This window comes from Sceloporus occidentalis, unplaced genomic scaffold, assembly GCF_023333645.1.
Source record: "Sceloporus occidentalis isolate IW3139 unplaced genomic scaffold, rSceOcc1.0.p SCAF_63, whole genome shotgun sequence".
NCBI classification, from domain to species: domain Eukaryota; kingdom Metazoa; phylum Chordata; class Lepidosauria; order Squamata; family Phrynosomatidae; genus Sceloporus; species Sceloporus occidentalis.
In genome coordinates this window covers 5041144-5185322 of record NW_028317043.1, presented here as the reverse complement: position 1 = coordinate 5185322, position 144179 = coordinate 5041144, and the positions used below count along the sequence as shown (strand labels likewise).

Here is a 144179-nt window from a genome sequence, read left to right as displayed (position 1 = left end):
ATCTGTAAGTCACCCCGGCAGAGCTGCCTAGCTTAGGCTGGGCAATGGCGGACTGGTAATAGTATGCCGGGTGCTTGGAGCACAGGACACCCCTGATGAAAGGCAGGCTGGAGTGAAAAGCTGCAACACAGTCTCCGGGGATCGGGGCAGTTTCATAGTTTAGGGGGCTTTTGCAAGGAAACCTCGCTATTTCGGGGTAGGTCTGACCAGTGTATTTACTAAAAAAGTGAGGTAGATGAGCTGCCGGTAGCAAGTCTGGGTTTCCAGTAGTAAAGGCTTTTCTCTTTATGGGCTGGGCAGATTCATTCAAACCCAGCCAAAGTTTGTCCTCCTTCCAAAGGCTGTTGTAAGGGTCGGGGGATGGGTGCTGCTCTTGCAGATCTTTTGTTGCCAGGGTCTTGCTTATCCTCCTCCTTTTTGTTTTAAGGACTCTTTCCGTCTTGCAGGATGTGTACAGAGCTTCCACGTCCTCTCTGGAGATCAGAGTGCATTTGGCTGCATGAAAAGCTATAGAGTTGATGGCTTTGAGTTTTCTCAGCTCCTCCAAGTCACACTGGTGCTTTTTCACTTTTAAGTAATCCATGCGTTTGTGCACTGTAGTTCTTGGGATGTTCTTCAGCAGATCTGTAAAAACCTGCGACAGGGCAAACATCTGCTTCCCTTTAATAACCAGGTAACCCAGTCTCACTCCGTCCACCACTTCAAATCCGCATTCCAGATCTCCCATGGCTTAGGGTTATTGTATCCCCAACATTTGCAGGCAAAGAAAACATGCAAATCCAGAGGAGGGTATTGTAGTCTCAAGGCATCCTGCTAAAAAAAAGAAATAACAAAAGGCTGTTATTCCCCCTTCATTGCCTAGAACCTTGCATAGATGCACATATAGACCGGTTCATATATGAATACATACATGCATATACATCTAGACACAGAGAGCTATATACAAGAAGTGGAGTAGAGTCTTAGTATCCCATTGTTGGAGAGGCTGAGGGCAGCGCCTGGGGGCCCAGTACCTGTGTCCTTTTAAAGCCCCCTGCTCCATTGGGCTCTGGAATAATGGAATGTTAGCCGGGGAGGCACCAGCTGCTGCGGCCGCTGCATCAGCTCCAAATAAAATGACAGAGTATAGTGAGCCCGTCCGGAGACACCTTCATCAATTAATTCCCCTAAAGCCAGCGCTGATTGGACACTCCTGACAGGTGATGCAATAAAAATTGATATTCCACCCCTTCAACCCCCCCCCCAAAAAAAAAATCTCCGGCTAATTAGCATACTCTTATGCTGCCAGCTCCCCTCTTAAAGTAAATAATGCATTTACTATATAAATCTTTCCATAGAACTACAATATGCTTAGACCTGGAATTCTTTTTTTTTCATATATATAACTAAAGGTGGAGGAGAAAATATTTCATTCAAATACGAATATAACAATATCGCAATTCGGAATTATTTATATCTACTAAATGCACAGTAGATATATATATATATATATATATATATATATATGTAAAACATATATTTAAATGTATGTATTATTTACAGACGAGTTTTTCTCTCTTAACTTGAAATTCACATAGAGTGATTGAATAAAATTCTACTCTTTCTTTCTTCTTTCGGACTAAGTAATCTATTCGGTACTAAAATAAAGGAGAGGACTTACTGTTTCCTTTTCTTGATTTTCATCTTTTCAGTAAAAAAAATATATATATATATATATTTATGGCTCACAGGTTGTGAAAGGTTTGTGTCTGGGCGCAGAAGGGATCATTTGCGCTGAGTTTTCCTTTCTGTAGGAGGCTTTGCTGACATCACGCACACAAGAAGAAGACAAGGAATACGACGAGAAATATTCGCAATTCTGAAAATGGAACGTAGTGGATGTATAAACTGTAAGTCCCCACTAGTCCAGGCTCCTCACCCAGGCTCCAGACCTCGGGATCCCAGCGACCCGGCTGCTCTTAGCTCCAGCAGAGAACACAAATACTAATGATCAAAGGTGCTTCTAGAGTTAGTGATAGCTGAGCTCTGCATACTGCATTCTTAAGAATCTAGCCCTCTTCATCTATTCGGCTTGCACTTCCCACTTTTCGTTTGCCCCAACACTCTATAATTAACCCTTAGCCTGTCAGAGAAGGCATCGACATTCTCCAAAGTATTACCCAGCCCTTTGGTTCCCCAAGGGGGTCAAGATACTTGTTTTGCCTATTTTTCCATTAAATATTCATATATCCAAAAATATGAAGTCACAAAATAATGGTATACGATGTATACAAGGTGATGATGATAACTGTGTGTAACGAAGAGTTGTGCTTTTTTTTTTTTTTTTATAATAATAATGTAAAACACATTATTCTGAGATAATCACCAAGGTGCTGAGATCGTTGTCAGTCACTATTCGCACAACTCAGTTTCGTATTTGCTCCAGAATAAAACCATGCATGGTCAACAAGCGACGAAGAGAGGGCATTTATCAGGAATAGGAGAGGGATATAAATTAGGAAAAAAGAAAAGCCAAATACTATTTGTTTGACATCAGTTTTAAGGCTGCCTTAATTCACAAGTTCTAGATTTTAATGTGAATTAACTGATTTGTGTATATACTTAAATTTTGTTTTTGTAGACTGGTGATCTTAATGAGTGCATCAGACACATGGGTTTGTGCGGATCTCCCAGCAGATGCCTGCAGACTTCCACTCGTAGATCTGTAATCTTGAGCTTTTATATTATTCATTAAACAAGAGGCTGCCTATTCGACTCAATAAATTATATTTCCGTAAGCCCCTACCACTAAATTTAATCGTGTCAACACAGCCATGTCGTGATATCCCAAAACACAAGCTTAACAATTATTCTATATACTTAATGCAACCCAGCGTGTACCTCGTCCTTATATAACTCCCCCATACATTGACCAGTGAACGGTATTATTATACACTTTATTATGGTAGATAGGCTTAGCATCTGGGGTATTTTTGTACTTTTTAACTCGCTAATAAAAGTCAATGTGCCAACACACATTTCTTTCTTTCAAAATGTGTGTTTTTTGGGTGGTAGCCTTTAGATAATGTGATTGCATGCAAGTGTATGTCTCACTCTGCTTTTCCTCTGAGCAGGAAAATCAGCAACTTAATCACACATTATCTATCTATCTATCTATCTATCTATCTATCTATCTATCTATCTATCTATCTATCGAGCTATGTTGATTTCCAGCAATAATGGTGACGAGTAGTAAATACTTATAGATGGCAATTATGTGAGCAATCTATGAGTATCATAATCGTAATTACAATTATTGGATCCAACAGAGATCGTCTATTCTAGCCATGGATTCAGAGTTCTTTGGGAACCTCGGACTATATTTTAATAGATATATCCATCTTTACTCAAGACTGAAAATCCCTTTGTTCCCATGATCTGCTCATCATTTGAGGGGTATATGTTTGACAGACAGATCGACTTGGACCATCAGCACACGTCCCCTATCTGGGGTCTTTTACAAGCACATTGGGGGTCGAGCCCAATAGAAAAGCTGACAGGAGCCCTTGCTCCCAAACACATGAAAGGCTTTAACTTCAAGATGGATTTGCATCCAGACAGGGGATTTCGATCAATAGTTCGGGACATTTATGGTGCAGATTATTAATGTGAATATAGGACAACAGTATCTGCAGGGAAATTAAAGATGGGTCTTTTGGTGATAGAAATAATGCAATTATGAGGTTTTTGTGTTGCTAATCTCACTTCAAGATGTACGTCCCAATTCATTAAAAAGCAAACATTTTCTTTAGCTACAAATGTTCAGCTGTCACACCTGAAAAAATTAAACCTTTTTTTAATCATTTTAATAATTTAGTTAATTTACCGTTTATCGATTTGTGGACTACAACCATATCTCACATATAACCTCCCTAATTGCACGGTGTAGAAGTATCCAAAATTAGCTTTGCGTGGAAAAAAAAAGACAAGATAAAAGAGTAGTAGCAAAAAATATAGATTTCAAATTGACTCCACAGACAACATTGTATCATTTTTGAAGAACATATACTGTGAAAGTTGCGGTCAAGAGGAAGCAGATCTGATCTAGAAGATGAGCACACAAAAACATGTGATTTGGGCATTTATTCTCTTTTTCTGACCCATCTGAGAGCTGCCTGGCCACTTTCAATCAACTCAGATGGTACTGTCCCTCCAGTCTTTAACTGACATGCAAAGCAGGCCTGAGAACTAAGGTGGTAATATATATACGGTATATTATATATTTACACATACATACAGACAGACACACAAGTATGTGTGTGTCCTCTAATTAATTGTAAAATATATTTTGATTAAAGCAATGACTGCATATTAGTATTACTAGCCTGAGGATCAGTACATATACTGCATGCCATGTTGTGTATTGAACCATGTCCGCAATGCGATGACCTTCTACCCTTTTTTTGCCCCTTGACCCCACCAGAATTCAATGCAGCCTTTCGAAATTTGCAAATCCTTCGGTGTAAAAGAGGATTTTGTGAGGTTTCGTTCTGAACGTGTGCATTTTTAAAAACAGACAATAGTCTCCCTAACAAAAGCCATAGTAAATAAACTAGTTGCAGATATGCAAGTAGTCTGAGGGTACTTGCAAATTAGTTGTAAGAAATTGCAATGCTGCAAGTTGGTAAATAGCAACTAGAAACAAAAATAAAAAATCAGAAGGGTGTTGAATTGGACCCAGTAATCAGGAAAAACTAAAGCCCTGTTAAAGCCACAGGGGGATTGTGGAGACCAGGGGCTAATGGTGGCAAAGGAGTGTGGGGGAAGTGGACAAAAAGCTTGATCAGATCTGGAGCACATTCCCTTATCTGCACTGGTATCAACTAGTCTATAGGACGCCATAATTATGCTGGACATAAAACAATGGGTCCTTTTGTACCCTAAATAAATCAATTATGTTTGCAGCCGCCATTATCTTTTAATTCCCATTAAAGGTTGTGTAGGGTGTTCATGTTTCCACTAAATCGCAACAAATACACTATTTTGTAGCAAACAAGAAAACACGTAATTTGTACAAACCTTCCAAATGATGCTTTTTTAACGTTATGTTATATCGTATAAATGGAGTAATTGGGACATGGACACCTTTTTCTCGTTCTGTACAGATCTAGGCTATTTTTCAAAGAATTATAGGGATTTCATACATTTATTCATAATAGTTTTATTATCATGAAATGCAAAATGTGTCACGTCCATTCACTGACTATAAAAAAGGCTATTAAACATCCCTAAATGAAAACCGGACACTTAATTTAGACAAATAGTAAGTATCGTTAATTGTAGCGTTTATTGTATCAGCAAAATCTAAACAGTAGTTTAAGGAGCAATTACTCTCTGAATGCCTAATATATTTTCCTTCGATTTGGTCATTGGGCTTGTTAAATGACTTTGTAATATCCGATTAAATTTAAATAAACAAGGTGAAAAGGTAAAAATACTAAATGCAATCCCTCAAACGAGAAAACTTGGGCTGCAAGTATCTCATTGGTCCAATTATTATTTAGGAAGCAATTCCTAGTTAACCCTGTGAGCGTCTTTCCTGATATTCGGCGTTCTGACACTCATAGTGTCAACAATATATAACATGAACTGGACAAATAGTATAAAGAAAATACTAACTTATTATTTTCTGATGTTTACTGTATTTCTTCTACACATTCTGAGCTCAGGATCAAGATTAAAATATACTTGAATACGTTTTATATTTTTAAATATTAAATGATTTTTTTTTTATTTGTATATCTTACTAACAATGCCATAATAAGGGCATGTACATTTTAAACCTATTTGAAATATTACATGTATGTATTTACTTTTTAATTTCTATGTCCGAGTAAACATGAGATATGGGGCTTGTATTTTTTCACCTTTTTTAAAATATTATATGTATGTATTTCCGTTTTTTTATTTTTAGATCAACCTCAACATGAAATTTTAGAAGCTGTGTGTATTTTTTTTACCTATTTTAAATAGGTATTTTTCTTATATTCAACTAAACATGAGATATTGGAGGCTTGTATATCTTTACCTATTTTTAAATATTATATGCCTGTACTTAGATTTTTATTTTTAGATTTTTCTAGACATGTGATATTACAGATTTCCTAGACAGATCAGAATTGACCTATATGCAACTTGCAATAAAAAGGTTAGGTGTAAATAAATAGTTCATTTAACAAATTAAGGAGAGGAGCAGGCCTCCTCCTTTTGAAACTTCAGACCTCCAGTACTCCCTCTCCCTCTCTCTCTCTCTCTGGGTGGACTTGGAGGTCCTAAACGTGACTGATTCACAAGGCGGGGGGTTCTATCTTGCAACAACGTGCACAGCAACTTAATCCTAAACCAAGAAGGGGATATAGCGATTAATAAATGGAATATACTATACAGCTCCTGATCTAGGCTCTGGCAGAGCCTGGATCAAATATTTACTGGATGGGAAGCTCGGGAACTTGGATCAGATACAAGGGAAGGTAAGAATTTGTCCCCTTGTGCTCCTGTTTACAGACAATGGGCGAACAAAGGCAGCAACTCGGCTTCCCCTTAGCTAATTATTTTTTTCCCTTCCCATTTAAACATTTGCTGATTTTACTACATCTAAACGCTGCTGCAGTTTCTACCAGCGCTGGATATTTTGTTGTTGTTTGATTGTAAGAAAAAAAAAATCGTTCACTTAAATCTAGTGAGGAGATCAGCAATGCACCTAAAAAGTGGCATCAGGCAATTTTACTTTTTTTCCTTAAAGTTTCCACTCATATCAATATACAGTTGGGTGAGCTATAACAAGCCGTGGAAACCTGAAGTTAAGCCACAGGAGAGCACATTCTGAGTTGATAATTGAGGATCTATTTATTTTTATTTAGGAGATAGAGGAAAGGGGGAGGAGAACGTTAATGGAAGAAAATCATTAAGAACAGAGCTTCCCTGACTTATCAGAGTGGGGGTGAACCCGAGTGGGTTATTTGGGAGTGCAGCTGCCTGGAGGTAGTATAGGGCAGTATGGTTAGACTAACATGGGACAGTGTGGCTGGCAAACTAGGTAAGGGGCAAATTAGTCACTGGATAGCATGCCACAGCGCTGATACAGCTAACACGGGATATATTGTGGGCTAATCTGGCTCGCACTGACACGCATTACAGGGCGTGAAAGGAATAAACCACTAGAGATTCTTGTGTGAGCTAGCCATGGGTCCCTTTTAGAACAGATTAGCATGCTTGAAATATCACGAGATAGTACGTCCACAGAAAGTAGGGACTGGTTAGTATAAAGTGGGGCAACATAGATGTCACCAATCTGAAAAACATGGCAGGGTGCAAGACGGATATAACTAGACAATATTAATGACGGCATTAACATACGTTATATGAGAAAAGGGCAGCACACGGAGGGTAGCACGGTTTGGAACAGCAGGAGTAAAACGGGACAGGGAAAACAGGTTAGAACAGGACCGCAGAGCTGGGCTGCACTAATGCCATGTTACTTTGAAATTAGTGGAGTATTTCTCTGCATTTAATATACTGCAAATGTAACCGACGCTGGATTGTCTATATCTTTTATAGTCAAATATAGCTCTGTTGGGAGAATGGCCTGCCCTGTGTATATACATATACCAATACATCACATGGTGCAAGATGTTACATTTATATAAGAGAGAGAAAGAGAGAGAGATAATAGAATGTTAGGGGTGCCGTGTATACATGCAAAGCTGCTAGGCAGCAATCCCCTATACAGTTATCACATGTCCATATGTGATTAGCTAAGCAAGGACTTTGTATGTACCCCAGCATACCCTCCCTAACCATATTCAGTTTGGGGTCAGCACACGACCTCTAATATCAACTGAGAACGATTTTACTACCACTCAAAGACAATATAGATAATGTATCACATGTGCATGTATGTCTGTATAATCTGCATGTATGGTTATTTGGTCAACATATATGTCTAAGCATTATAAAATCAGGACTCCTATCATACAAGTGTTAAATAAAAACAAACTGCATATTTTTGGATGACTGCGCTGGCAGAAAATATTAAAACAAGAAGCCAGAAAGAAATAACATCTGAGGCTATGGAACAAAATTATTTAAATGCTAGTTGTCAGAGGCACAGGTAGCACTGAAGGTGTTAAATCACATGAGGATGCTACCTTCCAGCTTGCAGCCTGACACATGTATATGTTTTCTAATCCCCTTGTTTGTAGCATTGCCAAGTGCTGCAGCCAGGGCAGGGGAGTGAGGGGGTGGGTTTGGGGTAGGGTTATAGCAAGGGGGTGGGATGGTGACATTAGTATAATACATAGCTATCAAGGTCCACAGACCACAAATAACATAGATTTGTGGATTCCTGGCCCAAAACTGACAATTTTAGTTAGCAAAATTTCAATGAAGTTTAATGGAATGTTGGATCCTGCAGGAATCCATTGATGCAGGGAATGGAGACACAGAGGGGTAATCCAGAATGTTCTCATGTGTTCAGAACTTCCTCTAAATTGCAAGCTCTTCTGCACATCCTTAACCATCAAGCATACATTATGTAACACCCACTGTCTCTGACCGTTATTTCATAATATACTCCTCCATCCTGTAGTCCTGTGGGGTCTGACGTACAATCTTTTCTCTGTATCAGTAACTGGTGTCTATGGATATTTTTTTATATTTAAACAGAGATGTCTATTTTGATTTACATATGTTTTGTAAATACACTCGGGATCTTTAGATTTCTGAAATCACACAAAATAAATATGGTGGGTGTGAGTTCACTATGGTGGAAATATTCTGAAAACAGTCACTGCAACTCTTTAGTGATACCCACTGTTAATTGATTAAATATTATTTAGCAAAACCTTAAAGCTCTAGATTAATTTTGGAAGTCTAGATCTGAGTCCACATAAGTATAAACCCCGTTCTAAAATATCACAAATGGGAACCCTGAATATTGCAGAAACACAAACCAGTCAGCACCGGTAGGCAGTAGGTTCATATTATAAGGGTACATTTAATAATTGGGTAATCAGATGCCCCTTTTTTCCACAATATTATTTCCCCATTCCCTCTGCCCAAGCAAAATAATGTTACTTAAAATATTGCTATTAAATTGGAAATATTTGTGAAATAAAAAGAGTTATTATATAATTGATCATAAACGTGTAATAGGCGCTATAATATTTTACATTATATCGTGTGTCTATTATTTATGAAGCACCAACATAAAAATATTCTTTATCAAAAACTGTTATGCGATATTTTATCTATGTCAATTTTACATTATAAATATTATATATTTTATATATATATATATATCCATACCTGGGTTGCGTATATATTAGCCCCAATACTAAATATGCAAAATGTTTCAATACAAAATCAAGTCACGTGATTGTGACTCTGAAAACATTGGAAAGGCGCAATTCGCTCTTTTATACGATTGACGCATTTATTACCGTGACTTATACAATAACAATACAGTAAAAAAAAAAAAAAACAACATATCGCCCTGTCATTTATTAAAGTTTTTATTGTTTATGAGGTACCTTTCTAGAGTTGTATTTCGGGCATTGCGGCCTTAGTAACTTGTAGACGCCACCAAAAAAGGGTATTATTAATCTGTTCAGTTTAGTTCCAATAATATAAGAGGGGTCAGAGCACATTCTGCGACCGATAAAAGCACCGACGTGCCCGGCTTGTCCATTAAAATACGGATGCCTCACTAATGCTTGTTGATGCAGCCCGCTTTCGGAGCAGTAGGGGTTAATCGTAAGGCTCTCGCGCACAGTGCATCCTCAACGTCACGTGACCGCGCTGAGCTCCCGGCTTGACCTTTCACCTTTCCCCGGCGTTCCATTCAAAGCACTTTTTTCTTCCTCGTCCACATCCCTCCCTGCGTGCCCCTCTCCCTCCCCCTTTCCCCTATTTTACCCCAGCAGCTCGTGTCGAATTTGAGCCTCGGAGAATCCCTGCTCGGGCCCCGTTACGGTCAGGGGTTCTATTCACAGGATACCCCTTGAAACAGCCATAGGCTTCAGGGCCACACTAGGGAGCTGCTGTCCCTGGGCCTTGATCCACTAATATATATATATCTATATATATATATATATATATATATATATATATATATATATATATATATATATATAATTATTATTATTATATATAAATATCTCCTCTGTTTTATATATATATATATATGTAACAAAATCCCATGTCTTAAAACTAGCAAACGGTGTAATTGCTGTGTATATAAAGCGATATACTGTGTTTGCTATATACAGGTTTTCCCCTTAGCAAGAAACAGTTATAATTATTGAATAGTTGCAGATTCTGCAGCCTTTTCAAACACACTCAGCTTTCTTTTGTAAGGTTTAAAAAGGTTCCTAGGAAGGCCGTGAATAATAAATAAAAATAACAACATATATGTTTTTCAAAATTTAAAAAGTAAAAATACAGGGATTTCAATTATATTTTTTGGGAATAGCAGAGTAAAGATGATATCCTACAAAATGTTAAAGTGAATGCACACAAAGGATGAAGCTCCCAATTAATCATAGTCAATTGGAAATAATGTAATAAAAACTGAAAACCCTTAATGACGAGTATGGATATTGCATGTTATGTCCTAATGTATTCAAAATATTTACACATGGAGTGTAAAATGAAGGATTTATGTCTTTTTTATTTGCTTTAATTTAAACACACTGATGCGAGCAGGGCCCTCTTTACCTAATGTATCGGTTTGTGTTAGTCTGTCAGTTCTGGTTTTGTCAGACCCTTTCAACATATGTATTGTATGAAGCATTGAGTAAATTGTTGGCACTATATAAATAAAAAATAATAAAAACAATAACATAGGAATGGCATTTGAAATAAAAGTTTAACCAGAACTTTCCCCCAAAAATGCACAAGGGGAAGCCTAAATAGGGCAAACATGGCACATATGTAGCTGTCAAGGTTCAGTGATCTGAATGAGTGAGATTCCTGAGCTCTGGACCAAAAAAAAAAAATTTAATGGGACAATTCCAGCATTAACCCTTTTGTTACTAAAATGGCCTGCAATGTATCCATCTCCTATAAGACATTTAAAATGTTTTGCTATTTACACGACTCCCTTATTTTCATATTACCACAGGGTTAAAGTGAATTATTAAATTGCATATTTACAATAAGTAAAACCCACTAAACAATAAAATGCATTTATGAGTGAACGCAACTGTTTTACATATGTATGTCAGTAATCTGCAGGGAACCATTCATTGTGCGATCAGCCATTATTTAGAGAATTTTCCTTTAAAGAAAAATAATTTTAACCTTGTTATTTAACAAACTCCTAATGGAAAAGCAGGCTGTGTAATAATGACTAGTAACATCATTTTATATACCGGTAATACCAGCAAATACACACCAACATATTTATTACAGAAATGCTTCAGGTATTTCCTACAGAAAGCAAGATTTGAATAGCCTCTTTGTGAAATGGGGGGGGTGTCTTTTTTTTAGGAATACTTTGCTAGATAGTAGCAATGTTTTAATATTTGTTACAAATACCTAGTCTGTCGATAAAGATAGATTAGGTATCAAAGAAATGTATTATCAAATCTCATATCTGTGTAAGAAGTAAAAATAAATGCACATGATAAAACATTATTAATTATGTACTGATTCTGGTAATATTGCATGCGTTTTATTGCTCTATATACATAAAAAGGCCTGATGGAATCCTTTTATATTATATGTCTCTGTGTTATAGAAAAACTCCCATATTTTAACCCTTGTTTATTAATGAAGTTGAAACCTATTTCATTGCACTTTGCTGCAGAATATTATATTACACTTGTAAGCTCTAATGAACTGGCTTTTCCACACCATCTGTTTCATTGTGCTTAAATAAGTCTCATATTGTATGCCCTATTTCCCATTTATACACCACTACAGAATACATTGGTTCCCTTCAAGTAAACAATATACAAGCTTTACGTAGCTAAATTGCTCAACCATAATTGCCATTAAAATATACTGCTAATCCCTTTGGTAACAAAGGTCTTAAAGAAAAATCAAAAACACCAGAATTTTAAAAGCATTTTTAATAATAGTCCATAGACACATAAATAGTGGATGCATAAAATTTAATAATGGACGGTTTTTGTTTTAGTGCAAATATAACCTCCACTTTCTGTATGAAGAGTTGCGAATAACACATAAAGAGTGAATACAAGATGTAAAGATTGCTTTGGAAAACAAACTTATTTTTTTGAGTGAAACATTTGGGACCAATACTCCAGAAGGTTTAAAACCACAAAATGTAACTTTAATGGGGCAGCAGAGAATTTCAGACACAGAGCTTTATAGAGGTACAGATCTGACTCATCCACCCTTTCACCTCATGAAATTATTATTATGTGAATAAGAAATACAGGCGCAGGGGCCTATACCTTCCTGTATGAATGTCTTATAAAATGAGCCTCTGTCTTATTGCTTTGTGATGCCATGAAACTCTTAAATCATGTCTCAGTACCACATTTACAGAGTTTGAAAATGTCCTTAATATTGGTATTTACAATTAATTAAATAGGTGATTACCAGAACTAAGCATGAGTTTTAGTAGACTATTCCCTACTGTGGCAGAGTATCCCATTAGTTTTCCTAGGTATTTCAGAGTACCACTGATGATATTTGCCTAGTATGGCAGAGCACCACAGCTACAATAGATGTTATCTCCAGAGAAGAATTTGACTCCAACAATGGAATACAATGTCCCCATAGACTGCAAAGGAAAAGTATGAGAAAAAAAGGTGCTAAATTTCAGTCTGGTAGTAGAATTAAGAAACTAGATCCCCTAGCGTGAACTAATAGTTCATTTATTTCTTATATAAAGCAGGCACATTTGTTTATTCCATTTATTGTTTGACCAACAATACAGAACGTTGTAGTAGCATATTGATGATATCACTTCATTTCATTTATTGGTGGTTTTAGTAAAAAAAAATAAAAAATTATATATATATATATATATATATATATATATATATATATATATATATACACACACACACACATATATAAAAACATAAAAAGGAAACCAAGAAATGTATGTTACTAACAATAACAGGAAAAAAGACAAACCTGTGTCGGTCTAGAAAAGGTATAAGATGATCTTGTTAAGGGCACAAGAGTGGAAAAAAACACCATTGTTCCGTTGCCTTCATGTCTTATCTTTATTTTGTACAAATAGATTTCGCAAATACATACGTTCACAAGTATTTAAATTTGTATATTTTATTGATTTTTTAAAAAGATGAGATTTTTTTTTTTTTTTTTTAAAGACAACCAATTACCAGCCACCATGTTTTTTTAGTACAATTGTAATAAAGCATTAAAAACTATAAATTGTAATAAACATTTCTTCTTATGAGAATTGACATTAGTACTTAATGTGTAGTTGCTTATTTAAAATAATGGCATAATAATAAACACAGTACAATTTCCATTTTCTATTGCCCATGTAAATTATTTTAAACCCTATGTGTGTGTGTGTGTGTGATCCAATGAGCCTTTCAAGTCTCTGGCTCTCAGATAGTTAAGTGTATTGAGTGACAGAGAGATGGCCTATGAAGTAACACCCATGGCACTCAAAATGTTAAAATTACTCCCTTTGTCTAGCAAACATGAGCAATTTGAACATGCTATCTCTTCAGCAGTTCTCCTAAATGCAGTTATGCGGTTGTCATGTGGTTGAAGTCCATGGCCTTTTTTTTTTTTCAGTTAAAACACTAAAAGCAAAAACCAGTATGCAGTGTGTATTTATAGATTAGATAGGTGTGTATAAACTCGGCGCATGAGTCTGTTTGAAAACAACTGCTAAATAACAGTGTTTCCTCCTTGCACGCACATGTGCACAGGAAGGGGTTTACTGTAAGTTCCTGTTGAATATTAGTAGATTAACTACGTTCGCTGCTGGTCCACAATGCAGTTTGAGCTAAGCTTTCGGTTTTCCAATTTTTACCACCACAGTGTAATAAATATATATATATATATATATATATATATATATATATAATAAAAAAAATATCCACAATATATTTTAAATATGAATTTCCTATTTTATTTTAGATTCTAATTCTTTATTCCTAATTCTTTTGTGAATACGACCATTAAGGGCCTTTCTTCAGACAACAATATTCTACAGAAGTAAATGAATACACATTATTATGAAGACAGAGTGAAAGGCCCAGACATTTAAACGTCTCAAATAAATTCCATTTTATTTAGGTCTTCGTAACAAAAAAGTCTATTATATGAAGAAAACTCCAACCTGTCCTGTAGACCATGTAACTGTGAGTGGTAGGAAAGAAGAATTACCAATTAGATTGAAAAGCAAAAAAATGACAATGTATAATATGTATTGCTTGGATGCACGGTCTGAACAAACAAGGGATATAAATAAATGATTGTGGGTGTTGAAGACTGTAAGAATAATACACAAATATGGAACTAATCTACTCACCAAAATAAATTCACTCTAAATTGACATGACAATCTGCAACAAGAAAATAACATTGAAAAATAAAGCATAAACAGTTAAGGCCTTTTATTTAATAGTCACCTTGTTATCATTTAGCGTAAATGTCAGTTTACTTGAAATAATTTTATAAGACAATACAATTTTATATTTAATGACATATATATAATATAATAAAACAATTTTGTGGCTAGGGAACAGTATTTCATAGCAAAATTAACAATGTTGAAATTTATAGTCTGAGTATGACATGCTGGCCATGGTCTTGGAGATAATACATTCAAAATGTTCCCTTTTTGGAAAAAAAGTTGGATGAATAGAACTACTTTTATCAACATTATTTTTTGTTATATTGCAGAGCTGCAAAAAAAAACAGGCATTGTTATTTTCAAAAACATACTGGTACTAGAAAAATAACCTAATTTGCAGAAAAGTTATTTGGTTATTGGACCTATACTTTAATTTTCATAGCAGATTAAAATGTAAAGCAGAATGTAGTATGCCTAAGGGGATCAAATGCAAAAAACTATTTGTCAGTCTTATTTACATTTAGTTTAGGCCTTGTACATAATCATTATAATTTTCAAAATGAATGGATTAGTATGTGCAGAATTTCAGTTTATAGTTAAATGTGGTCAAATGTTTACTTGGAATAGACTAAGGGTTATATATATATATATATATATATATATTATATATCTCCAAAGGCCAATTTTCATCTGTGATAAATGTTGCTGGATAGAGAATGTATGCAATGTGTAAGGGTGCATATCTGTATACACTGTTGGATCTGTATGTCTCTATTACATTAAGTATTGTAAGAAAAAAAAAGAACTAAATGTAGATTTGAATAAAAGGAGAAATAGCTAGATCAGTTATAGAAAGGCAAAATATTACATTAACCCTGTCATAACCAATCAGGCATGTAAAGCATGCCAGAGACAAGCTACATGTGTAAGAATGTGGTAGAGAGGATATTATGTAATTCAGGCACAGGTTAACCCTCCCAGCAGATCATCTTTGGAGTACATTTAAAGCCAGCAGAGGGAGGTCTGAAGAACAGGGGGGGTTGGGTTACCCAGCCAGGAAATGCTGCAAGTTTGCACTGGCCTGGATCTCCTCAGGGCACTGCCATTGTTACATACCCTTCATGGCTGTTTGCAGGCTCAAAACAAGAAGAGGGTGGGAAGAGAAAGCAGAACTCTTTATAGAACCCTACTATCTTACAAGATCCTTCCCTAGCATATTTTACTGCATACAAAGAGGTCAAGCCAGCCAGGGTTTTTTGCTCTACTGCACAAAAATATATAGTGTTAAAAACAAGGATGAGGGCTTTGCACAAGGTCTGCTATGTGGTTTTAAGTCCAGTAATAGAAATACTTTTTTTATAACTATTTTTTAATCTCACAATTTTAAATCAATTTATTAATCCATATCAATTAAAAAAATATTATTCATACATTAAACTTGATGGACGTTACTATATTACTCCAATGTATTGCAAATGTCACTATTTTTTTTAATCCAACACGTTTTAATCAATTAATGAATAAGCAGCAATTAAAAATGTCAATAAAAAATAATAGTATTAATATATATATAATATAAAATCTTAATACAAAATATGCAGGTTGGGGACATATTTCATAAAAATGAAGAGGAATTAACTCAAAAACAAAGATATGGCAAAGTTTTTATATGAAGATCATTGTGATAGTGGGTAAGAAATACATTTTTCCTTCCTTACAGGTAAGTTAGTGAATTGGCTCTAATAAAAATAAATAAATAAATACATAAATAAATAATATGATTAAACAAATATACAGGGCAAAGATAATTAACTCCCAAAATACAGATTAGGGCATAAGATATATATTTTCTATGCAGATCATTGTGTGAGTTTGTAATGAGTCAGTTTTATTTTTCTTGTAAACTGTTTCCAGTTTACACAGGTTTGGCACAGGAGGCATTGGCTATGGCACGTTGTGTTCTATTTATGTATTGTACATTTATGTGAATAGGTAATTTATATATTTTATATATATATATATATATATATATATATATATATATATATATATTATACAGATATTTAACTTTTTAATAAAAGATATGGCATGTCCACCCTACACTTGCCAGTCTGTTCAATCCTAATGGAATCCTAGTATTCATTAAAATTTTAATTTCCATATTTATATATGACACACCTTTGCTAGGCCTTCAGGTGTAAATTAATGTCTAGAAGAATATGTGAAAAACTTAAGTTGTTTCTTCTCATCTTTACTGATAATTAAAAACAAAATCTTCCTCTTCACTATTTTCCCTCCAGTAGCAACTTTTCAAAGGAGTCAAACCATTGATGGCAGTTTTCATCCTTATGTTTGTTGGTATAATGCCATAGTGTCATGTGTGTGTGTTGCACCATAGTGTTTGTTTGCTGGTGTAAAAGATGCACACTTCTTATTCCACAATATTTTGCATATTACATAGCTAAAGGGTCCCCACTTTGAAAACTGGTCATATTTCTTTTTTTTTGTATTATTTTTATTGCTTTTTTTCAAGTAAATAAAACCACATTAGGGCGCAGAAAGGAAAAAGGGAGTGAAAACTGGTCACATTTCATGGTAACATAATCCAGCTATATTAATGAAAATGAGCTAAGGGTTAGGGGATTGTTTTACCCCCAAATACTCTGGTCCTAGCTCCTGGTTACAAATATAAAGGGGAAGCTTCACATTTCCCTGTTATGCAGCCTCTGATGGCCCCTCCATTAGTGGAATGTTGCATGTAAAAAATCAGGTCAGTTTATTATTATTATTTTTATTATTGTATTCACCACTGAACCCATTACAATTAGTTAACATATTACAAGGCTTGTAAAGAAGAAAATACAATAATAAAATAAAATTGTATTATGCATCATCACAAAATTAAGGTATATAGCATCGATGCTGGATACTTAATCCTTTGAGAGCTTCTATTTGGCACTAACACGGTTAATTGAATATAAATATAACACCAGTCTCTGCTTTATTTTTCAAATGTCTTTCTTTTTATTTTTCTAGAAACAAAACAATTGTAAACCCATTGCAGAAATAAAATAGTTATTGTATTTGTGGGATTCTAAAAAGAAAAACACGTTTTTATTTCAGTAGTTTTATCATCACAAAGCTTCTCTTTTCCATATATATATATATATATATATATATATATATATATATATATATATATATATTTTGCCAATGGTATAACTCTGTATACTTGCACTTGCTAGATTTGTTTTAAAGATAGATGAACATAAAAACAGCCCCAAAATTATGCAGAAAATAAGACAATTATAACTATAAGAAACTGAGATATAAGTGACAATCTTCTGTTTGACAAGTACATTTTCTGATTATTTCTTGGAATTCTGCCCCCCAAATTGGTATAATAAACACCAAAAAAGTTTAATAGAGGTTGAATTGACATAAAACACAAACTGAAACAAATGAAGCCACTAAATGAGTTTTTAATTGTAAAGTGGAAACATGTAAATGGGAATGATTTTCTGTCGTGGTTTGTTTGGAAATGTGTTTTTCTGGCTCACAATTCAGTTTCCAAGTGTGCATGTTGGAACTGGAAGATTGAAAGTAAATTTAACAGCCTTGTCAGGAATAGCTCTGCATTTCCACACTCTAACAGCTAATCCACATTCTCTTTTCATTTCACTATTGTTACTTAGACAGGAAAGACTAGAAATGTATCAAAAAAGGAGGTTTGCTTGATTGTTCATTTTTACATTTCCACAAAAAATGCTGATGTGTAAAAAAAACCACGATTTTTTGTACCCCTTTATTTTTACACTAACGCATATTACAGATCTTAGGTTTTAGGGTTGTTTTTTTTTTTAACGATTGTGTTTTTTGCTTGATTTTCATTGTGTTACCAGTACTACACTATCCGGGTCTGGAGGATTGTGTTAATTACCTTTTCCCACGACAGTTTTTGAAATAGCAAGAAATACAATGAACTTCTGAAAGCCTCAAACTGGTGAAAAAAACCCAAAAAACAATACAGTAAAATAAAACCATTATTTTTAATATATTCATTAAACAATAAAACTGCATAGAGCCTCTTATATATATATATATATATATATAATACAATTAAAAATGCTAAATATGCTCAAGAACACTGTGTGATATAAAAAAATCAGCTCACTTTGTGCTGAGCTGAATATCTCAACATTAAGGTAAAAAGACCGGTTCATATTTTAGGGTCTAGGCTGTAATGTGCATACGTTTGTGGAGTACAGCCAATTTGAATTTTAAGAAAAATAAAGAACATGAAACCAGAAAAAATACTGAAAATAAAAGTGAAAACCCCTGGAAAAATAAGGCCCTTCCTGAACTCGATGTATAGAACGTGTTTTCACCAGGGTTGTTTCACAGTGACTAAACGTTAAAAAAATACAATAACAATAAAAAAGATAGCAGTCAACAATTTACGTTGTGTATAGCAGTCAACAATTTACGTTGTGTTTTCTGAACAAAATAAATAAATAAATAAATAAATAAATAAATAAATAAATATATATATATATATATATATATATATATATATATATATATATATAGTAAGATAAGACACCTATATTAGTCTCTCCTTGTGTCATTCTTCTGACAGGTTTTTTAAAAAAATATTTAAAAATAAACCTTAATAAATTGTTAATTTATTTAATGTCATTAATAACCAATTTAAATGACTGTAAAGAAATAATTTGGCATTTAATTAGACAAAACATTTTTTTATTTTTTTTTACACAGGATGCACAATATTTATGTAATGCAAAATGTAAGATGCAAAACAGTGAAGTACAAGAATTTGTAATGTTGCTATTTAATTAGGAATGAAAAAAAGACCCAATAAGAAATTAGTGGGGGGTTTTTAAAGGCAAATTTAGTGCAAACCTCTACCCCCACCCCATAGTCAGTGGAAAAATGCCCTGTTTTCCTAATGATTTTTTTCTATGTGCATCAAGTGGAAAAAGGCACATTAGGGCTTTGGAAATACAAGGATTTTCCCAAAGGCTCAGCATGATAAAGCCCTCTCTGCCCAAGACTGCAAGGAGTTCCCTCCACTCTGTTCTCCAGGAGGGAGAAACCAGGACCTATATTCTCATATAAGGAGGAGCTTATCATTTAAGTCCTTTATGCAAACAAGTGCTAAGGGAGAAAAACAGATTTTATAAACAAAACCCATTCAAATAATACATTTGGGGCATTTAAAAAAAATAAAATTTGCAGTTTTCAGGCCATTTGTGTCTACCACTTAAATTTCCCTTTGTAGTCTGTGTCCTCTATTAACACATTTGTTTAAAGGAACATCTGCAGTGTAGACAGGTAGAGAAATTACTTCTTAACCTTAGAATTATAAAATTTCTTGCTCCTAAATGTCAGAAAGGAATCCTAGCCACATTTCTTGAGATCACTAGAGGATGTGTGCATCAAATTCACAGAATAGTATGAGCTTTGTTTTTCAAGATGCATTATATACACAAAGCTTTTTAACCCTGTTTGAACCATGAGGGCTGGAAAGGATTACTACTTAGCAAATACTTATTAATTAAAAATAGATGTTTTTGTTTTTTTTTACTTTGTTCACATATGAGGATAGAGAAAGTAACTTTTTCAACCTTTTTTCCATTTTCACATTTATTCAATACACTACCAGGAATACAAAGAAATTGTAATTCTCAAGGTATACAATGTATTTTTATGCCACAAAACATGAGCTTTTTAAGTTTGCATGTATCAAGCCAAGAAAAGAATCCTGGATACAACACCGTCACAAATAAAATGAAAGCTGTAAATTATTTAGGAACATTGGCCTTGTTACATTTTTCTGGAAAGGAGGGTGACGTTCAGGTTAAACTCAACTAAACACCAAGCTTAGTATTGGTTTATGATGATGTTGATAATTTAGTATATCCCCTAAAGCTATGGGCCCAGGCAAGCTGATTTACAAAATAAGAATGAAAAAAATGAATTATTCCATGAAAATTGTGTGACAAATAAACAAAGCAATAAAAAAGGTTTTTGTAATTGCTGTTGAATTTTGTAATTATTTTGTGCATTAACTGAAGATATACAAAACTGAAAAATCTTTATATTATGAAATGCTTGTATTGATAATTGAGAGTCAGTTGTTTTAGGCATTTTTTAACACTGGAAAATGATATAATTCCTATACACTACAGTTCCTGCAATATATATACCCATATATAAAAATTACAGACGCCCAGTATAAGCACATATTACAAACAAGCAATTCAATATTAAAAAAATCATACCAATAAAATAAAAACATCAAAATAATGCTCCACTATTACAGGTCCTAAATAGATTTTAAAAAAACAAACAAAAAAAAATCAGAACACAGAATTAATAGTGATACCTGACATTACATACAGTATATCAATCATCACCAGCAGGCATATAAAGAATGCTTTAACCCTTTTACTGTCAGGGGACAATGCAGCACATCACTCACCAACTCTGGCACTAAAGAGGTGAAGAAGCCAGTCATTGTGCTCCTGGTTAGATATTTTTATAACACTGCCACAATTGGTTAACAACTAAATGGATGCATAGGCCAAGTCCTTGCATGAAATGTGTCTTCCATTACTGTAGTTATTGTCATTTTCAATTCTAAGCCAGGGTAAGAGAGACTCATGCAGTCCAACTGTAGCCGAAATGCTCATGTCATCTAAAAGGTCTTTCTTACAAATGGATACAATGCCCCTCTAAACACACTTGCCTTCAAACAGGTGCTAGAAGCTATAACACAATTAATTACAGGTCCAAGTCATTGTGTGCTGGCCTATGCAAGTGTCATCACTCAAATGGGAGATAGAACAGTGTCCTTCTATTTCTAATCAGGAAACATGTTACATGTGGTAAGCAGAACAATGGCAGCTATGTCTATGTATCTAAAAATCACAAGTATCCTACAGACACCAAATATCACCCATTTATTAGGCTGGGGATCAACAGTGCACACGTGTGCATTGACATACACCCCCCACACATTCTCTTGATAGAATGTCAGACTGTGTATAATACATCCATTAAATTTAGATGGAGGATGGAGACAATGAGCTCTCTACTGCAAACACTGTGTCTCATAGTTCTCTTATCTGGGGAATGCATTTGGCTTAAATCAAACTGTGCGTACTATATATGTCTGTCCACTTCTAAAATACAGAACGCATACGGAATCCTGCAGAACTGTTCTATAATAAATACCTACATGTATCTACCATTGTCATAGAAAATACTAGAACTTTAGAACTAGGTATGTGTGAAAGGTTGATGGACTGAAGTCTTTTTTCAACCTACTATACTATACTATACTACACTACTATACTATACTATTGTGTGTTTGTGGCTTGTATGTTTAAATAGTCGATAGCTTATATGGTTGGGCTGCCAAATACATGTAGTATATGAATAATCATATCAATAATTAATAATTATATTGTGTGCAGGGCCATATTTAATGTTAATGGGTTTATATCACTTGCCCCATTATTCAAAAGCCAACCTGTGACCAGACACCTGAGAAAAGTTACTCTTGAAAGGTAATTTTTTTAAACAGGAAACGGTACTTGTACTGGGAATATAGACTTTGGCAATCACTTGGATACATTGATTCATAGCTCATGGACATAACAGACAATCATTGCTTTAATTAGTATTTATATTATATATGAACAATGAATTTTATGTATTAACTTTCTCTCGCCTTGTTTAGACAATTTTTAACCACTTTAGTACGTTTTAGCGAACAAAGCTGATGCAGATCATCATAGTGGCTCCTATCAGCAAGACTATGCTGGACATCGAAGATCAATAGCATTACCAATGGAACAGTGGCGCATATTATAGTCTAAAGCTGGAGGGTCAGAGGTTTAGATGCGATGCAAGAGGGTGGTAGATAAGTGGAACAACCTCCCATCAGAAGTGGTAACATAGTAAGGGAATTAGACAGGCATCACGCTACGCTGAATCTAAAATGAGACCAAGGAATGACTTAAGATCCGAGTCTTTACATTAGAATAAATTAGTAGTCTAGACGGGCCGAATGGTTCTTATCTGGTATACATTTGGGCTATATGTTAGTTTTATGGTTTTTGGCACAGCATGGGGCATCTTGTGTGGGCCCTGATGTGTGCATGGGCTTTGGGCAAGTTGCCCCTTTTGGCCTGTGGTTAAAACAGCCCCCGTGTATGTATGTAGCATAAGGGGCTCATGTGCAGAACATCTCCCAATCTCTTGTTAGTTCCTTGTGTTTTTAAGACGGCAGACCCACTGATTTCCGACAAGCATCTGCGGCCGCATGCATACACTCCAGTGAAGCCCTGCTCTTTGAAGCACAAATTATTGCATTAAACCGATGTTACTTGGTCCAGAACCTCCATTTCCTCTAATTCAAGGCATTAGTCCGTGAGTTCTGCTCATGATGTGAAGAATGCGTCCACAATTACACAGAAGCACGTGAAGTTGCGAGGAGGAAAAAGTGTCATTTTCTCTGATACACTGAATGGGATTGGAAACCACACTGCCTGTAACAGGAGTGCTTAGTGAATACATTGTACATTATAGCAGCTGTATACCGAGTATCGGGGGCAGGGAAGCAGGAATAATGAAACAGATAAATTCATATGAGTTGCATTTGAAATATTTAGCAGTCGTTTTGCTTTCTGATTTAAATACCTAAAGACTAATGGGTGGCCAGGGGCTTGTAGAGAATTGCTAAGCACTAGCCTCAGGCATGTGGAGGGTTAACACATAAAACAAACCATTCCCCTGTGTTTTAGAAAAAAGAAAAAAAAAAAGTCAATAAAACAACCATTATAGATAGGGCATGATTCATTAAATAGCACGTTGTGGTAAAATACAAAATTAGATATGTGACTGCTAATAGCTGCCAACTCCACAAGTGAAGACATTCTCTCAAGGAAACCTACCCAGGTTGGTCCATTATTATTAATTGACGCAGCGCTAATTACAGTCCATACATTCAAAGGATGTGACCAAACTAGAACTGACGGACTGACACATTAGGTAAAGAGGGCCCGGCTCACAAGTTTACAATCTAAAAGATATGCTAAAGGTGGAATATGAGCTTTTTCACCCCATTTACTAATCACTGTCCTGGTAATCAACCCCATCTAATCTGAGAGCAGCTAGGAGAGATTCATGGAATTAGACAGCAGATAAGAACCATTCAGCCAATCTAGTCTGCCCATTTTTCCTGATGTAAAGGCTCACACTTTAATCAATCCTTGTTCTCGTCTAGATTCAGGATACCTTTATGTTACATGCATGTTAAATTCCCTCACTGTTAGCCTCTACCCCTTCTGCTGGGAAGCTGTCCCACTATCTACCACCTTCTCACTAGAAGAAGAAAAAACCTTCCTGAACTGACCATTCAGTTTTAGACTATACCCTGATAGCCTTATTAATGCTTCCATCCTCTACTGCTCCTTAGGAGAAGAAAATATGGGGCAGATTGGACTCGTTTTCCACGGGGTGTAAACCACGCGCCGAACACAATTAATACGGCTCAGGGATGCCGCACAGTCTGATCAGGCGACACAAGGGTTAATGATGACTGACGGCCGCTCTGGCCGCTCGCAGCTCTCTATAATCCGGAGCCAGCCAGCTGCCCCTCTACTATTACTACGTCTGCTGCTGAAAATGGGCGGGGCTACAATGGAGGCGTGTGTGTTTGGGTATGTGGGGAGCTTTCATTAACCCCTTGAGCACTAAAACAGTGACGCGCTTGGTAATGACGCTGTGAAGGAAGTCCAGGAGACCTGAATTTATTTGAATCTAAGAACGGTGTTGGGATTAGGTTACTCTTCTATTTTGCATAATAATCAGGCACAAGCAATGCCGAGTTCATGTCTCACATAAAAACCTTGTGCACAACTCCCATGACGTTAAGCCAGCCTGAGACCCATTAAGCCTGACGGCAATAGAATGGGCAGCTGGATTGACACCTGGGTCTGTTCACACCAACAGCTAATGCATGCTTTCATAACACCAAGTTAAGGATGGGGATGGGACTGAATAGGTTAATCTGTAGACTAAAGGTTATGTACCCACAATTGAAGATGAAATAATAAGAAGAAAGTTTAACCATCTCAATACCAAAAGTAAACATCTCACATCATACAACCAGTCCACCTGATTTCAACCTCCTTATATTAGTCATTGTACAGAGCTGTGGAATATGATGGTGATATATGCAATAAATCATCAAATTGATATAAAGAAAGTGTACTTTGTTTTACTTGAAGTATCTTTAGAGGCATACTAATAAAAAACCGCATGCTACGCCGCAATAAATGCATTCCTGCATTGTGTATTCATCATAGACGGCCTCTCAGCATGCATGTATATTATTATTTACTGGGCGCTAAAAGACGCACTTCACAGTTTACATTATAACACAGGGCAGGTGCAACAAGTGCTGTTATATAATAAGTAAGACCGTCTACAGATCATCAGACCTTTTGATTGGGTACAATAGGTATGAAGATATTAGAAAACGCAGTGGAGCTTACAGTCTACGTCATTTTCACATAATCGCTTCCCGATATTGCCCTAAACAAGCACAATTTTTCTGTAATGCAAAAGATACCCTCACCATACCCCGGAACTTTCTAAATGCATGGAGCCTGAGACCTTTGACGTATTAACCCTTTCAAACTAATCGTGAAGATTCTACTTACAACACAGTAGGGACACAATATGTATATAGGTTGAACTTGATGGACTTTGGTCTTTTTTTCAACCTTATGAACTATGTTACTATGTTACTTAGTGATTCACCTATTCTGTTAACTTCTGTATAAGGAGGATAGGAAGGAGTCCTATGGAGGAGGCTCCTCACTGTGTGACCCTGAAAATCTGCCCCTTTACCCTGAGATTGGGGCAAAGACTCTGAGAGTCCCCAGGTATGACCATCGCTGATCCCTAACTCTATTCTCGTGTCCTGCAAACTGCAATGCATGTTTGTGCCTGCGCTGCATGAATTGCACAATTTGTAGAACGGCCATAATTGTAATGTAACTTTTGACCAAATGGCCCTCAATGAGAAAACCTTTTCTGGTGTCACTGAATGAACTCCAACATTTTAAAATGACCCCAAACATAATATTTTAAGCCTTTCTAATGACGCAATGTATTTGAATTAAAGGAAGACTGTAACGTTGTAGAACTGTACCAGCTCCACTCTTGGCTTAACGAAACAGGGAAAATACGGAGCAGAGGAAGAGCTCGGTGGGACAGCGGGATTCGGGACTCCAATCAAAGGGTCCCAATTTCACATACTGTGAATGCGAAGAATTGTGCACATGCGCAGCAGCGCTATCTTCCAAGCTCTGCTCCTCAGCATCCCAATCCATATATATCACACTATATATATTATACTGCATATCATACTGTATATAAACCTAATATATATATAAATATATATATATACATACATATATGATAGGGTTAACCCTTTGGACCACCCCATAGTATTGCACAATTGTAACTGTGATTTTACTATTACAGGTATCTGCAGTTATATTATGGGCTTTGTCTAGTGTTTTTCCTTGTTTCCTCCTAAGACATATATGTTTAAATAACTGGAAATGTATCAATACATTAAACGATTTAGTACATGTGTTAAATGTCATGTTATTTATTTATATAGTAATAAATTCTATATTTATTTTGCATTTCCTGTTCATTTTTTTGCGAATCATCAATACATATTTTATTCTCTTGACATTCCCCTACACATTTGATAAAGCAAAGTTTCACAGGAGGTTCGTGAGCAAAGCTAGGTCTTGCTTTTAACCCTTTTAGCACCGGAGAAGGTTATTCACTGGTTACTATTTGCATCTGGGAATGACCCGGGAATTCCCCTTAAGCCAAAAGCTAAGTTATATTATAATAGAAATGATGTCTTTTGCTTTAAAATGTCAGAATAAGGTATGGAGGCTAATCAATATAATTATAAAAAACACCAGCCACATTTAATTTACTTAAACAATATATCGGCCAAACTTAAGAGGCGCTTCTCCCAACAATGTTCAGGGATCAGTGAAACAAAATATTGTTTGCTCTACTTTCTCTGTCTGAAGAAGAGACCTACGTAGTCTTGAAAGCTTGCAATCTATTATACTTCGGTAAACCAATAAAGGTATCACCTTTACTAAATTTGCTCTGCTTTTCTGGGGCTAACACGGTACAACTCTTTACCTCTGTGTTTTCTGATCCAAAGAGGATTTCGCTTATAAGCAATACTTGTTTACAAAGCCTTCGTCTGTCTGCTGAGTTCAGTTGGGCTGCAGCACTTAAGTGTCTGAGCATGCGCAAGCACTTCGGCACATGCACCAGGAGTGTGCATTCACGCATCCCCAATGCAATTTCCATTTATGAACCAAGAGGTGCCATTCACGCTCCGCTGGCACTCAAGTCTGCTTCTAAGGAAAAAACTTTATAACTAAAGTCTTAGCTATAAAGAGCTACATTTTACATAGCTACACTGCTTTTCTCTAAAGTAACAAAAAAGTTATGACTGTTCCTTTAAGTGATATATAACTTTTCTTAAGACACTCTGGATTTCTTTTACAAAAAATCGAATCATCATATGGTAGAAAAAAGTGAGTCAAGTGGAACCACGGCACATTGTACAACGCTGCGGGATATGATAGCGCCACATAGAGCAATAAATAATAATAGTTTGGGACTGAATTGGTAAACCCTTTGAGCACCAGTTGGGGGGGTTAATAGGTAAAGAAATAACAAGAGTTAGCGCGCACAATATAATTGGATAATAGTTCACAACCCAAGTTCACAAACCTCACAGGGTCCATAAGGTGTTAATTGTGTGGGCAGACCATTATTTGCAAGCGTCCTGTGTTATATACTTAGTGCAATGAAAAGACCTGGCCGGTTGTCAGCCCTGGAGGACTCAACATGAATAGCCTGTGCTTTTTACTACTCCATGTGGACTGATAGCCGAGTACAGTGCCAAGTCAAACAAGAAGGGTGTGTGTGTGTTTCAATACAAGCAGTCCTCACACTTACAGCGGGTTAGGTTCCAAGAAAAGTCAGAGAAACTTTAATGATGACTTCTGAATGCGATTCGACATAGAAACAAACAATATGAAAAAAGTTATGTTAAGAAGCAAGGGTCAGATGCCCTTTAAACAACATAAGCAGACGGCCCAGATGGACTTAAAAAAAAACATCATGTGGGGCAGTAATGATTTTAACGCAGTCCTGCTACCTATATACAAATAAAGAATTTCATGGCCCGTCTAGTGCGCCTTAATCAGTTATCGGTCCCGTCTTAGATCCAGGACCGCTGTATATCTATCCTGCAGACATTAAAATTCCCTCACTGTATTAGGCCTGCAACTTCTGCCGGGAGGCTGCTGCACTTATCTACCACCCTTACATAGGTGTCCTGGTTCAACAGAAGTCTGTGTGATATGTTGTGTGATATGTACTGCTTTACTTGAAAAACTGAAACATGGAAAAATTTTATATTTTACAGATATTGTTCCTAGAAACCAGAGTGACGATGCTGCTTAAATGGAAGAAGACAGCGTCTTGTTAACATCAGGATCACACAGTTGGATTATATATAAAGTGTGATTGCAATGTTATGTTTAAAAAGTGGCTTTATCATGTATCAACCAATGGCTTTTTAAACTTTACAATAGAATCACATTTATAGTTATAATATGATGCACATTCCGCACGATATGGCGAATTCTTGAGGGGTCTGATTAATAGGAGAGCTGGATATTAAGGTACACATAATTATGATCAGGAGTATAATAGAGGCATCTGTAACCTATTCATCAAAAAGCATGTGACGCAAGGAAAGACATTTCATCTTAATGATTTCACTATGCAGTATAAAGGACCAAAGCCAGTTATTGTGTCCTGCAATGAGGGTTGGGCTGGCTATGCACTATGTATGGCTGCAATCCCATTATTTGCAAGAGGAACTTACATTCTAATGCATAAAGAAGCTGCAGAAATGAAACGACTGTAGCCACGCCCCATGAAATGACCACGCCCATTTCAAAAGTCACTCCCGGCCCCTTTCCTTCACCAACTTGCCTCTACTCAAATCTGGCTGTAGTTACAGCGATGCAGCCGCTAGGGGCAGTGATGTAGCAGTTGACATTGGTGTGCTCACCGCGCATGCGCTCTGGCCTTCTTTCCTCGTTGTGTTCTTGCCTGTGCCAGTCCGGGCAGCCCCGGCGACATGAGGCTGCTCCAGCTCAAGTAATGCCGGAGACGAGCCTCGGCCGGCGCAGGGAGCCGAGCCCCGTGAAGCTGGAGCCGCGGAGGATTGTACAGCAATAATCGGTGCCTGTGTTTCTCCTTTCTCGGTTTCTCTTCATCGGGCCTGCCCCCTGTAGATGGTATCTGGAGAGTCGACGGCCGCGGCAGAGGAGGAAGGGCTCCTGACTAGTATGAAGGAGATGATCGGAGGCTGCTGTGTCTGCTCGGACGAGAGGGGCTGGGCCGAGAACCCGCTGGTATACTGCGACGGGCACGGCTGCAATGTGGCAGTGCATCAAGGTAACCCTGACACGGGGAGGGGAGAGTTGGGGGCGGGGAGCTGGGGGGAGGGGAGAAGGGGGCAGAGAGAGGCAAAAGCATTTGGGGAATGAGGGGGTGCTGTCATGTGAAGTCAAGTAGACCAGTGCAGACGAGACATGTAACTAAACCGGTGAAAAAATTGTGGGTGAGCATGGCGGGGCTGTTGGCGCGGGGGGGAGTGGCGGGGCTGTTGGCGTGGGAGGGAGTGGCGGGGCTGTTGGCGTGGGGGGGGAGTGGCGCTGCTGTTGGCACGGGGGAGTGGCGGGGCTGTTGGCGCAGGGGGGAGTGGCGCTGCTGTTGGCACGGGGGGAGTGGTGCTCCTGTTGGCGCGGGGGGAGTGGCGCTGCTGTTGGCGCGGGGGGAGTGGCGCTGCTGTTGGTGCGGGGGGAGTGGCGCTGCTGTTGGCGATCTGTTCATGGTAGTTTTGGTGGTTCTCGTGCAGTGTGTTTTTGCAGGTAGAGGTGGCCTGCTGGCTCTGGGAGCCGCAAGGCTGTTGAGGCCGGAGCAGGTAGGAGCGGCGAAGCTGTTGGCAGTGGCGAGGCTGTTTGGCCCGGAGCGGGTGGGAGCGGCGAGGCTGTTTGGGCCGGAGCGGGTGGGAGCGGCGAGGCTGTTGGGGCCGGAGCGGGTGGGAGCGGCGAGGCTGTTGGGGCCGGAGCGGGTGGGAGCGGCGAGGCTGTTGGGGCCGGAGCGGGTGGGAGCGGCGAGGCTGTTCATGGTAGTTTTGGTGGTTCCTGTTTAGGTGGTGCTGGGAGTATTGGTGATGTATGTGAACGTGGGGGTGTTGTGAGCGGTATTGGTCTGTTTGATAAATTGTGCGGCTGGTGCTGTGTGGCTTCTTGCCGTGGCTGGTAAACTGGTACCGAGTCTCGGTAAGACGGGTTCAGCTGCTGGCGTCATTACCGCGTATGTGTTGTTGGTACCGTATTACACAGCGGCAGATGGATGCTGGTGCTGCGCCACTGTTGGCATCGCTGTGCGACTCGTATGTTCTCCTTGGGCTTTGGTAGACTCGTGGCACGTTAGTTTGTTGTGGCTGTTCCACGGGCACGTGCTGTTTACATGTGTGTTCGGTGAACTGACAGTTGTCATGTGAGCAGGAAAGGCTGGGCTGGCCCTGCATAATGCATAGCTAATATCCGAAAACTTTCACAAACTTAGTATGCTGTCTTAGCCGGCCTTGGCCTTCTTAATGATGTCAGTGCGTAGAAACCGCTCTACCCGCCTGCCAATTCCTGTTTTAGTGAATAAACCCCTTGGCTATTGAGCAGTGGCCGGTGATGTAGTAAGGAGGCGCTTGAATTTCCCCGGTAGTTTTCCTTTACAGAGCTTGAAGCAGAAGCCTTTGGTGATTTAGCTCATCATTAAATGCTGAATGATGTGCGGGATAAAAATGATCAGGAAAGATTAAGGCATTACAGTATGTATCACTTGGGGGGAAAGAAGAGGTCATAATCTTACTGTAAGGAAGCTTTACTTTACTGGGAGGGTAGTCAATATGTGGAATTGCCTCCCGGCAGATGTGGTGGAGGTTATTACAGTAAGGGCATGTATTTAATGAATCTGTGGAATCCTCTGTGGTCAGTATGGTAATCGGCCAGTATATCTCAGTCTTTGGTAGCCCTGGCCTTTGCAGTAAAACAGGGGAGACAGCGTGACTTATTAGTAATAGGGCTAGTGCCTGCTTACACTGCTTGTACCGTGAGCGTTCACGTGTGCCTCGCTTTCAGTTTCTGTTTTGCGCATGCTTTACCGATATGCTGCAAGCACCGTTGACTTGCTAGTGTTTGTTGGTCACTGCGTTGTTGACCCTTGTAACTATGGCGTTTGTTTTTGTCCGGTTTATTGGTATACATTATAGTCCATTTTAGATGTGCCTATTAAGACTTTCTATTGTTGCCTCCTGCTTGTTCCTGACTGCTAAATGCTTGTTTGCTCTTAAGAGGCGCTTTCCCATTGGCTGATGAAATCCCAAACTTTTACCGGAAACGATTCCATGTCCGGTTTTGCGTCATTTATAGGAATGGTTAGTTCTGATGTGACATAAAAACAAGTGCTGATAGGTTGTTGCCATAGAAGCTGGAACACAATGTTATTTATGTGACCAATCTGTCAGAGGAAACCCTAAGAGCCGATAAAGCTGATTGGCTTATAGAGCGCTATCGATATTTTGCCGTAAGTTAAACGGCAGCTTTAAGCACAACTGGAATGGGAGATTGGAGATCCTTCGTACATATCATTCAACGACATTCTACCCTAAGTAGGAATAAATGTTTCAGCGATCAGTAGATCACATTTTCTAAAACTGTATCCAGATTGCCGGCATTAATCGCTCTCTCCCATCCTAGATCTCAGGGCATTGCTATATTGTAAACGGTATAAACCACGAATCTTCATAGCATCTCAGTACTTGTAGAGAACGAGTCTGTCCTCTGTGTCAAACCTCTGCAGAAGCAGTCCTTTTGGTCACATGATCATCTAGCAGCCCTGTGGAATGCCAGATTAATGTGAATCTGACATATGTTTAGCTGTATTTTCATTTCTTTTGTTTTGTTCTTTGGGTTTCTTTCCATGTCGATGTTATGTCCCCGGGTAATTGCATGTAGGGCACTATTTTATTTTTCAATTAGAAAATGTCTTTGTTTATTGACAGATTAGACTCTTTCTGGTCCTTTGTTTTCATCAGGGAAACTCTAATAAATATTTGTTACCCATTATTTCTCATTCCATTTATGGGATCGTTAATGTGTAAGCTTGCGTATAAGTGTGTTAAGTGGCTTTGGACCTAAAGGTGCTGTTCCACCTGCACATTTTTCCCCAAGGTTAATAAACTTTTTCCCCAACTTTTCTTCTAAATATTTAAATTTTTATGTGCGACTCGTATGCTTATTCCTTTCAGATTGGTCGCTTAATTTGTTCCCTCTGCGCTGTTTTGGCTGCCTGGAAGTTTGACATCACAGACTGGGCATTTGCTTGAAGGTCTTCTAGTTTAAGAGGGACTTTGAGAGGTTGTAGGACGTCAGGCTGCTGTGATTTAATACACGGAGCAGGGCTTTGGAGAAATGACAGGACTCAACTCTGGTATTTCAATAAACCTTTTACTGCAGTTTTTAAGTGACATTGAGCATTGAGGGGGCAAATTAAAATCCTTTCACTTCTCTCTAGCACTTATCTGGTGATTGAGGCACCCTAGATGGAACATCACCTTTAATGACCTGGTTTGGTTTGCTTGTTTGCTGTTTTCCTGAGTTCAGTCCTCATTTTTCTAGAAGTAGGGAATGAGTAAGAAGTAGTAGTTTGGGGAACCAAACCTACCAGAATTTCTTTGCTTTGGCAGAACCAGACTATGGTGATCCATGACCAACGAGTAGTAAAGTCAGTCTGGACAATGCTAATCTACGATAGACCAAAAGCAATAGGACTGCATACTGCAGCTTCTCGCATCAGACGAAGATGAAGCCAGTCTTGTTTTTCTGAATGATAACTGGTGGGTTTTGGATCTTGTTGATTCTAGACAGTTTCTTTCAGTCTGTGGTCCATATATACCCATTTTTGCATTATTATTGTTATTGATTTAAGTATAAAACATAAACATAGAATTTGACGGCAGATATGAACCATTTGGCCCATCCTGCCTGTTTTTTTTTTTATTCAGCCCTTGCCTTACTTGCAGTTTAACCATATGTATAATGGTATTCAAATATTTATGATTATTTTCTTAAAATTAAATCCATGTCTTATTGAAACCAATTCAATTTTGTGTCAAATAAGCAGACAATTTAAACCCAACTGATCCTACAAATCTCCGCTGATTTTTCATTTTTAATCTGGTCGCCAATCGTTAAAATATTTCTCATCAACTATATGGAATAAAAAAACATTGATTGAAGGTAAAGGGGTTTTGTAACAATTAAAATCTTTTGTTGATGAAACCAAGTTTTACAGCAGTTTATTATGCCCTGGAATTATGTGCTGTCTCGCAGGTGCAGTAAAGTGAAATCACCGTGCCATATGGCGTATGTAACTTTCGTTGTGGGAAATCATGGAAAATGCTAACTTGAAAGGTTACCTGCAAAGACAAAGTAACATTCTGTTTGCATATTTTCGTATAGCGTTGAGATTTATCATGGGAAATGTATGGATGGGATTTTGTACTCCCTGCAATTAAAACACATGTTTTAATGTTCAGACATGCTGGAAACTGAAGTCCTATAGGACTTTAATTTTTTCCTGAGGATTCAATACAACTTATACTTACCTTTAGGAGAAGCTGCAGCACACTGCCCATTCTGTGGTCTGACTTTTTGCCTGCTTGAAGCCCATGCATGCATTTTCAAAGAGTGACAACAATAATTTAAAGGGGACGCTCAACTATCATATGCATGGAAGTGCATATAATGGTTGGAGAGTCGTTTTAAGGCGCACCCAACTACAACTTGGGCTGAGAAGCTCTACTTGGAGAAGTCATTGAGCATTACCCATCGTTACCGTGCCTTTAGTGATTACTTGGCTCAGGAGCTAAAGTTGGTTGTTGTAGGTGCATAATGAATTGTCATTAGTTTTACATAATTGGAAATGTACAATGAAATGACTTGAGCAGCTAATCCTTAATTGGTATGGAACATGATACTCCTCTACATACATAATTATATGATGAGACTTTAGCTGTGAACATAGTTGTATACATCCAATTAATGGACATAAATGACGCATAACTATGCGAGTTTGTGGCTGGTAATGTTGAAATTCCTCCCGTGAAGCTTACGGGACTCCAGTATATGTAACCGCAGCGTCCTGGTCAGTTCTATCATTTGGTAATCCTCTCGGTGAATCGCGCCTTAGACACTTCCCATGGGGGCACAGATCTTTGTTTAGCAGCGATAAAACAGATTGGAAGCCATGTTTCTCAAGCTTCTTCACTGTGGGGTCCCGAACCTTTCACATTGAACTTGGCAGATCCTGCTGAGGTCAGTGGTAAGACTGCTTCTGGACTTCTTTTAATCATTAGATAACTTCAGGAAAGTTGATTTATTCTCACACTCTGCGGCCCGCGAGTTACTCCAGTGCTGCGTGTGTAGACCCCAAGGTTTGAAGGTTCTTGTGGCTTGTCGCAGCCTGACCTTTGCGCAGTAGTGTTACCGTACTTGCTGGCAGTTGGATTATTGCTGGGTGCTGTACTGAGACGGAACATGTGAGGGAAGGGGTTCCAGCCTATGGTGTCGGTCAAGATTATTCCGCTTGAGGATGATGAGTGTTACAGTTTAATACCTGTAGTGCCATCCCTGCTGTACTGATCTGTTTATAAAGCCACTACATAATGTCATGTAGTTGTGAACTCTGCCTGCTGGAGCATCTTTAAACACAACTGGTTAAGAAAAGTACAGTGTTCTTTGGGAAGTACGGCGACAACTCAAAACTGCCTAATGTTTAAAATATTTTAGAAGTAATTCTGGCTTTTTGCACATTTTTATCTTTGTCGATAGTCTTCTGCCCGCTCCCGAGCTCATTTACAGTATGCTCATTTTAAAAGGGGAAATCAAAATGTAAATGCTCTCCCCAGGAGACTTATTGACAGACGATCAGATGAATGCCGTTTAGTTGTTGCTTGCGATATCCGAACACAGAATGATTTATTTAGCAGAGGACGTGATCCCGAAGTTAGACTGCGTGACTTACAAATGTTATGGTAGCTGATTAAAATGCTTAATTCTTACAGTCTATGTTGAAATAATTAATCTATGGTGTTATTAGTTATATAGTGCTGGGTAATTGCATTCCTTTTTTTCCTCCTAATGTTTTATTGACCTTCAATGCATTATGATCCTAAGAAAATGAAATATTTTGTTAAAAAAAAGTGTGTTTCCGGCCCGGTGTAACCTGCCCTTTCTGTCTTTCTGTCGCAGCTTGTTACGGCATAGTACAAGTGCCCACCGGACCTTGGTTTTGTAGAAAATGTGAATCTCAGGAAAGGGCAGCGAGAGTGGTAAGTTGCATTCTTATACTGGTAGCACTGGAGATTTCAGCTAAAGTATGATCCTGATCACATGTGCACGTTGGGAAGTGGTTTAACCTTTACTGCCCCAAAGCCCCGTTGAAAGCATTATGCATAAATGTGTTAACCTTTTCACCGTAAGCCATGTTGCACCGCTTACACCTTGGCACTCGGATTGTGAGCGTTACCAACTCTTTGTATTTCTTCTCAGATTCATGAGCCGCCTTCAGCCTGATTTGGTTTGCATGTTTTAAGGCAGTATACGATTTTGTTACAACTTGTTTGCGTTGCGAAAGGGGAACTTTAGTTACCTGTAGTTACGGAAGCTGCCATTCAGCGTGTTTACACAGAGAGATGTAAACTGACCAAAAGCTGTTTTGAGAAGGCGGTGAAGAGCTTTCTGTCTACAGAAAACGAGACATGCAGGCAGCCGACAAACACACAGGCAGTGTATACCCAAGTGCATGAGATTCCGCTGCACCCGTTAAAGGACAGGATAATGTCCCAGACACCCTCTCCAAACAGGAATGCATATTACTGTGTCAGTACTTTAGTATGCATTCAGCTCCCCTACTCCATAGTCCATCAATTCTCACCACTGATTGGCTGCTTGAAGCAGCCAACCAGTAGCAGGAAAGCACTTCCATTGAAATTAGTCTGCAGAATCCCCTCATGCGTTTCCAAGGGGGGCAGCGTGATTATTTAAAGGGACCTCAAAGGTATGGTTTACATTAAAGTGCAGTTTGCCTTTAGAAAATGGTGCTATGGCAGCCTTTGGAAAGCCTTTGGTGTTGGGGGTCTTCTGCATAAATAGCCTAAATCATATGCTAGTTTTGCAGCTTTGTGTCACAGATCTGAGCTTCCGTAATGTGAAATAGCACCTTGGATTACTTTTAATAATACTTACAAAACAAAAAACACAAGCTTTATCTGGTTGTGCAACTCGCCTTATAATAAAGTAAGGGCTTACGCCAATGTTTTCATGTTTATGAATGTCTGCTTTTCCATTTAATTGCCTGGACTTGGTGTACTGGAAACTGCAGCTGGTATTGGCTTCTGCCCCCATTATGGGATAGCTGCCCAGCATAGCATCATCATGAAAGAAGGCACATTACGTAAAAGGACACATGCTGCAAAAATGCTAGAGTAATTTGTTCCTTTAAAGGTAACAATAAGTCACTGATTAATAATTTAAAAGCTCATATTACAAGAGAGGCGAGGTTGCTACATGTGAGTTTACAAAGTTTGTAGATGCGAGATACCGGAGCGTGAGAGGAAGGTGGGTGGGTAGACTGTGTTTTTATGGGATCCAAATGAAACTGCAATTAGCTTAGAGTTGTGCAAGGTAGTGTTTACTGGCAAATGGCTCCTTCCCCTTCTGTTAATGCTGAACAGAGAATCTCAACAAAGGGTTATTAAATAAATAAATATTATTCTTCAATAAAGGTGTACTCCCGCCATAATGTACAATATACCGTATTTGCTCGATTATAAGACGACCCTGATTATAAGACGACCCCCCAAAATCTGAATATTAACTTAGGAAAAAAAGAAAAAGCCTGAATATAAGACGACCCTAAAGGAAAAAAGTTTTACCAGTAAATGTTAATTCATGTAAACTATTTTTTTAAATAAAAGCTATGATTGAGAAAAATATTTTTTTTGTTTTTATTTCCTTGTATTTTCCAACCTGTCCCCCAGTTACGCACATCTGCCCCCAGGCTTGCCACACCAATATGGCACTGTGGCCCATGATATGCCTTTTAACCCTCTATATGCCACTGTGCCCCATGGTATGCCTTTTGACCCCCTATGTGCCACTCTGCCTCCAGAAATGCCTTATACCCCTATATCCCATTCTGGCATTTAGGGGGTTAAAATGCATATTATGGGGCAGAGTGGCATATAGGGAGGTATAAGGCATTCCAGGAGGCAGAGTGGCATTAAGGGAGTTAAAAGGCATTGTATAGAGCACTCTGCCTCCAGAAATGCCTTATACCCCTATATGCCACTCTGGCATTTAGGGGGTTAAAAGGCATATTATGGGGCAGAGTGGCATATAGGGAGGTATAAGGCATTTCAGGAGGCAGAGTGCTCTATTAAATGCCCCCTTAACGCCACTCCAGAAATGCCCTATGCCCCCATTTAACACACACACACACACACACCCTATACCCCCATTTAACTAACACACACACACACACTCTCTCCCCCCCCCCCTCTCACCCCCCCCCCTCTCACCCCTCTCTTCCCTCTCTCCCCTCTCAGCCCTCTCTTACCGGTGCTTCCAGCCGGGGCAGCAGGTTGACGTCGCCTTCCGCTGCAGCCGGAAGGAGGTGGAGTTGGCAGGGGGGGTTTGTATGCGTCCGTCGCGTATACTTTCCCCGGCTGTCAGAGATCAGAGTTCCCCGCACCGGTGCGGTTCCGGTGCGGGGAACTCTGATCTCTGACAGTCGGGGAAGGTCTACGCGACGGACGCAGACAACCCCCGCTGCTAGCCACACCTCCTTCCGGCTGCAGCGGACGTTGTCTACGCGAATCGCGTAGACGTCAACCCGCTGCCCCGGCAGTACAGCAGGAAGCACCGGTAAGTGTGTGTATGATGGGGGGGGGGGTGAGACAGGAGGATCCAGGTCCCCTGCAGCGGTGGGGGGATCTGGATCTTAGTCTCCTAATCAGACCTCTATTTGAGGTCTGATTAGAAGACGACCCCGATTAGAAGACGAGGGGTATTTTTCAGAGCATTTGCTCTGAAAAAAACCTCGTCTTATAATCGAGCAAATACGGTATATACCGTATTTGCTCGATTATAAGATGAGCAAATGCTCTGAAAAATACCCCTCGTCTTATAATCGGGGTCATCTTATAATCAGACCTCAAATAGGTCTGACAATGAGACTAAGATCCAGATCCACCTGGATCCTCCTGTGTATGCCCCCCACCCCACTTACCGGTGCTTCTGAGTCCCCCAGTCTAATATTTAGGCTTTCTTTTTTTCATAAATTAATATTCAGATTTTGGGGGGTAGTCTTATAATCAGGGTCGTCTTATAATCGAGCAAATACAGTGTATGTGTGTGTGTGTGTGTGTATATATATATATATATTTAAATAAAGCATTAAATATGTGAATAATATATAACGCTGTAGCAGAAATCCCCATAATTATTTTTCAGTTTTCAGTGAATTTCACACCTACTCGTGATCCTCGTGTATTTTGTCTCGCGACTTGGAAGCTTCCAGGAGATAGGAACGCTGCTCTGATTACAATACACACAATGTTGCGTGTGACTTGATTACAGATCAAGATACCAGTAGCGTCCGGTGTCCCATACACAAGCTGTGTATTTAATACCTCCCCATTAAGTCTGATGTCTGGCATTTTGTAGCTTTTCCAACAATACATGGCATTTGTGTCATACATATTTATGCATGTGACTTGATAAGTGCAGCGTTCTGATCTCCTTGAGGTCTTCTAAGTCTAAGTACCTTAGGATCATGGGTAGGTGCGTACTCGCCGGGCCTGAGCCGCTAGCTTGTGTGAACGTCCATAAGGACCAAATATCTGATTAATGGGTAGGATTTCTGATTCTCTGCTCCTCCCTTTATAAGCCCAGGCCCATGTGTTTGTGCGAGCCCTTGTCTGCTACAGTGTGCCAGAAGTATACCAGTTTTTAAAAAGACATGGAACTTAAATGTCTGTCCTGTTTTATTCTTCCCCCAGAGATGTGAATTGTGCCCACACAAGGATGGTGCGTTAAAACGGACCGATAATGGTGGTAAGTTTAACCAATGAGTGTACTGATACCCGGCTGTCCTTTGGGAGGGTTTCACCAAACCGAGAGTTTACAGGGGAGTTTTGTTTTCATCTCTCTGACTTTATAATGCATCATGAATGGCCAACCCTGGCGACAGGCTCCGAAAGAAGACTTTCCGGAAACATCACTGATGTAACTATACATTATATAGTGCCAGCTAAGTCCTTCTTGTGGAAGTGCCTCGCTGGGGTTGTCCCATCATATTACTCGATGAAGATCAAAAGTTCAAACTCTCCTTCCAACTCTTTCCTTGGTGTTGGTTGGTTGTAGCAGTCAACATTTCTTTGCTGCTTAACCTAAACACCGTGCAAAAGTATTGTGTAATTTCACAAGAAAATCTATAATGCCAAACCTTATTTTGAAATATCCATATGCAAAACAAAACACAATGTGGTGCAAATGAAATGGATTCATGAAATGTACAGGTTAAAAATGAGTGGATTTTGGGCAGGTCACAGCCCTGCATGCTTCAGTAATCGGGACACATAATGCATTTTGCCGCAATTCTAAATACATCTCGGTTCACGTAGTGATTGCGCTGTTTACCGCTTCTTCTATCCATCGTATGGAATACACAGACATACTCATTATCCTGCGCGGGTACCACCTTCAAACCACGAGTCCTCTCTCCAAAAACTGCTTTGTTGTGAAGACCCCTCTTAACATGTTTCAGACGTCCACCAACGTACATAAGTAGGGAATGAATTATTGTCCTCTTTCCTTAATCCTCAAGCAGCTTGTAGGTCCTGTGACTCGGAGCTGCCTTTCTAGGTCATCCTGGCAGAGAAAGAGGTGAAAAGAAGGTGGAAAGTGCCAGAAGGTGCTGTTTATATAAAAAAAAAAAAATTACTTTAGTGTTCATTTTGTATCAGTGTTTTGTCTTCATTTGCTCCAGAAATAATACATGCCAGATGGAATGGATTTATCTGCGCTCCAACTCATACCGTATAATAGCTTTGGAAGTGTTTTTCAGTGTGTTTTTTGGGAAGGAGCCAGATGCGGGGTGCAAATATTGATAGTTGACCTTAAAGCAACAGTGTCTTCTTAATCTCCCAGCTGGATGTATGATGCCCTAACTTTTATAATTGAGAACGTCAACAGCGTGAGCATGTTGGGGCATTGTTTTAAGCTGCTGGGACCATGACCGATCGTGTAAAAGAGTTAAAAAGAACAGGTTAGGCAGGGTTCAGTGGTGTGCAAGTTGTCTCCTGCCTAGAAGAGGAGCTGTCCCAGACTATAAATGTACCTTAGACAACACGGTCTACATATTAACAACTCTTAAACTCTTTAAATATTTGTCTTTTAACGCCATGTCCCAAAATGTACACGCTTAAAGCATTTTTCATGGTAGGACTGAATTGAACCCGCAAAGCACGTAGAAACTTTTTTTTTTTTTTTTTTTTGGGGCATGCAGAATTGCTCCCATCAGAGACACGGGTTAGCCAATGATGGAGGAAGTGTTCTTAAAGATGATGTCACTTTCCCAAACAGTACATTTTACTGTCCCGAGCACTAAATTAACCTATTTAATGATGTTTATTCTTTAACCATAATCTTATATGTGTTAGAAAACCAACAATATAAATAAAACCCCTGGCGCTGAAATGGTTAAACAGAAGAAAGTGGAACAAAATAAAATACCTCCTATATATTGCAATATGTTGTAAAATCAAAGAAGCGCAAATAGTGCAGATAAAACACAGGGGGGATTTATTCCAGGTGCACCTACAGGATAAAATAGATACAAAGACTTGTAGCATTTGCTCAACATTACCCTGTAGACAGGTAAACGTATATAGTACCGTATTTGCTCGATTATAAGACGAGGTTTTTTTCAGAGCAAATGCTCTGAAAAATACCCCTCGTCTTCTAATCGGGGTCGTCTTCTAATCAGACCTCAAATAGAGGTCTGATTAGGAGACTAAGATCCAGATCCCCCCACCGCTGCAGGGGACCTGGATCCTCCTGTCTCACCCCCCCCCCCCCCATCATACACACACTTACCGGTGCTTCCTGCTGTACTGCCGGGGCAGCGGGTTGACGTCTACGCGATTCGCGTAGACAACGTCCGCTGCAGCCGGAAGGAGGTGTGGCTAGCAGCGGGGGTTGTCTGCGTCCGTCGCGTAGACCTTCCCCGACTGTCAGAGATCAGAGTTCCCCGCACCGGAACCGCACCGGTGCGGGGAACTCTGATCTCTGACAGCCGGGGAAAGTATACGCGACGGACGCATACAAACCCCCCCTGCCAACTCCACCTCCTTCCGGCTGCAGCGGAAGGCGACGTCAACCTGCTGCCCCGGCTGGAAGCACCGGTAAGAGAGGGCTGAGAGGGGAGAGAGGGAAGAGAGGGGTGAGAGGGGGGGGGGAGAGAGTGTGTGTGTGTGTGTTAGTTAAATGGGGGTATAGGGTGTGTGTGTGTGTGTGTGTTAAATGGGGGCATAGGGCATTTCTGGAGTGGCGTTAAGGGGGCATTTAATAGAGCACTCTGCCTCCTGAAATGCCTTATACCTCCCTATATGCCACTCTGCCCCATAATATGCCTTTTAACCCCCTAAATGCCAGAGTGGCATATAGGGGTATAAGGCATTTCTGGAGGCAGAGTGCTCTATACAATGCCTTTTAACTCCCTTAATGCCACTCTGCCTCCTGGAATGCCTTATACCTCCCTATATGCCACTCTGCCCCATAATATGCATTTTAACCCCCTAAATGCCAGAATGGGATATAGGGGTATAAGGCATTTCTGGAGGCAGAGTGGCACATAGGGGGTCAAAAGGCATACCATGGGGCACAGTGGCATATAGAGGGTTAAAAGGCATATCATGGGCCACAGTGCCATATTGGTGTGGCAAGCCTGGGGGCAGATGTGCGTAACTGGGGGACAGGTTGGAAAATACAAGGAAATAAAAACAAAAAAAATATTTTTCTCAATCATAGCTTTTATTTAAAAAAATAGTTTACATGAATTAACATTTACTGGTAAAACTTTTTTCCTTTAGGGTCGTCTTATATTCAGGCTTTTTCTTTTTTTCCTAAGTTAATATTCAGATTTTGGGGGGTCGTCTTATAATCAGGGTCGTCTTATAATCGAGCAAATACGGTATATGCTGACGGTAAACAACCTACTAGTGTCATGGGTCTACTGCCCGCTTTATCAATGCTAGAAGCCAACCGTATGCATAGATTTCATGACAATAACCATCCTGAATGAATTATCTCTGCTCTATTAAGTGGCTGGCTGTTGCTGTTAAGATGACGGTCTTTGCGAGGATTGAGGGAAGAGAACGGAGCTAATATACAGATAGGAAATTGATTTGATAATTGTACTTTTGCCGCATCTTATTTATTTGCCGCTAAGGTCTGTGGCTAACTTTTAAAGCAAAGGTCTCTGAAACAATGACTGTGATTGCAAGTAGTTGGACGATGCTGGCTGGGGGCTTTCGATTAAGCTAGTTTGGCTTTTTGTTTGTGCTCCTGGTTGGCTGTGCTTTAGCATTGAGCCGCCCTAGGCGTTGGTGTGTGTGTGTGTGTGTATATATGTGTGTGTATATATATATATATATATGTGTATATATGTGTGTATATATATATATGTGTGTATATATATATATATATATATATATATATATATATATATATATATATATATATATATATATATATATATATATATATACACATACATATACTCCTTTCTCTGGTTATCAGGGATATTTTGCAGGCCATCTAACCAGTGGTGTATTTACCTTGGGCGCTATCCTAGACCCAACCCAGGGCAGCTTTTAATGGCGTTTGCGGAAGCTATTGAGCTGGCACAGCCTCCATAGATCAAAGATCTCCCTTGTAAGCGGCCCATTGTGAGATCTGCGCCCAGGTTTTGTAGCAGGTGGACAGTCCTGGATATGTCATCCGACAAATACTTTTTCTCCCATCTATCGTCTATTGCAGCCAGCGGTAGGGAGCATTGCCTTGCTTGTTTTGCTTTGATTTTGTTAGTGTTCTTTACCTTAACATTGAGCAGACCTGTGAATTATTTTTTTGGCGATTTTGTTTAATCTGTCAAGGCGTTTTTCTGGTTTTCATTTTACGGCCCTGCTGCTTCATTGTTGGTTTTGTACTTTGTGTGATCTGCGGATAGCTACTATCTTCATAAACCTCATAACGACATTTGATGTGCTTGGCACGTCTTGCGATAAATGAGTTCGGAAAGTGATCAACAATTGCTTTCTTCGCTCGGCCGGTGTTGCTTCAATGCCTTGATGTCAAGGTACGGCACTCAACAATGCAGGGCAATGGAGCCTATAAAGTATAACATATAAACAAAATAAAAGTAGTTAAAGAAAAATAAAATGCAATTACCTTTAAAATGAATCCAGTTCTAAGAATATGTAAAAAAATAAAAAATGTAAAAATATTTGCCCAGTGATTTCATTACGACATTCTAATGGAACCATATAGTTCAAGAAAATGTTTTTGTTTTTTTTAAAAACAGTGCTTGAGCGCCTCTTCCTTCCTTCCTTCCTTCCTTCCTTTTTTTTTTTTTTTTTTGCTTACTGCACCCACTAGGGGTTAATTTTATTTTCTGTTAACTCTTTGTGTGATGCAGCACAGTTATAGTGAGGAGGCTTATGTCTCCAGATTCTGGGGCTTCTGACTCCGTGTCAGATTTTGATGTTGGTCAGTTCACATGCACATTTAGTGATGTATCTGCCACAAGTAGTAGTACTGCTGAGGAGTGAGCAGCGCCTAATCGTTATAGGCCAGCTATCCCTCCTTTTCCTGAAATTCACGCCATTAATGTTGATGTAACCGGATTTACCCCCTTGCAGTTTATGCAGCTGTGTCTGATGTCTTGGAGGACATCGTCTGCCAATCTAATCTTTTCGCCCAGCAGTTCCGTGCCGCTAGCCTTAAGTCTTTTTTGGCAAAGCAGCCATGGACTCCTACTGATGTGCCGGAGTTTTTTAAATTCTGGGCACGCGCAACGTTAATGGGCATTATTAAAGACCATTCATCGGCTCCTATGGGAGCACCAGCCCCATCGGTAGCACCCCACGTAGCCTATGGCTAGGCAAACATATGAAATCCTTTATTTTCCCCTTGGGAGCACCCCCACTTTGGATGGTTATATGAAATCAGCCCCCTGATTGCACACCTCGCTGCAAGGTTTGCAGAGGCCTATACACATGGAAGGAACATCTTTGTGGGTGAACCCCTCATAGAGTATAAGGTTGGGATTCAAGCAGTATATTCCTTCCAAGCGCTCCAGGTAACCTATATAGTTAGATGTTTGTGTAGTAAATGAGAGAATAGAATTTACAGCTAAACGCAAAAATTAAAACACAGTCCTGTCATGAAGGGGTTAAACACGAATCCTCGCAAAGGCAAATTTGTAAACAATGGATGTGTTGATGGAAAGATCAATACTTTTACCCAGGAACAGAATGACCAAGGACATCTGATTTTCTGCTGTTGGTAAATTGTGTATTGACGGGCCGGAGACGGGAATTGTTTTCTTTGTACTGTAGGTGGCTATTGAAATGTTTTTGGGTTTTTTATAGCTTTATTTTTTGTGATTTTTTATTTTTTTTTGTAAACCCCCATTAAGGCAGGTTTATCCTTTTTCGAGGTTATTGTGTAGTGTTTTGAGAGATAAAGATTCTATTTATTTTTTTTATGTTTTTGAAGGATATCAGATAGCCCTGTACAATAGGGTATACAGAGAATACAAAATCCAAAGCAGTAGTGATACCGAGTAATGATATTTTAGTAAATCTATTATATTGACCCCTAATATTTATATATATATTTATATATTGTTTATTCAGATTTTATATATATATATATATATATATATATATATATATATATATTTACTAAAGTATGTTAATTTCTATGAAATCATGCCACTAGTACTTCCTTAGGCGTGGATTGACATAAGTGGTAATACTTTGCCTTTAGGGAAAAGGACTTTAATTTTTAAATAAGTGTCGATATAGTGAAAATTTACCATATACATGATACTCTGCTCCTTGGCAATATACAGTTCCACAAGCCCAAAAAAGAAGGTGAATTTGTTCCGGCTCTTCTGATTTTCACAGGCAGCCCTTTTTCCCATTGGCTCGGAGCTGGCGGAGAAGAATTGTTACAAGAAGAAAGCGGATAGTGAAATGTGAACCATCTGGCTGATTATCAGGAATGCCGTGTAACTGCATTCTTTGTGACAGCTTTTCTTCATGATTTAGCACGTGTGTCTGTCTGGTATTAAGCCAACCAGCAGCAAAGGAGTGTTTTTACTTGTCATAGTTTCTCATTGAGAGGTTAGAGCTTGGACCTCTGAAGTCTGCAGGGAGAGTCGCTCACCAGCTTTTGAGTCAGCATGTTTTTATGCCCAACCCCCCCCCCATCTCTGTGTACCGCCATGCATTTTTATGTCCTCTTAGGGGTAAAACGGTACCTAGGAGACATTCCTTCTGCAACTTAATATATACTTAATATATAGCTAGGTATAGATGTGTATGTGGCATTATTATTATTAAATTGCTAATTTACGCAGCACTTCTTACAATACATACATTCAAGGGGAATGACAAAACTAGAATTGGCCGACGATCCGATACATTAGTTAAAGAGGGCCATGCTTGCTAGCTTACAAACTAGAGATAAATACTAAGGATATGTATGTGGTGGTAGATAAGCAGAACAATCTCTCAGTAGAAGCAGTGTGGGAATGTAGGTATGTATGAGATAGGCATGAAGCTATCCTGAATGCAGGAGAAGACCAATGACAGATTAAGCTCCGAGTATTTACATCAAGAAAAACAAGCAAGCCGACTACACGGCTCCAAATGGTTCTTATCCATCATCAGATTCTATTTTAGTTCTTCGGAAAGTCACAGTGCGAGGAGCATTTCACATTCTGGATCTCCTGCAAGGTCTCCAGATTAAGTACACCACCATGTACACACACCTCTGTGTAAAGCTGCACATGCTAACAATATGCCATGGAGATTACAATATTGCAGTAATGCATGCTCCTTCGTCAACAAGGGATCTCGTCGGAGAGCCTGTTTTCTCTGCCTTTGCTAAGTCAGTTCGTCGTGTGGCCCTTCTGCGGACACATCTGCTGGGAAGAGCAGTTCCTGCTGGGAAATCGTGTGGAAGCAGCCCTATACTGTCCCCTAAACATACTACGAGTTCTTACAAGCAGGGCTATCTGTCCCTTTTGATCCAGTGTTTATACATGTAACATTGGTTAAGTACTTGGTGGGGGTTCTGAGTATTTTATTGCATGACTTGCTTCAACGGGAAATTGACACTTTTTTTATTGTGTGTATATATTGTGGTAAAAACCTACTTTGAATGCAGCGTACGATGATTTCCGTGAGCGGTATGTGCTTGGGGATGTGCGTTCTTATGTTAAGAGCCTTTGGTTCATGTAATAAGATTAGAGAACACAATGGTTAGTTTGTTACAAAGGCTTAATGCAGCGGGCAGAGTCCTATCCAGAAATGTTGCCTTGGGGGCCGTGCAACCTGATTCCACAAAGAAATATACAGTCAGGAAAGTGGTCCATCTAACCTCACACACGTTGCATGAATTAGGGAAACGTTCTACTTTTTTATAGGAAAAGCTGTGGCCGTTTTTCTTTTAAATTCCAGGGATCAATGAAGCAAATTGAGTTTCCTCCCCTGATAAATATTTCAATGATATCCAAACAGGATATCGGCGAGAAATGCTACTGCTGGTCTCCATACAGTATTTATCAGCTTCCAGTCCATTATGAAGACGTGGCTGGATTCATGATTGAACCGAGCAATGCCAAGCCGTACTGCTGCTAAACAGGCAGGGGTGCTGGCAAGAGATCAGCAGGTCTGCAGAGTGTTTCCCACTGAAATCCTCGCGCAGGTAGTCTTGGGGGGGCGATCATTATCTTTAACCACTAGTGTACCAGCCAGAAGATGCGTGGGAGACCCGTATAACTCATATGGGAATGTTTAGTAGAATATTAGAGTATTAGAGCCTTTAAGGCAGTTTGTAGAACAATTTCTCAGTTTACTCTGTGTTCTTGTTCTGTTTGACTGCGGTGTCTAATGGCTGCATCTGAAGAACTGGAGCAGATAACGGGCAAATTGCAGATAAAAGCATTTTGGCAGTAATGGCTTTGTATTTGTTTTCCAAATATAACTTGCTTTCAGACTGCAGAAAATGGCATTTACGAGCTCCTTGAGATATACTGCAATGAGGTCAGGACAACCTAACTTTCTAAGCGATAAGCAGGTGCTCAGACAATCAGTTGGAGGACATGGGCCTTGTAAGAGGGTTATGGGTGTTGTGATTGCGATGGAAATAGACCAATACGTCTCAAGTTATTTTCCATGTTTGTAGAGAATCTACACTATATAACAGTATGACGATACCAAATAAAATACAGAAGCTTACATGAATCTCTGCCATGGGAGGGGTTCAACAGTGGGTAAAAATTTATTTAGCCATATGTTAAAATTTGTAGACAAAGTATTTAACAGTCTGGAATGTATGTAGGCTTGCTAAAACAATCCCCCCCTCCATTGAAGTGCTTAGTAGAAGCTATTTTTCTTGCAGTGGCGGTCTAGAGTCTGCATCCGTATATTTGAGTTTAGTCACGGCGCTGGATCGCGAACGCCACAACACAGTTAACACTAAATTGAGTTGGATTGTTGAATCTGTTGCGCTGACATAGTGCGCATCTGCAAATTAGTTTTGATAGAACCTGGAGCTTTATTCGCTTCCATCTGTTCATGTAAACCACCTTATTGAGGTTCGGCTCTAGCGTCCTTCAGATTAAACTTTCCGAAGAAGCCACGTGAACGTGTCATGCCAATATAAACATCCCAAGGAAAGAGTTGACAAACTTTTGCATTTTTTGCTTTGGATTTCTAATTGTAGTTAAGACTATCGGAGAGATAGATTTAAATATAAATATTAATGTAGATTTTATACATTTTAAGTATTTTTTTTCCTTCATTTTAGGGTTCTATTACAGTTTATAATAAACCCTTGTATAATTCAGGAGCCACACAGACCTGTAAGGGGAAAAAAAAAAGCATTGTAGTTTTGTTAGCTTACAAAATGTTAGTAGCCTAATTAATTTATACTATTTATAATGGAGATGTTGCTTGTGTTGTTTTAATTTGGTATAATTACCTGGAAGCCATTTTTCCAATACTGATTCCCACACGAGTGCTGTGCAGATCGGCTTTTGTGCCCCTCGGAAGGACAGGCAATGCCAGGACCATTGGTCTTTGTAAAGCAAGGGATGGATACCAGTAGTTTCTGTATTGGAACTTTACAGAGGGAGCTGCAATTAATGATAATCTAACAAAGTACTGGAGGGAAGTTTATTTCAAAGGAGGAGAAATGTTACATTATAACATTAGAGGCTCAGCGGCTTAGATGTAATGTAAGGATGTGTTACTTTACTGTGGGGGGGGGGGGGTAGATACATGGAACAGTGAATGGATTTAAACATGGATGGCATAGGTACAAAGCTATCCCGAATCAGAGTTTCTAGATCAGAAACAATGATGGGCTTGAAAGCTTCGGCCACCAAATTCTATGTTTCTAAGGCATTCAGTATAATGTTTAAGATATTTAAGTGCAAACCTTGTGGAAGTTGAGATCGGCAGCAGCCAGTGGCAGGACCAGCATGATCTGATCAGTCACAGGTCCTAAAGTTCCCTCTCTCTTCTCCTCGCCAACCCTTACAACCAGCAACTAAACTATAGCGGAGCGATAACCTAACGGGGAAGAATAATCATGCAGCCCGTTTCCCCATAGTATGTATATAAAATGGGCTTTTAATTACACGTGTATTGCTTTTTTTTTTTTTAACCTGAAATAGTTTATTTAGTGTTTAGTAGGGTTTGAGGAAAGTGATACTTGTGTTTTCAATTTTACATTGGTTTTGTTTTTAACCATTGCATGACCAGGAATCCCCCCCCCCCGCAAATAATTTTGACAACCACTGCCCTAGACAATAACGGGTATGTTTTAACAGAATGCTGAAAAGTATATTCACTTATTGCATTTGCCCCTGAAGTCTGTGTTTACCTCCAGGAAATAGGAATTGGACGCCAGTCAAGTTGTGCAGAATGATGCTGGCTATGAAAGTAGTAAGAAATCTGCTGCTGTTCCTGGCATCACCTCAATAGCCTATTCTGGGAGAGACAGTGCACACATTATGACTGAAATCTGATTTTCCTCAAAAGCAACATATTGAATGTTTTTTTTAAAGTGACAGTACTGGCTGAAGTCCATTCTTGTTCCCGTTATATAATAAAGGAAGCGGTTAATATAAAGCTCAAACAAAAGGGGCACGTTAAATTGTGGTCAGCCAGGTTTTCTCTAGTCTGAGATGTCATGGTGTGTTTTTAACAATGCCCATATTCATGATATTATAAAAAAGAAAATGTGAGAAATGAAGAGATACTAAAAAAACTTTGGGGGTTTTCACTACAGTTTACAGGAGAGGGATGGTTTCAACTCACTAAATTTTCAGTGCAGGTCATCCCACGACAGGGTTATAGTAGTTAGAAAAAGAAACCCGTCCATCAAGTTCCACCTTGCTGTTGATCCAGAAGGCACCCCCCTACATTGAAGTGATTTCCAATTGTGCCTCAAAAAGGGGAAACAATCCTGTCTTGTATATTCTTTGTAAAAAAAAAAAAAAAAAAAAAAAAAAAGAAAAGTAAAAATCAGCCCATATTTGAAGGCATCCGTTGAATGCACAGCATCCGTGGGCAGTGAACTCCACATCTTTATTGTTCTTACTGTAAAGAACCCTTTACCCTGCTTTAAGTGACAATTTATTTCTTCAAGTCAGAATGGATGAGCTTTTGTTCCTAGCACAGTCCTTATAATGATCAGGTCATCAGAGAGCAGCTGCTATTAACCCCGTATGTGTAAAATAAGATCCTATCCCCTCTTAGACGCCTTTTTTCGAATGTAAACAAATTTAACGTCTCGAACCTTTCTTCATCACCTAGATGTTCCATTCTTCTTATTAATGTTGCAGCCACCAATGCACTTTTTCCCCCCAGGTTCCATAATGTCCTTTTTTTTTTTTTTATTTTACTTAAGAGCAGGTGCCCAGACTTGGACCACATATATATTTCTACTGTGTCCAAATAAATCACATACACTGAGACACCCTGGTCTGTTTTTTTTTTTTAAGTTAGTCGCTGTCTGTCCTTCGTAAAACCACGTTGACTCTTACTCATGATGTTATTCGACAAAACGTATTCCTGAATATTATCCTTTGGCAAGAAATATGCAGGAATTGCAGAATTGGCCTGTAGAATGCAGAGTTCGATGGGCGAGGTCACGGGGGATCTACTTTTTGTACAGGACCCAACCAGCCTTGTGCATTATAAGCTTGCTGAGTTTGGCCTTTTCTGATGCATAATGACGTCAACAAGTTTAAAGTCTTCCGTCAACTCCTCTTATAGTCTCAATGACATTACATTTATTTATATCGCGTCGTCAGATTCCATAGCGCTGTTACAATAGGGGACAAAAAGATTTAAAATTAAACATTAACACGTGCTAAAACATACTGCAACAGAAGGAGAAGAGGCTCCTGCTCTTGCGAGCTCACATTTTTTTGGCTATTTAGCGTTCAAATCCGATTTTATTTCTGTCCACCTGACGTAATGTTCCTAAAATTGTTCAAGGATTTCACGCCACGCTTACAAGAGGTTGCCATAGTGCCAATATACTGCCTTCTCTTAATCACTGAATGTATGGTAACGCTGACGTATAGACCAGCCATAACGATGTCTCACCACAACCTGCCAAGTGTGGTCAGTGAGGTAAAATGTGCATGCCCTTAATCTGTACACATTGTAAATTAACTCAAATAAACTGTATATTCTATGCACTATATATTTTATGAGATCAGATTTAAATGGCAACCATCACCCAAACATTATTATAACACCAATATGTAACATTGTGCTGTTCGATTATAGATTGAGAGAAGATGTCCATTTGAGTATTTCAAGAAACTCCCCAAAGAACCTTCATACATGATGGAGCTTGGGAAGTATGCTGCGTATGACCTGTAAGCACCAAGGTGTGACATCATATGCAGGCTCCCGACACCATACTCCACATACAGGCAGGGCTGATACAGGGAACCGGTACTCCTATGTGAGCATCCCGAGGAGCGGGGCCCGTCCTGATCAAATTATTAATGATTAATTCCTACTCTGCCTAGTAGAAAATAGTAGACACTTTGGGGTGTAGGGTCATTTTTTTTTTTATTTTAACTTTATTTTGAATGCTTGTAATCCTTAGTGTGATAAATATGACTTTGAAAACACCCCCGGAGTGTCTAGTTTTGTGTATTACGATAGCTGAAATTTCTTACAGCTTTTGGTAACCAGCCGTTTTCTTTTCTAGGTTGGGCTCACGTGGTTTGTGCACTATATATTCCAGAGGTTCAGTTTGCAAATGTTTCTACAATGGAGCCCATTGTGTTACAGTCTGTGCCCCACGAACGATACAATAAGGTAAAGATCTTCACCTTTTGAGAAAGTGAAGTGTGTGACGTTTCTGTTATAAACATTACCGAAAGACCACCGTTGTAGCAGTAGACAAAAGATTGTTTGGGAAGGTTCCTTTCTGCCTTTTGTTTCTGTAAGTCCAAATTGCTGTTTTTGACGCACTACCTAAATTTACACAAATTTGTGTTTTTATTTCTGGTACCATCCCCTGTACATATACCTTCCCTGTCCTGAAGTCCTCCTCACAATGGCTACCAGAATTAGATACCACCAAAGGGCAGCAGTTATATAGGTTGGCTTTCTCATTTGCGACTGTTGTGTTCTTAGGTTGTAAACACTATTATATAGGTCTATTAAATCGGATCTGTCGCTTTTCCATGCTATATATTTTTCTATGTAAGTGAACAAAAGGGCACACGTCTTGGTATATAAACACATGCACGTTACACACAAACCTAAAATCCCTGTTGTGGCATTTGATGAATCTTGAATCCATACATATAATAAATTCATACATATAAACTCCAGCCTTGTTTAAATATATAATTTATTTATTATAGTTTAATACAATCAATGACTGATTATATGCTTCTCTCTGGCTGTAGGAGTGGCTTAAAAAGAAAATGTAAATGTATTTCCCTGATAAGTTTCCTGCTTATATATGAGTGTACATAGTTTTTTCACTTGTATTCATGTTGGTGTCCCTTATAGGAAGAGTTGTGCTCTCAGCAACCTTACTTAACTATTCCCTATGAAGGGCCAACACTAGCAGGTTTTTCCAGCAAGAAGCCCTGAGCTGGCCCTATATAATGCATAATTCAATGTGTAAGGAAATCTCGCTGATTTAGCCATACATTTTAGAGGGTCAGCCAAGCTCTTCCAGCAGCAGAAGCTTATTGAGGTTGGCCCTTCATAATGTAAAGTCCAAGAGCGGAAACCCCTACTCCCCTGTAGACTCTCCTTTTGGGGATTTACCAGCCAGCCCCCCTCTATTTCATCAATTATTCTATTGACTTGGGTGAATTATTCTATTGAATGGTTCTTATCTGCCATAAAATTCCATGTTGGTGGGTGTTTTGTCCCCGTCAATGAGTAAAGAAGATTGTTTCATGGGAAGAAAAGATGCAAAATATTCCCCATGCTAAAATTGTAATGGATCTGACATTCTTATTCTGTTCTTTTCAAGCAATAACTGCAGTCTTAACTCATAACAGTCACAGTCATACCGGCCCAATAGCAGGCAGCTGGGACTTGTCATTTCAAAGAGATCAGAAACAAATCAATCCTGTGGCTATCTATATTGAATCTGAGGCTGACCGGTTTTAGAAAAGGCTTTGTAGGTGATCAAGAAGGACTTGGCATTTCTTTAATATGAGCTTGGTCTTATTTGAGTGTTATTTGTTTTGAGGAGGAGATTAATGGAAAACCAAGCCTTCATCACCACCAGTGCCCTTCCAGTGTTTTTGTTCCCTTTTGGATTCTTGATAAATAAATTCATTGATTTATATTCTGTAGATGGGTTTATATACCTAGCATACAAAAAAGATATCTTCTGTCAGTTATATCGGCACTGGCAAATCTGTAGAAGGGGCCAGGGAGAAATATATTTATTATTAATGATATTATTATTATAATTATTATTATTAGGAAGCACTTCTTTAGGAAATAAAATATTATTTATTTATTATTTTTTATTATTATTATTAGTATTATTTCCTAAAGAGTTGCTTCCTGAGAGATCGGTATGAATATCACAAAAAGTTAAGTACCAGCGGTTACATTTGTGAATTCATATTGCAACCACAAAAATCTTGAATCTCCATTCAAAGAAAAATTTTCCCTTGGTGTTTTTTTTGGCAGTGAATACCAGTCAAAACGTTTTAAGACATTTCACCGATTCCCATGAAGCCTTTTATGTGTGCTATTTAAAATTTCTGAACCTACCTCTTTCTCATGAAAGACTGAAATCAAACACCTGATCTGTTACAAATTAAAAATCCAAACTTGTGAATATTTGCATCTTAAATACCTTTGACTCATGACATGCTTTGTATGTTTGCATTCATGTTTACTATAAACCTGTTCATTATTTATGTGAATCTACAAAAAAATACATTTTAAAAGCTCTGGAGCCAAATTTGATATGGCTACATAGAATAAAACTTTTTTTGTTAACATAGTATCATGTTTAAGGCTAAATGTGTTGATCTTCGTTTAAAATCTTTTAGTGATCTTTGAACTTTATGTACCAGTTTAGAGGATGGCTCCATAAGTGATGTCACATAAGCAAGAGTTAACCGAGATAGTACAGGACTAATCATTCCAATTTGTGAGGTTTCTGCTGTGGAATTAAATATTATCAAGCCCTGGGAATGGGTCCTAACGTCTCCAGGAATGTTTGCCGTGGGAGAGAACGTTCCAGAGACTGTGAAGAATAAGTGAGTTTCAGCAAGCGACCTTGGCTAGAATAGAGAATTGTATCCCCAAATATATCCCTAACAATGCCTGCTTTGGGGTGATTGTCGTAGAAAACACAGCTGTTCAGATCCGTCCACGCGATACTTTTACATTAGAGAGCTGAGCAGAACGTACTCGATTTCTTATTGATCTTAAATTGCCGCATAATTGTATGTGCGTATGACACACATACTACCTCTCTGTGGATCTCGTCTTAAAGCCTTTTATTAAAATTCCATATGTTGGAGCCACCGTTTCTTGGACCGTTCTTATTACTGCTGCTAATCTGACCGTCCGCTAGACAGAAACAGGAAATGAGGGAATCCAGACTGCAGACATGGAAGAGCATTAACTCCCCTTTGATGTGTGCAAGAATATGCACGGATTGTCATTGACAAATAAACCAGCCTGAATCACTAGCACAGGCTTCAGACACAAAGAATCTGCTTCCCAACAAATAAACCTGGGGCTGAAAAGGAAGGAAGGCCGAAGAAAAGGGGCTTTATTAACCCTTTGCCTCTGTGAGCCCTTTTACTGCCACGACAGGTCCTTTTCCCTTGTAGCCCGTGTTAAACAGCTTTGCTGATATGCTGTACGCATGTTTTAATTTATTTATTATACTGTAAAGGGCAGTTATCTAATAATTATAATATTATGTGATAATATAATAATTGGGGCAAATATATTAGGAAAAGAGGCCCCATATAGCTTACAGTATAAGTAAAATGCAATGATACACAATGTGTTAAGAGGTATCAATTGTTAAAATACCACAAACTAAGGATAAATACCTTTTTTAATTTACTGTTTTTTTTATAGGAGTGTAAATGCGGATGTGGAGTATTGTTAGATAAATCCCCAAACAGCTAAAACAGGATTAAGAACAAAAGAGCTAATTATACACAGACAATTCCGGTGTACAGTGCCGAGCACACAAGTGAATAGCGTTAATGCTTCGATCTCTTTTGCTTTACGTGCCGGCGGTGTGGCTCAGCTCGCCTCCTGTCTGCGAGGAAGGTGCTCGTTGGCCTTGTTCGAGGAGCTGGAAGGGGGTGGCAGAGATATTTTGGCACTGGCAGAGGAAATCTGTTTGATAAGTAATCTGCATTTCAAGGTCCCTCCCTGCTGAAAAGAGAGGCTTAGTTTCAAACCATTTCAGATCTGGCCAATCCCAGCATGGATTGCCCTTTAAAATAAACGTGGGAAAATCTCCAGCTCCGATTTTAGGCATACAAGTCATTTTGTCTCAAAAAAAAAAAAAAGGCTAGACCCTGAGGCCTTGAAAGGGGAAGGATGTGTCCAAACCGGCCCTTCAATGAAGTCACAGCCCTATGGCACATCAGATTGCCAAGGATCAGTGCTCCCGGGGGTAGCCGAGGAGTTAAAAACCTTTCTGGACAGTGAAACCTGTTTCCTATAGGAGATTGGAGGTGTCTTCTTCCCGTGGGAATGCAGGCACTTTTTGCCCTCTTTGCATGGCTCAGAACCAGGCTAACAAGCAAACTTACAAATCACTGGCCTGGTTGAATACTACTTCCTTGCGCCAGATTCGGTTGACTGGTTAGGAGGATTTATTTATTGTAAGCAGTTTCCCATAATCAGAAGCCTACAGTATATCATTGTTTCCCCATTAGCAATTATCGCAGCTATAGTTCCTAATTGTTTCGAACATAAATAAGGAGAGCTTGTGGTCGGTGGCATAAAGAGGGAAATGTTTTATAAAGTGTTTCAGTTTGTGTCTTTTATCATGAATCGGATTGCACACACAGCTCCTTTATATACCCAGCCAGGTATTTGTTTACTGAGGGGGTCGTGATTCCGCTCTGATCATAGATGTCTGATAACGGGAATAGTTCGGTGTCTCCTGAAATTAAAGAGAGTCAATCAATAAGAGCCATGTGAAACATTAACATAAACGCTGGAACACTTTAAAGCGCCCGTCACCCTAAATAAAGTCAAAAGAATGCATCAAGGATTAGAAACAACCCATAAATCAGTCAAGATTATAGTGTATTAATGTGATTTGCGCTGAAAGCCTCGTCTATTTACCATTTATTAGCTAAGGGGGGGAGTAGTTCATGTGTTGGTGCCTCCCATTTAGTATGATGATTATAACTCAGATGAAAACATTCGCGCATGCAAAGCTTGAAAATGGGAAAATGTGGTTTATTCAAGAAAAATTAAAATTACCCAAAACAAATTAGTTTAAAACTTTTAATATAATGTTATATGCCTATATTAGTTACGTTTTTTAGATTCATTTGTTTTTGGGGTATTTGAATTTACATTTATTTAGGTTTCCTTATTATTTTGTTGGCTGTGTTTCTAGATTATTCCAGATAAACCCTGATGACCCGATCTGTGCTTTGTGTCCCTCTCACGGATTCTTTTCCGTGTATAATGAAGTGAGCAAAAATTAAAATAAAAAACGCAAAATTTACCAGATCTCAACAAAAGTTTTATTTTGAATTGTAGGGAACCTCTTATTTCTGTTGCAGTATTTTTTTTTAAAATGTATTTATTATACATGTAAATTTGTATTAATAATGTGGGCAATAGATCTTTTGAAGCTAATTTTACATTTTATATTTTATTCATAGAGCGCTACCAACAGGGAAGAGTGCGAATTTACAAATCATCACCCCAACTTTTTATTAAATGTTCCCTACATAAAGCGTTTAATACTTATTTTCTTTATTTACCTTTTATTTACGTGAACGTGTAGGCTTATTTATTATGCTAATTAGCTGCTGCCTTGGCCAAAATGTTCTAGCCGGGGTGTTAAAATGCATTTCCTGCATGTCCCTTCCTCTTAACGACTCCCAGGGATAGCTCTCTTTCATCAGTAAGTTTGGAGCAGTAACCGGCAGGGGTGCTCCCAGGGCGCAGGTAAACTGTCTCTTACATACATACCTTCCATGCTTCTGTCTCTGTCTATCTGTGAACATAACAATTCAAGCCTATGGGGAGTTAAAAAAAAATAAATAAATAGTTTTTTTCTCCCCCTTCTAATTTCTTTTTTTAACTAATTGCAGAGTCTGCCTTACAACTTCAGTTCCATTTGTACTGCTATTGTCTTCTTGTCTCAAGAAGCTTTGCTCTTGTTGTATGTTGCTCTATATTTAGCCATGCGCCACGCTGTAGAATATGTAATGTATTGATACTAGATTACGGACGTTTCAGTGTTCTTTTTCTTTCGAGATCTAGTTTTTCTTTTAGCCTGTCTCGCTGTAAGGGTTTAGTTAGTACTTCCAGCTGCTTCTCTGATTGCTTTTAAAACCCATCCCCCTCTAGCTTGTTATCACTTAGAAGGTACACGTGACATTCTTCACCTCCTACCTTCCCCCCACACTCTCCATACCATGTGCACAGAATTCTAAGTTGCACACAGTGTTCTTAACCTTTGAGTTTCTGCCGCATTTAATGTACTTATTCGCAAATCATTTTACTAACATTTTTTATTTATTAAAAAAAAAAAAAAATGCATATATATTGTTAGCGCATGGTATAAACAACTCACTTCTTAAAATATATACATTGTCGTAAGCAGATACAGTGTTTCAATTACTCTTATAATATTGTAGGAGACATAAACAAATGTATGTTATTTGTATACTGAAGACAATAGTTTAATTATGTAGTATGTACTTATTTATTATGGATTTTACCTATTATACTTTTGCTATTGTTTATTTACCGGGCCACTGCGGATCTATCGGCACACATTCATTTATGGGGGGGTTGGGGAAAAAAATTAGAATGTTATCTTGTTTTACAGAGAAGCAAAGTTAATGCAGTTTACGAAAAACAATTGTGAATATTCTGATTTTGTTTTTTTTCTGAAATATTTCTGAGAGTCCTAAGGGTTTTATGAATCAGAAAAAATCTTCTTAAAATGTAATCCAATAGAACATTAGAAAACACTGTTTATTAGACACTATTAGATTCTATTGTGTCCATTGTGTTTGTTTAAAAGATGATTCTAGTGAGAAGTTTAAAAATGTGTTTCTGATATAAGAACCAGTAGAATGTTCCTGCTCATCAAGTCATTTAATGAGTTATTGCAATAAGGTTTAAATGTTTCACTGCCATGCTTGCTTTTTGTTTTAATTTTATGTGTAACTTTACTTATGGTGTTTCTAAACCCCTTGTGTTACTTGCGTATACCCAGGCATTGGTTTAAGCCTCTAGCTGGCAGTAGTCACAGTAGGACCTCAAAGGATGCTCATCGCTCAACTCTTAGGAATGTTTTTAAAATAGATTTTTATTCCTTTTGTCAGTACAAGTATACTTGGTGAAGGTGATTTTGTTGCTTAAACATTAAGTTGATATGAGGAATCCTTAAATTATATATTTGTGTAGGTGATTGGGTACTATTACCGTAATTAGCAGTTAAGAGAAAAAATGTAGCCTGGTGTATTGGGGAAAGCTGGGGCAGTGAGGGCATCTACCCTTTCCTGGCAAGCAATTAGTCGACCCCTGGGAGTGTCTGGTGTTCCTCCTTTGACCATTCCATCCACAGGTCGGAAGCCACTTTCCAGCTGTGTGCTGTTTCCTCCCGGAGACTGCCATGCAGAATTTGACCTTTCCTGTGTGGTGAAAGTGGTCTTCATTGTTGGGTTCCTTTAGGTGTTGACAGCTGGACAGATACAGGACCCAGAGTTGTGGAAAATGTCTTTCTATGTTGGCCTCCTGATCCCTTATTGTAAGCAGAAAACATTTGGAATGGGGAATGGAAATCCCCTTTAGCCGTTTTTAGAACCACTAGTCTAGACACAACGTTGGCACCAACTAGGCATTGTAATTCGCTTTCTGGAAACAAACTGTGTATTACCAGCAGCATTCACTTGGGTTGTTTGGGCATAGCGACTCGTCAATGGGCATAGCGACTCGTCAATTGGCATAGCGACTCGTCAATGGGCATAGCGAACCTTCAGTTGTTGTATCAGAACCTCAAAAGAAGAATCTAACGTTCAGACCTTCACCTCGTCTTCATATTTGTGTCTAAAACATTAATTTCAGGACAACGATCTGGATTTTTAAAAAATCCATCTCCAAATTTGTTTTTTTTAATCTCCAAAACATTTAGAGGCCCTGCAAATGTTAGACAGCCCAGATTATAGATCCATCATCCATTTGTAGTGCTATTTCTAGGAGCAGGGCTGTGAAGTGTTTCAGTGTGTTAGTTTGATTTAGTTACTGACCAGTCTTTTTTTCTTTCCCCCCCTCTCCTCCCCTGTTCATTTTAAGACTTGCTATATTTGTGATGAACAAGGACGAGAGAGCAAAGCTGCGACCGGTGCTTGCATGACCTGCAATAAGCATGGATGCCGGCAAGCTTTCCACGTAACCTGGTAAGTTCTCTACACTATGATGTTACCAAATCAAAATCCCACGTTGTTATTTCGGGGCTGGTATTAGGCCAGTTTGGTTTATTTTCTATGTATACACTTTCAGATTCTTATTAGCAGACATAGCTGCGCTTTCCCTGTGTGCAGTTTATATGAGTTTAATGAATATGATGCCCTGTATTGACAGGTGTGATCATTTGTCCTAATAATTGTTTTAGAAGATGAAAAGGATCCATTTTGGAAATTCACTGATTGTAACCATTTGTGTGCAAGAATAAGAAAAAGCCTCCGTCCCTCTGACATGCAAGATGTGATTGATGATAATTACATAATGTTTGAAAGATCCTTACTGTCGGCTTTCCTGTTGTTCCAGCGCACAGTTTGCGGGGCTTCTATGTGAAGAGGAAGGAAATGGAGCAGATAATGTTCAGTACTGTGGTTATTGTAAATATCACTACAGCAAGCTGGTAAGGGTATACACACTGTCATTTTATTCTTTGCTTTCCTTAAAGCAGATCGGTCAATTATCCAAAATAGACCTATTTTACTGTGTTTATAACAAAAAAGCTATGTATAGGTATTAGAACATACCTGCTCCGGGATATTTTTGGGGAATCTCGGCTTTTTACGTTGGGGTCTCCATTATTATTCCTCCATATTTAATTAGCGCTACTCTATTAATTTGTTCCGGAGGCATGTAAGCATGGTGTAAGAAGAACATTGCTGATGATGATTATGCGGTTGTTGTCACGCTCTGCCACCTATCTTCCATGAGCTTTTTTTTTTTATATATATACATATGTAAATAATATATAAATTATAGATTAGAGATCTTTTACAGATTTACACTGACTAATAATCGGTAAGTAATGAATTTACTGACACTAATTCTTGTGGCCTTTAAGTTAGTGGAAGATCCTTTAGTCTCTGTATGACGTAATGCTTTTGTATACTATATAAATTGAGGTAGATATATACTTTATCTGGGTGTATGCGAAATAAAGAGGTTACCAAATGTGTTATTTCTAAACAAAGAAATAATTTAAAACGTTTAATATAAATCCAGAAGCTAGCAGCTAGTTAGCGAAACGCGCGTCGGACATTTCTCTCTTTTTTCGGTGGTTTTAATGGGCAAGCATAATTAACTTTTTGAGCTTCAGTGTCAGATATCCTGAACGCCTGATCTGTTCGGTGGCCCTAGGGTATGGCTTTTAGAGCTTCTGCTATAGGTCACAGCAGGCATGGACTGAAAATGACAAAAACAATGAATGAATGTATGGGTTTACCAAGTGCTGATGTAGGTAGCATGACTCTCTCCAAACAACGAGATCAACACACATGTTCACATCTGTAGAAAAGCTTTTGCGTTATGGAGAAATATGAAATATAATACTATCACTATTTAGTTTTGGCTACTCTCATAGTTGCATCTTTTATTGATATGGTTAAATGTTCCTTTAGTTTCCAGTACTTCATATACATCTTAGCAATTTTTGGATTGTCTTCAATGTCTATGGGATGTTCGCTAAGTAAGATTATTAGGAACTCACGTTTTATTTATAATAAAGAGAGCGCAAATTCACCAGGGTCAGCTTGATTAGATCTCCCCATAAGCTTATTCATTGTCATAGCTTTCCATCCCAGTTTGATGGAAGCTGATTTGTTTTGACTGTCCTTTCAACGTTTGGGGAAGAAATGGGAACTCCAGGACAGGAAACTATTATTTTGTTTGTGTGTGTGTATTATATATGTACTGCCATCTATAGAAATGTATTCTTTGTCTGTATTTATCTTGTTGGCCAGTTGGGAAGAAAGCAATCGAACTTGCTTTCTATCATTTCACATTTCCTTGCAAATCTGCGCGTTACCTAGGAATGCCATATTTTAATAACCATGCTTAATTCAGGAATGTATAATCTTTTTACAGGGATATTGTGCAGGGTAATCTCTGCATAGCTAGCGAAGTATGGAACAAATTTAGACAAAGGGTCCTTTAGGCGTATCGTAAAGCAAGCTTTGTTGGAGGAATAAACTGATTTAATACCGCGTTTGGCGAATTCCCGCATTGTTTGTAGTTAATTTCCTTGGGTTTTATGTGTCGGCTATAAGACCGGCGCTTGCTGCTTTGTGTGAAATATTTAAAAACTTGTTTTAATGTTTGAAAAGCCAAGTGTAAAACTTCCAGAGCTGGCAAATCATATACATGTTGGAGTGCGAAACTATAGACGTGGGTTCTGTGTAATGTTTATATTCTTGTCTGAGGAAGGAGGAAATGATTCTCTTGTTAAACTAATCTGAATAGACAGCCTATTTATATTTTCCGATATCTATCTATCTTATTAGTGTCCATGGGCCAGTGTGTAAGGAATCAAACCTGACTGTTGCTTTTAGACAATCATATAATATTTTAAAGGGAAATTTGCCTTTTTTTTCTTAATATATAGTTTAATATAATGCTTAATATTTGAATAGTAGGTATCTATTTTAAAAATGAAGAAAGCATCTACTTTTATTTCTTCCCCCTACAATTTTAGTTAGTTATGCATGTGTATTATAGGACTGGTTTATAGTATTCCTGGGAAATTTACGGAATAAAAATATTATATTTAGTGAATACAACGGTCCGGTTATCTCAGTGGCATAAATCTATCTTTTTTCTTCCTTTATTTTACCTTTTTTTTTTCTCCAGCCAGTCGTGTGAATGATGGCTTTTGGGCACAATCTAGTTTGTGTCCTAAGGCCAGCAGTGGAGAGAGTAAGTGATCTGATGACCTTTGAAATTGTAAGGAGACCCTTAACCTCTTTGTTGGCACCTGGAGGGCAAGTTTGCCCCTGATGTCAGGGTTCTCAGAAATCAGATCCCTGAGACAGGATTAGTAATATGAGTATTTTAATAAATGCAATTTAGAAGCCTGGTAAACCTGAAGGCTTGACTGCTTGCAAATGAACAAATGTATTTTTAAACAATAGGTTCTGTTTGATGAAAATCCGACCGTGCTGTTTTAACAATACCATTGAGTAAATATGGATACTTACTAAGCAAAGTAATAAATCAGTGTAAACAAAAACTTATCTTGATCAAAATATTTATTTAATTGCACTTTGTAGATAATTGTCCTGATTTTTTTTCCAGAAAGCCCTCAAATATTGGTATAGAAGGCTTTGAGCCAGTGAGTTTTGTGTACTTAAAGGGCCATAAACGCTTTTGAAATTTAAAAGGATCTTCATGCTGGACAAATCCCAGGAGTCAGAGTGCAGCGATTCCTTAAACTTTATTGCTGAAGCCTATCTCCTTTTGCTCTTTTATATTGATCTCTGTAGATTTATGTTTTCCAACCTTGATGATAAGGATACACTTTTAACCCACGGAGTGCCAGTAGTATGAACAGTGGTAAACATGGTATTCCATCTAGAGGAATTATTAATGGAATTCTTTAGTGTGTTGTTTTTTTCTGAAGGTTAAATAACCTAAAACACACTGTCTTTCTATGACAATAACTTATCAGCGTGTACATTTGTGTCACATGACAAGCATTTCTTACCAATATTATGAATAAGGCAAATGTTACTTAACCCCTTAAAGACAATTGCCGTGCCAGGTATGGCATGGAAGAACTAGCATATAACAACATTTTGACGCTTCATGGAGATAAATGAGTTTAGAACCAGTGTTGCTGCAATGACTAGATATCAAGGCATTCAGCTACACCAAACAAATTTGTAGGGATGATGTGTAATCCCTCTTTCAAATATGGTGGCTCCCTACTGCTGTAAAGAGCTTAGAAAGTGATCAACAATCTGTTCCATTGATCAGCCGGTGTTGCTAAAATGCCTCAATATCGAGACATTCAGCAAGACAAAAAAAAAGGGTGCCATGTGATCTCTCTGGAGCGATCACAAGAGCGATATTGGAAGGCGGCACGGGTTTCCCATGATGGCGGCACCCTTCTGCTGGCCAAAACCAAAGACGGTAAAAAGGATCCAAGAGGGTCTGTCCAAACCCTCCTAAAATCTTTGAGCTCCCCCTGCAGGCTCATCACAGGTACTTTGATCAGCAATGCAGGTCAATGGAGCCCTGTAAATATAAAAATACAAAAATGTATAAAAATACAAAAATGTATAATAGTTAAAGGATAAATAGAAATGCAATAAAATTAAAAAAGTATACTCCAGTGATGTCACCATGACATCATAAGGGGAACCATCCAGTTCCAAGAAAATGCACCCTCAGTAGAAATATACATTAAAAAACATATCTTGCACCCCCAAGTAAAAAAAAATAAGAAAAATATAGTGAAGTATGGCTTCTTACTTCATTATTAAATAGGAATATGCTATTTGTACATTTTGCTGTATAACTTGCAAAAAAACTAAGTATTTCTAAACTTGGGCAATTTTTTTTTCATTAGCTTTTGTAGAAGAGTAAAATATTTTTCAAATAAGTAAAAAACAAATTGATGATAAAAATAATGGTACCTAAAAGCCCTTCTATATAATTTGTGTTGGTGAAGTAAGTGAGAAGAAAATTACAGCTAAACACAAATGCAGCAGACGTGTTAAAACCACAATCACAAAGGGTACAAAATTTAGAAAACAAAACAGTCCATCATGAAGGGGTTAAGTATTTATGGGAAAGATTTGGACACTTTTCAGTACTAGGAATTATATTTCTAATGCTGTGGGGTTTTTTTTTTTGGTTAAACAAGTGTTAAATTCAGCAGAGTAGGTGGAATAGCACCTTTTAAATACTGTGTACTCTGTGGTCGGATTTTTTAAAGTGATTGCTGGCTCTTAAATGTAGTATTTTCGTGCATAGGCAGTTATTCAGCACCTTCGTTTAATGATGGAAATTTGTCATATTAACCTCTCATACTATTTACACTGCTGTGCCTATTATAACTTTGCATTAGTGGCCATTATTTAAATATGCCTGCCTGTACATCCATATGAAAACTAGCTCTAAATCCATTAAATCCAAATGATTCTGCACCCATGAGAGACATTTGCTTTCTTGCCCTAATCAAGCTCAGAGTATATTTATATACATGTGATCCATCTGCAACATCATCCAACATGACTTTACTTTCGTATCTGCATATGTGCGTAATTTAGCTGTTTTATCAAAATATATAATCTACTATGAAAGTACAGATTTCTGTTTGGCTTAGATGAAACCGATTTAAAGTGATTGGGTTTTTTTTTTTAACCTCAGGATGTAAAAATTAACATCAGATTTTATAAAAATTGTTACAATTTTGAAAATCTGACTTAAAAACATAGGTCTTTGTGTTTTTCTGCCTTTTATTATTATTTATTACCATTGTTATATATACACAGGCATGACGTGGGATCCAGAGCATGTATGTAAAACAAAAAAGCACTACCTTTTTTTTTTTTTTTTTTTTTTTTTTTTAACTTCCAAACATCAGGTCATCTCCACCAAAAATCACAACAGAAGCTCAAAAGATTCTTACAAGACAAACTGGTGCCATGCCGTACGTTAAACACATACACTATATGGCCAGAAGTATGTGGACACCTGACCATCACACCTGTATTAGCTTGTTGGACACCCCATTCCAAAACCATGGGCATTAATACAAAGTTGCGACCCCCCTCTTCTGGGAAGGCTTTCCATCATGCTGAGCCTCTTCTCATCCATTGCCTGGCTCGCAATCTCCATTCCAATTCATCCCAAAGGTGTTTGATGGGGTTGAGGTCAAGTTCGTCCACGCCAAATCCAACCATGTCTTTATGGACCTTGCTTTGTTCACTGGGGCACTGTCATGCTGGAACAGAAAAGGGCCTTCCCCAAACTGTTCCCACAAAGTTGGACACATACCATAGTCTAAAATGTCTTTGTATGCTGTTGCATTAACATTACCTTTCACTGGAATGAATGGGGCCCAAACCTTGAACGAAGGCACCAAACTTTACAATAGGCTCTATGCGTTCCTGTAGGTAGGGTTCGTCTGGCATCCCCCAAACTCAAACTAGTCTATCAGACTTCCAGATAGTAAAGCGTGATTCATCACTCCAGAGAATGTTTCCTCTGTTCCAGATCCCGGTGGTGTGCTTTACATCACTCCATACAATGCTTGGCATTGCGCATAGTAATCGTTGGCTTGTGTGCAGCTGTTCAGGCATGGATATAGTGTGTATAAACAGTGTATATAGATCTGTTTAATATATAATATTTATGAAATTTGTTCTTAACTTTCCTTCTTCTGGCCTGTTTTTGTATCTGTCCCTTTACTCTCCTAGTCCTTCTCACCTATATCACATTCTAGCTTTTCTTCTTCCTTCTGATCAATTTTGGAAGCTTTCTTCCGAGGTCTGCCCTTCTTTACCTAATGTAAAACTTCCTCCTGGCCCATCAATTCTAGTTTTGTTGCACCCTTTGAATGTATGTCCCGTAAGAAGCACTATATAAATAAGATATATGTGATGCATAGCCAGTTACTGGACGTTCCGAGACCGCTCATTTTTTATCGGCTCCATAATTGGCTGGCAGATAAACCATATGACAAACATATGGAAGAAATCGCTCTGTGTCCACTACATATTTTATATACAGTACCACATTTTTTTTCTTATTTCTTTCTATGTTTCTTTTACTTTCTATGTTTTTTATAGAAAAAAACGAAACTGGGATTTAGTAGATCATTTGATCAAAGTTTAAGTGATTCTTCCTCTCACTCTCAGGATAAACATCATGAGAAGGAGAAAAAAGTAAGTCTATTTGCTGTTTCCAAATACTTGGAACTCACGCTTCATCATGACTTCCTGCTTCAATCCATGTAGTACTTACACCTCTTTCAGTAGTCATATTCTGTTCGTAGTGATCAAAGCATGAGCTAAAATCATTCTGTGCATGCAGTGGCACTTTTATACTCGTGTACATTCTGTAGTGTATCTCTGTGCTTGATGACACCTCTATGTCCTTTCTTTTGTTTTTGGCATCTTTCTGATCCACAAAAATATCAATGCTAAGTTATTGCCATTCATTAAAGAAAGTAAAATTTATTATTTTGATGTTAGAACAGCAAAACGGTGATTCTTCCAGGGGGCACCTGGATAATTTAAAGGGACTTCCCAACTATCATGTACATTAAAGTGCACATGATGGCTGGTGTGTCCCTGTAAATATTTTCTATGGACGCTTTAACAAAAGTGCCTTTTTAATCACTTCCACAAGGAAATAATCCATTTACCAATTCTTGAGAAGTATTAATCCTTTTCATACAGAATGACTCATTAAGTTATGAGTTTCAACCCAATATGCCTTCTCTATGAAGCTGGCTAGGTTTAAGTGGTTATTAGCTAGGGTCACTAAATGGCTGCTATAAATAATACATATTTGAGCTTCAAATAAAGTACTGTGTATAATAACGGCAATATGATTTAGCATTTAAAAAATGCTTTTATTTTGTTTTATCAAACTTCCCTAACCTGCAGACATGAAGTTTGCTATTGTCAATCATGCTGATGAAGTCCTGCTTCATTAGTCTGAGTGCCCCATGGGTGATCAAGACTGAGCCATTCTATTGTTTGTCACAAGCAGTATAAAAAGGCCTGCGGGTGTTCGGCTAATAGATTGGGCTAAGAAAACACAGCTAGAACACATACAGATGACTAATGCAGCTGCTTAAAATCATTATGTGAAAACTAGAATTGTTTTAAAATTGTAAAAAATATATTTTATATTTTTATATATATATATATATATAAAATGATCCTCTGATTGTTACCTGGATGTCATTGGGTTATATTTTTATTTTTCCAAGACAATTTTGAATACCAAAATTGTTTCCATTTGCATTTACTTCCGCCGAAATCCAGGTTTCTCAAATCATCATGTGTGTTCTCGGTTGAACTGAAGTCCTTAGCAGTTAACATTAATTACATTGTTTTACAATAAAGCTAACTTACCGTTGCGAGGTGTAGTGAGTGGTAAGGCGATTTCTTAAGCTTAGATCGATTCCTTGTTGGCATGTGTTTGCAGTGGTGCTGGCAGAAAAGCCTGCGATGGTGGCAGCATGCCATGTGTTTCACACGGAGTTTTAATCTTTTAATAAAAATATAAAGAGCATGACTAAATACTAATTTGCCTCCCTGCTGACTTGCAAGTCGTCTACCACTTTGATTTAGTTAGCTCAGTGGAGAAGCTTTATCCAAATCGAGACGCACTTGCTCACGACTGTGAGGCTCAGTGAGAAATGTACAGTAAAATACATTTCATTTATAGCTCAAAATAGGGGGCAACTTAAAATGTCACCATTTAGCCTCTTAATACGTGTTTCACAGAATGCATGGCGGAAACCGGCGAGCACTTGAAAGAAGAAAAAAAAGTCAGGCCTTCAGAATATTATTGGCAGCGCAAGAGCCATTAATGGTCCTAAAAGCTTGTATTTTTAAACCCACTGTATTCAATAAAGTATAATTTCTTGCTAAGATTGAATTGAGTCACAGAAATGTTGTTTAGAAATACATTTTTTTTTCCTACAAGAGATACTTTTTAATGGAATAAGAAGGGGGGGCTCTAAAAATGTCTGTAATATTCAGACATTAAAGTGGATGTTTCACTTTTCCCAAATCCTACATTTTATAGTTCAGTGTACTGTACGAACAATCAAATTAAGCAATATGTATCGGGAAGCCCACTTTATGTGGGAGCAGTCATGGTAACGTCCTGTTTCCAGAATGTGGATGATGATTCCTGCCCGTTTTATTACTCTTCAAGCTTTTAACTTCTTCAGTGGCAATTCAGTTAGAAAAGAAAAAAAAAATCTTTAGATGTTAGACAAGAAACGAAGAATTTAATAAACTCTTTATAGGTTTCTGTTATTTATTAACCTTGATTATCAAGTTGTGTTTCTTTGTTTAAAAAAAACTTTTTGAGTTTTTGTGAAAAACATAACTCGGGCACGGCTCTCGGTCGATATTACCTGCAGTTTGGTATATTGAAGGAATAGCTGCTGTGTTGCGTTCCCAAGCATCCGTTCTGTCAGTCAGCAATATTGAAAATGTTACTTTTCTTGACATTGTAATATCCAGCATTGACGTAGGGCACGTATCTCGGAATGTTAGGTTTTGCCCCTTATAAAGGCTACCAAAAGATGAATTTGTCTTGCTAAATTCTAATAGATCTTCACATGCCTGTCGGATTGATCCCACACATAAAGGGAATTGGTCCCGGAATACTAGATATTATAAATCAATGATGTGCGGTTGTTGTTTCCAAAGACACAACGATCAGCATCTCCATGGCTGGGCTACCCGTTTATTTATGGGAATACCACTGTAAATATTCAACTAAAGGGGCAATTTAGTGTCCCATGCAGCCTTACCCACAAAGAATGGATATTGTAAATACTTTAATATACATTTGTCAACATGCTAAAAACAATTAGAAATTTACCTTTAGGAGAAGCTGCAGAGCAACTCCTCCTCCATGGTAATGTTTTCTCACCCCTGATTGGCTGCTTCCTGCACGCAAGGCTTTTTGCGAGATGTCCCCTTCCTGGTAATTTCTGAACCAATAATTACTGGAGCTGGCCATTAGTGAGCACACCATGTGGGGGCAAGCAGCAGGAGATATTATTGGCCAACCACATGTCTTACAAGCTAAGGAGCTGGGGATTGGTGGAAGAGGAAACAAAACTCTTACATCTGCAAAGGGGGGGTGATAATTTAAAGGGACCACTCGGGTATCGTATGCATTAAAGTGCATGGAATGTCCATTTCAAGTTGTACATGATATGCCCTGCAGTGGACAGTAGACCACTGTATGGGATTGTTTGGTTTTCTATTTGTTTGTTTTTTGGGAAGTGCTGTTATAGATGTCTTTGGATATATGTAAGAAAGTTCCCCATAAGTATATAACACTGATGGCAGCCGCCATATGAATTCTAAGTGGGGAAAAGGCCATGAGTGCAGACGGTTAAATGGTAGACTGTGCCTATAGAGACAGCCATGTGGATTTTGTGTCTGTTACATACCAAGGAATGGTCAGCATCTGAACACAAGGTTCGAGGTTTTGCACTCTGAGGGTGAGCGGCAGATCAGAAGGGTAATGTTTTGGAGCTTAGTCCTTATATTCAGCATTGGTTCATGCAACTTAAAGGGATACGGTGATGAATCCTGTAACTTCTATTACTATTCCTTTTATTTACTGTTCTCATTTTAAGATATATTTTCAGCTCTTGCTTCCTCCAGAGGCATAGGCAGAGCATCGCATGGATATTTCCTGCATTTCCCATAATCCCTCAGTGAATATTGTATTGCAGACCCGCCATCATCCCCGATATGAAGCTCTAACTCAATCCCTGTATTGTTTTATTAGACTGCCCATAAATTTATAGAGCTAGAGATTACTTTTAAAATCTCCAAAACAATTGCAGAGGTCGACAAGCAAGAATTACAGGTTGTTCGTTGCTTTGATTAAATGCAAATAGCAATGCAGGGAGCTGTCCCCATGATGGTTCTTGTTTAAAGGTGTTCCTGTCTCATTACATACAAAATGATATATATTTAAAGTAGAATGTGCCTCGTGAGTTTTAATAGGTCAGGAAGAGACAGGCCGTTTGTTAAATAAACACATTTTTCATGTAGAAACCAACTCTGCTGATTTGAGTGTAAAACTCCTTGGAAGTAAATAAGCCTCTTGTCTTGAAGCTTTGTTCTGAGGTTTGTGGCTAAGCCGTGGTGCTCAGCAGGGTAAAGCTTCTGCCCACCTTGGATCCCACCGAACATTAAGGAAAGCGATATTGAGAAGAAAAAGACTTCTGCGTTTTGCGTGCCCCGTGTGTTCTGAAAGGGTTAAAGCATGTCAGCTATGCACTTAAGAATAAGGAGGCACAAGATCAGGTTTAGTCCTTTGTTTTTAATGTATTGAGCTTTTCAAATGTGGCAGCTTAACTGATATATTGCGCAGATGGCAATCCATTATTCGTGGCCTGTCTTTCCTGCGACTTTATTCACGTGGAACCTTGGGAACATACAGTGCCGTTCCCAAAGGTAAAGCGGAAGATCATGTAGCTTGTGGTTATCTGAAAAGGGCTGGTGGTGTAAGGGGGGAAAAAAGCCCCGAGGCTGCCACTTTAAAATGTGTTTTTTTTTTACTCTGATTACACAGAAGAAGAAATGCTTTCCTCTAAACCTGCCCAAATGGATTTACGGGGAAAATACGCCAAACGTATCCTGTTCAGGAAGTATGCCCATAATTATTACATCCCAGTGTGGCTCTTTCATTGGCAAAGGAAAAAATGTAGCATCTGTTAATAAAATAACTCAATGTTGTTACTTATTGCAAGGTGGAATCTTTACAAAGATATCATGCTTCATTTTTTTCTGGATTTATAGAAACTTAAAACTGGCGTCACCCCAAGGGCTTGGTTTTCATTTAATGTACATTTTTTTTTGTATATAGTGGAACAGGTTTGATCAAAAGTACTGCCATGAACAATAAGGGGACATAGAAATAGACAGAAACTAATGAAATATGGCACAAATACACTTAAATATCGTTGCTGAATATAAAAATAACAAACCAACTTCTGCAAACGTGGACTGTTTCTGGATTTGTATTTTAAATTTACAGTTGAACGGATTCAACCCTGCTTGCGCATGCTCAGACTCTAAGTGTAAGAGTTTGTATTGGTTCTCTGTAACGTAATCCCGGTGTGTCTTGTATATGGTCAACCCAGGCCGAGAGTACTCAGCAAAATGTATCGGTGATATTGATGAGATCCAGTATTTTCACCTCTCTCCTGTAGCTATTTTACTGAATAGCAGCTTTTTTTTATTTTTTTTTATTGTGATAGGTGCTCCAGTTAACCCCTTTATGGTCTTTTATATATAATTTATAGAAATCATATGACAAAAATAGGCTCCTTTTTTCTACATAAGAACAGCATGTTTGAGCCAGGTAGAATGTAATATTGTATACGATGGTTTTACATGGTCTCACAGCTCAAATGCAAAAAGCATGTCCTGGGTGTAAAAAATCGACTGGTTGCTCTGTTTTACAAAACACCCCTGCAAGGAAAGAGTGGCTTATCTTAAATTGTGTGACCCAGAATCCCCTTTAAAGTAGGTTTCTTCTTGCCATGCTCCTGTTCTTATGGTCCACTGCCAAGTATATATTAACCCTGGCAGTAGATTTTGGTAAGAAAATCTTGCTTTGTTTCTGAAAGTACATGTTTTGTGATAATGGGCTTTTTGGGGGTACTTAATTAATTCTATAAGTAATGCTCATAGCTAAAGAGTGCTGTGTGTCTATGGAGTTATTGAACTGAACCTTAGCTTTGTGGGAAATAGGATCTGGTTGTTTGTTGGCGTTTCATTAATTAACCTTGGCTACGCTAGACGTTTCACATATAATTACAGTCTCTTCTCACTGTAAATCTGAAGTTCTGCACCATTTATTGTGATCTGTATTAGGGAGGTTTAAACCTAAATCGTCTAGGTTACCCAACTAGAAAGGTTTGCTAGAAGGGACAAAAAATGGTTAAGCAAGTTGTGCATCCCTGGGCACCCTGAACTTGGCGTCTCACCCGGTGCGTTGATAATGAGATTTTCTGGATAATGTGGCTTAGTTTTGGGTAGTAGTGTCAGGTTTCGCTAAACAATTTTGCCTTTGGTATTAAATAGTCTGCATTGAGTTGTGTTATATCGCATCATAGTTTTATTTAACAACATTTTTGATCCTCATATGTCAAAAATGTTGACATGATAAAATTCTCATAATGATCACATTGTTCTTACACAAAATGAGCAAAAGATCTGATTAGTAACTTCAGTTTAGGGTGATTGAGGTTTCATGGGAATCTGACCCGATTAGAAAACTAGTACAAAAGAGTTTCTTATCACAAACTGGACCTTGTACCATGCACCATTTAGGTGAACAGGCCTAAGTGTCTCCTTTCAAAATTATTCATACACCACCAAACCTAAACATTTTTCTAGGGAAAAGTGGAATAAAATAGGTTCTTAGTAAGAATTTCCAGGCTGGGACAGTCAAATGTTTTGGTATTATATAATATATATATATATAACTGCCAGCACAGGGTGGCTACTGACACCTTTCAGGCTTTAAGAAGCAGAACACAAGGAATTATTTTCTGATAAAGTCAAAAGACGTGGTTTATGGTTTCAAGATGTGAATGTTTTGAAACCAGCATAATCTCGGCAAAGTCATCATTAGTCATCTGCTCCAGTAAACCAAATAATGCCAGGGTCTCCGCTTAATTATTTCTTTTGTGCTAATTGTTCTCAGATTTCTAGACCATTTTTTCCAATAGTTTCTTTAAGCAAATAGTTGAACGCAAACACGTTTTAATTCTGGTTCTTCGTTTTAGAAGCATAAAGATAAAGAAAAGCACAGGCAGAAATCCAGAAAGCAAATGGAGCCTCTGCCACCTTTAGTTCCATCTCTAACTGTGACTACTGAAAAGGTAAGCCGGGCTACTTTAGAAGACTTTAGAATGTGGAATATGGGCATGGAGAAAGACAGACAGACAGACAGACAGACAGAATCTGGAGAAATTCTCAATAGTTCCCAACTTCTAATTCTTATGACAATGGCAGGGAGTCACCCAAATAAAATAAGTGGGAAATACACAGCAGGCTGAGCTATTAAAAAGTTTGTTTTATTAAGTAATATTTTTAATATGATATATTTGCTATTTAATTAACAAAGCTGTGTTTATGTGAAGTTAACAGAAACCCAACGGTTTTAATGCAGTAAAGAAGTATTGAGTCCTTTATCAGAAAGACCCAGTTTCTAAAAGAATAAAACAATAAAATAAAAGCAGCTCTGGTAACTGGACGTAAAATTAGGCGTACAGGGGCCACTAGGGCCCCTAGGGAAGTATCAGTCGTGAGCCTTCAGAAATTCACCACCCAATTCAAACTGGCAGTACAGGAAGTTACGAGCCATCAGAACAGTTTTAAGAGCCTTGCTTCTGGGATGTGTTCTGGCTTTATTACTAAGCCTTTTACAAGTTTCCATCTACTGCATTTAAGGGGTTTTGAATCATATTGCCATTTCTTTCCTGTTACACTCCTTGTCTAAATTTCAGCTAAGGTGTTGTATCGCTGTGTTAGGGTAATGCTGCATTTTAGTGCTGGAGAACTGCTAATTGCCACAATAAGCGAACATTTACAAAGAGATACAATCATCCTGCGCTACCCATCCTTGTAGTTATAATTCTATTTTAATACTGTTTAAAGAAGCCAATGTTTCTGAAGTGCGTTCTAAAATCCTGAATAACAGGCGATGTTAGATCGGTTTAACAGATTGCCTGTGGGTAACATTTTTGGTGATTATCTTCTAGCCAAGGACTATAGCACTTCTCCAAATACACTGTAATCCAGTTGTTAAGATCTGCTGGGTGGTCTGCTGTCAAATATGTTAAGTAGTTTGTACATTGGGAGAAACCTTATGTGTTTAATCACCGGTGCACCTGCATTTCAGAAGGCCAGATATTAGGAACATCTGCAAATACAACAAGGAGTGAAATAAACCAAACTCGGTCCTTATCAGCTTTAGACAGGTCTTACAAATCCCAATTGAATTGATTTAAAGAAAATAATCACAATGGTCTGGTTTCTGTTTCTTATACCACCGCTTCAGGGGACACATTGAATATGGCAAAAATTGAGGTGACAGACTTTTAAATAAATGGAATGTCAGCCTTTGAACGTAGGCCATGTAAAAAAACAGGATGATGGTAATGATAATGTGCCTCCAACATTTACAATCCACGTTATGCAGAGTTGAACCTTTTTTTTGTGCCCATTCTCTTCTTCACTATAGATGACCTCCTGTAATAATTACCAAAGCTTGTTAAATGCCCTTATTGGTTTAGGTGTTATAATGTAACATCTATATGGACAAAATTATTGGGACACCTGACCATTACACCAACAGAGACTTTTATGACATTGCATTCTAAATACATAGACATTTATGTGTATTTGGTCCCCATTTTGCAGCAAAAACAGCTTCCACTCTTTTGGGATGGCTTTCTACAATATATTGTAGAGCTTCTGTGGGAATTTTTGCCCATTCATCCAGTAGAGCATCTGTGAGGTCAGGCACTGATGTTGTATGAGAAGGCCTGGCTCACAATCCCCGTTCAAGTTCATCCCAAAGGTGTTCGTTGAGGTTAGGGCTCTGTGCGGGCCGGTCAAGTTCTTTCACATCAAACTCATCCAACAATGTCTTTATGGACCTTGCTTTTTGTCATAATGTTGTTGTAATGGTCAGGTGTCCTAATTCTTTTGCCCTTATAGTGTATATTGTAGTGTTTTGTATAAACAAATGTGTGGTGTTAAGCTGCTCTCTCATGCTGTGATTTGTATTATTTAACTGACAAATACAGAACATTTTTGTCCGCACTGTAAATAAAATAAATGTCATACTAAATGTGTGAAATACAATAGCATCTTACAAACGTGTTTGACAGATTTCAAGATTATGCTAGTAATTGGTTAAGCCAACTGGGGTACTTCTTGTTGGGATCCTGCCCCAATTGTGGAGTGCATAGTGGGACTCACAAAAGTACGCAAAAGTACGTAACTCTCTGTGAGCGGGCTATCCATGTGACTGCCCGGCATCTGGCTACCTGCCGCTTACCCAGCATTTGGCCTTCATGGAAAATGAAATTGTAACAGAAGTGATTTCCTTAAGTATCAATCCAGTGGGAATCCCATTACCCTTGAATATGTAAATCCAGAGCCCTATATCCGCTGGTGTCATCCTTTAAGGGAAAACACCTTTACAGCATTCAACATACCTATATTATTTTAGACCTACCTATAGCGTGTTCTTTTGTTTGATAGTCAATATAAGTGTGTTTGAAATATTTAGTGTAAAGGTAATAGACTTTAAATTAGTTTTCTATCTTGACAAAATAATCGATAAATAACCAGTGTCTGGATTTACTTGGAGAACTCTAACATTTTAAAAAGTTAGAGATCCCTTTTAAGAACCTCTTATATCAAGAGAACATACCCAGACTGGATCAAGTCACTTGTCTCTGTATGGATTTTACATTAAAAATAGGTCCTACAAACCAAACAGAAACAGAGTCATTTAGCATTTGGGTTATGGAAGCTACATGGTTTGAGAACCCATTGGATCTTATACAGTTCTGTCATAACTCGTATATATTACTAATTTTCTTCTTTGCTTGCAGATGTATACCTGTAGCAACAACAGTAATACCAGTAGCAGTAACTCCGTGCCCAGCTCAATGAAGCGTTTGGAGGAGACGGCAGCACGCTTCACAAATGCCAATTTCCAAGAGGTTTCTGCTCATCCTTTGGGAGCTAAAGAGACATTGGAGGCACGGAGCTCAGAGGGCAAAGGAAAGAAGAATGCGAGCCACAACTCCATGCAGCGGGGCAGAAAGTCTGGCAGTGGGAGGAATAGTTCCAGCTCCGCAAGTGCAAACAGCCCCTTTCAGCAAGGTAACGTAACCATGTGTGGGATGTTCAAGCTACCGATCCCATGTAAAAAGGTGGAAGAGGTTAATGAAGATTGTTCAGGTTGGATCACTCATCACACTCTTATCACATCACCCAAAAGCAGTTCAATGATAGCAACTGTCCAAAGGCGATTTACAGCATATCAAACTCGTGTCATAGCTTAACAGAAACATAAAAAAATTTAGTTTTTAGTAGCTGATGTCTGTAAAGTAGTTAAAGCGGCATTAATCATTACATAATCGTTAGGAACTGTGAAGTGTTTTTATGGTACTTAAACAGGCATTATTAGTTTTGTGTATAAGCTTTTTTGTTTATAGAATTGTGAAGGAATATGGCTGACCCTCTGGCTGAATTTGAAATCCAGACATCTTCAGTGATAAAACGCTTACTTACCAACACTCATGGTGCTAACATCGGTAACAATCATGGTTTCTAATGTGATTGCCCCACGCTTAGCATGTTGTCCCAGAATTTCTCTTTATAAATATGGCCCAATTAGTCATTATAAGGAGGAATTATGATCTGTTAGGCACCCAATTTTAGTATCGGAATAGACAACATGATGGTGACATTGACTAGAAGATTCCTATCCCTCTTGGGTGCATCCTGCTTCTCAAGTGAATGGAGCTTAATGTACCTTCATATAGCATTCCCCTTCTATTGAAACCCTTAACAATAGTGAAACATCCTCTACGGTTTCTGTCTGTAACACACTGATTTTTTACTGTGTTATTCAGCTGCATTGTATGCTTTTTATAATAGATATGATCACGCTTGCAAATCTGCTTGGCTAGGAATTACGAAGTTTCAGCCAAAACTACCACTTTGCAAATCCACGCAGGCCTTGCTACATTTAATATATGTCATGCCGCGCATAATTCATGTTTTCAAGAGTTTCCAGAAATACTTCCATAGCTATATAGGATTAGTACAAGTTAGTGAATCCTAATGAGCTTTTAACACCAGCTGTAAAAACAAAAGGGTAAGAGATGGACAGATGGTGACAGTCAGATCGGCTAATGGAAACCTCTTTTACATAGCTGCTAATTAAGTGACAAAATAGTCGATGTCTTAAAACATAACCATTTGAATTCTGCAGCAGAGATAGATCGGTTTAATATTTAGCAGTGCTTTGTGATCAGAATGCCGGAAAACTAAAAATGTGAAATGGCGTGTGTCCCGGGTACTGCTATCCCCACTGACTTTTGTTCCGCAGTTAGGCTTTGCTACTTTTTGACTCCAGTCTAGTGATGTTGCTTATCCCGCTCAATGGAATATATGTATGTTTCAAGGATGTTTAAAAAATGTGAATTTATACTGATCTGATGAGAACAAAAGGTAATAGAGAAAAGGACAGTGACTCTTAGATTGTGATTAGAGTTTACATGGAGAGATGATGCCTTTCTTCTAATAATTCATCCTGCAGGGCAGTCACTCATGTATTGTCCATATTTTATGTATTTTTAGCATCAAATTCCAGAATTAAAACGTTTCTGGGGGTAGGATTTGCAATCAGAATATCAAACACAGCGAAATGCTTCTGTATCAGCATTAGTCTTTGCATCGCATACTTTTTTTTAAATTAAAATTTTTTTAACATCTTGTATTTTTGCAGGAAGCTTTTCTGGAACATCAAGCAGTGTTAAATCGTCTTCTGGAAGTTCAGTGCAGTCTCCTCAAGATTTTCTGAGTTTTTCAGAAACTGAAGTACGAACTGATAGCTATCACCACCCCCAGCAGCCACTGTCTACCAAAGATTTGCCTAAAGGAGAACCCGGATCTCAGGAAGGGACAATAAACAGTTTTAGCTCTTTAATCGGCCTTCCTTCAAATACAGTTATGTCTTTCCAGACTAAAAACTATGACAATTTATCTGGAGATTATATCAATTCAAGCCTTACTGTAGCGGGATACAAGCGGGTACAATCCTCCACAATAGAAGAAGATGCAGTAAAAGAAAAGAAACGTAAAGGAAATAAGCAGAGCAAACACGGACCTGGTAGACCCAAAGGGAACAAAAGCCAAGAAGCTTCTTCCAATTTATCTGTTTCCTCAGCTTCTCCAACATCATCTGTTGCTTCAGCAGCAGGGAGCGTGACAAACTCTGGTCTGCAAAGATCTCCTACGCTGCTCAGAAATGGAAGCTTGCAGAGTCTAAGTGTTGGGTCTTCTCCAGTTGGGTCAGGTAAGAGTTTTCAAAATTCAGAGAGTGTGTATTTAATATGTTTTCTTCGGTGTTGAAGGATAATTGGAATAATTACGATAAGGACATACTGCTTATCCTTATACATGGCAGCTCCCTATTCTTTGACTGTAACTTCAGTCATTGGTGATCCAGGAATCAAAAGACCCACCCAACACAAGCTGTAGATCTTTGAGTGTATTCAAGAGGCACTGAAAAAAGAACAAGGAATCACAGTAGAGTAACAGTACTGTAAAATGTAAATTAAAGGTTATACATTGTATGTATCTAATTTTAGATACTCTGGATAACATTGTGTGCTTACTCTGCTTGAAACTTAGAGAAAATGTCTGTTAACATGCAGTCTTTGTGTAGAACTTTCACTACCAAGAGACCTTGAAATATTTGTAATGAATGACATTCTGCGCTGTCCTCAAAACAGTGTAGAAAGTTCTCGTTTCTCACCGCTTTAACAGAAAGTGTGGTCAGGTAAACAGGCTTGCAGAGCACTGTTACCTGATCACTATGTGAAAATCACAATAAGACACATAAACAAAGATTCTTCAAAGAAGCGGAAAAAACACAATAAAATGGAAAAAAATTAAAAACAATTAATTTAGAAACTCATAATGCCACAAATGATATCTTTAGGTGTACAAGAGAGATCCCAGGGATTCATGATGATGACAAGAAAATGTAAAACAAGTTGCACTGCTGTCTAATGAAGACAATGCACAAATAAAAATGATAATAAAATGAAAATAATAAATCTAAGTTAATAAAAATTTATAGTAAATAAATATTTGTAAAAATATATATTTTTATTTAATGTGTTTTGCAATTAGTTTACAATTTTAATGAGCTAATGTATTCACTGTGTGTAAATCTAATATGTGTTTTATACAGTATAGCTGGATTTTGAATGTTGGGTCCTTCCATTTTTTTTCTGTGGATATAACCATTGCCATAAAAAATGATCATACTTATTATGTTTTATTTTAATGGAATTAATGTTAATTCCTGTGGTTCTAAGTGAAGTTATGCACCAATTAAATAGAAAAAAGATAAACTTTAAATGTGTATTTTCAAGGTTACTCTCATACTGAATTTTTATTATTTAAATTCAAGTTAAAATGTTGTGGCTCTGGATCTTAGTTGTTACATATATATATAGAGATATATCTATATATATATGTATATGTACACACACACACATATTCAAAAGGGCTCTCTCCACCGAATGTATCGGTTTGTCTTAGTCTGTCACTTCTCGTCTTGTCATATCCCTTGAATATATGTATTGTATTAAGCGCTGCGTAAACTGTTGGCGCTATATAAATAAAATATAATAATAATAAGAAGAAGAAGAAGTGGAGGTAGTCTCACTTTGGCATGTGAAACAGAACTTGCTGGCAGGAGGTGACCAGAACGTGTGTTAGGTTAACATTTAAAAGAATGATGCCCCTTACATGCTGTTTGGTTAAGTGGTTTGCATTTTTGGCACCAAATTCTAAAAGCTGATTTGTTTAACGAGATTACCAAAATCTAATTTTGACATAAAGAGATATAAGGAGATGCCTCCGTGACACTATGTAAATGTCAGGAGCCATAGTAAATTGGATGTCACTGAATTTTTAATTACCTTTCTGTCTGTTATGCAAAGCAATGCAAACATTGCTCTAAAAATGACTTGAGAGTAAATGGTGTATTTCTGCAAAGCATGGTTTATGCATATTCATTAGCCCTAACGAATGCTTTATTATTTTCTTGTTTACTCTTTTGGCTTGAGTGTGTATTCTGTCTCTTTTAACCATTCAAATACACTGAGAGTGGCCACCCTAAGCCTTGTGATGCGTGTATCTATGGTGTCATTAGGACTAATGTAATAGTTTACTTTTGCAGGAATATTTGTAAAATGGTGCGTGCAAAGCGCCAGTATATGCCATGGCATTGCGCAATGTGGAACGTGTCTCAAAACAGGCTCTCCAGAAAAATATCTGTTCTCTAAGAGATTTTCTTTTATTCCTGTTATTATTTTATTGTTAATAAGATGCTATATATACAATTACATGTATGCCATTGTGTTATGGAACATTAATGCATCTTGGTTTGTATTATAGTCTTAGTCTTCTTCCAGGGGTAATGATAGCCCATGTGTTCCTATAAAATTCTAGGAGAAAGGGATATGCACATATTATTGGAATATGTAGGAGTATGCGTTAATGATGTTTAAAATGTTAAACCAGAGAGTTGCTGGTGACAAGCTTTTCATTTCTAAAACCCAAACACACTCGTAGCAATGCTTTGGGTAAGAGTGCCGCATCCCCCGGTATCTAGGATGGTCCATGTATCTTGTATCTGGTATAGTACACATTTTACTATCGTTGCTTTCTGTGAATCCATCAACACTTTGAGAAACACCCCCTAGGTGCTGTCTGGTATCTGAAGCTGAAAACCAGTTCTGAAAGGACAAAGTTGAGACATGTCCATGTCACTGTTATCTCTGCCATGTTTATCCTGCCTAGTGCAGCCCAAGGTAATCAGCCACAGGAACGTTATCCAGACATTACCATTACTTTCTCCATATACATGGCGTCAGCATCTGTGATAACTCTGCATCCTTTGCATATCTATGTTGGTATATATATTGATAAATATATGTGTGTGTGGTAGGAGCTGAAGTCGTACTCTGTTGTTTTACACGCAGACTCTATTTTCCCATGGGTCCTGAGAAAGGACTGTTTGTTGTTAATGTTTTATTTATGACTTCATGTAACTGGTCATCAAGTTGTCCCAGTGATGATGTAGCTTTCTAACAAAGTAAGTCATAGTTTTGCTGATAAATGGAGCTTTTCTTCTGAACCTGTGCAATCTATTTTTTATGTGTGTTTGATGTATGGTACTGTAATCAATAAGTGGAGCAGCTTTTGAAAATAAAAAGTTTAGAGTTCCCGAGAATCTCTTGTCATGGGCAACCTGACCACCCCTTGACCTGTTGTTCACCCCCTTCTGTCTGTAGGTGTCAAAGGAGAAAGGAGCGCACATTCGACCCCTCTATCTTCCATCATACTTGTCTTTGTCTTCGTAGAAGAAGACGGATGGGTGCCAGGCATAACAGAGGCCCCATGAAGGGCTTGTACCTTTCTCTGAGTCCTTTGATGGATGTATTTTGTGAATCCCAACAGGCTTTATTCAAGTGCTGAAAACCAGTTTGCTCACTCTGCCTCTGAGTGATCTACCTCTTTAGATCTGAAGGTCCTAATCTAGAGCCACAAGGTAGATAAATTAAGTGTCTGTATGTATTTCACAGATGACTTCAGCCCCAAAGGCATATTTGATCATGAATGGCTTGAAAAGAAGCCAGTCATTGTAGTTCCAATATTGTTCTTGGAACCATTTCGTGTGAGGTTTGACCCTAAGATATATTAGTTTTTTGGTTCGGGCACGTTGGTGATGTTGACTGAATTATCAATTTACACTGTAATCCTCGACGTGTCAGAGGTGTGCCATGCTAATTTTGTTGTAACTTTAAGAGGATTTTTGTAATGCTGCTGTAATTTATCTTTTATTTTTGTAGCCCTTATGCTGGCGAAGCAATGTAAATGTATTTTTTCTTCACTATTTATTTTATTTTACACTTACTGCTATTTCTGGCAGACTAGAAGGGCCGAATGCTTCTTATCTGCCATCAAATTTAAATATGTTTTTTCTGATGGTTGCAGGTCCAGTATGCACTCAAGTTAGATGAAGAATGTATTGTATACAGTATAGTATTGTATTTAATGGTTGATTTTAAGAAATTATCTATTTTAATCAGAAATTTACCCAATTACAGAAAAATCAATATTTCTCAAAGCCCCAGACGGCTATAGTGGGGCAACAAAATTGTTTATTGGTATTTTCTGAACAGGAAAATCAAGTATAGCATCTTGTACAAATTCACAGGCTATGCGGTTCCAAGTTTATATTTTTGTTAAGAGTAAGTCTATGTATTGTAGTCGGAGTTGAAAAAGCGATTGTGTTTAAGGATTTATACTTAAGGTGCAGGTTATTTCTCCTCAATGAAGGCATGGACGACATGCAATACTTTTTTAAATTGTGTATTTTGTTATTAAATGTATAAATCAGAAAAGCAGAAACACTGGTAACAAAAAGAAATGTAATGCTCCATGGCTTTTGCACAGATAGATGCTCGGGCCTGTAGCTTTCAGACAAAAAGAATTCAATAATGACTGGAAGCAAAAACACTCTTCAGGGACCTCAATAAACTTTATTGTTCTAAAACAGACACAAAAGCACATAATCATAAAGTGGGTAATGCTGTCTTGTATGAAATGTGTCATCATAACCCTAGCCTTTATTAAATGTATTGCTGTGTGCTACATCGTGCTTAGTGTGTGTATGTATATATATAATCACGCACACCCAGTCAGTGTGTAAATGTCTTATTTAAGCAGTAGAACATTCAGTAAATTTGTTTGGTTACTTAATGGAATTTACAGTATTTACTAAAGTGGCTGTTTGCTAATTAAGCTCTTTGTCATGAGAGGAACCGTCTGGTGGTAACAGTCATATCATTATACTTTCTTTTCACAAAACTGTTCTCTTTAAAATTTATTTTTAATGTCCACCAGCCTCTCTGTGTTGGAGCTTGATGGCATGTTGGCTCGTCCGACAGGCTAGCATTCTATTCCCATGGGTGGTTGCTGTCAGGGTTCGTTCCTGAATGCCGCTGCTAGGAGAGAATGTGTTGCGCATGCGTTGGTGCAATCTGAACACCCAACAGTACTGCCTGCTGGGAAGCGTACATCAGTCGGCGGTAAAAAGAAGTGTCTGATTAATCACTGCTTGTGTTACTGAAACCAGTAATGGAAAATAGCTTTACTGTGTCTTTAAGCCGCTTGTGTTAACGGTTCCCCCTTCCCACTGTGCTGTAGATGCGCCAGAGAACCATATACTCAGTGGCGGTGACTATGACTCTTGCTTCCCAGACACCGTCGCTCTTGGATTTTCATTAACCCATCCCCCATTTAATAATATGGTTAAATGTACTTTCAAATTATTCCATGTATGAAAACACTTTTTTAGATCATGGGCATTATATATATATATATATATATATATATATATATATATATATATATATATATATATATATATATATATATATATATATATATATATATAGACATATAAATGAGTTAATATTTTTTGCTACAGGTATGTACAGCAGCAATGATGTAGCAGCTACCTTTTCCAATGCTTTGTCAGGATCGAGCACTCCAGGGTCCGTTTCCCACATGACCCAGTGCACCGTGGCTCACCTGCAACCAGGGGTTTCTTCATCGCCATCCTCCTCGTCCACAACTACTGCTCCTGCCAGCACTACTACAACTCAGGTAATGGAGTTTGTCTTTCTGCTAAATCAATTAAATGCCTTTTTGCGGTTTTGGTTTTTTTATCTGTCACCGCGACAGATTTTTCTGTTAAAAAATTTATGGATGCTATGAAGTGTGATTACTCCAGATGAGAAACACAGCGATTGTAGTTCGTTGGTTTAAAGTAGCCTTTTGAATGAACAATTGCTGGTTTAAAGTAGCCTTTTGAATGAAAGGGTTAAGGACTTCAGGTGACATATAAAACCAGCCGTGTTGTTATGGGTGGATATGGGGAGAAAAAAAAAAAATTTGTACCATAATCCTTTGATGGCGAACAGGTACATTAGTAAATGAACTTGAACTTTTCCTTTAATTGAGATCTTAAGTATGCTTTTTATGATTTCTGCTGGAGGAACATTTTTTGTCTAATCTGGCGTCCTGGGTTATTGGAAACTGCTATAAAAACATATGCTTAATAGAGAAAAGCAACTTTCTGAATGGCATGCATTAACCTGAAATTACATGTGTTTTAATCTTGTAAAATGTACGTTGCGAGCCATGTTTGCTCAGTATAAAGAGAAGCAGGTCACTGGTTTCAAGAAAACTGTAGTTAGTCTTAAAAAGGAATTTGTAAAGGTTTTAAGCGCTATTAATGCAACATTTATGACAAAGCCAAGAGCTTATTCATGGAAAACATCGCTCCTTGCTAATGTGTTCAGTCTTAGCTGCAAGCTGCCAGAAATGAAAGGCCCCAGACTTTCGGATTGGCTAACGAGCATGTAATTAAGTGTCATTCCTTCGTATAACAATCATGAAGTAGTACTAATTGGCTGTATGAGCCCTTGAGACAAGCATACTGTAGGCAATGGCACCTTGTAATAAAAGGAAAAAAATATGAGGCTTTGCTGTACTTTGACAAGGACTGTTATGTTTGGCCCTTGTAACATGGCTCCAACTGCTGTGAATGTCTCGTTACCAGGCTTCTGTGTACATTTTGGGCCACAGTGGATTGTGCTTGGCAAACTCATTTTTATAGTTCAGTGTTCTAGCCATATACAGTAAATAAACCCTTTGGAATTACCTGGTTTTCTGCATTAATTGTTCGTGAAATGTGGATCTGATCTACAAGTCACAAGTGTAGACAAACACAATGTGCTCAAGCTAATAACACACAAATAATTATCTTTCATGTGTCCTTTGAACATTTCTGATGGGTTTTTTTTGTGAGGGATGGTTCATATCAGCAAATGCATCTTGAGAATCGCAAACTCAAAATGTTTCATTGTCAAAATAGCTCTAAAACACACACCCAGTCCAGTTTCAATGATTGGACTCCAGGTTTGCTAACTCCTGACTCCAATTAGCTTTTGTTAGTGATTAGACTAGGTTTTCACATGTTTTTCCAACCCACAGTGTTTGAATGATGCATTCAATATGAGCAATACCATAATTGGTGTGTTATTAGTTAAAACAGATCATGTTGGTTCATTATTGTAACTTAGATGAAGATCATATCATATTTTAAGACAAATCTATACATAAATGCTGGTAATGCCAAAGGCTTTACTTAATTTTTCTTACTAATGTACATATGTTTTCACCTGGAGATCGAGAGGGTTTGCAGAACAGTTTAGTGTTTTGGGCTCATTGGACAGATGTGCGGGTCGGTTCCCGACAGTGCTTCCAACTCGCCTTCACCAACTTTCGTGACGTAAAACTGGAACATGCGACTACCTGTACGACGCAAGGGGTCCCACATCTGTGATTTATCGGCCATAGACCTTAAAGTGCCAGGGCTGTTTTTTTCACTGGCCTGTCTGGTTTTGCTGTTACCTGTCTGTGCTGTTGAACAGGGAGGTTAAGAAGACTTGCATGAGTGTAACTATAATATTGCTTTTTGGTAAATTGATGTGTCATGAGCAGTGTTGATGATTGCTTTATGTTTATCACCGGAATTGTCCATTATACATCGCCCTCTGTATTTAAAACGTGTTAAGTAAAAATGGATCTGTATTATGGTTTTTTTAAATTAGATTTGACACAAACTACTGTACCAAATATAACAGGTAATTTTATCTTTTATACACTACAGTGAATCACTGTATACCTGGATTATAAAACAGCACATTCCCTAAGGGAATATTACATTTCATCTGCAAGCGCTCACTGCTTAAAAGGACTTGAGCGGCTCCTGCAAGTCACTACCTTCAAGCTGTCGTATTTGTTTATAGTCACTCTTACCTGCTGGAGTCTTCCGCTGTGGGAAACGACTGTAAGGCATTATCAAACAAATATTTTCTATTTCGGGAACAGCAACAGGAGCAGGACAGCAAGGCATCACTAAGTCGGATGCTGATGACCTTTAACAGGCCATTTATGAAATTACCAACTGCATGTCTTGTCTTGACTAACTCGGGATTTAGACTGAATCATTTAAGCCGCCCGTCCCCTGGAATAAACCATATACGCTAGTCAACAGAATGTCATGTTAAAAACCAGATGTTTACATTATTAAGTGTTTAAACATTTTTAATATTTGTGGCTTCATTACCTGCTATTTGCTTGGATGCATTTTGTCATCTCCTGGTTTTGTACCTTTAAAGATTTTGCTAACCTTATTAAAACGAATGAGGATTGATGGTGTATAGAACAAACAGAAGAAAATGTATGTGCTTGTTTTCCCCCTTTTTAGTGTAATTCCCTTGTTGATTTGTATGGTCCTCTCCATAAAGGATAGTGAACAAGCCTACAGTGCCTACATATTCTCTTATATGTAGCTTCAGTTAAGTTTTATTTCTGTAAGAATGTATTTCAATATGATGATTTTAAATACAGGGAAACCTAGAATTTGATGGCAGATAAGACCCATTCAGCCCATCTAGTCTGCCCATTTTTCCTGATGGAAAGACTCCAACCTTGATCATTCCTTGGACTCACTTTACATGTAGTCGTATCGGTTTGGTTTATCTTATGTGTAGCTCGCTATTTTAGACTACCCTGTTAATGTTTATGGAATAGTTTAAGAAAGGCCTTTCCCTACATACATTAGACCCAGGTCTTCCGTTGGATGTGATTTAACCACAAATAACCAAACTTGGCTTACAGTAACCATAACACATTTTCTTGGAAAGTAATGCACATAAAGCCAACTATAAACCAATAATATGCCGTAAGGCCTTTCCTTATCCTACTGGCAGCTGGCTATCTCTCCATTTGTCTGATAATTTCAATGATGCTTTTTGAATCAGGACATTTTGTTAAATTTTTATATTTTGTATCAAGGTGCCCCCATGGCACAGACCTTGGATATAGTATTAGTTCTAAGTAAAACTACTGCTGCGTCTTAAGTGTATTTTCAAAATGTGTTAGCAAGGCATTTTTGGCTGCCTTCTCTCCAGCGTCAAGATGTTAAGTAAGTAAACACATTGGAAAGGAACCACTGCGAATTAATGTTACTGTTTATTTCCAGAGATTAGTTTGGTTGAAAACAGAATCTGCATTTATAAAATTAAAAACCCAATGTTTTGTTTACAAATAATGTGAAATGTAGTCCTCATGCAGATTTAAAATGCTTAGTTCACCTCTGTAGCACTGAGAGAGACATTGGTTTGTGTCTTAAACAGTTTGCTTTTACATTAATCATTAAAGCATTAAGAATCCTGACCATATGTTGTGTTAACATTTTTAAAAAATAATTTACACTTATGCAACCTGTCTTTCGCTTAGCATGTAGTACTATTCAGCACGCACCTGTTCTCTTCTTCATTAGTTATTTATGGCTTAACATGTTTTATAACTGGTCTAGTCCGCTCATTTTAAGTGGTGGGTTCAAAGCGTACCCTAAATGTCTTTAGCAAGAATTACTTGCTGTTGGAAAAAAAAAATCTTTAGAGTAACTTTTCGCCAATACATTGTACCAGCCAATTGACTAGAAAAGATATTAGATATAATTGGGGGGGGGGGGGTGTTGAAATGTCTACGTCAGCACTAATCTGCCATAGGGTTAAAGCTACAAATATGGCTGCTGGACGGGCTGAGTGTGCATGACTCAGAAGTGTCCATCGTGCGCACAGCATTTCGGGATCAAGCAGGTGGCAGTATGGGTGAGCATGCGTGCGTGGCGCACACAACGCACCCAGACAGCTATGTTGAGAGTCTCCAGGTACTAGCATCGCCACTAGTATAAAGGGGGCAAACTTTAAATAATCATAACGTAACTGGTGTTTTATTTCTGTGCATGAGCATGCAAGGTGCCATGCATATGGACAGACATTGGGGCACAGATCTGCTTACTTTCAAACCATTTTGTTGTCCCAGAGTTAAATATCAACCGTTCGTGATGTTGTTGTAGCAATGGGCTCTAGCCATCTAGAGAGAATAATGCACCTGGTAACTGAAAGGGGTTGAACTTAAGTGTCTTTGGAATCCGCTGTTCTGCGTAGACAAAACATTAATTGCACACTCTAAAATGCTTACCGTGTTCTTCCCCTGAAGGTTTAATCACATAACAAAAACTTATTAGAAGTGTTTTCAGTTTCTGTGGCAACAACCTATCAGTACCTGGTTTTGTGTCATATAGCATTTTTGTGTTGCTGGCAAAAACATATGAACAGCTTTTCACATGCTTACATGATTATGATTTCTGGGAAAGGTTTAAACATTTAACAGTACTAAGAATCGTGTTTCCAATGCTTTATTTAGTTATAGAAGAATAGGTGGAACAGCAGCTTTAAGATATGACTTGAGTAACTGGATCAGATTTAGAGTAATTCTAAAGGGTGAAGTTGCAACTGTGGAGCAGACAGCAAGAATGTCCCATTTGTTTCCATGGTGATTGTTCCACATTTACAATTATTTTTAAATATGGCCCATTGTTTTGCTGTAGACAAAATGTGCCTTGTATCAGGGTAACTCCCTTGCCCAGTGAGATGCAGTGCTCTACCAGTTCACGATTTGCCATTCAGCTCTTACAGTGGCAAGAAAATGTTTGAACCCTTTGAAATTACCAACATTTATATATATATTTGTCTTAAATTATGATATTCACCTAAGTTACAATAATGAACAAACACAATCTGTTTAAAGTAATAATACACAAATGACTGTATTGTTCTTGTCCATGCATTCAAGCAGTCACAGTGCAGGTTGAAATAAGTCTGTGAACCCCCAGGCTAATCACTTCAGCAAAAAGCTAATTGGAGTCAGGAGTTAACAAACCTGGAATCCAATCAATGAAATGGGACTGGGTGTGTGTTTTAGCACTACTTTGACATAACAAAACACACTGAAACATTTTGAGTTCACTACTCCGAAGAAGCATCTGCTGATGTGAACCATGGCCTCACAAAAAACGAACTTTTAGAAGACCTACAGTCAAGAATTGTTAATTTGCATAAAGCTGGAAAGGGTTAAAAAGTAATCACAAAGACTTTACATATCCATCAGGGCACAGTTAGATAAAAAAAGTATATATAAATGGAGATCTTGTACTGTGGCTACCATTCCTAGAAGTGGGCACGCAGACAAGATGACTATAAGGGTACAACACAATGCTCAATGAGGGGGGAAAAACCCTGGAGTAACATGGAGTCCATGGCAGGACTACGCAGCACTACGTATGGAGAAAATAAAAACCTGAAACATGAAAAAAAATGTCCCAAAGGTGCAGGGAGCATCATGATGTGGGGCTGCTTTGTTGCCTCAGGGACTGGACTGGTTGCCATCATACAGGAGTTGATGAATTCCCAAGTTCATCGAGGTATCATACAGAATAATGTCAGGGTAGCTGTCCACCACCTGAAGCTCAGTAGACATTTTTAATCTAGCAGGACAATGAACCTAAACCTCAATCTACTACAGAATCTTTTCAAAACAAACTCCACCTTTTGGAGTGGCCCAATCGGAGCCTTAGCCCATACTGAGGAGTGACAGCAAGAATGGTCTAAGACTCCTCCTGTACGTTGTGTCTGATCCACAGCTACCGGAAGCGCTTGTTTAAGGTTATTGCTGTCAAAAGAGGTTTGACCAGTTATTAAATCCAAGAGATCACTTACTTTTTCCACCAGCGCTGTGAATTTTAATGGGTGTAATTAAGAAAGATATGAAAGATTATCGTGTGTTATTAGCGTAAGGACGTTGTGTTTGTCTATACTTAGATATAGAACAGGTCACATTTCATGAACAATTAAGGCAGAAAACCAGGTAATTCCAAATCACTTACAGCGGCAACAAAAAGTATTTGCCTGACTGCTATCTAAATCTACGTAGTGAAAGCCTGTTTCTCTATATTAACAATGTCGCTTTCAAAGAGACACCTGAAGCATCCATTTTATTGAGCTGCTTTATTTTGCTTATAAAAACAGCTGGGGTGAAAAAAAAACCCTGGCCCACCAAAAAAAAAGAATAAAAACATGCTATAGGAACAACATATAGACTACAGTTTTTATAGTAGTGACTTGGCTCTTTTGTTGCAGTATTATTAAATGTATTTAGTGCAATCCACTAATCCCATCTATATCACATGGCACAACTAGTGCTTCCATTTTTTGGGGTAGCACTTGGGAACGGATAAAATTCCTGATTTTAGTTGTTCTTAAATCCTGGTTTTGTTTTTGTGATTAAAGTAACGTTAAGAAACTGAAAATAACTTATGAGTTAGCTTTTATTGTGTTTTTTATGTGTAAGCATAAAATAAAAAGCAAAAAGCATTTTAATTTAGGAAAACCTTCATTTTTTCACTTTAATACACGCACACACACACATAATATATATTGTTTTTTTTAGTTGACTAGATTTTATGGGATGGGGGGTTAAATTTAACAAATAGTAAATAAGATGCAAATTGTTAAATTATTTTCATACAGCTGTCTCAATTTTTGTGGTTCCTATAAAAATAACCATACACCAGCACTTTCAGCTCTTTGTTTTAAATGTTCTTTATTTCTCTTGTTGATAAAAGAATTCATAAACAAATGTATGAACAAGCTTTCATGGAAATTAATAATTTTTTTCAGTTCTAAATGGAATTTAAAAACACCAAAAATTAATATAATTAGTTTTTAAATGGAAATTAAAAACACCCATTTAAATGTTATTTTATAAAATATTAAAATTTTATTATTGCAATTTTAGATTAACAAGATAGAAAATGCTATTTTAACTTGAAAAAAATGATGGTTGCTACATCAGCAGTCATTTCTGCATTGAAGGATAAAAAAATAAAATAAAATGTCTTCCCCAGTAATTTTCTTACTGATTATTAATTTAATCGTTCAATCTTCCTACCAGCGTTTCTGGTTTCTTCTGTTCATTTTAATCTGATCTGGTAATCATTGTTCTTTTCAGTATTTATTTAAACTAATCCCGCTGTGATGATTTTTTAAATAAAACAGGGTGCATCCGTACACAAGGAACTAGGTGGATTTGGTTTTAAAACTTGGATTTTGCCTAAAATGTGTATTTATTATCCCAGATGATTCTCGGCTATTAAATCATGTTACAGAGGGGAAACATGAACATTTAGGGCACAATCATGCGTGCACCTTTTCTGATTATTACACCCATGCTACATAAAAAGTGCTCAATGTCATTATTTTGACTTCTAGCAGAAGTATCCACTTTTGTATTTCTTAAGCCTGATTTGAAACCTTCTTTTTTTTTTTTCTTTTCCTGGCTGGAGTTTGCGAATTGGAAACAGTCAGACCATGTGGAAATAAAAACACAAGGAGAAAAAAAAAATCTAATTTTCTCCAACATTTTTTTTTTGGTTGAGAGGTCAAAGGGTGGGGTAAAAAGCAAAAGGAATTTACAGCTAGAGGGAGATTCTTAAGTAGCATGTGACCTAACAGGAAGAACAAAGAGTCCCAGTATCTGCGTAATCCCGTATTTCTGTCTAATTAAAATCCTTCCAATCTTATTTTAGCCCTTGTTCCAGGGAGATTGGCTTCACATTTAAATCGTCATTCAGTGAGATTGAAGCGAAGGCAGTTGCCTGATTTTGCAGAGTGCGGCTTGCTGGGCCAGCTGCATCTTGTGTTTGGCTCTTAGCGGTGAATGCTCTCTGCCTTGGAGCTGAAGCTTATTTACCCCGGCTTATCGGGTGCTGCTGTAGCAACCATCTGTCTCCAGGCAACGGAGCCACATTGACCTCTTCATTGAACTGAGTGTAGCAGGACCTCAATTTAGCTGCCTTAGACAATGGTGATGGCGCTGAATGAGAAGACCAGGCTGTCTAATAAGAGTTCCGATTTCTTTTTTTTTATATATATATATATATATATATATATTTCTTTAATATTAATTTTGAGCGTATTAATCTGAAATCAAGTTCTGGAGAGGGAAAGCCTGCTTTTTATTTTAAGTTCAACCTACTGATTGCAAGCAGGGAATCCCTTCTCACAATGTTTGCTTTTAGATTGAGTTGATGTTCCCCGTGGTCTTGTTTTATTCCGCTACTTGTGCGTTTTAACCCCGCGCTTTCCACAATTGTTTGACCGCAGCTTGCTTTACAATTTTTTTTTGCCACTGATGTGATTATTAAAAAATACTTGAAGATTTAGCTTCATATTTTCTTTTGCAAAAGGGTAACATTTCTATTAATGCCAATATTATCTCTTTATGAAGGTGTTTAAATTATCAGAGATTTATAGTGTTAATGCAATGTGAAAATACTTTAAATTTCATTTTTGTTTTACTTTTTTGTATGACCTGCTGCTTTTAGCAACAATTAACATCCAGAATACACTGTCTAGTATAGTGCTCCTTCTGCATTTGAATCACAGCGCTAAATCTATACAAAATCACAACTCGTTACCATCATGTTGAGTCTCCAATTTATTGTAATTATGCCTCAACATAAAAAAGCAAACCCAGAAAGTTCAGTTGTTAAAGGTTGTGTTTGTAGCGATAAAACCAAGAAAAGGGATACACAAATTTTACCTACATCCAGCTAAATATCGCAATTTCTAGTCTCTTCTATTCTAGAATTGTGTAATAGTAAATAGAAAAATAATGGGTTTAATTAAGAATGTAATGTTCCAATACTTCAAGGCTCTCTTATCCATGTTAGTACTAGGGTAAGAATGTTAGAAGACTACATACTTAGGGAGTCGCTCCAAACCATGGTCCAAATAATTAAAGATTGTTCTCAAGAAGGACAATTAAAGATGTTTGTACCCCTGGATAGAAATAGGAGTAGTGTATATTTTTTTTTTTTTTTTTTTTTTTTTTTACTGCTAGAACTGTTGATTAAAAGTAATAGCCATTATGTTTCTTTTTTGTGCGAGATGGTACAGTGTAGGAAAGGATGTTCTTGAGATCCAACAGCTTTCTAAAGTTTTTTCCAGATTTTAAAAGTTTGACCCATTTTACGCAAACATATCTCTCTCTGTAGTTCACGTATTCTCTTCTTCGCATAAAGATAACTTATGGCTAAATGTTAATGGTTATATGACCATTGTGTTTTGTATCAGGGTATATGTATAGTTCTACATTTGTTTTCCTTGTTGATTGGTAAGCCAGGCTTACCATTTTTTCAGTTTTCTTTCATTTTTAGATTTCTGGTTATGAAAACATCCTTTAAGCCAGCAGTATTCACAGCTTTTATTGGAATCCACTGCCAAACCCACGGGTTATTTTGACCAGAAATAAAGTTTGCACTTTTAAGAAGTCTTAAACTTTGATCAATCCTGCTTTATATTACAGATCCATTAAAAACGTACATGATCAATTGTCTCGGGGTCCACGGAGGAGTAAAACGTTGCTAACCTGTCTGGCACTGACAGGGTTAAATAATTTCACGCAATAATAGCGACACAAGGGAGGAATGACATGGGGATGAACAGAAGCTCTCTGTGGTCTTAAAATTTGGTTTAAGTAGTCTGTCTGTCAATTATATTGTCTGCTTTCCTCCAGCTCTCTAGGAATCTAGCTGCTACTGATGTCATCAAAATGAGTTTAATAGCATGTCAAGTTGTTAATTTTTGACAGTTAATTCTCTCCTAGAACAACATAATGTTAGAAAGCATTCCTCAGCGTGTCGCTTGGCCAGTTTTGTTAACTGAGAAAATAAGACCATTTTTACGTGGTAATTTATCACACGTTTTTCTTGCTAATTTTGGTGTGCATTAATGCCTTCTAAATACTCCCACATTTTTTTAGAAGATAATTAAAAGATGCTGCATTGTTTTGAAGACATAATTTCCACTCTAATGTTTTTTGGGAATTTTCAGAGCATTTTGTTCTCCAGAAAAAAAGTATTTTATTATAGGGAAAATTATATATTTTTAATGTTGGTAGCTCCTTTTTGACCTAGTATGCTTTTCTAATTTTACCGGAATATTAACGCAGTAATCCAGTATTAATTTAATATGCTGAATAACATACAGGAAGGTTTTGGATGTTGCTGTTGAATAACACTTGAATACTTCAGTAAAGTAGCTAGCTAATATTGCCCGAGTTAGTCTCTATAATCTAGTATGACCAAGGTACTCAGATGGTCAAGAGATATTATCAGTCAAGTGCATGTGTGTAGCACCCGCCTGGCAGAGAAGCATAAAATGTTATTGTGACCGTCCGCCTTTTCAAAAAAGTAATTAAAATAAATCCTTTATGCTACTAGTTATTAAATCACCAATGTTCCAGAGAATGCAGAAGGATTTCAAGGTAAATTGGGAAAAATAAAAACTGTGTAAAATGCAATATATATATTGTCTTTTTTGTGATCCACATACAATGTCTTCAAGAGCTGATGAGTTACCCCATCCCCTCAGAGCCATCACGCACCGCTTTAGAAATTCCCCTCTAAGGAATAAACATCAGCTTGGTAATGTTTCAGCGTTCCTCTAATTATTTTTACCCGCTTCACTGATTGGTCCTGATGATCAGCCTATTATAACCGAGAAAAATGTTTCCCATGATGAGACAAATCGCAACTGTAGAGAAGATAGTGTAGTATTTCTAAGAATTCAAAGCAAATTTAAATTAAAACAAAATGAATTTTTAGAAAAAGAGAAATAAAACATTTTAGTCATTGTAGCTGAAGTTTTTGGAATTGGAAAACCAGGCATCCTTTATTTTTATTTGTATCCAATACAGAATGTCTTTCTTCATGATGACGTTGAAGAATATGTAAATTTATTGAACAAATCTATATATCTTAATTTTAGAACAAATATTTTGTAATTGTCAATTGAAAAAACAAAAACTTACAGTGCCAATTGGTGGAGCACCTTTTTTAATCTGTGTAGAAATGAACTTTGATGAGGTCCTCTCTGTGTAGGGCATCATGAGGTCTTCAATTTGTAGAGTTGGGCAAAAAATGCCAGATGTTCAGATCATCCTTTAATAGTTACACTAATGTTATCGGGCTCATTGATGGAATAAAAACCAGTAAAAGTAGTTTCCAGGTTTGTTTTTCATGCACAGGATGGCACCAGAGAATACGCTGGTGGAGAGTTCGGTATTAGTTTAAGTACAATGAGGTCCCTCCCCCTTCTTTATGGAAACTCAACTTGTGGGCATTTCAGTATTAGCCTAAACAATACTTCTGAATATGTTAAGCCCCTAACAATTAGGGAGCAGTTTGGGGCATTGAATAATGTCGAGTGATGCAATTGAACCTGACAGCTTCAACAGTCAGCCTCCTCATGGGACTTGAAAGTTGTTCACACTTGGTTTCATCTCTCATCACACGCTGAGTATTAAAGCCCAACATGTCGGGAGCAGAAGCAAAAAAAAAAAAGGGGCCTGCTGGAAGAAAATATTTTGTGTACAAATTTAACCCTTCTGTTGCCTCCCACATTCTGCAGAATCTATTGTATAGTCCACACCATGGAGTGTTTAAAGGGGCAGATTTACAGTTCATATAAAAATAGTAATATGTCTGTAAACATATATATGTTCTCTGATGCAAAAATCAACGAAACCCGAAATATTTGATACCCTTGTTTGGGTGTAAAAGTATGTCAGCATTTTGGTCAAGATATTACACTTAATGAACACCTTTACGCTTAACGTGATTTGACGTAAACAAGTAATAAATATACTATATACTTTACACTATATAAAGAAAAAGTCACCCCATTCTTTACCATTGTACATGCCATGTACAGACACCTGGCGCTGCTATCTGATCTAAGGAGGCTGTCGCTGGTTGTGTAACTCAATGGTGCTCCTTGGTGAAAGGTGCTCAGTTTGCAGAAGTCGGCAAAGTTTGTTTCACTTATTTCTTTGTGAATAAAATGGGAACATGACTAGTCCTTTAAGAATGAAAGGTTATTCAAAGTTTACAGTTCGCCCTCTCGCATGGCATCTGCGATTAGATGCAGATAAGTGCAATTTCAGCTGGCTTGTCCAAAACGGCTTTGATTTTTGTTCCCACTTTAATTTGAATCACTCATTTTGTAGACTAGCACCATGACAATTCTGAAACTTGTGCAGTTGACCTGGGATTTCCATAATTCTTGTTTCTTATGTTAAATGTACTCTTGCTACAAGCAAATGTATACCTCTTATTGTACCTTTGATGTATGTAGTTACTTCTCAGCAATCCTTGGGGAAATGTATAAAGTCGGCCTTGACGCTCTTCATGGCCACATCACTTCACTTCCAATTGTTTTGTGACTGCATCGTAGTTTGCTTTGTGACTGCTCTATATTCACAAATAAATGGTCATTAGGTGAATAGCCCCATACCCCTTAGAGCCACGTGTACCCTGGTTAAGGCAGATCTAAGGTAGTATAGCGTGACTTCATCAAGAACGTTAGCGACAATAATGTGTATTTTCTTTATGGTGTGTTTTATAGTTAGGACGTGTATACCCTTCTATATAGTAACATACCTTTACCCTCAGTCTGCTTGGGGTATTTTTGCCGTTTTTAGCTGTCTTTTGAGATTATTACAAATTATATTGATATAAATAGCATATGTTCTGCATTAGCTCACCTGGTTATGAGAGATGGATATGTCTGATCTTTAATGTTAAATAACTTTTAGTATCTTCTGCCTCATAGTTAGTAGACTATTGTCCATATTGATTTGTTTTCGTGACAGTTGTAGCCTGTATGAAAATATTTCTTTTATTCAAGCGACAGCCTTTTCAGCTATGGACTTCTAGCATTATTTTGGGATGACATCAAGAGTTCCAAGGCTTAACACTTGTACCTTCCATCTGCTGTGCACGGTTACTCACATTAAGTCTAAACCCGACCTGTTGCGTATTACCTAGCCTTTTTTAATTTTCTGCAAAAAATTTGATGTTACATGAGGAAGTGTCAACAAAACTCAACTTTTTGTGTTCCAATGAGTACTAATTAACTTTTTTCTTCACAATGGGATGGTATGAGTCTTACGATGGCACAGGCACCATGGTATGTTACGCACAATACCCCAGGCTTTTAAATGAATTGGGATGGTACAAGCCTTCACAGCTCTTAGCCCTATGTGAGGAAAGGTTGATTAAAATCTTTTCATGGTTATAAAGAGTTCTGGATGTCAGAATAGTAGTGGCGGTGCTGCACTTTCTTATGCTGACTCTTATTTCAGTGACGCATGTATTGTTTGCAGAAAATTGCAAAGGGAAAAGAAAATTCCCAAGAAAGCTGTCTGCAATCCTCCTTCCCTCCCCCCAAACTGCCTTACATTGTTAGAAAGCCAGCGAGCGCTTACTTCAGCTGTGGAATTTTACAGCCTGTTAGAAGCCCGTGCCCTTAATGCGTATTGACGGGATGATTGTGCATCTTTAATAAATGCTTGCTATGGCCTGTTTTTGCCATGGGTGAACCGTGAATCTTCTGCTTCACGTTAAGCCTACAGTGGAAAGGTGTTAATAATGCACAACTTGAAATACTAGGACCGGTTTTGTTCTCTTTTAAGGGCCTCTTTTTGGTTTTTGACCTCCGTATTATAATAAGAGCAGGTTAAATGTTGCTGGATTTGATCTGGAGATTAAAGGAAATTGTTAGCATTGTTAAGCGGTTATATTAAAACTTGGATACATTAGATTAAAGGTAAGGAGTGCAACTTCAGAGAATCTCTCTCTTCTTTTCATCCTACCCTTACAAGGCTACCCCCCCAGGCAGGAGAAACTATCTCTATTATAATTATTATTATTATTGTTTACATAATATTATTGCACCATCATGTTCCACAGTGCTGTGCAATGAGTCTTAACATAACTCCAAATAGTAACTACTGATTCCAATTAAGAATAGATTAAATCTGAAGTTTGTGTTCTTAAGATATAGCTCCCTGAAATTAATTTAAGGATAAGTTAGAATGTTATTATTTTATTTGTAGTTTGCCGTTTTTAGAGCATCTAGAATATCAAGTTCCTCCAGAACATACATGAAATTTCCTTAAATATAGCACTTTGCATTTCTTCCATTAAATTCAGAAATGAAAATGTTTCAATAAAGGGATTTTTTTTAATTTGCTACAGTAAAAAATATTCTCAGAAATAAAATATAAATACTATTAAATATAAATAATTTAATTTTGGCAGACATCTTGTAAAGCTACTTTCCCCCCCAGAACATGTTTCTGTATCTCCATTCCTATAGCTACTATGCTTCCTTAGCCTTATTCTAAGTACCCCCCAGTTTTATTATTATAATAGCTAGTTTCCAATGTAGACTCAAATAAAAACCAGTTAAATTGAATGAGAAATGTCAGCCCTTTTCCCCTTTTTTCTTTATTCTTTAATCCAACCTTGACACACGTATAAGATCATTTGCTTAGTAGTCCATGTCGTACCAGAAGAAGGTTTGATGCTAATCCAGTCCAGCAGAAAAGGGTTAATGTGGACATATTTAAAAGCCAGTGGATAAGCGCAGTAAAGCGCAGTCAGGGGAAGTGACTCTGGAGGCAGCGATGGTTGGGGAGAACAGCAGGGGTCTGTTACCATTCCCTTCACTGGCAAGTGTCACATCAGTCAGTAGGAATTAGCGTACAGCCAGCCGGGAATATATATTTTATATATGAAGACTCCATTGTATAATGTAGCAAGTGCAGTTGGTCACTTTTTAGCATTAGTGATCATATTTTAGGTGGTTTGGGAGAAGAAATCAGAAAAGGGAGTTCTTGTCACTGTTCTGTATTTATAGCGCTTGGTGTTGGAGCATATCTCAGCTACAGAAGTACTAGAGATGTGGTCATGCCAATAACCAAGAGAATCTGGCCATCAATGGTAATCAAAAGAAAAGGCGTTGGGCTACACCGTTTAGTCCTTAAAGAGTGGGCAAAAATAGTCTGTATGAGAAAAAAAAACATATCTTTTTTTTTACACACAAGTAAAATTTTATGTACAAATTAAAGAACACAACCTGTGTGTTCATTTTTATGTTCATTTTCAATTAATTACCGTGGGGAAATATCATACATTCTTGTTCCGCTTGCCCATCTAATGAAACTTTGTAGATAACCGGGACCCCTAACCACCTGCTGATATATAAAGATCTTTTTGTTTCCTGGTCAGTGACTAGGTTTCATTTCTAGTTCTCTTCTATTTGGCTGGAAAGATGCTTTATTTATGGTTAGGTATTTCTTGAATACATTATTTCTAATTTGGGGAAATTGCCTCTAGATCTTCTTGTGGCTGAAATTGAGTTTTTAAGGATTTATTTTTTTATTTTTTTTAAAAATGAACCTTATTTTTTCACTATTTTTCCAAAAAGCCACATATATTTCTTCTAAAAATGGATATTGTATATGAATATTTTTCACAATAGTGCCACAGAACAACAAAAAAATCAGTCTTTTTAAATAATATTTTTTTTGGGTGGTATAATATTAAACTCCAGCCAGAGGAACCTCATTCATATTTTTCCTGCCTTAGTTATTTTAATGCACTATTGGGAACCTGCTTGACCTTAATTAAACTGCCCGCTCCTTTCTTTTTAAAACCGACATGTTTGGTTCAGTGTACAAGTCGTTTTCTATTCTTGAAACAGAACCCCAGTATGACAGACACAGGAATGTTCTTCGAAAGGGAATGGCGTTTCCAGCCAAGGCAGAGCGTTTTTATTGCGATGGATTATGCAAGACTTTGGCCGGGCTGTCTTGCTACGTATGCTGGAGGGTTCATTTTCACGTGTTTGGCACAGGTCCCAGCAGAGGCCTTCTGAACGGTGGTTAGCGACATGAATGAATACAAAGTTTGGAAGAGCCGTTCAGTAAGTAGAGCTGGGGAGCTGCCAAAAATACAGATCTTTGTATGGGGTCAGGGCTGAGCCTGATTCGTGAAGCTGAGTATCTTGTACAACACTTCTTCCTCATGTTCCCAAAAAATGCTTTTTATCTCCAGCCTTTCCAATGATGACATAGTCCGATGAGATGTGGATATGTTCTAATGATACATACCTTCTGTGGCTGTGTATATTATGCGGCATATCTGGAATTGGGACCTTGTTGACCTTCTTAGCTGGATTGAAATAAGCTAGGCCAGTCTTTTTGAGACATCTGTTGTTTACCTGCCTATAACATCTTAGTGGTTTAAGAAGATTAATTAGCAGAAAACCCCACATGGTCACAGAAAGTCCTGGCGCCAGAGATGTAGAACGGTCCTTTAAAGCCTTGGCTATGCTCGGCATACCACCATGAAGATTTGCTTATTCCGTATGTCAGTAATAGTTAATCCCAAACAGTTCCAGGCGTCTTCCATTTGATTTAATGATTAAAGTACTGTCACCCATCATATCAGTGCCTATGTTTAACTGTTTAGATGCTAGAGACCCCTGGCTGTTGGTTGCTATGAGAATTGGTTAGTGAAATCTTGAAAACACATGAATAAAAGATAAACTAGGAGAAAAATAATCAGATTAAGTTTAGACAAGTATTTTGAGATCCAGATTACTTTACTATGTAAAAGAGCAGCAATGTATTGTATCACATTATAAAAGAGTGCATTAATAGAAATATATATATATCATGTGTTTTACTTTCAAATAGCACATCAGTATATGGAATGTGGGGACTTTTTATTATCCTAATCAACTTTTTGTGTAAAATTGTGTGTAATTATATTGTGTGTTAATATAAATACCCAACAAAGCTTACCTTTTCCAAACTAAAACTTTAATGGGTATATACAAGCATGGCATTGGTTGATTTAGGCTTGATTTTCTTAAGTATTATGGCTGAGAGTTTATTACATCACTCTGATCAATTATTTTATCAAGTGTATTTTAGTGCATTCTGATTGGTGATTAAGCCAGTGCAAGGATAATAAAATAATTAAGAAAATGAATGTACTAGATATAATTTTACATCTGTTTCAGTATTTTACATAAAATCTTCCTTTGCGCCTTTTGTCAGAATTGATACCGAACAATAGAATCCCTGATGATTTTATTTTCCACGTTATTCCCGCTTCTCGTTTCCCTCTGCAGAAATCAAATTCTATTCTAGAACCAGCTAGGCAGAGCCCAAGAATATGTGCTGTGATTATATGGCAAGATACTGTTCTCATTACTGTCTAATTCCCCTTTATCAATAGGAGCCTTCCTCTGGGGCTTGGTGACATTCAACAATGTGGACATGCGTATTCAAGTCAACTGACAGTAATTGAGCTTTAATAAAGGCTTCTTCTTCCCAATTAAATGTGTACCTACAAAGCCAAATGCTTTCTTTCCCTAGCCATACATTTTTATTTTAATGTTACACAATGCCGAATGCAATATACTTGTAACTTTGATTTTTTTTTTTTTTACTCAAGTAGCTTTTTATGTTTTGGATTGTTTTGTTTGTATCGTGCACATGGAAATAGTGGTTAAGAATGTGTTTTCTTTACAGGTAAACGCACTCCCTGGATCCTCCATTACCACGTCTTCATCTCATCTTTACGGCAGCCGGCAAAACGCTAGCTCTGCAGTGGGTTCGCTCCTAGGGTCAACCGAAACCAGCCAAGCAGGTATAAATGTATTTCTGTATGTTAATGTTCTCTATTGAATCATGTTAGCTGTACTTTTCATTGACTATCTATATTTTGCATAATCGTTATCCTTGGTCTACAGATCCAAAACGTTCTGTGAATCACCTTCACTAAATGTTAATTAAATGGATTTGTGAGATTGTGTTAAAATGTATTGTACGGCGTCCCGGATAGAAGTGAGTTGCATGTGTGTGTGTTTTCAAATGTGTGTTCCTGAAGTGCAATGATGGCATCTAGAAGGATCGAAACCACTGTATGGTATGTATGTGGAACTCTGTAGGCCATGCAATACTACTCTGTGCTGTACTCAAAGCTATGTATAATGTGGGAAGCCAGTGTAACAGCGGCTATGGGATGAAAATGTAGCATATCCGTATGTCTGTATTTGCATGCCTACACCACAAATTCTTAAACGTTACACATTTGAATTTAGAGCAGGGTTTCTTTTTAGACATGGCCATATTGACACGAGAAGTTTATTTTGCTGGCTATACTCACATCTAGTTTCAAACGCTCACCATAAGCCTTCAAGTTTCAAAAGAACTGCATTTTTTTGGACATACCCTTTTTTAGTTCCGATAAAGAAGAATATTTAACCGGAAACGTTCAACAAAGCATTCTCTCCATACCTTCATTCCATCGGTGCACTTGTGTCACCCATATTTAGTTAGGGGCTAAAACCAATTACACAAACATTTCAGAGTCTCCTACCCCAGTACCAATGTGCCGTCACACTACTGAAGGGAGAACAGTAAGTATCACGTCCCGTATTTACATTTTGTGGATTGATTAAAGCAGAATGTCTCAGAAAGGTTTATTCACCAACTACAATGAAAGATAATTAGAAACATTAGAAAGACATTTAGAAATAAGGCATGCATTAAAAATCATTATTGCTTTCAATTGATTTCTGGCCCATTAAATAACCGTAGATCAGTGTTTGTGCATTGTTCTGAGCACGCTAACTTTAGGCGCCTTTTTCCATGCAGACCTTGTGCATTTATCTTAAATGTCTTCCTATCTCTCGTCGTATCTTTTCCCCCCATTTAAGATGCCTCTTTAGTGACATATAGTGTTAAATTGGAACTCTATATAAAGAAGCGGTCGTAGCACAGGCATTGCTGACTTCTTCCACTAGGAGGGGGATAGGGAAGTGCAGCAGCCCTTCAGAGACTCAAACACAGTAAAAGCTAATCGACAACAATACATAACTTGATGTTGTGATATGTATGTTATGTTATTACAACCAAACCAGAGTTGCAAATAAAACCATGTAGAGTCTCTGCACAACTGCTGTCTTATGTATAAAAAAAAAAGTTTTAGAAAAGATATCTACAAGTTAAGAATTGTGTTACAGACTACATTTAAAGCAGATGCTCACTGTTTGTAGATCACATTATTGCTCTAGAAATCTCCACAGTCCCTGTAATTTGAGAATAAAATATGATGCGTGTGTGATATATAAATAACATAAATCACTCGCCTTCCGGAGAGATGCCCGCGGCCTCCTCTGTGGTCAGACTTTTTGAACTGCTGATTGGCAGCCAGTCTGTGGCAGAAATGTGCTTCTATTGAAGTCAATGGAAGCACTTTCTGTGCATGTGCACCGGGGGTCAGAGCCCTCTGTTCTGGGGTGTTCGACGCAAGTAAGCCATACGTTTGTATGGGGGCTAAAGAAAAAGCTAAGGGACCACTCAACTATCAAAATCCATCTGATGGCTGGAGTGTCCTCTTAGTGTTACCATGTATAAGATTATAAAATATAAGATTAGGGGGTACATAAAGGCAGCGCTGCTTTTTGTACATGGTCTCATCTATATGTAAATGTGATTTTGCCCCAGCAAACTGTGCACTGTACATTTGAAGTCACTTCTCAGAAATGCTTATGTTCCCCTGGTGTTTTTCACAGGCTGAATGTGTTCCTGGGTTTGCTTTGTCTCCTTCCCTCCTGGAGAGGGGTGTGCGTGGTGGTTTTTGTTGACATGTCTTGGTAGTCATGCATGTTTGTTGGAGGGGGATGGGTTTAACAGTTTACCAAGAATGGATCAATCATGTCTTTGCCAGCCAAGGGTCAGAGGTCTTTCGACTCAGAATGAAGGGAGGATAACCTTCTATGGGGCCAGATAGGGTTGTTGCTTTTGTTGAGGGCTGCAGGCAAGTTCTCTTAACCCTGTGGGTTTCAATGCGGCTTGGTGGAATACAATGTAGGGTTTTCTTTTTATTGCTATTTTTTGTAAATAAAAATGTAAAAAAATGTTTAGAAGCGGTAATGTGCTCATTGTGAACTGTTTTAAATAAGTGATATATACACTTTTTAATAACTTTTTGGCTTAGTAGATACATCCATGTGTTTACATTCCATATGCTAATCTTTACATCGGTCCGGGTTGCCAATCAGGAAGCACTTGTAGATTTTCCATCCGTCGGTCTACCTCCTGTACCTCCTCTTCCTCTGCATTTGCATTTAATTAAAGGGTTTCCTGTATGGATTATTTAAGGCAATGTCAGTAGACCTAATGATTGGGGTTTGTCAGAGTGGAAAGTGTTAACCCGCGCGATGCATTGGGATTTGCTGTGATAAGCATACAGATTAGCCATTCACAGCTGTGATTCATTACTTTCACTAGAGAAATTAAAAGTGGCAGAGGGGAGGTATATCGCAAATGGGAACCACACTCCTTCCCTGTAAACCTGAATGAAAGAGCTACGCATTATCCACGGGCTGCCGCAGCTCCAGAAATATGAAGGAGGAAAGAGAGAGGCGGGGGTAACTCAAACAGTTCAGGATGCTTAATCTCGCTCTATTAAGGTCTTAAAGGAAATGTTTAGCTTGGCGATGAGGAGAATATGTTCGTCTGTATACACCGTATTACTGCAATCAGGTCTATGAAGACCACACTCACACGAGCCTTCGTTAGAACAGAAGAACATGTGAGAAGTCGTAGAGGGAAAGCTGAAACAACAGATATATTCATACGTATAGTGGCAGGCTTCTCTTTCCTGTCTCGCATTTTCTTCCTCTATTTCCAATTGGCTTCCTTTACATTCAAGGTTCTAGGGATCCACAGCTTCTAATGTCTCATTGTAGAGCCTTCACAGTATGTTGGAGCTCCTCTGTGCCTCGCTAATGCTGTCATTTCTCCCAATTTCTTATCTTTCCCCAGATGTAATTTTCCTTATTGAATTGCAGTTGTGCCTCTATTTCAATGCCCCCTTTCTATGTTTCCACATCTAACTCTTCACCCTCTCATACCCTCTCTTGCACCACTCCACCCTTCCACCCACTGCTTCCTGCACCAACACTTCCACTTCATTTAACCATCATTCATTTGTCTCTTCCCCCCTGTGACATTTCAATCCCTTTCCTCTGGCTCTTCTCTCAATGATTTCTCCCATTTGCCCTTTTACCAACCCAGGTGTCTTTAATCTTCTCCTGTGGTCATATACCCTATCTGTTTGTGATGGTATGATCCATGCTTAAGGTTGCTCATGTCATGCAGTCACCTTGGCCAGATAGTAAATTTCAGACAATTACACAGAGCTTTTAAATAAAATTGTTAATTTTTGGATATTTTGGTGACAACATTTCAAAGAAGTGAAATTAGTTGAACAATAAATCAGAAACAAGTTGTATTTCTTCTTTTGTTATGTTTTGACCAGGAGTTTTGAGGCACTGGTAAAGTTTAGGATGTAGCGGACAAAATCTCAACCCCAGCCTACAGTAAACATCATCAGAAAGTATTGTAATGTGATCTCATGTGACTGTAGGATGCTTGGCTTATTAATTACCAAATTATCTTTTATTTATACAACGCTAACAAATGTATGCACTTCCTACAATACATTCATTCAACGCTTCTGACAAACCCAGAACTGACAGACTAAGACAAACCGATACATTAGATAAAAAGTGCCTGGCTCACAAGCTTACAATCTAGAGGCGATAAATGTAACAAGTAAAAAGCAAGTTCTCTCTATTAATTATCTCTTAAGCAGATCAAGACGCGGGAGACCAGAATCGCGGCCTCGTTGTCAGGGGGACATCCCCAAGAGGAAGCGTCTCTCCTAGGTAAGTAGTGTGTGCTCAGTCGTGATTGACAGCGGAACTTGGTTTGGGGGGTTTTTATTTCTTTTTATGTATTTTGTCGCAGACTTTTGTTGACATAGCAAATACAAACATAGATAAGCGACCCAGGCAGCACAGAGAGAATGTCTGCAAATACTGAATGGTAAAAGTGAAAACGCTTTCTGCATCATTCAAACCCGCGATGCTAGGAAACCGAAAGGACCCGTTAATGTGATCATGGCTAAAGTAAAAAAGAAAATGAAAATGAAATAATAATAATAAATCCTCATCCCGTCAAAGGGCTTCAGAAAATACTCTGGAACTAGCAAATCAAATATAAAATGTTTGATTCAATTTAAAAAAAAAAGTTTATCTGAATACCATATTCTGTTTTTAAAGAGATAGTCCAGCCATGTATCAGTAATGTTTTGGTGGCATCTTGGAGAGGGTGCGGTGTGTGTGTGTATATATATATATAGATATAGATATATATAGATATAGATATATATTATGTGTGTGTGTATGTATATATATACACACACACACACACACATAATATATATCTATGTGTGTAGAGATTTCTGCATGTTCAGAGTAAATAATGAAATGGTGCGTTGGGACGTTGACTCCTCCTGCCCTTATAGTAAGTAGACGGTGGAGTCCCCCGTGGTTCTCCATTCCCTCTCTTTAGAAGTCCTCGTCCATCATGTTCCTTCCAATTTATGCCGGGGCCGCAGAGTGCTGGATGCAGACCTGCCATGATAAGTCACGCTGACTAGCAGTCCCAGGGCGAATACTTTGCATTTGTTTTTCAATATGCGGATGCTCCTGCCGAGGAGCAATGCTGACAGTTGAAAGACTGATCACAACCTTTTAATCCTGTGTACATTTTTTAGGGAAATTGTATCCTGCTTCAGAGGAAGGGCTGGTTTAACTGACTATTAGGTGAAAGGGACACCTGCTCACGGCTCGTTCGGATTTTTGAATGCAGTCACTTGGTTTTGCATTTATGAAAATGTAAATAGCCAAATGCCGACCCTCGATAGAAAAACAAATGTTTGCATTCGTTTGTGTAATTAAGACTGTGTTTATTGGGGACGCTAATGTTTTCTTTACATGCTTATTTTCTTTAAGTCTGTTTAATATAAAAATGAAGAAATGTTTTTTCTTGGTCCCATAAATATCCTTTATTATTATTATTATTAAAAAATAAAATAATCATCCACACTTTCTATAATGTGATAGAAAGCAAAAGTAAGAAATGCAGTGCCCCCACTCCCTGGGATGCATACATATTTTATATGATGATGGCAATGTATCTGAGCATAGACATATATTGTAATAATCTATTCTTTAAAAAACAATTATTATAAGCAATCACTTTTTTTGGTTTTAATGGACGATGGCATTCCTACAGATCTCCACTGAATAATCTGCCATCTCGATATGAACAGTCTGGAAACAGTCTAGAAAATATTCCTCCTGTGGCAACCAGCATAGAACAACTTCTGGAGAGGCAGTGGAACGAGGGACAGCAGTTTCTACAGGAGCAAGGAGCCACGAGCGACAGTAAGTCCGTGTCTCATCCGTGGGTCGTCCCAGGCTGAGCGGCTCAGTGGGAGTGGGTATGCCCCTGCCAGTGTACGGAATACGTAATGCTGCAGCTTGTAAACTGCTTAGAACTTTAAACTATCACTTTGGAATCCACTCGTAAATCCAGTGAATGTTGTTTTTTCTAGTTTTGAAAAGCCTAGAACAGCGTTTCCATCGCTTATTGGAACCTGTATGTAATTTCCTCTGCTTTATCGCTCTAAGAAAACGCACTCAGACACAAGGTTACGACGTTAGAAGACAGCACTGATGTAACTTGGCTATGCAATAAAATGAGAACTAAGTTCGTAGGTACTTGTGGCCCTAAGGTTTTTTTTGTTTTTTTTATAAACAAAATTAAAATATATGATGGATATATTTACCAGCAGTCAGTGGTATGCAAGCCACTGCGCTGAAGACAACCTACATGTAACCTCAGGTTCGTTTAGTTCCCTGCTGTGAGGTGAACCATTAATGTGTAATAAATCATTCACTAAAAAAAAAAAACTTATGGCAGAGGATCCATGTAATACACAGAGGGTTTTTTTTTGTTTTTTGCTGGGATCGTGTTATTTCCAGCACCCATTACTAATGACAAAATCACACAAAAAAATCCCCCGAAAAAAAAAACAAAAAACCATTTTTGCCAGTCAGTCATCTAGCAGAACCAATAAAAACTAAACTGATTGAGGAGAGATTTTTCTTTTTTTTCTGGTATTACAGATATTTTAAAAAATATATATATATATATATATATAAAACGGATATTTTTCACAGGCAAAGCTTTGCTTGTAAATGTAACGGTACAGTTGCTACCGAGGACTTTGAAGTAGAATTTAAAAACAACAAAAAGTTTGCAGGCAGCCAAAATGAATCTCGTTGCGCTTGTGTCGTCTGTGAATGGCTCGCCGGCAAAATGCTAATTGTGAGGAAATTCGTGCAGGGATAATCCTTTAAACATGATAGCTAGAGGACAGGTTACTAAAGTCGTATCGCATCTCATTTGGGCTCTCTGAGAGCTCCTTTGTGTGCGCCTGGAGAGGAGGGACAAACGAATGCTTGGGAAATGACCAGATGTGGCTGTGCCCCGTGATACACATTTATCTCCGGGAATAGAGGTCAAACAAAGGAAACTTTATTGTACTACCTACACTGTTCTAGAACTGTCCGCATTACAGAGTGTGACGTCTTAAAGGTGCTGTCCCACCAGCTCTGCTGAATGTAATACTTACTACTAAACACAGCAACAAACATAAATCTTAGTTTTGTGGATGACTTCTTTATTCATATGAAGTTTTGCCTCTGCCATAGGTTTTTGGGGAATGCTTGTCATGTGACACAATAGCAGGCACTGATTGACGATTGCCATAGAGACTGAATGGCATCTAAAAGAGTTTTTTTTTTTTTTTTTAAACTTTGGTTACAACTATAGATGAAAGAATAAAATGATAGATCTGCCAAGTGTATGTTGATGGAAGCATCTATAGATATAGATATAGATATATATATATATATATATATATATATATATATATATATATATATAGTTGTAGAATAGCACGTAAAAATACAGAATGCTGTTAACGCTTTACGTTCCACTTTGATACGCATCACATTGCATGCAGAATAGCAAATAAGTTAAATAATCACATTTATTTGTGCTTTTTTTTTTATCTATCTTTTTATTCCCCACCTGCAGTACTTAATAACTACTCTATGAACTTAATTTTCTCTAATCGATCTTTATTGACAATCCATTGGATTTGTTTTTTGTCCTAAAATACGAGAGGTTAATGGTGCGTAATATTTAAAACTTAAGTATGAAAAAACTCAATACCACGTAGAACCTGAATTCATTATTCTGTTTAGATGCAGTTCTTCCTTGCGCACGCACGCACGCACGCACGCACGCACGCACGTACATATATATATATTTTTTTCTTTTCAAATTTGCAGTTGATTTCCATAGTCCGTTCTTATAAATTCCAGTTGCTTAATTGCAGTGGGAATAAGATGATGCTTGCCAGGGCGGATTCTTCTCATCTGGTGCAGAGAGACCCTGCCTGCAAAATCTGTTCCCTTTCCATTTCATCAAAGACCAGGAAATCCTGAGGCCCAAGGGTCCAGAAACTTGGTGGTCAAGATCTGATTAGGAAGCCTTCTCCCCTTCGTCTGCACTGACAGACTGATGAGCCCTGAACTACAGACACAACTCCTTTTGTGCAGTTACAACCACATTCTAGTTTTGGGTTGCAACTTTACGCTCAAAAGTTTTGTTTTGGGTTTTTTTTTTTTTTCCTTTTCTATTGCACGTTTTAATATCAAATCAGCAACTAGTTAATAGCTCTTTTTAACGATGATCTGCAGTTGTGCAGAGATATTTTAGTTAATTTCTGTTAATAATCAAGACTTTAAGCAACTGCTAATTCTATTAAGATTAGCGATTTACATTTTTTCTTAATTTAGTTTTTGAGTCCCATTTTCTGTAGCATTTTAATTTCCCATACTCGCGTTTTAATATTTGGAAGAAGAAAAGTGTTAATTGGACGCACTAGACCGTTTATCCTTTATGTACGGACACATTTTTATTTCCATAGCAATTTCAAATTTAAACGTGAAATACACTTTTTAAAAAGGATTTGCTATTTCTAAAATGTAACAAATAAAATGCACAAGAAAGCAGTTTTGGAAAACCACTATTTTCGCATATTTCTTGTGATTTACACAAATTATAAGTCAGCTAGGCACCACAGGCGCTAAATGGTGGCTTGCAGTGCGGTTATTTCTAAAGTCGGTTGTGTCACAGGTACCTTTCTCTTCTTGTTAGTTTTAGGCATGCTGAAGTCTCTACACCAACTGCAAGTCGAGAACAGGAGGCTGGAGGAACAGATTAAAAATCTGACAGCCAAGAAGGAGCGTCTTCAGCTTCTAAATGCGCAGCTCTCCGTTCCTTTTCCAACAATATCCGCGGTTCCCAGCGCACCCTCTCAAGGGCATACTTACCCACTGCATGGTAGTAAGTGCATCAAGCCCTTTACACATTCATTATTTGATGACGGGTATTGGATATCATGTTTGACTGAGCTTTATACACCGTCCACTAAAGAATGTCCATTAACCTGACCATCGTTTTCTTCCAAGTGCCCAATAAAGAAGATGACATTTCTTAGTTCTTTATGGTTTGAGTCCAAAGCCAGATGCTGGAATGACACAAAATATTTATTGAGTTCCACAAATTGTAGGGCCACAGTGGTCTTGTAATTAGATCCACGCCGAACAAGACTTTAATCAGTGTACAGCTTGGCACTTTGTACTCCCATCCCATGTATTTCTCTTGGGTTATAAAACTTTACTTGTCCGGTTCAGTGTTCCAGAGGGTTATGCTCTGATGCTTGTTCAGTAAAAGATTTTAGTTTTTATAAGCAAAGTATTTATTGCCTCCATGAGTTACCTCCATTATCTTATGCAAATGCCATGAAAGATATTTTAGTTAAAGGTCTGTAGAATAATTTTTTTATGGAACAAAATTTTTACCAAACTTTTATATCAATCACAGTTATATAAAAAATAAACTATACTCATAACACATAATAGATTGTATAGATGAATACATATATTATTATATATACCGTATTTGCTCGATTATAAGACGAGGGTTTTTTCAGAGCAAATGCCCCTCGTCTTCTAATCGGGGTCGTCTTCTAATCAGACCTCAAATAGAAGTCTGATTATGAGACTAAGATCCAGATCCCCCGCACCGCTGCAGGGGACCTGGATCCTCCTGCGCCCCCCCCCCCCACTTACCGGTGCTTCCTGCTGTATTGCCGGGGCAGCGGGCTGACGTCTACGCGATCCGCGTAGACAACGTCCGCTGCAGCCGGAAGGAGGTGTGGCTAGCAGCGGGGGTTGTCTGCGTCCGTCACGGATACCTTCCCCGACTGTCAGAGATCAGAGTTCCCCGCACCGGTGCCGCTCTGACAGCCGGGGAAGGTATGCGCGATGGACGCAGACAAACCCCCGCTGCCAACTCCACCTCCTTCCGGCTGCAGCGGAAGGAGACGTCAACCCGCTGCCCCGGCAATACAGCGGGAAATTGGAAGCACCGGTAAGTGCGTGTGTGTGTTAAATGGGGGCATAGGGCATTTCTGGAATGCCTTATACCCCTATATGCCACTCTGGCACTTAGGGGGTTAAAAGGCATATTATGGGGCAGAGTGGCATATAGGGAGGTATAAGGCATTTCAGGAGGCAGAGTGGCGTTAAGGGGGCATTTAATAGAGCACTCTGCCTCCTGAAATGCCTTATACCTCCCTATATGCCACTCTGCCCCATAATATGCCTTTTAACCCCCTAAATGCCAGAGTGGCATATAGGGGTATAAGGCATTTCTGGAGGCAGAGTGCTCTATACAATGCCTTTTAACTCCCTTAATGCCACTCTGCCTCCTGGAATGCCTTATACCTCCCTATATACCACTCTGCCCCATAATATGCCTTTTAACCCCCTAAATGCCAGAATGGGATATAGGGGTATAAGGCATTTCTGGAGGCAGAGTGGCACATAGTTGGTCAAAAGGCATACCATGGGGCACAGTGGCATATAGAGGGTTAAAAGGCATATCATGGGCCACAGTGCCATATTGGTGTGGCAAGCCTGGGGGCAGATGTGCGTAACTGGGGGACAGGTTGGAAAATACAAGGAAATAAAAACAAAAAAAATATTTTTCTCAATCACAGCTTTTATTTAAAAAAATAGTTTAAATGAATTAACATTTACTGGTAAAACTTTTTTCCTTTAGGGTCGTCTTATATTCAGGCTTTTTCTTTTTTTCCTAAGTTAATATTCAGATTTTGGGGGGTCGTCTTATAATCGAGCAAATACGGTATATATCATTTTCACAACCATGTGTAGACTGGAAGCTCTCTGGTGTCCATCTTCTCACTGTTTGCTTGTTAGGGGCTAATTACTATTGTGTTAGTGCCAGAGGACATGTAGAAAGAATGAGTTTCTGTAATACCTGAAAATAACACGTCTGTCAGGAGGACCACTTTAGGAACATGGGTTGGTCAATGTAGGGTTTTTATAGTTGTCTTAGATACAGCCTGTAACTGACGTACTGACTGCTGTTTGAATCTTAGGCAAATTTTTCAAGTATAGTGTCCAAGAAACTGATCCATTGCATCTTCTAGTGGCGGAAGCCTAGAGATTAATTTTGAAATGACGCACAGGGTACTAACATTAAGATTTTAGGAATTAGGATTCTGAGATTAGATATTATATTCTGAGATTTGTCCACCTGAAATTTGTATTTGGATTCTCTAGAAAACATTCCTTTTCTGCTTCATTCTAGTATCAAACACAGATTCTCTGAGCTTCAATAAAAGTCCTCACTTGGGAAACTTCCAGACAGAGAGCGCTCTTTCAGCTTCCCATCAGGTATGCTTTGTCATTGTTGGGTGGCATTGTGGTACACGTCTTATATTAATGTGCAGTGTATGGGTTGTAAGGATGCTGGCATGGTAATATACGTATGTATGTACAGTGAGTGTATACAGCTCTGTGCCGTTACGATGACATATAGCTGCATATAAGGCTATATATATATATATATATATATATATATATATATATATATATATATATATATATATATATATGGCTTTACAAGCTATTATCTTCTATTTAATTTTTTGTTACAGGATCGCACCTCAAGTGGACAGAGCACCAGCAGTTCTTCATCTCTGTCTACTCCACCACCTGATGGGCAAAGTCCAGCACAGCAAATTCAAAGGATCAACGGTGTAACAATGAGTACCCTGACAAGTGGCATTCAGACAGTCACACAAGCTCTTCCCACTGTGCAGAGCGTGGGGGCAATAATTGGAGCCTTACCGGCCAACCAGCTGGCTATCAATGGCATTGTAGGGGCCCTTAATGGAGTTATCCAGACGCCAGCCACTTTGCCTCAGACCACGGCTCTCACTCACGCCTCCATATTGCCCAATGTCACACACCCCATCACTCCCACGCTAACAAACAGGTAAAATTAACACATTTGTCTAAAATGATCCAAATTTGTTTTATGGTTATTGTATGATTTATATCTGAATACAGATTTTCAACCTTTACTCTTATTATCCATGTGATATAATGACAGTATGAGCAGATGTTTTTCCTGGAATATGCTTTGTGTTTTTACATCTGGGGGTAGGAGTGCAGAATTATGTCGGATTCCCTATTCTGCATTTAACAGCACAATGTATGTAGTATATATATGCTTAGATCAGAACTTCATTGCTGAACTACTTTGTTTATAGGTCTCACTATTTTGTACCCTGAGCTGTGATGTAAGGAAACATTGTGAACATTATATGTGACATTATACATTAGTTACTGGACATGGCTGGAAGTATACATTGTTTCATTCTGTAACAAGCTAAGAAAAATGTGTTTAATCATAGCGGTCGCAACGTGTTCTTTTAAATGTCTGGTTTGTTTCTCTTCTAGTGCGTCGGGATTAGGACTGCTCTCTGACCAACAGAGACAGCTACTGCTTCACCAGCAACACCAGCAGCTGCAGCAGCTTCTGAGCTCTCAGCAGCTCACGCCGGTAAGTTGTGTGACCAGAGCCACCGGCGGGTTACCGTGATCTGCGTGTTTTATCAGTTGGTTTTCAGTTTCATATCTGGATGCAGCATTCAGAACTCTAAGAATTCTGCATTTCAGTAAGAGCAGTTCTCTTTACTGCTCCTTGCATTTTCATTCCACCCCTTCCTGATTGGCTGTTCCAGTCAGTGCCGGGAGAGTAGCTGCGCAGGCTTTGCTGGCTTTAAAAAAAGTAAAAATAGCCACTTAATTCAAACCAAAAGCACAAGCTGTAGTTTTACTAAATTGACTAAATGTTACTAAAAGCTGCATGGATGTCAGTTTTATGTACTATTTGGAAATTTTATACTTCTCACACTTTATTTCTAGGAGCAGCACCACGCTCTGTTGTATCAGTTAATGCAGCACCAACAGCAGCAGCAGCAGCACCACCAGCAGCAGCAGCACCACCACCACCACCAGACGGAACTGCAGCAGCTGCAACTTCCTGCAGCAGCGCAGCTACCCTTGAACAACCTGTTGGCTGCCTCTCTTCACGCATCCACTACTAACCCTTTCCTTGCCATGCACAGTGAAAGCACAGCTCAGAAAGTGGCAGTAAGTGACTCCTTTGATAATGTAATGTTCAAGAATAATCGTGTTTTTGTTATTTAAAACCAAGCTTTGCCGTATGGAAGCTGTGGACCTTTATGTACCTGCTTAAATATATTTTTTTAGTGAATCTGGCTAAATAGCCCTTAGGGCTAGCCAAGAGGGATCTATTTCCTCTGGTGAAGCACAAATAAGTCTGTGATGATCACTTCCATTGAAGGTTATCTCGCAGCCCATTAATGACTTCCAAAATTAAGACGAGGTGTTGGAGGATTATGACATAGCTTTCTATATGTACACTTGTAGAGCCAATATCGTTCAAAAGGATATTTTGCAAAACACCTTTTTCTTGTATAGTTTAGAGGATGGTAGATCACCTGCTGTCTCTAATCCAATTAAGAATTTAGATATATATTCATGGAGGGAGGGAGGTAGGGCTCTTAGATTTTTATATATATATATTATATATATAGATTTATATATATATATATTTTCAGGGTCTTTGCTTATACAAACGTGTTAATACTACATAAGACATATGGTCTAAACATTGCTGTGAAATTAGCAGCTCCTCATCCTACCAGTATTATTTATATATTTCACATGAGCTTCATCCGCTTCTCCATGGCAGGTGCCTCAGAAAATGTCCCCAGCACGAGAACATGCAGTCATCTTGGAATACTGAGGGTTAATTTAAAAACCAACAATGTTCTAGATTTGGGTTAATGTGTGCATTGGCTAGACCTCCAGAAGATGTTCCCTGGTGCTTATTTTTAGGTATCTGCTTTGATATTTTGTTATTCATGAAATCACCAATTCCTTTTTTTTTTTATTATCATTATATCCAGAGGCTTGGAGATAAAACTGGACCAGTAATTCAAGATAAAAGCTGATTTTCAAGAAGCAGAAGACTTTCCTCCTGAAGCTTCACTCACTACAGATGTCTTCCTTTTTTTGTGGTGATGAACCGATGCACACGGGGACAACAGACAATTCTCTCCTTCACTTTCTGTTTTACCAACGCTAAATGGACAAGCAGATTTTCACGGGATTAGACCAAACAGAGGCAAATAGTGGAAGCCTTTGTGAGAAGGCCTTAGATATTTATTTTGTTTTTAATTTATGTAGCTTTTGTTGCACTGAAATGTCTATGTTGGTGGTGAAGTCTTGAGAAAGATAAAAATGTTGTATGGAAGAATTACCAGCTTGGAGTTTGGAAGAAACTAAGTAAGGAGATGAAGAGTCCTCCAGTGGCAATGTGACTGCTATGTACTTTTGCTGGTAATGCAGTGCATCTCATCTTCAGGGTTTACTAGAAAGTCCTTCAAACATCAACATCTTTTCACTGGTCTCATAAAGGTATTAATAATATATATATATATTAAAGCAGAATAAATATCACAGGGATGTCTACTCGTATCGTTTTCTGTAAACAAGTGCAGAAAACAAGGGATGGTGAAAGGGTTAATTTTTCCTTGGGACAGCATAAGACTAATGCAAGTGCCTGTTGCAAAGCTCACTGCGCAAACTGGTGGTAGTGCTGCTGAGCACATCTTAAGGGGACAATGTTTACTGCAGTAAGTATTCATGTTGCACTAGCAGCTTTTATCGTCTTAAGTGCCACTACTATTTGGCCGGGGCAATTTCTCCTAATTTCACTTTAGAGTTTTTTATGCAACTCTAACATTAACTCAAAGAGTTAAACAATCTCCCGCACTGCCACTGCGGAAGACTACAAATCCCATAATGCTCTACCGGTCATTGGTTGAGGAGCATTGAAGTCCATAGCGGCGGCGACACCGGCGCATACACACTTCCCTCCCTTCCCTGTTTACAGAGAGTGTAATGTTTGGAGTTTATACGATTTTATACATTTAGCAAAGTTCAGAAATATATATAATGTAAAAGTTATGAGTTCCAAGTATTTAGTTGTGTTACTGCGATGGCCTGCCAATAGTTTATTCTCATCTGTATATTTTCTGGTCAGTACCATGATTTGATTTCTAGTCTCCTGATTGGCTGCAAACATTAAGGCAGCAATCAGAATTTAGATTTTCTTCCAAATATGTGTTTTCTTAAGTGTTTTACTGCCAGCTTCATTACCTGTCCTGTCGAAAATGCAGGGATTCTTGCAGCAATAAAAGAGAACAGGCGGCTCATACTTTTTACTTAACTATTTGAACTATACATTCCTTTCATGGACGACCTATTGTCCTACGCTAAAAGTACAGAACCTTTCACTAATCGTCGACATCATTAAAGTGATAAAACATTTATACAGCTGGTTGTAGGACTACTTATTTGGCGTAACATATTTGCATTGTATATTGTAGCAAAATAGCCTCCGCTGTATCTTGACCTGCACTGTGTATTCAGCGGAAAATAAAATAAAAAAACCCACAAATTTAGAAACGTGAGGTTTTGCTGCACAGATCTTACCTCATTCTGTATATAAGCTTTTTGTGAATTTGCTTTTGTAATTTGCTTTCGAAAGAAAATTCATATGGAAAATAAAAACACAATAATATTTTGATTTGTAATATTTCTAATCGGCAAAATAAAGACAAAAATGTAATTTATTTTTATATTTTTTAGGAGTTTTAAAACCTTTCCATGGGTGTTTTTGTACACGCTATTCTGTAAAACATCAGTGTGGTTTGTTTTTCTGATTTGTTACCCACTGTTTAGCTAGATCGCAAAAAGAAACAGAAAAAAATTATTGGTTTGTGTTAATAATTTACTTAGTTGTTTTAAGTACACATGGATTTTTTTTTTTAAACAATTGTTAAGCGGGGTTTTTGAATAAATTTTAATCCATACAAAAACTGGTTAACATTGTGTGACATCTGGTTTAATTAACCCTTTCAGTTCAGTGGTCTCATAACTGCGTCTGGTTTAATTGAATGTGAGAGATGAATAAGGCATGTGAAAGCAAATGTTTTCTTAATTACTAAGGGAATAAAAAAAAGACATTTATTTTCCCCCATAAACTGCCTGTTTGTGACCTTCTTCCTGATAATCCGGAGCAATGCTGTGCCATGTGTGCGCAGATGGATACATGTGCGCCATGTCATGTTAACGGGAGGATGTTATCTGATCACATCCTGAATGGAGCCAGCGTGCACATGTCCAGCCACCCACGCACACCTGGGATTTAATGGGCACGTGCAGGGGCCATGTCTGCCTAGTACAGAAAACATGTTATATGACTCTATAAGGTGCCATGCCTCCTATAAAAATACATCTGGTGAGATAATGGGTTAAAAGAAGACATACGGGCAGGAAAATAAATGAGAAAAACCTCTCAAATCCTTGCTTTCTTACTGTGGGCGATTTATTCACTTATAGCACTTAGGTCAACAATTCACTGAATTAAATGGGTCGGGTCCAGCTTGGCCACTGAAGGCAGACAGTCAGGTTTATCACAGAAACTCCTGGATCTGGATCCGAAGTAAGGCAAATCGATATTTTACGGAAGAAGATATCAGGTTGTACTGGTAATCCGGGTTTACTGGACTACACAATACAGGCCCTCGAGAGCCCATTAGTAGTTATGAATGGTCTGTTAACGCATGAGCTCTACCAGTTAAACAGCCAGAGAAATGGTAAAAAGTAGAGAGGAGATCGATCCTTTGGTTCCTGTCCGGTAATAACAATGTTCTCATCTTTCGTGATCTGGAAATGGTATTATTTATAGAGATTGAGGAGAGTGAAAAGTAACCATAACATTAAATTTACTATACAATTAACACAATTTAAGACATACTGCTATGTAAAGAAGACCGGTCTGGTATTATGAGTTTGCACTCTATTAACCTTTAAGAGAGAGAACATTTCACTGCCCACGGGCCATCGTTGACTGCCTTGTGTATGACGAGCGGAAATTATAACTTCCTCTTCTGGATCTGCATGATTATTCCTCCCATTATCTTTATTATCTTTTCCCTGCCTTATTATGAAGTTGCTGGTTGGTTCAGGCAGCCATAGCAAGGGAAGGAGTGAGGTAAGGAGAGGAAAGATAAACTTTTATTACAAATATTTGATTAAATACAAGTTTTCAAAAATATTTTGCTGTTTTTAAATAATTTTTTTCATGGTTTCAGACATGTGCACATTGGCGATTGTTATGTCTTCTGACTCTGTTATCATAGTCTTACTTACTGAATAATCTTCCTGAAGCCTTATCATACTGCTTTGTGGAAGACAATTGAATGGCTCAGTTTCAATCACCCAGCCTGACACTGAATAATGATGGTCTACAAAGGAATTAGCACTGCCAAGAATTAGCTTGTTGTGGTGACTGAGCAGTGGGAGTTGCTTGGAAATAACACCCTTGACAACAATGGCGGCCTCCAGGTCTTCATATAAAGGAAGTTTATCAGAAGAAAATAGGACCTACATTTCTTGCTACGACACTGGGCTTTCAGGACATGGGTTCGATTAGGTAAAGCTGTCTCTTCCACAGTGAGACATCCCAGCTTCTGTGACGTTACCAATTAAAATATTTTATCATACCGCAGATACTTTGAGAGTGTCGGCCTAATATACACGTTCCATCTCTATATACTGCCTGTGTTCCGTGCTGTGCCATTTTAGATGAATAAAATATACTTCTGAGTTACCTACCAAGTCTTAGCTAAATTTACAAACAAATATATGAATATATAAAAAATATAGGAAGGGTGAAGCCCTGTGTCTCTGTTTTCTTTCTCTGAGGAGGAGAGCTGCGTGTGGCCATGTTATGCCTGCTCCGTGCCCACATTCCCTCACAGATTATTATTATTTATTTATTGCTATATGGGCAGAAAGAATGAGCATAGTATAAGCCATGCAGCAGTGACGCACCTGATTGCAGGAAGCACTCCCTGCTCACCTTCCAGTAAGGAAGTGCACAGCTAACCATAATAGAAGAAACTCTCTGCAGTTTATCTGCCACTAAACACAGGGGGATCAGCTACATCACAAAAGGCGATGATCTGACCCTTTTTTTACCCAAATTTGCTTGTGGGCTAATTTCCTTGATGTAATCCTGACAGCGGAGTGAATCACTTGGTTTCTGACACAAAGCAGAGCCACTGCCCCATAACATATCTCCCAAGTGTTCTATTTTCTAGGGGACAGTCCTGATTTCCAGGCCTTATCCTGCAGAACTGCCACTTTATTATTGTTATTAATTATTGTTTTACGAAACGCCATGATATTCTTCAGCACTGTACAATGGGTCGTGCCTTTACAGGCAGTGATGGGCATGACAGGGAACTTGCTGCTTCCCTGGGGCTTCAGGTCAGTTTCTTCAATCTCTGGGCATGGGCGAGATGTCCCAAATACCCCAAATACTCCAATCACTAGAGGAGGAGGTATTCCAGGTATCCAACCCTTAGAAGTTCTCAGGTATGATCACGGGCTGCTTGGTGATACGAGAGGATCCCCAGAACATCCCATCAAGCTGTAGAAACGATTGAGGTCCGCGCTTTCAGTTACAGCTTCCATACTACCAGCTAGCGGACCTGTTCAACTGAAGAGTTGGAACATAACGCCATGGCCTGGCTTTCTGTTTCAACAGGTTGTCAGATGCAGTTTTTTCTTTATTGACCCGTCGGTAAAGGACTGCATCCCTGCCTCTTGTCACAATCATAACAGTGGTGCCACGCTTTGGGCACTTAATATTTTGGGTGGTATGCCATAATCCTTTACACATTATCACATTTGTGTGCTTTAATAATATGTTAGCCAACTTTGCACCCTATTGTTTGCTGTATCCTGTCTGTGATTACTTTGGAATATATCTCCTATTTTACGATCCATTTTAGCTGTCTTCACATAGCAAGGGTTTAACAGCAGAAATAAGATGCACATTCATGTGTGTTTCTACTTGAGTATGTTATCATGGAATTTTCAAGTTCATAGTCACACCATAAAACATTCTTTTCTGTGCACAGTAAAACCTGCAGTTTATGATGTGGCAGGGACATCGATTTTCGTTTTTATTAAAGATTTCGCAATAACCAGTGCAATTGCTCTACCCATATGTGAGATGCATTTGAGAGAAACAGATCAAAGTACACCATATTTTATTTCATGATGCAAGAAACAGGAATCATTGGCCTAACATTACTGGCACCCTATTAATCATAGGACTTGGCAGGTTACCACTTCCAAGATTACAGAATATAATTTAGGTTGATGGCATCAACATCTGTATATTAAATGGAGCAGAGACAGAGCCTGCCCTGTTGAAAAATACATGTTTCCTGCACAAGGAATCCTTCTACAATTGAAAACAAGATCAATTATTTGTTTTGCATTTCAGATTTCTATTCACTGTTACAAAAAATCGATACCTGCTGCTGCCTCTTGCCCGAGTCTCAGAGCACAGAGCAATTATTTAAAGGGTTAATAGGAAGTGGAGCATATCAGTCATAGGGTGGTAAGGTCTGGCTGTGAGTGGCCAAAACATGTTGCCAGTGGGCTAAAGGGGCAATAGCCTTTCCTCCACTCTGCCTATGCATGTCTGGGCACCTCTTCATGATGTCAGCTCCCAGTCCTGACATGCTAGCCTAAAACATCTCCTGCAGGCCAAGGAGCTGGAGAACAGGCAAAGAAGCAAATGTGTTTCCCCATAGTCTGCTGAATTTCTCAGGTATCTGCCAAGGGGACCACACAAACATTTAAAGACACTATGATGGCCGGATTGTCCCAGGATACACTCCATGGAGGTTCCCATTTGGAGGAGAAATTAGGTCAAACTACTATTGGTACATAGACCAGAATGATCTCCTTAATTAACTGGAAATGAACCGTCCCATCATAACTTGGCTTTGGAGTATTATGTTGGCCTGTCAGTAGAAAGGAAAAGGTCAAGACTGGAAGGTGATAAGGATTCTTGGTATTCACATTTTACTCATCTCGATATTATGGGCATTTCATTTTTTGGTATGAGATGATGGGCAACTTCCCAACTGAGACCTCAGGGCTGAGTTGAGGTCTTACTGACTGAGCAATGAAACTCAAGTCAAATCTACTGACCTTATTAAAGAGATAATGTACACATCAAAAATTTGCTGGCATTAACCTTTAAATGTCATGTAAATGGCAGCAGGATGGAACTCTCAGACAATATACGGAAAAAGGATCTTTTTTATGTTTTATCCTGGTATGTCGGGTAGATAGAGCCTTCGCTTGCCAGGCCATGGACGGCTCTGGCCTTTTTGCTTACATACGTAAGCACAGGCTTTCTTATCTAAATGATACCATGTTACATAGGCACAGATATCCTGGTATTTCTCAGATACACAACTGTGACCCACAACTAAATGGTCAAACATTCCTCCAGTGTCTCCTGTATTCATTCTTGTATTGGGTGTTTAAATCCCCTTATGCTCATGTTTAGAGATGAATAATATTGAACAAGTTATTGCATGGACAGATACTAACGCTAATTATGCTTTAATCCTGGGACCCTGGTCAATGGTGCAATAGATGCATTTTCCTAGATAATGCCTGGATACCAGCTACATTATCAACGTCCAGCTTCCAAAACCAGACCATCTAAAGGTGTTATATGTACACAGGTTTAAAAGTGGTGACACCGCCATGCACATAATCCATATGGAGGAAATAATTATCTATACTTATATACGGTATATGGTATGCTGTGGTTTATTCAAACATCTACCTCTTCATAATGCGAACGTCACGGATGTAATGACATAAATATCCATTACAGTTCACCAGTAAGTTTTCACTGTCAGGAACAGTAATGGTAGCTTTCAGTGCTTACTATCGCAAATAGGCCAGTTATAACATTATATCTGTAATTGACCCCAATCACATATGTAATTGTCCCAAATATAGTCCCAGGAAAATGTCTGTAATTTGAGTCACTTTGATCCAAGAATAGTTTTATGACTTCTTATGAGCAGAGACCTAAAAGAGCAGAATTAAAAACAGGACTGGTTTTATGAACCACTGGTTCGTAACCTGTATGAAGACCTCACAAACTCAATAACATCAAGCTTTTTTTGCCAAATGGATACCACTCTAGAGCAAGGAAGAAATCTATGAAGACTTCAAAATGATTGCTCAATCAAATGAAATGGGAAATTAGTTGGGACAACCATCGTCTCGTTCCCCCCCCCTGTTTACACAGTAGCCAAACATTCCACAGCTTTGATTTTCATTTTGTGTTTATGGTCTATGTCCCTCGACCAACCTACACATTTCATAAATAGGTTTATATGAAAAAACCAAATGGGTTCGAGATTTTCCACTGTAGCTCAGCAACTTGCATTAATTGCCTGAAAACGTTTCTGTCAACAAAAGTGAAAGGCAATTAATCAATGGGAAACGCGGTTGGAAATGTTGAAACTCACAGCAAGGCTCTGGCATGTGCATAATAGCCCTTGGCTGATATTTCTAAGGATTCTAGTCCAGTTAGGGACAGAATTGGTTTTGGTGGACCTTTTAGATCCTTGTGGCTGTCTGAATACGGTATTATATTCTTCAACACCAGCAATCAATTCAAAATGTTCTAATCATGGAATCCAACCGGGCATTTGTGTTCGGGATTTGATTCTTATAGTGAGTGTCAATGTGAGCAACAGGAGTGCCTTATGAGTATGGAGTCGTTATAGGACAAGTTTTTAGGGGTAGATTGGGTTTTTAGGAGATTCTCATTAAAAAAAAAAGTTTTGTCTCTTTGCCCTTGGCTTCTGCTCATCAATGGGATTATTGATGAGTGACACATACTCTAGATGGTCGAAAGTATGTGAACACCCCATCTAAATAGTGCAGTCTGCAGTTTCGGCCACATGTATCGCTGGTGTACAAAATCAGGCGTACAGTCATGTAATCTTCATAGACAAACAGAGGTGGTAGAACAGTCCGTACTGAAGAGCTCAGGGAACATGATGTCATCAACTTATGTCATCAAAAGTGAGGCCCATAAAGAAATGGTGTATATTGAGTTGTGCGCAGAAGAACTTCACTGACCTGCACTAAGCACCTGAGCTCAAATGGAGATTTGGAATGATTGCGAATGGGAACCAGGACTAATCACTCAAACTCACTCACGCTCTTGTGGCTGAATGGAAGAAAATCCCTGTAGCAATGTTCTAACATCAAAATAGTACCTCAGCGAAGGGAGAGGACCATCTCCATATCAACGTCCATTATTTTGGAACAGGGTGTTTAGAGAGCAGCTGATATACACACCTGCATACATATAGAGCATACTAGAAGCTGCCATCAGAGATTTGCACAGGGCCCCATTAGGGCAGAATACATGAGAATTCTTATATTTCCATTAAGCAGGTATGAACCTCAATGTCGGAACCCCATGTCACATACAATCTTTGGAGTCACTCTATGATCAAGGCTGTTGCAGTGACAGCAAAGATGAAAGAGGTTGGATGCTATATCTAATTAAAGTGACCAATGTAAAAAAGACTTGGATTGCACAGAGAGGGGTAAGAAGAGCCACTGTTCAATTACTGGACATGACGTGACTCTAGAGTTACAAGGAAAACCAAGTAAAGTGCTATACTGTTTGATTAAAAAGCCTCCTGACAGAAGATTAAATGGATGGAAGACAGGAGCAGAAGGCACTTTGAAGTTACTTAGTGCAATAAATAAGGCATTCGAAGAGAACACAACTTCAGGATTTACTGTTTGCTCTATACCATGAGCTGTTATTAACGCTCTGTGTCTGAAACAGGTAACACCAAAGCACAATCTGGCATAGATTCAAAGGGAACCTGTAACATTCATAGCTTTTAGCTAAATTCATTCTGCCTATGATGTTTATCTTAAAAATAACTATTATATATAGGGTTTGAAATGTAGTAAAAAGGCAAAACTGGCATTAATAAGTAATGAGTTTCATGTTCCCTTCTCACTGGAACTATAGATATAAAAAAAGAATCTTCAGGTCTGTACATCACATGGTGAATGGAATACCGACTCCTCGTGTATTGGGGTCCAACCTGATTTTCATGGGAGGGCAGCCCTAATCAGAAAGTACCTATTTTGTTTCTTTTTTTATCCAAAATTGGTAGCCTTAATTAGCGAACTTGAGCCTGCTCTGGTGTGTCAGAGGTTTAACCGGCCATGATAGTGTAGGTGCCAACTTTCGATGATATGGTGATGGTCCACTGGCACCATTGTTCTTATGGTCTGGCTGGGGGTTGGGGCTTCCACCACAAATCTATCTTCTCCATCTCCCTTTTGCATTCACTAATCTATTGGAAGAGACGCTTAGCATTGCACTGAACACAACAGGCATTATGTATCGCAATTGTTTTGGTGGAAAACAAAAAACCCAAATTTCTTTCTATACAAACATTCAATGATTTAACTCAGCAGCAGGTTCATTTTTTTTTTTTAAGCAATCACAAAAGTTTGGAGAAAACGCTGCATTCTGATAAACAAAAACAACATAATGGTCAGTATCCCGAGTTTAAGAACTTTTACCAGGGATGAGACTTACGAACAGTCCAAGCACCTCAACCATTGCTCCGAGCCTCCCGACGCATATGGGGTATCATGCATTGTGTGTGTCCCAACTGATCACTTGGAACCTGAGTGGCAGCTGCGTAATACCTCATAATAAGCAAAGACACTGACAGAATGAGATAAAGACAAGTTGCTCTGTGGCTCCACCAAGTAAAAACTCTGGGTAAAACCAAGGAGCTCTGTGCGCGTTTGCCTTGTGGCGCAGTACATTATTTTAAAGAATGACTGCTACATTCCTAGATTCTTCTTCTGCCTTAAAGCATCAGACCATCGCAGGTTTGTGTGTAAGCAGCAGGAACTTCCCACTGGTGATCTTCAAATAATTATATCCTACTTAATTACCTGCTCAAGTACCGAGTAGAAGGTCAACAACTAATTAGTTAACACTAAAGTGAATATTGAATAGGCGGATATCAGGGTAGCCATTATCTCCAATGGGGACTCTATATGGCAGACTACCCATTAAGAGGTAAGACTGAGCCACCTAACCTGCTAATTAAAACTCAGGGCCCAGTGAATAAGACCCCGTAGCGGGATACGATTCCAAACACAGCACTTAAACTGGAACGCATGCAGACCGGAACCAACACGAAGGAAAACGTTCATTCATGTCTGTATTTAGACGGCAACAATAACTGAAAATTAAATGAACAACTTATTTCCTTGTGTGATGAAAATAAAAATGAGTCTTAAGTATGGTGTCGATACCATAGCAACCAGCGGAATGGCCCAATCAGCAGGAATGCTTCACTGGTTGCTACGGTGGTAAGATCATTTTCCTAACGGTCACTTTTTTTTTGTACATAAAGGCTAACGTATGACATGTATCTGTCTCGAACAGAAGCAATATTATCACATATGTCTATGATTTCTATTAACAAAAGTGAAGAATGCAAGGACAGCGTTAAAGGCAACCCCTAGGCAACAGGCCTTAGACCACTTGGTAATTACCCTTACAAAATAAAAGATTGTGTTCAATGTACAGAAACCTATTCAAGGCCGAAACACTAGCCAAACACCATAAAAACTAATTCCAATGTATATTTAACACCTGCTGTTTTACCGTGGGATATGGTTAATTAAGAGCTCAGTATGGCACAAAGAATGCTGCAGGAATGCCCGCACGCTGGGGTCTCAGCTTCTGCAGCAATCTTCCTGGCCTTTGTCTAATATTTATTCTGAAAAAACCCTCTTAGAGTCAATAAATGTTTTTCAGAAATGGTACATCTGATGTTTCTTTAAAGAATTATTGTAAGTGATCAGAAATGGTGTTCCTGGATATATAAAGAAACTTGATATAGTTTTATGTGACATCAGCCGCCGTCAGACATGTTTCCTTAATTTTCCATGATTCCCAGTAATGATTCGATTGGAATCTTATCACCCGTTGTCTGCAGTGTAGTTCCACCATATATAAAGTACGGGGTGTGACAGCAAGATGACAGATGTCACATACAGCATATCAAAATGTTTTATTATTTATGTCTATAAAAGAAAAAAAAATTCACATAAAGTATAAGGATCTCATGGGACGAGACAGTTCTCCATACTATACTCCAGAAGCCGGATGCCAAATAATGCATGACAGGTTAATGTTTAAGTAGAACTCACCATTTCTGTTTAATTATTAGTATCAAATTAAAAATAAGTTTATTAAAATATTGTCTTTGCATATGTTATTGCTCTCTTGCATTGCCATTAAAAATCAGCTCAGTGTGGTGTTTGAGCAGAAAAGGTCACCAAAAATATCACATGACTGACAACAATGGCCGCCTCCAGGTCTGCAGATAAAATGAGAGAAAGCAAGCAGCTTGTTGTTCAAGTTATATAAATATAGATCCACACACAGGTTAAATGTACATCCGTAATACTTTAATGAGGACTGATAACGAGAACTAAACAGATACACGTTTTGCATTATTGGGGATGTAATGTGGGTGAGGTAAGTTTGAACAAAAAGTCAGATTTTATTATATACGGAGGAGTCAAGGCAGCTGGGCTGCTCTACATATTTAGTATCCCTGATAAATTAGAAATCCAAACACTTTATAGTATAAAAATATGCTTTATTTTTTCAAGCACATAACGTGTTAAAGATGGTGTCGGTTCTTTTGTGGTTTCCTAAGGCACATCACACGTTGAAGATAATACTGAGGCACGAAGCACATTACTGCTCATGTGTTAACACTTGCGGGTGAGTGCAGTCTCAGCTCTTCGCCTGCTTCTTCTTCTGCACCAGCTCCACGAGCAGTTTGTACCTACATATACATTCTTCCTGCAAAGAGAGAGAGCAACAGTCATGTGTACAGCGGGTATAAATACGTATTATGATATAAGTTCCGGATACCATAAAGAATTGTAAGGCATCGCACTTTACTGTTATAAACGCTGCTGTTTCAAACAGTCATAAAATACATCACTGTAATAACCTTAAGTATAAAAGACAAGAACGCTGGCACTCTAACAATGAGGAAAAATCACTGCATAATGGTAAAAATTATTTTTCCTTTTATCGGGTATGTGGTTAAAATAATGCAAAATATGTCCAAAGTATATAGTTACGTCAGTTACACACACCAATGGTGCTTTATGAACACTTAATAAAATTAAGTAGCCTTTTAACAAAGTAGAAAGGAACAGTAAGCAGGAAAAAAAAACGTTTTACGTATATAGATTTTAACGGCTATATCTCCCTATCTATAATATATGTTCGTATATATAGAACTTCATATGCTGTAGTGCTGTAGAATTGGTATATTTACAAGATATATGGATTGGTGAATATATGATTATATCATTTTATATATTATGTATTTTTTTTTTTATTATTTATGTATTATACAGACACACACACAATATGAATCTACGATGACAGGGAGGCCAAAAAGGTATAGATGGCACTAGTTTGAAAGGGTTACAATCCAAACATCTAAGTAAAAATCCTCAGGAAATCCACACTCCCGTGGAAATCAATGAGTTCTTTAGGCACATGCGGCTAAAGAACTCGTTGATTTCCGCGGGAGTGTGGATTTCCTGAGGAACTGTGGAACTTTTGCTGAGCCATAACCCTCCTCCATGGCCAAGGTGCTGAGGTGTAGGGAAAGAGGCAGATGTATATGGGGGATTCTGCAGAATCTATGTACATGAGGGACCACGCAAACATTTTACAGGACCCCTCGGGTATTTTATGCATTCAAGTGCAGTTCTGTATTTAGCGAAAACATGGGGTACTTGTGGGATAAGCAGAGTAAAGAAAAGAAAGGTACCAGAATTGCACTACATTATCCCATGTATAACCTGTCTGAGCAGGGGCCACTCACAGTGCATTTACACCTAATATTAGGTTTATTCTTCCCTCTTACCTTAGTTTTGCCAGGAACACATTTTGCTATTTTACCCCAACGCTCAGCTGTTCCCTTTGGATACTGTTGCAAAGCCAGCTCCAGCAGCTTCTGCTGATTTTGAGTCCATAGATCCTCCAAAGCTCGACTTTTTTCCTTTTTCCTAATTTCGTCATCACTGTCCACAAGCTCCTCGGCCTCTTGTTCATTATCAAAGTCCCTTTGCCTCCTGCCCCTGACCTTGTCCTCTGCTTCATCTCTTGCTGCCGCCGCCGCAGCACCGTCCGTGACTTTTGCACTCTTCCGTTTGCGGGCGCGTGCCGTCGCCGGGGCCTCGCTGTGACCTAAAGAAAAATCCTGCTCCTCCAACTCGGGCTCTTCTTCCTCCCGCTGGGTGATCAGACTGTCGGATAAATTCACACTAATCTTTGCGGTGCATTTCAAATCTGATAATCTTACTGTACCTAATGAGAATGAAAACAAGAAAGATGAATATATAGCCATGCAGCCAGAGAAGAGGTATTCAGACTGCCTTCACAACAATAGCTCCATCTGGCTTACATAGGTTATCACTAAAGCAAACATTAGGGCTCTACAAACACTTCATCCTACAACAGATACATCACATTTTATCCAAACACACGAGCAGACAGTGTCTTCCAACAGTACAGAAAGATGGATGCTTTTCTTTAAGATAACTGATATAGTTAGTATTACCCTGTCTGCAGTGAACACATCTATAATGTCCATTCTGCAATAAGACATTTACTGAACTCGTGGGCTGTTTCTTCTCATCTCTAAGGACGATCTTCCAACCGCCATAGAGCAACTCAACAGAAATATTCCCCGTAGAATTCTTTATTATTGACCTTCAATATATTTCTATTAAAATTATCATTTCCCCCTCCAGGCATTTCTTTTCAAATGTAAACAAACCCAATTTGGACCGTCTCGCCACAATTCCGAATTCATCCATCCTTTCATTTAATTGAGTTCTCGAGCTTATTGTTTAATTTTACAGGAACATTCTCACCATAAAATATATAATAAAGGATATATAATTTCAAATCAAATAGCATTGGTTGGATTGATTTTATAAAACAATATTAACCTAGGTCCCCTTATTTTCCCAAATGAAATGGAGATCACCAACAATAATAATGATAAATATAATAACCCAAATTCCTTTTTAAATGGCTCTGTCAGTTAAAAAAATATATAAAATTACTCGTAGAGAATCCCACCATGCAGCAGATTCCAAAATATCTTACTTTCTGAAATGTCTGGTTACTTTGGGCACTCACCTAATCCTTGTCTACATCTTACTTTCTGCACCAGTTATAAAATAGATATAAAAGCGGTTACATGACAATGTCATCACAAAGAGAAAGGACTTCATACACTTGGACTTGAGTTTGCAGGTGAGTTGAAGAAATGTTTCAACACAAAGGTCCAGCCTTATGTAGGTCTGGAAAGGGGCTTGTTGACCCTTTATAATACAGTTGGGCGATCCAGCGCGGGTTTACATCCAATGCCTGGCTTATACCGACTAGACAAGAATGAAGCAGTGCCAGCCAATTCCTCCTTCTGTCCTTATACAATGGGCAAGTATAGAAAAGCGTTACAATGTATAGTGAACATGGGGAGTTGAATCCTCTCCATTCTGCTGCAGTTGGGGATAAATAATGTTCTCAGTAGAATAGGCAGAAAAAATATGTTTTATAACAAATATCTTTAAAATATCTTAAAAACTCCCATATGGTGTGTTAGGAAATGTTAACACCATAAACGCGGATTTGATGCTGTAAAAGTTAATGCCTGGTTGCTTAAGTAACAGTCCTTATAAGTGAGATATCTAAAGATGTGTTTCATTAAAAATACACACCTGATGAAAACGACACCGAATCCTTTGCCTGTTTTGCTTTTGAGGTTACCTGGAAAATAAAATGACATAAGTTATAAGACTTTCTAAGCATTCTGCTCAGACCCCCCAATAACTTTGGAGGCCTCTTAACTCTGATAAAGTATATCATCAGATCATTTTGTGTGATCAGCAGGTAGGGAGATCAGAGTGAGAAGAGACGAGGGTTAAAAAACAAAAACACACAAACAATAAAATAAACGAAAAAAAATAAAATAAAAAGAACCCAGTGATGTCATCATGATATCATCAACAACAAAAAACAACACACAAACCAAACAGAACATTTCAGAAAATAGTATTTTATAGAGCATGCTAGAGAGCATTTTAGTAGATATTAGTGGAAAACGGCTCCATAAAATGTGATAGAATATCACCCTGTGCGAAATACCCTGTGTGGTTTGCTTTTTAGAAACCTATACTTTTGGAGGCATGATTTGCAATCTGTGAGCATTATGTATTATGAGCTCTCAAAAAGCGATGCACACCTTCTACTATATTACCATATTACCATAAAGGCAACATAGATCAAAATCCTAGGCATGTGAGGTATGATCAAAATCAAGACAAGTACAACGTTATTAAAAAAAATAATTACAATTTATAATGGTTTAATGGCCCACTTTAATAATAGTTGGTATTTCTAAGGAAGCCCTACATTTCCATCTAATATTTATGAGAAAGAGGCAAATTAGGGCTGAACGACGACTACGGAAAATTCTTCAACTTAAATGAAAAAGAAAAACAAAAAAAAACTGTCCTAAAGGGGGTTGATGAACTAAAAACAAATAAAAATTCTCTCTTTATACAACATGGTTACTTGCAGCTTGAGGGCACAGATAATATAATTTAAAGCAGAAAATATTCAAAATAATACAATATTGACAATGATATCCTGCCTGCAAATCACATACATAGCAATCAGAATCTATTACCAATAATATCATTACTTTCATTGTATGGGGATTTTTTTCTGTTTAACCTGTATCGGTACATTTTCCTGGAGCCGAGAAGCCTCATATGATACTGGGCTTCATCATACATCGATGCATATCCTTTATTTTGCTTATAACAGAAATGTAAAAAATATATAATTATGAACATGCTGTTGGAAATAACTAACAACAAGACTAAGTCAACGGTAGAGCAAAAATAGCGGCTGGCGTACACTTTTCCCAGAGGCGGTTTATCTAGCTGTGCTCCTTGGCTCACATGGCCGGGTAGAATAGTAATTAAGAAAGTTGCCTTAAATCTATCCACCTGTCTGTTGTTTTGCTTCGTACCCGAGCCCTTTTCCAGGCAGCAGTTAAATCCCCTATCGGTCTGCTATCGCAACCTGAATTGGGGAGATTAGTAACCACAGCGAGAAGCCGAATCAGCTTACATCGTCTCAGGCAACGGAGGAAGACTACTTCACAAGTATGAAATCCGAGAGTTTGCTGCCTTTAATTTAAAAAACCTGCAGCTAATAATCACATTATGGCCTGTTTTGCATGCCAGACAGTTTGTGTTTCCTGTTATTTTTACAATTTAAGCGGTCTTTGTGGTTACAAAAATCGTCTGGTGAAAGCTATAAATTAACATTATAAACATTTTACTTGCGCTAAGTGTGCGTGTGGCCATCGCAGTGTCACATGTGAATGACACACATCCCCTCTATGAATGTACCCAAAAAAGAAAAACTATATATTTTTATATATATATATATATACACACACACACACACACATATACATACACACTGATCACTCACACTGTGTGGGTTTCCAAATGTCTCTACAGTAATGTAACAGGTGGATTGTGGCGCACATAACTTACAAAACAAATCACAAAAAAATAGGTGTTTTGGAAATTTCCATTGTATTATATTTCATGCACAGTAGTATTTTGCTTCTATTATTATTATTATCTTTTATTTATATAGCGCCAACAACTTACGCAGCGCTTAGACAATTTGATGTCCCTAATATAAAATATATATATATATATATATATATATAAAACAGAAAATTAGCTAAAAGAAGACAGCGCTAAGGCAATATACAGGTATAAAAATATATATTTTATTATAAAAAAAGGCGCCAAGTCTGGCCAGGCATAACTAACTAAACAGTGAGTTTTATTCTTAATTTTATTCTGAAATTTATTGTTTGTAGTATGTCTATTTTTGGATATATTTCTGAGATATGAATGCTTGACATCTATATTCTTGTACAAGCCGTGTCATTTATTATTTGACCTTCTATATATTTTTTTACATATATCTCTTTTTTTTATAATATATATATTTTTATACCTGTATATTGCCTTAGCACTGTCTTCTTTTAGCTAATTTTCTGTCATTATAGGTTTCCCCAAGTAAGTGGAACTCCTTAAATCCTCAGGACTAGCTGCTTTGCTAACTACATCTTAAAATATTGAACACTATCTCCCATCTTCCTCTCTTATCTCTTCTCATTGATAGATATAAGACTGGCAATTATAATTTAAATTCACATACTTGATTTAGATTTAATTACCTCTAAATAAGTTTATTTTTTGAGGGGTAGTGGTTTATATTTCACACATATCTATTCCACATAGATGTTCATTTATTTTTCTTTATTTTCCTTTTTCTACACATTTTTGTTTAGAATAATATCAGCGCTGTATTTTTAGTTTGGGGTCACCTAGCCGTTTTCATGGCAACAAAGAAATTTCTAACTAACATAATTGCAAAAGGCCATCAAAATAGCCTTTTAAACTTAAACCTGGATTAGCAAACACAACGTGCCATCGGAACAAAGGAGTGATGGGAGTGATAAAGGGCCTCTGTACTCCTACGAAGATATTCAATTAAAAAAGTCATTTACAACGTAACTAATATCTGCGCTGTATTTTTGATCCATTTCATGTTATGTTAAGTGACCCCAAACTTTTGAACTTTAATCTGTGGTTTAGCTTATTCATTTTACATATAAATACTTTCCTAAAATGTTATAAAATCATATAAACTGTATCAGGATGGAGATCATTGCAAATAAATCTGAAGTTACAGCAACCGCTAGATGTATTTATTTAATTGAAAAACAATAACGAATACAACATAAATGGGTCAATTGTTCTCATAAGAAGGGAATGAGTGCTAAGCCTCGAGCGAAGGACTGAGTATGGAAAATGGGTCATGGAACAGATGTGCGAGGCTGCCGGGGAGTACTACATACAGGTAACCTGGTCAACGGCCGGGAACATTGACTAGCTTCCTTCCAAATCTATTCTCTCTTCCGTAATCGGGTATTTTCATAACAACCAATCTAATTAACCAGTTTCCTGCAATGGGGACACATTATATATATATTTCACTACTTTTGAAAATAAAATATTGACTGCAGTGGTTTATTTCTCAGCGACAGTGTATGCTGCAAAATGTACATTTGATATAGGGAAATCAGCATACACGTTGGCACTTATGGTAGAAACCACTAGTGGGGCATTTCACTTAAACATAGGAAGGAACTGAGAGTCCAGACAAAATAGATGCCGCTAGGGCGCAGGTTAAAAATGTCCGGATTCCCTAAACGTGTGATATAATACGACAGTAAAAGGATCTTAGGCAGAGGCTAGTCGAAGAAAGGGTTAACATGTGGATCTACTTGTAGGATAACATATATGCAAGACAAAATATCTGTGTGCAAGCAGGAGAAGAGAACACTGAGGTCCTGCAACAGATGAGGCCAAATAAATAACCCCTTACGTTTGTAAATAGGAGGGTACCCCCTGCCGACATATAAACCAACGATGGAAAAAAAAAAACACTACAATGCTGCCCTTTTTATTGCACATAATATTCCAATATTGCGCCCTGACTGTCATATCAGGGGAACGTGTTAATATATAGTGAGTTTTATGAATCTAGACAGATTATTTCTTTAAATTAAATTGTATGATATTTATAAAGAATTTCTCTAGATGCACAGTGATTACTTCATAAAGATATCATTCACCACTGAAGTATTTAGCATATATTTTGCTCTATATGACTCAAGGCAAAAGTATATGTGGATTCTACCACGCACCTTAATGTACAATAACCCAACACCGTGGCTACTGCCTCACAATATTATTATTTATTGTTTTATATATCGCCATCAAATTCCGTAGCGCTGTACAATAGAAGACACATCGGGTTATTTCCCATTCGACAAAAAGGATTTTTTTTTTAACCTTTAATGTTCTAATAGTATTCTTAATGGTAGCAGAGTGATGTATTGTTACAAACCTGATTAGAATTTAATTTTCAATTAATTAAAGACATTTTTATTGTACTAAAACTAGTCTATTAGCCGTGAACTGGATTATGGATTTATTACACTTCTATTCAAAGGGAACATTAGTGCTACTCCTGTACCAAACAGATAATTAAGTTACAATATCGTACACGCTGGGATTCTCAAAGTCTGATGAACCATTTTCTCAAAAGATTCCCAGAACTACGGGGACGTGCCACCAAAAGCAGCCAAATTAAGTAGAAACTCAGTGGTAGGTTTAGAGAACAAAGCCTGCCGATCAAATACATAGTTCCAATTGATAATGTGTGATAAAGGACTTTCAAAAAGTACAGAGCGCTAGCTGCATATTTAATTTAAGTCTATGTAACTACTTTGACTGTTGTGATGGCACTAAAATGATAAAAGCCAACATTCAGGTAAGAAAAAGCAACCATAAATTCAAATTCCTGTGATCAGCAGGACTTATCTAGGTCCCTCCTACACTAGTAAAATTACAGGATATGAATCACTTAATGAGCTCAAGAATGGATGTAAAGTGGTATGTGGGGAGTTAACAGTTCCGGTTAGTTTAACCCTTTTTCCCTTTTTTTTTTTTTTGACCACACGGACCAGCCTTTTCCCCCACGTGCATCAATGAGCTCGGCTGCCCACGATCCTGTCACCGCTTTCCTTCCTTGGACCACTTGGACCCGCAAGAGCTGCAGTTTTGGAGATGCTCTGACCCAGTCGTCTCGTCATCACAAGTTGTCCCTTGTCAAAGTCGCTCAGATCCTTACGCTTGCCCCTTTTTCCTGCTTCTACCTTTGAGGACGAAATGTTCACTTGCTGCCTAATATATCACTTCACCTGTCAGTGGTCATAATGTTATGGCTGAACGGGGGGGGGGGGGGGGGGCTTGTATGTGTGTGTATATGTGTATGTATATATGTGTGCACGTATACACACACATACTCAAATGCTCACTAATGTATTTTACTTTAATGATTGTATTGTTTGTCATACTCCGTGCCAGGTACTGGCACTGGGGGCATGGTAAATGGAACTGTTTTTCTGTAATCAGGTTACAGTAGCTTAAAGCTCCGAGCACCCAAATCCCCGGCACAGCTGATCCGTTACAGCTGTTAATTGGAGAGCAGGGGACTTGCTCACATCTGCTTCCAGCTTACTTAGTTAATGGTTCCCTTCCAGAGACCTAAAAGGATTGCGCTCTCTTTCAAAAGACAATGGCCAGGCTCCATGCGTAGCTGTGCCTTTTACTCTGCCTGTCTTGTTCTGGTTTGTCACTCGCTGTACAATGCAAATCTAAGTGAACTCACATCTGCCACCGAGCGACCCAGTTCATGTGCAATCTTCTCCCATCGACCAGGAGTCCCCCCTGGGAACTTAACCATACTTCTTGTCAACTGGCAGAGATCCTCCTCCGTCCATTCAGGTGACTGAAAAAGAAACAATACATTGTACAGTGTAAATGGGAGAGTCTGTAAAGAAATTAAAAGCAGGAAAAACATTAAACATTACATTCGTGTAGCCAAAACTGCCACTGCTTTTGTTTAAGAAAAAAATGGCAAACACTTAAACCTGCTTCCATTTAAGATTTTACGTTAGATTTTAGATCCGACGTTTAAAAACGATCAAATTAATACAGAATTAAGCGATACTTCAGAGCTTCAATCAGCAATACCCAAAATGCAATAAGCTTAATAACGGCAAAGCTACATCAATATCTATCTTAGTAAAGGATGACGGTGCTTTACGTATAAACGCAACATGTATTCTATTCCTTAGATGAACGCAAACATCTCTGAAGGATATATCTGAAACACAAAGCATAACCTTTAGAGATAAATACCTCCTCTAATCACCATTCGTGATAATGAACAGGCATTGCATCCAGCCCTTTCATTACCAAGCCATCAGCCGAGAACAACAGTCAGAGGTGAGTGACCCCAGGGACCATCTCCACAGCTACAGCAAAGCGTCTCCCTGACACTAATCCCCCCTGTCATTCTCCCACTGCGCTCCAACCACACGGACATCCGCCTGCCGCACCGCAAGCTTAACGGGACCCTTCCTGACTTCTTTCACTGTCTCCCCTAATCAATGGTTCAAGCGTGCTCTTTTCACCATGTCCAAATGGCAGCTTCACTCATAATCAAAGAGCATTGCCCCCGTTAAAGGGCTTCCCGAAAGGCTGCACCATTTGCATTCATTTGCAAAGCAAACTACTTTTATTCACTTTGTTCGGCTATCAACAATGTTCCCCCGAAGCAGATAAATTAGCATAAATCCAACCTGCCACTTAAGAGTCAGTAAATAATGGCCAATAGCAGGCAGGTTTTTATCAATCATCCTATTTTCGGTCCACGTGATCCTTTGTTCGTGCAATTTTCAAATCCTCAAATATATTCACCATTGCTGAGCTGAACAAACGTATACATGAAAACGCAAGCACAAAAAAATGCATAGGTTGCAAGCTAACAACATAAGCGTATATGTAGACATATAATAACAGACATATATAATAGGCAAGGGATTGATATTATATATGTATAAATATATATATATAATAAAATTATTGGTATCTGAAATGAAACATTTTTAAAAATGTTTTTTTTTTCTCTTTTAATAAAACCAATAAAAAGCAAGACACTATTTTAGTCAGAAAAGGCATTTTATTATATGCTGACCAACGTTATATTTGGTGCTGGACAGCCGCTCGGTGAGTTTTGGACAGCTAGTCCTCAATGCAGGCTAATGATATTTTCATTGAGTTATGTAAACTAAACAAAGTAATTGAATGCACAGTAAAACGGGAGAAAAAAAGGAATCCCATTTTTTATAGTCTTGTAGGGTTTACATAATTTTGCGGACAGACATAATTCATACAAAATCACACTAACAAATGTTGAGACAAAGTTTGGGGTCACTTAGAAATGCCCTTTTTTGTGAAAGAAAAGCACATTTTGTCCATTAAAATAACAGTCGTCCAGCGCAGACGGTGTTAATGTTGTAAAGGACTATTGTAGCTGGAAACGGCTGATTTTTAATGGAGTATCTTCATAGGAGTACAGAGGACCTTTATCACTCCCATCACTCCTTTATTGCTCCCATCACTCCTGTGTTCCAATGGCACGTTGTGTTCACTAATCCAAATTGAACCCTTTTGCAATTATGTTACAGCTAGAAAATTCCTTGTTTCCCCATGAAAACGGCTAAGCGACCCCAAACTTGTAAACGGTAGAGAGAGTGTGTATATTATGCAAATTCGAAATTCTACAGCTAATAGTTAATGATGCAACGAGGAACGTTTTAATCACAGCATCGCCGTTTAGCATAGTGTGATCATGCTGCAAGTTCACATCAAACCAATTAACAAGAGAGACGCTGATTGATCTTGATTTGGGTTGATGAATTGTCTCAAAACATATGCACATTTCTAATATTTGACAAAAAGCTTTAGTGAAAGTGCCCTTCCTCAGCAGTGGCTCAGCCGCATCCTCAGATAGAACAGGGCTTACTGTGATCGGACTACCACAGCGACCACTAGGGTGGCCTCGGCGTGAACGTTTTAATGCGGGGCCAACTGTAGCTTTAAGTCAAATGAATGCATAAGCATAAGCATACTGCTTTGTCACTTGGAAACATGCGCACCCAATATTACGGAAACATTGGGAAAAGAATTCATCGCCGCAGCAGAGCAATAAAGGACACCACATGGGGAGCGGACAGCTGTCATGGCTTCACTAGCATTCAGATTTGCCATCAAAAACGGTCCAGCTTCGAGACTGAATCTCCATATTGAATACAAAGTAAACATTTAGTGTGGCTTAGGAACATGGAGCATAAACATTTCTTGTTACAATTGTCCAAAAAAACCCAGAAATACAGATATAAAATAAATATAAAATATAAGTTCTAGATTTTCTTCAAGTCTTGCAAGTTGCTGGTTTATGGAGAGTAATTTAAAAAATATTCACAACGAAACAAAAAAATAATCTGTACACAAAAATAGTTCTAGCCACAAACAAAATACCCTTAATAAAACGAAAAGGGTAACTTCGCACTGATGCCCCAGACAGATGAGCTTTAGAGTTATACTACACAGAGAGGAATAGGGGGCGAAGACACAAAGTTTAATTTCCAGAATGTGGGCTCTGCGTATCTTCTGCAGTATCTGGATTTATTTGCCAAGTCTGGAGAAAAAAAAGGAATACGTGAAGAACATAAATCTTGAACCTCAAGCAAACATCTGTAAAAACGCTTGTTAGTACAAGCACCTTATTACCTGGCCAGGAATGTGTACTCCCAGCACACGTGGACGCTGCCATATGGTGAGAATCTCCACAATGTATATCGTTTGAGTTTTACAGCAGATGAAATACACAAGCAGGTGAAGGGGGGGGGGGGAATAAAAATAAATACCCCTTTTTTGGTCCCATACACAGTATGTACGCTGCAGGTTAACATGCGCCACAGTTCTGCGAGGGGCTGCTTCTACACACATGGCAACATTTTTATTTTTGCATTTGGTGGTTTCATTCTAACTCCCAGAATAAAGGGATTTTCAAGAATAAAATGCATTATCGGTCCTGTATGTTCCACAACGAGGCAAAGGCTTTATTCATTTTCTGAACTAGAGAAGAAAAGGCTAATTATTTTCTTAATTCTTGAAAACAATTAAACCAAATGCTGCAGTATAGTTTTTAATTATATTGTTTTTCCTTTGTCACCCCTATGTATTTTTTTTTTTTTTTTTTAAACTTACAGATTGTTAGATAAATTACAAACTATGGACTTCTGAAGCCGTGTCCCAACTGTAAAAATAATAATAAATAATAATAGAGAAAGAAAAAGGAGAAGGAAGGGTTAAAACGGAAAGCGTAAGAGAGGGGAAGAGATAAAAGAAAATACTCTGGCCACTACAACACCTAAACATCTCACAATACATAAATCCTTCATTGTTATAAAAAAAAAAATAGATCAACTCCAAATCAGAATGTCGCACGTCGGTATTATCTGCTTTTAAATATCCTCTGGCGTTTGTTGACGTATATATTATTCATCGTGTTATCGGAGGTAATAAGGCTGAAGGCCACTCTGCCTGGTGTTAGGAAGAACGTCCGCGGGAATTCACGTCTGACTACAATGAGCAAGCAACAAGCTTTATCAGAAATTTTCTCTTTAAGGAGCTTCAAGGGTGCTAAATCCTTCAGATTTCAACACATAATTCCAAGAACACACTTTGAAGACTTGTTCAAAGGCTCCGTCTGCAGTTGCTTTCCTATCTGGTAATAAGCAACCATTAAGCAGTTGTTTTGATGAATACAGAGTGAATTTAGAACATCTATAACTTGTTTTTTTTATTGTTTTAAACAAGTATTTTTACGTTTATATTCAAACCATCTATAGAAAGAAATGTTAAGTTTTATAACTTAGAAACTCTAACCGAATCCATATAAAGGAAATTTCATTTAAAAAATATTTATTTTCAGACGTTTACTTTAAGATACTTCTTCCCAACAGTCACTTTCAAAGAAATTGAAGTGGAAGGGACTAGAATAGCATATTAGATTGAGGCTTTACCATAAACTTAACCCATTCACTGACACCACAGGATTTACTAAACTAATTTGCTGACAACATGGTGTCTATTTTTTTCAAGAAAACAGGGAAAAAACAAAAAGTTTAGGAGGATTCCAGAATGGAGAAAATCACAAAGTATAAGTGAATGGAATATCTATATACACACACATATATATATATATACACACAGACACAGTAATACAGAAAAAAGGATTAACCTAAAATTTCCGTTTTGCATTATTAGGACGTCAAAAAGATCAAGTACCATCTTCATGCAACTTACCGATTTGCATCACACAACCTGTTGACTGGATATGCCAGAATTAATATGGATTTTAGAAGACGTATGACAAACTGGTTTATACTATACATACATTCCATTTTTTTTTTTTACTATTAACAAACGCGTTTCAAAACTAACCAGACAGCGTGCTGAAGATCTCAGCGTTTAATTGTGGAAATATGTAGGTTTTAAGAACTACATAAAGGAACCCGAAAATAATCTGACATAATCAGATAATGATTGATGGCAGACAGAGGAGAGCTTGTATAGCGTATAGACAACGCTAGAAGATCAAGGGAACAATCGGTAACATGAGCTGGACAAAAAAAAAAAAAGGCTTAATCTTTTGAAAATGGTGAAAAAGAAGAAGAGTGAGTTAGGGGATCACAAGAACGCTAAAATTAAAGGAAGATGAGTGATATGCAAAGGGACTCAATACGTCTAAGTTCATGAGCAAGTAGGGATAATTCAGGTGGACACGACCACTAATACCAAGCGTTAGGACACTCCACGTAGGCAAACATTTTTGGTTATAAAATATCGATATTTACCAAACCGTGTGTTTCAAACGAATGAAACTCTGCAGGAGAATTATTTTTGCTCAGAAAGGTCTCCCTAATACAAGCAACATATAAAACAGTAGAGGTTAACCTGTGTAAAATCATTCTTCTTAATATTATAGATACCATCAGAGCTATCAGCAAGTCACTGAGAAAACAAATCTTACTAAAGTAGAACACAATAGGTGTCGGCGCCATAGACAGGTTGGGATTTCCAATAAATATAATTTATATAATCTTTGGCGCCAATAGCTATTGTATCAATGGCCAAGTAATCTCAAAAGGTAATGCATATTCGTATCTATCCATATATGACGACGTCTGTATTTATTACCAGGGATGTGTAAGGTAATTATTATAAAATATTATATTTGTGCAGAATTGACATCTTCTCCACAACATACGTGAACAAAAACGGGCGCCATATTGACATTGGTCTGTATTGCGGACCAAATAATGATCAGATAACGCCAAGGAACGGTTCACAAAAGATAATTTAAAAAAAAAAAAAAAAAAAAAAAAAAAGGGAAATCAGCACAAATCCACATAATATCAGTACTCACAATGCAACGTGTGAAGGAAAAAGGCCGAGTAGTCTCTGAACACTTAATAGGTGCACAAAGACACTACGGGGATGTGTAATTATAGACTAATAAATGTACTTTTCCATTATGTGATTAAAGGCACAAGATGCAGGAAGCCATTATGAAATACACAAGGCCCTGAAACTATTTCTGCGTAACCACCCTCCCTGGTGTGTCCTGCCGCATACATACAACATGAAATGATTTATTTAAGAATAACATATATAATGAACTAATTACCCAGCAGCATTAAATAGCCCGCAAATATTGATTAGGATTAGGACGCTCACCTCACAAAAAAACAAAACTAAAAAAAAAAAAAAAAATCTACATTTTTTTTTCCTATAAAAATATTTTTGCAGTTAATAAATGATTTTATTATTTATAAATAATTTTGATTTATTTTATTAAAATCATTATTTCCAAAGCTAAAAACGTGTTTTTCTGAATTTATTGAGATGAGGAGCCGAATATAAAAGTGGAAACTACTACTATGTGACCTCATAGATAAGATTATGCCACGTTACTCTTATTAAAACTGGTGAAAGGGGGAGATTAAAACTTTGCTACTTAGAGAACATGTAACAAAGGCTGCCGGCGCAAAAACACAATGCAGACCTCCTCGCCGAATACTGCAGGATGAACTTGGGCTGCGTGAATGTGAGTTTAACGGCGATCTGCATGCATGGAGAAACAGGTTTCACATTTCAGAACAGAAACAGGAAGATTAACCAGACACCGACCATAAAGAAGGCGAGCGAGAGAGCTAGAGAGAGAGAATTGGCATGGTAACCTGTCCTACCGCAAAATGAGATGAGCTCATTTTTAAAGTGATCCGTGCAATTAAGGAATCGAGCTCTCTCCTGGGGGAATAATACAAATGTCCTGGCATAAGGTTTGATACGGCCATCAGGACAGAAACGGCCCTCAACTCCCCTTTGCTTTCAGAGGAAGCAGCCATAAGAATAAAGTGTATTAACCCATTCAGGGCTGCAAGATAGGAAAGAATTATGCTGTGCTCCTCTGTCTCGTGATCAGGACTAGGCCGTAGCCCACCACAGCGAAAACGAGTGGATATCACCTTAAGAAACACAGAATTTTTTAATATATAGGTTTAAGTGTTATATTTACATGCTCTGCCCCCCCCCTGCAAATGTTCCACTATTCATGACTCGCTGCTCATTTTACAGCATTTGATTTATCTTTGTAACATGCTTTATAACTAATGGGTAGATTGTGTCTAAAGTCTTGCAACAAAGTACGGTTTTACCAAATACGTCAAATCTTCAACAAAAAAACAAAACAGGCGGTCGAGTCCCCAAACTATTTTCATGTTGCTGTCCATTTTGCATGGAATCCAATGATTTTTACATTTAAATTAGGAGCATGCATTGTTTAGCTACTGGAGTTAGAAAATTTGACTTCTGTCTCATTAAACTCTTCCTCGGCTGTCTCTACCAAAACCAGGTGCTCAGTAGCACTCCCGTTTCAGTCACTAAAGCAGCAGCCAATCACATGTGTGCTAGCAAACCAACAGTGCTCAGATAGCATGTATGTGATTGGCTGCAGCCAGTCCTATTGATTAAAAAAAAAAAAAAAAAAAAAAAGACGCCTACTGACTAGAAAGGGAGTCCTACCGAGCATGTGCAAGCAGCATACCGAGGTCCGCCCCGCACGCTCAGTAGAGGCAGCTGGGGGAGGAGTTAAATGAGAAAGAACTCCAGCAGGCATTGAGTTAAATGCACCCCAATATGAATCTAACATGCAAATAGCACCAGGCTGCTCTTACAAGGGACAGGTCAACTTGGTGGTCCACCATAGTTAAAAAAGGCAAATAGCTGCTATGAAGAAGCTTGCATTCTATTGCAGATTTGAGAAATACCGCATAGCATGGAACCTGTTTGCATGCAGTTAGCTCATTCTGAAACTATTAGTTGTATTTAATGTTATTTATTTAAAACGATATTACTACATTATGGGGAGAAATGTCTTCCAGCAATCGACTCAATGACTGCAGGTGAAATCATCTAATAAAGTCAGGGTGGTGGGGCAGCCTCTATGTTTCCATCGCAGGTAGCTTGTATGATTATGCTCACAAATGAGCATTCTGACCAAGATTTCCGTGACTACATTGCAAATTTAGCATATTTTCATGGATAATCCCTCAATTTATAAATAAGTTATATAGTTTTGGTTTGGAGAATTTGCTTTGACATGTCAGGACATTCTGAAATGAAATGTGGTGTATTCTGTGAATCTAAATAACCCTCTTGGATCATCGAGTATCAGTGCTGTCTAACATGATATATTCTATTATTAATTAAATAATAATCTGAAAATTCTAAAATGGCTGAATTACACGGCTCAACAGCTACAATTAACACTTTGAATGCCAGAGAGGGTAACCAATGCGGTGCTCTACTATTCTGTATAGAATACTCTGGATGCTGGGGGCATGAGGAGGTCACCGGATTTGAGCCCACAGGTACTCGAGCGCTTAATTAAAGTACTACTGAAATGACAATTAGGGAATAATACAAAACTCCCCCTAACCGTATTATTTACACCAAGTGCAGAGGACACAATGCGTACAAAACCAAGACAGTCTCACTGATCGCCAACTGCAGCGTCTCGTTCCGCAAATGCAGAAGGACAAAGAATATTTTTATATAATATACTAGACAGATCACCCGCATCTTCGGCCCCAATAGAAAGTGTACGCACTGGATCTGTTTTTAAAATGATTGCAGTACAATCTCTAACTTGTGATAGATCTGCAAGGTCCCCCGAACGATCTTGTTATGGAGAAGGGATATCATTTATTGATTTATATAAAGCCATCTTATTCCGCAGCGGTGTACACCAGGCAAACAGAAGACACATAGTACATTATTTGGTGTTAATAA

General features: G+C 38.1%; 3 protein-coding genes across 3 annotated transcripts in view; 1 reads left to right on the top strand and 2 right to left on the bottom strand.

Moving 5' to 3' along the window:
- The window catches only part of LOC149287225 (SKI/DACH domain-containing protein 1-like), a 2394-nt gene extending 1667 nt beyond the window's left edge, over window positions 1–727 (bottom strand). The window contains exon 1 of the mRNA XM_089493140.1: window positions 1–727. This exon is cut by the window's left edge and continues 1667 nt beyond it. Coding sequence (XP_089349266.1) covers window positions 1–727 — 727 coding nt within the window.
- A 28366-nt stretch (window positions 728–29093) lies between these two features.
- On the top strand, window positions 29094–115114 carry LOC149287224 (protein AF-10-like). The gene is made up of 20 exons (XM_089493169.1): window positions 29094–29202; window positions 35124–35203; window positions 38936–38990; window positions 51474–51583; window positions 59285–59388; window positions 59759–59852; window positions 66022–66117; window positions 72747–72842; window positions 75591–75864; window positions 77498–78067; window positions 83285–83463; window positions 101230–101347; window positions 105362–105437; window positions 106852–107003; window positions 109852–110040; window positions 112375–112460; window positions 112724–113064; window positions 113532–113634; window positions 114000–114227; window positions 115070–115114. The coding sequence occupies exons 1-20, from the start codon at window positions 29094–29096 to the stop codon at window positions 115112–115114; spliced, it is 3105 nt and encodes a 1034-aa protein (XP_089349295.1).
- Window positions 115115–126939: 11825 nt separating this feature from the next.
- The window catches only part of LOC149287223 (dnaJ homolog subfamily C member 1-like), a 60886-nt gene continuing 43646 nt past the window's right edge, over window positions 126940–144179 (bottom strand). The window contains exons 9-12 of the mRNA XM_089493199.1: window positions 135580–135699; window positions 129960–130008; window positions 128096–128538; window positions 126940–127008 (exon numbers count right to left, since the gene is read on the bottom strand). Of these exons, the coding sequence (XP_089349325.1) occupies window positions 126940–127008; window positions 128096–128538; window positions 129960–130008; window positions 135580–135699 (681 nt within the window). The remainder of the gene's footprint in view (window positions 127009–128095; window positions 128539–129959; window positions 130009–135579; window positions 135700–144179) is intronic.

Excerpts from the sequence above, each read along its gene's own strand:
- LOC149287224 (XM_089493169.1), top strand. The coding sequence starts at position 29,094 with ATGAAGGAGATGATCGGAGGCTGCTGTGTCTGCTCGGACGAGAGGGGC. Across the intron at positions 105,438-106,851 it reads AGAGGAAGCGTCTCTCCTAG|ATCTCCACTGAATAATCTGC; the intron begins GTAAGTAGTGTG and ends GCATTCCTACAG. Across the intron at positions 114,228-115,069 it reads GCACAGCTCAGAAAGTGGCA|AGGCTTGGAGATAAAACTGG; the intron begins GTAAGTGACTCC and ends CATTATATCCAG.